At 45.7% G+C, this 129,618-nt stretch overlaps 2 protein-coding genes across 16 annotated transcripts; one reads left to right on the top strand and one right to left on the bottom strand.

The window, feature by feature from the left end:
- The first annotated feature begins 14,931 nt into the window (after positions 1-14,931).
- On the top strand, positions 14,932-16,132 carry LOC120505603 (GTP-binding protein Rhes-like). The gene has a single exon (XM_039716301.1). It carries the CDS (start codon positions 15,084-15,086, stop codon positions 15,708-15,710), a length of 627 nt encoding a protein of 208 aa, XP_039572235.1. The 5' UTR covers positions 14,932-15,083; the 3' UTR covers positions 15,711-16,132.
- A 9,757-nt stretch (positions 16,133-25,889) lies between these two features.
- Positions 25,890-123,870, bottom strand: TNRC6C (trinucleotide repeat containing adaptor 6C). Of its 15 annotated transcripts, XM_039715772.1 has the most exons (25): positions 123,323-123,870; positions 122,498-123,147; positions 103,540-103,639; positions 102,735-102,756; positions 81,910-82,254; positions 63,367-65,952; positions 56,197-56,406; positions 54,768-54,934; positions 54,018-54,122; positions 53,495-53,575; positions 52,805-52,874; positions 52,463-52,608; positions 46,954-47,127; positions 45,577-45,723; positions 45,049-45,171; positions 43,736-43,819; positions 43,197-43,428; positions 40,889-41,056; positions 39,678-39,869; positions 39,112-39,255; positions 36,276-36,392; positions 33,817-34,011; positions 32,467-32,539; positions 31,019-31,156; positions 28,732-29,092 (listed from the first exon to the last, which is right to left on the bottom strand). In XM_039715772.1, exons 3-25 carry the CDS (start codon positions 103,600-103,602, stop codon positions 28,732-28,734), a joined length of 5,943 nt encoding a protein of 1,980 aa, XP_039571706.1. In that variant the 5' UTR covers positions 103,603-103,639; positions 122,498-123,147; positions 123,323-123,870. The 15 variants fall into 15 exon arrangements, with proteins under 15 accessions (XP_039571705.1, XP_039571711.1, XP_039571709.1 ...); XM_039715771.1 differs by having other exon boundaries at positions 25,890-29,092; positions 122,498-123,870; XM_039715777.1 differs by having other exon boundaries at positions 25,890-29,092; positions 46,954-47,103; positions 122,498-123,870.
- Positions 123,871-129,618: the final 5,748 nt, after the last annotated feature.

Below are 129,618 nucleotides of genomic sequence, written 5' to 3'. Positions count from 1 at the left end.
TGCCTGACCTACTTCAAGCTTCAGCATGTGGTCAATATTTCCATGCCAGCACGTAGTAATGGGCAGCTCTCAGCTGCTCAGGAGCCTGCAGCAGTCCCTGAGAAGGTGTTGTGCAAGGAGGTGGCTTTGCTGCCCAGCTGGGCTGAGCCTGAAACGTGGGGGAAATGCCTTTGTGGCCAGTGCCCCTCTGAAATGGCAAATAAATAAAGCTGAGCCTCAGCCCGTGCTTGAGCTGGGCAGGGACAGGGGTGCAGGGCAGGGCTGCATCAAACAGCTCCTCTGGGAGAGGTCTCAGTCTGAAGTGTGTGCTTTAGGCTTTTTTTTTTTTTTTAAAGAAAAATTTGCCATCTTCTGGGTTTTTTGGCAGGGCAGGAAGGCACTTAGGTTATTTTGCTAGCTCATGCTGGTGTAAGCGTTTGGATGCTGAGGAATGAAAGGATGGGATTTTGCAATTTATTTTATTCCCTTCCCTGGGAGTGCTGCTGAACTCCTCCCACTTGGTGCCATCAGCCTTGGTCCCCTGTGTCCCCTGGCAGCCACAGGCCAAGGGGAGCAGGGAAGGGACCCTGGATTTGGGGCCCTTTCCCCTGTGCACAGCAGAGCTGAGAGAGAGCTGGGCCTCCCCCAACCTCCTCCTGGCCTAACAAACCCACAAAGAAATAAATCTCGATCTTCCTTGGTGCTGATGGAGCCTTCCCTTGTGCCGTGGGGTGACCTTGGCAGGACACTTCTCCTGGGATGGGGAGCCTGAGGGGAGTCCTGCATCCCAACATCCCTCAGGTGGGGCTTGGGATTTGCTGTGACCCCACAGTCCCCACACCTGGGGACTGTGCTTTGAAATGTTTGCAAAGAAAAGGGGCAATGAAGGAGAGGAAAAGGGAAAGGAAAAAGGAGTCAATGTCACACAGCCTGCAACAAAAAAGGTGCAGGGCAGCCCCAGCCCCTGATTGCACACTCCCACTTCTCCTAAAGACATTTTGTGCAGGAAACACCCAGCTGGGTGTTGAGGAGCAAGGGCAGGGGGGACCCTGTGTGACCCCCCAGTCTGGGCTGTGCTGGGGGAGATCCATGGCCCAGCCCGGGATCGGGGGCTGGATCCACTGCCTGGGGTCAGTGGCTCACCCAGATGTCCCCCCACAGCCCGGTGTCCCCCCCTGCCCCCTCAGACCCCATGGGGGCTCCCTGGGGTGAACAGGGCCCATCCAGGGAGGTCCCAGCTCTGCCCCGTGTCCCCAAACCCACCGGCTGTCACCCCTGGTGCCATGGGGCACCCACGGGGGACAGCGGGCACAAGCTCACCCACCCAATCCCGGCGTGTGGCATGGAGGGAAGGGCTGGGGGAGCCCCCCGAGAATTTGGGGCCGTGCTGGTGCCGCAGGGACAGCGCAGGGACACGGGGCTGTCCCCGCGCCAACCCCACTAGATGGTGCCAGCAGCCCGCGCACGGACCGGGCACCGCGCTGCGGGGACACTGTCCCTGCTGTCCCTGCTGTCCCTACTGCCGGGGACACTGTCCCTGCTGTGCCCACTGTCCCCACTGCCGGGGACACTGTCCCTGCTGTGCCCACTGTCCCCACTGCCGGGGACACTGTCCCTGCTGTCCCTGCTGTCCCCACTGTCCCTGCTGTGCCCACTGCCGGGGACACTGTCCCTGCTGTCCCCACTGTCCCTACTGCGCTGTCCCTCATGCACAGGCTGGTCGTGGAGCTGGGGTGGAGCACTGGTTGATACTGGGAGCCACAAACAGGGCAGGGGACCCCCGTGTGACACCCCCCAGTGCCTTGTGAAGGCTGACCTAGAGCAGAGGCTGGGCAGAGTTAAAGTGAAAATATAAAATCTAAACCTGAGGCATCACCCCCAGCAAGGACAGCACATCATTCATGGAGCAGCCACCACTCAGACCCCGGGGTGCTGGGCTGGGACACTCCTGTCCCTGTGCCCTGCACATCCCAGAGGATGCTGCTCTGACCTCCAGGCACCATCCTGGCTGTGGGTTTGCCCTCCCACTGCTGAGAATCTTCCTGAAGTCACCATCTCCCAGGAGTCCTGAGAAACTTAATCACCACTGGAGAAAACCCTTGAGGATCTGCTGGGAGAAATGCTGGAGAAGTGAAAAAATATCCCGCTAATTTCTTGGCTCCAGTATGGATTGGCCCACGAGCTGCAGTGGGCTGTAGCCAAACATTGAATTTTAATTATGAGCAGGATTTCACCAGGGACAGCGAGATGAGAAGAGGAGCAGGCCAGTGAAAAAGATGGAAACTGAAAATGCAAGTTCTCCCCAAAAAAAAACAAACCTTGAAGCTCTTTTTTTGAAGCCTTTGTTTGGCAAAACAAAATTTATCTCAAGCATTTTTGCCTTGCATAGTTATCCAGCAGCTCCACTGTGGGTCCTGTGCCGGGCTCTGTGCAGGGCCAGCAGCCCATCCTGTCCCCAGAGCAGAGCCCTGCTCCCCTGGAGGGCCCAGCACCATCCCAGGGATCCACCCCAGACCCCAGCTCCAGCTCGCTCTGCCCCCACCAGGGCAGCCTGGAGCAACATCCCAGCCCTTGGGCATGAGCAGGTTTGTCCTTCTGCTTTAGGAGGCAAAGCCCCAATGCTGCTGATGCTCTGGGGTCTGCTGGAACTCTCTGGGATCTGGTGGAATGCTCTGGGATCTGGTGGAACACTCTGGGATCTGATTGAATGCTCTGGGACCCAGTGGAATGCTCTGGAATCCAGTGGAACTCTCTGGGATGCCAGTGGAAGTCTCTGGGATCCAGTGGAACTCTCTGGGATCCCAGTGGAATGCTTTGGGATCCAGTGGAAGTCTCTGGGATCCCTCCCCCCGTCCCCAGCTGTGTTATTGAATGCTCTGGGACCCAGTGGAATGCTCTGGAATCCAGTGGAACTCTCTGGGATCCCAGTGTAACGCTTTGGGATCCAGCGGAATGCTCTGGAATCTGGTGTAACTCTCTGGGATCTGATGGAATGCTCTGGGACCCAGTGGAAGTCTCTGGGACCCAGTGGAAGTCTCTGGGATCCCTCCCCCTGTCCCCAGCCGTGTCCCTGGGGCAGTGGATCGGGGTCTGAGGGGTTTGGGGCATCTGCTTGCACAGCTTGGTCCCTGCTCCGTGTCCCTCGGGAAGGGCCTGGAGGTGGGACTGCCAGGCCTGCAGGACGAGTGCCAGCGTGCCAGGAGGGGTGGCTGGGGCTGCTGCTCTGCCCTCACACCAGTGCCCTGCTGGTGCCAGCGTGGCACGGCCCTGGTGGCCACCACTGGGCTGGGATGCTCCAGCCCTGGGCAGCAGCTCCAGCTCACCAAATCCTGCCTCATTCCAGGTGTTCTCCAGCCTATATACTCTTAACAAAGCGTGATCTTAAGGCATTAACTACATCACAATAATTTATTCTATTCATTGGTGCAAAGCAATTAGTGTCAATATAATTGGCCAAAGTTTTACAGAAATTTCATAAGGCACGAATACACAGCTACTTATGCACGCAGCCTGGCTTACAGAAATGTTCGTGTATCTTCCAATCTGTTTCCATGCTGACAGCCTTGTCCTCTTCCTTGCTGTGGACAGACTCAAAAATCATCGTTATTCCTTCTGCTCACTCAGCTTTGCTTGCAGGCCAGCTCTCAGGCCCCTCCACAGCCATGGGGGCTCTGCTCTGCACAAACCCCAGGTGTGTGCAAAGCCCAGGTGAGCACAGCCCCCCTTACCCAGCCCTGTCTGGGGCTCACCCTGGCATGGGGACACACATTCTGTGCCATCTGGAGCAGCAGCCAGCCCGGTTGTGATCCAGAGGATCGCCAAACCCCCCTGGCTGTGCTGGTCACCCCGCAGGGCTGGCGCTGTCGCACGGGGCCGGGACAAAGCCTCGCCTTTGTTCGCTGCTCCTTGGGCACTGGGGGTGGCAGCTCGGCAGCATGAGCTCACCACCCTAGGCTGGGTTTGTCTCCGTGCTAAACCCTTCCCGGAGATGTCAGCTGCCACAACGTGTCACTTCTGCTCCACGGCGCTGCCTCGGCGCTGTGACAGAGCGACAAACAGCGGCATCCTTGGAGGGGCTCGGTCTGCACGGCTCTGCTCTCAAACACGCTGGGCTGAGCCAGCCACCGAGACCCTGCGGGGGCCGGGGCTGCCCGTGGTGGGGGGGACCGGCTGTGAGCCTTCCCGACACAGCCCCGGCCACCGGGACGTGCTCCCGATCCAGCAGGGCTGGGGCTGGCACAGCTCGGGGTCAGACCCGGCAAGGGACCCCGCCCTGCCGCCCTCCGGGGTGCTGCCTGTGCCCATCCACATCCCGGGGTGCTCCCTGCCCAGTTCCACATCCCGGGGTGCTGCCTGTCCCCATCCACATCCTGGGATGCTCCCTGCCCAGTTCCACATCCCGGGGTGCTGCCTGTGCCCATCCACATCCCGGGATTCTTCTCATATCCACATCCCGGGATGCTCCCTGCCCAGTTCCACATCCAGGGATGCTTCCTGTTCTCCTCCACATCCAGGGATGCTCCCTGCCCTCTCGACATCCCGGGATGCTCCCTGCCCAGTTCCACATCCAGGGATGTTCCCTGTTCCCTCCACATCCAGGGATGCTCACTGTTCCCCTCCACATCCCGGGATGCTCCCTGTTCCCCTCCACATCCAGGGATGCTCCCTGTTCCCCTCCACATCCCGGGGTGCCCCCTGCCCTCTCCACATCCCAGGATGCTCTCTGTGCCCTCCCGGGCCCCAGTGACTCCCAGCACACCCCCCTGGGAGCAGGATGGTGCTGGCAGGAGCTGGGTTGCTCCTCTCCGGGCAATGGGCAGGCTGGAATGGCAGAGTCAGCTCTGGGAGTGGAACCCTGGGGGTCTCTACCTGTTGTATGTGTATTTATTGTGCTCACGGGGTTTTTTCTCCCTGTCCATGCCTAGAAAGTGCTTCCTCAGTGTGAGCCTGCCCCAGAGCCCCCAGCACAGCCCCTGCTTCTGGAATCACAGGCTGGTTTGGGTGGGAAGGAATCTCAAAGTTCAGACAGATGCAGCCCTCTGCCAAGGCAGGAACACCTTCCACAGAGCAGGTTACTCACAGGTTACTCCTGGAATTTCCTCCCCAAGCTGGAGCAGATTTCCCAGAGGGGCCAGTGCTGTGTGGACCAGGGGACCAGCCCAGAGCAGGTCCAGCAGGTCACCCCGGCTCCCCCCAGCAGGGCAAGGCACTGGGGGATGTTGGGGGGCACTGAGGGGCAGTGGGGTCCAGCTCCTGGGGACATCACTGCAGCCCAGAGAACAGCTGGCATTTTGCAGCTTTGCTCTTTTATTTTTACCTGCAGAGAAGCTGCTCCAGGAGGAGGGGACAGAGCAGTGCCTTGCCCTCCTTGCCTCAGTTTACCTTGTGAAAACAAACCTCAGCTCTCTGCCCATGCAGGGGTTTGCTGAGGTTTTCAGCAGCTCCCTGCAGCACTCGGCTGAAGGGATGGAGCTGAGAACTGGAGCTGTGGATTGATTGTTGATTTTCCCTTCCCACATTCCTGCTGGGAGGGCAGAAGGAACTTGGCCAGCGCCAGCACCAGGAACCACATCCATCAGCACTGGGTAAACACACCAATTGTTCCCAGCCCTGCAGGAAGGGCCAGGAGGGGAGCACAGGAGCACCCACACGGGTCACTGCACGGAAAAAACACAGGCAGGGGCATTGGGAGGGCCTGGCTGACCCATGGCCCTGCCTGGGACGTGGGAAGAGGTGTCCAGGTCCCGCTGTGAGAGCAGCATCCCCTCCCCTCCCCTCCTGGTGCCACTTGGGGCCATGCTGGCCTTGACAGCAATGAGACCTGAATTTGAGCACAAGGCAGCAGCCCAGGGTAACTCAGCCCCGCCAGCTTCCCTCTGTTTCACAGCACTGCTGGAGAAGGCTGGTGGAAGTGCACATCATTCCCATCCTCAGAGGCAGGGGAGAGCCACAGGGCTGGGCTCAGGACCTGGGAACAGCGCTGCTGCAGCTCACAGCCATTCCCTCCAGCCCTGCAGGGACTCTGAGCCCCATCTCCTGCAATGTCCCCAGGCTGGCAATGTCCCCAGGCTGGCAATGTCCCCTGCCCTCCGATCCCCTCCTGCAAATGTGACTCTGGGTTCTTCACCTTCTAGTCCCAGAACATCACCTGCACAACCTGATCTAGAGGGTGGCCGTGGCAGGAGGTTGGAACGAGGTGATCTGTGGGGTTCCTACCCACCCAACCCGTTCTGTAACCCCCTGGTTCTGTGGTTCCATGGTTCTGTGTTTCCATGGTTCTGTCGTTCTGTGGTTCTGTGATTCCATAGTTCTGTGGTTCCATGGTTCCGTGGTTCTGTGGTTCTGTGGTTCTGTGATTCCATAGTTCTGTGGTTCCATGGTTCTGTGGTTCCATGGTTCCATGGTTCTGGGGTTCCATGGTTCCATGATTCTGTGGTTCCATGGTTCTGGGGTTCCATGGTTCTGTGGTTCCATGGTTCCATGGTTCCATGGTTCCGTGGTTCCATGGTTCCATGGTTCTGGGGTTCCATGGTTCCATGGTTCTGGGGTTCCATGGTCCTGGGGTTCCATGGTTGTGTGGTTCCATGGTTCCATGGTTCCATGGTTCTGTGGTTCTGTGATTCCATGGTTCTGTGGTTCCATGGTTCTGGGGTTCCGTGGTTCTGTGGTTCTCTGGTTCTGGGGTTCCATGGTTCCATGGTTCTGGGGTTCCATGGTTCCATGGTTCTGGGGTTCCATGGTTCTGGGGTTCCATGGTTCCATGGTTCTGGGGTTCCATGGTTCCATGGTTCTGGGGTTCCATGGTTCCATGGTTCTGTGGTTCCATGGTTCTGGGGTTCCATGGTTCTGTGGCTCCATGGTCACTCCTCCTGGCTCAGCTGGCAGCCTGTCCTGCTGGGGACAGTCCCCATTGTCTCTGCTCATAGAAGGACACTCCTGCTCAGTTCCCAGTCACAGGAGGGACTGGAGCAGGTGACAGCAGTGTCCTGCAGCCCTGAGACATGGCACAGCTCATCCTCCAGGGCAGGGAGAGCCCCACCCCAGGCAGGCAGAGCAAGGTCCCATTTATGTCTCGCCAGCACCACTTTAATCCCTCCCAAGCAAAAACCCGGGGAAACCAAAATCTCCAGATCCGTGTGGATGCCAGAAGTCGGGAGCCAGCTCGGAGCCAGGCTCAGCAGGGTGGTGCCCCTGGGCACGGCCAGGCCTGGCTGCTGCTGATCCTCCCCGACAGGAGTTGTCACAAACGTGAGGTGTCCTGACAGCCCCGGCTGAGGCTGCGGAGCCGCCACGGAGCCCTCAGGGGGACAGAGCTTTCCTCGTCTCAACCCAAAACATGAGAGGTTTTGGGGATGGGCAGAGGTTTCCTCCTCTGAACCCAAAACATGAGAGGTTTTAGGGGTGGGCAGAGCTTTCCTCCTCTCAACCCAAAACATGAGAGGTTTTAGGGGTGGGTAGAGGTTTCCTCCTCTGAACCCAAAAGAGGAGAGGTTTTGGGGGCAGCCAGACCAAAATGCTGAGACTCCACAGCTGAAGGGACATCAAGGAGCTGCCACCCTGTCCCTCACACTCTGGGGCCTGGCACATCCACAGGGAGCATCAAAGCCTGTAAAATGAATGCAAGCCTCATTTTATTTTAACCTTGCTTTTGGCTAGAGCTGTCCTTTGCTCCTGCCCTGAAATGGAAGGAGCAGTTTGACCATGAATGTGTCTAGGGCAATAATCAGCTCAGATCCAGGACAACGCCGAGGTCACTTGTGCCCCATCATGTGAAGTTTATTTGGTTATTTAAGGACAAGAAGTCACTGGGGAAAGAGTTGGGAACTGTGGCATGAAAGCCCAGGGAGCCAAGGCCATGCAGTGAGTGGGGAAGGGCCCCCAGGCAGCCCTGGGCAGGCAGAGCACTGGGGGATGTTTACAAAATGACATTTTCATACACTCTGGAAGGGAAAAAAAAGCAGCAGTTTGTTTTCAGGGTGAGAGCATCACGTCTGCCTGGCTCTGCATGGCAAGGAGCAGTGCTCCCAGCAGGGCAGGGGAGGCTTGGCTGCCAGCACAGCCTGGGCAGGGGCACAGCCTGGCAGGGCTGGGCTGTGGGGATGGCTGCAGTGTCCCTGACAGCCTCGGTGACAGCCTGGCACAGAGAGATCCTGGCTCAGTCTGGGCTGCAGAGCACCTTGGATGGGTGAAGAACCTTTTCTGTGCTCCTGTCTCCCAAATCTGGGGTGCTGGGCATCTCCTGCCAGCACCAGACCCTCTGCACCTTGTGTTCATCTGTGGGTCTGCTGAAGATCCCATCTCCTGACACTGCCATGAGAAGCCACACACCCACTCCTGGCCCCCCAAATCTCCACATTTTCTTGGACCCCACGGTGGATGTCAGAGATGTTCTTACCTAATCTGCCTTTTTTTTTTTCCCTCCAGAAATCCCTTGCCTTTAGGACTCGTGTCACTCATCCAGAGATGAGCAGCCAAGGGCATCCTGCAGCCCTGCCCTGGCGAAAGCTGTTACACTTTGTGCATTTCTTTCCATGCCTCTCACATTCAGCCCCACTGATCCATCAGCATCCCCGCTCCCCTGTCTGCTCCTGGCTCCCCTCCCTCCCCTTTCCCCACCTGTACCCTGAAGCCAGGACAGCAAGGTCCAGATCTGGGGTTTTTCATGCCCACAGCAGCATCAGCCAGAGCCCAGAGCCTCCTGTCCCTGCCTGCACTGATTTCATCTCAGTGGCCAGGGGTGAATGGAGGGTGCAGCCCCACGAGGAGGGGGCTCAGGGCTCAGTCCCAAATGGAAGAGGCTCAATCCCACATGGAGGAGGCTCAATCCCACACGGAGGAGGCTCAATCCCACATGGAGGATGCTCAGTGTTCAATCCCAACTGGAGGAGGCTCAGTCTGGCTTGTAGCAGCGTGCAGAAAATCAGCTAAACCTGGCTGCCCATGTACCTGGTAGCACCCAGCAGTCTTTACTGGCCCCCCAAGCAGATCAGCACTAATATTTCACCTTATCTTGTCTCTAGAGAGGTTAAGGCACCTGCCAGGTCTGGGTTTCCCCCTCGGTGCTGCTGCAGGGGCAAAGCTGGGCAGAGCTGGCACTGGGAGCAGTGGGGTGGGGTGCTCTGGGGCTCTGCTCCCCCTGGGCACCCCAGGGCTGCAGGACACCTCAGCATCACCCATTTCAGCCCCTGATGGCCTGAGAGCTCTGCTGTGTCACCCCGTGTCACCCAAGGAAAGCCGTGCTGGTGGCCCCAGGAGAGGCGAGCTCTTTCCTCCCGCCACTAATCCAGCCAGGGCGAGATAAGAGATGCTATAGGAACTCCTCTGAGCCTGAGAACAGCTACACTAAATCCCTTTAGTCCCCGGCGAGGTGTTTGTTTACGGGGAGCCTGGGTTTTGTTCCCCAGGTGGTTCAGAACAGGCTGTCCGTGGTTCCCTGCCCTCCCTGGGGCTGGGACAGGAAACAGGGCTGGGGTCAGGGAAGGGTTCCAGACCCCAGATGGCACCCAAAAGGTCATCTGGAGAGGGATGAGGGGCACAGCACCCATGCCAGGGCCAGCTCCCAGTGCCCCTGTGCCTAAAACAGGTGCCCCAGCTGTGACCCCGGGGCTGAGCTGCCGTGCTGGTGGCAGCACAGGTGACACTGCTGTCCTGAGCACACAGCAGGATGTGCCACGGGGATTCAGCTCCCCTGAGTGACGGGTGACCAGCAGGGATCTCCTCCCACGCCTCCTCCCAAACCCAGCCCCAGTGACCCCCAGCAAACCCCAAAGGACCCCAAACCCAGCCCCGGTGACCCCCAGCAAACCTCAGCCCCCACCAGCTCCTGCCTCAGCCCAGCTGGCCCCGGGGGCCACCAGGCAGGAGTTTGTGTGACCCTGTCCAGGGCCAGCACCCCGGGCACCCCCCGAGCGGGGCTGTGGCCCCTCGGGGTGGCAGGTGGCCCTTGGTGGCCCCCGGAGCCGGGAACAGGAGCTGTTCCAGACAGGAGCAGCACGTATGGCTGATCCATCTATGCATCCCCCCTCCAGGGGGGTGGCAGCTATAGGGCTCGGGTTTCTCCTCTCACCTGCCGCTGAATCAAAGGCCATTTGGATTTAATCTCCGGGAGAGGCAGGTTTAACCCTTTCGGGTGCAGCCTGTCCCCACACGGGGCAGGACCTGCCTCGCTGACCCTGTCCCTCCTCTGCCTCACACAGCCCAGGCTGGCCCTTTGCTGTCCCACAGCAGGCAGCAGCTTCTCCTCCCTCTCCTGTTTCACCTGGGCTCCCTTCCAGGGCTCACTCCAGCTGGGAGAAGCCAGGATCCACCCCAGAGGTGCAGCTTGGCCATGCCTGCAGTGCAGGGGGGTTCCCAGTACTGCCACTTGCCTTCCCAGCTCCTCAGCTGGGAAACCCAGCTGGGAACACAGCCAGGCTCACATCCACCATGAATTTATGGCTGGTGAGGGGCTGGGAACACAAACCCTGAGAGGAGCCACTGAGGGAGCTGGGGGTGCTCAGCCTGGAGAAAAGGAGACTCAGGGGTGCCTCATCACTCTGCACAGCTCCTGAAAGGTGCCTGTGCTCAGCTGGGGCTGGGCTCTCTCTGCAGGCAGCACTGGCACAACCAGAGCACACAGCCTTGAGCTGCACCAAGGGAAATACAGGTTGGAGATCAGGAAGAAGTTTTTCACAGCAAGGGTGATAAAGTTCTGGAATGGCTGCCCGGGGAGGTGGTGCAGTCACCATCCCTGGGTGTGTTTAACAAAGCCTGGATGTGGCACTGGGGGCCAGGATTCAATTGAGGTGTTGGGGCTGGGCTGGACTCGATGGTCTTGAAGGTCTCTTCCAACCCAGTGATTCTGTGAGTTCTGTGAATTCTGTGAATTATCCAAGGGGAGAAGCAGAGGCAGGGGCACGAGTGGGTGGGGTGGGATCACCCACCCAGGCTGTGCTCACTGCCCGTGTCCTGCACCCTGTGGGTGCAAAGGCTGCTGAGGCTCTGGGTGCCCCTTGCAGCTCCAGCAGCTGCTCAGGCTCCTGGGAATGCCCCAGGAGCTGCAGCCTGCTCACCAGCACTCACAGAGCTGCCTCACTGCCTGTGAGCACCCCTTGCAGCTCCAGCAGCTGCTCAGGCTCCTGGGAATGCCCCACGGTGCTGCAGTCTGCTCACCAGCACTCACAGAGATGCCTCACTGCCTGTGAGCAATGGGCCAGGGCTCTGTCACCCGTGTGTGACCGTGGGGCTGATCCAGGGCACCGTGTCCAGGGCTGGAGCAGTGCCCAGCACCAGCAGCTCCAGTGCTGAGAACATCAGAGCTGCTGTTCCCTCTGAGCCAGGACAGCCAGGCACCGAGGCAGGAGCTGCCCAGAGCACTCCAGGCACAGCACGGGCTGTTCCTGGAGGTGCAGATTGCCTTCCTCCCACCTGGGAGCAGCTGCAGAGCCGGGGAGCACTTGGCCAGTGGAAGGGCTGCTGTGCTCTGCTGGCTTTCCCCTCACTCAACCCCTTTGAGGCACCAGACATAAGCTGAAAAGCGAGGCAAAAAATGAATGTTTGTAAAGAATTTCACAAACCTTGTCAGGACACCAGGATGTTTTTGGGGAGAGCTTCACTCACACCCCTCCAGCAGTGGAGCTCTGAGGGCTGGTTCAGGGGCACCACACTGTTCCACATGCACCCTGTTCCACATCCCCAGGGGCAAACAGCCTGTGAGGGGAGCAGACCCCAGGGTTTCTGCTGTGCTGAGTGCTGCTGGCTTTTCCCAGGGCCAGGGGTTCAGCCCCTTCCTCTGTCTCCGTGCTCCCTGGCCCACACACCATTTCCCAGCATTCTGACCCAAACTGCCCTCTCCTGACTGCCATGGGGGCTGTTTTTGGGCAGGACCATCCAGTCTCCCATCCTTTGGCTCACTCCCTGGCCCACACACCATTTCCCAGCATTCTGACCCAAACTGCCCTCTCCTGACTGCCAAAGGCTGCCCAGCCCACGGGGGCTGTGCTCGGGCAGGGACCATCCAGCAGCCCAGGCTTGGCTGATGGCTCTGCCTGAGCCCTGGCTCTGACTGGGACCCTGGGGACCACCCCTGTCCCCCACGGGGACCCCCCTGCTCTGTCAGCCCTGCAGAGGGTTGGCTTTGGGGTAAGGATGACCACAAACATCTCCAAGCTTGCTCCAGACCTGCCTGTGAACACTGGGGGTGTGATTCCACCCTCTCCAAACCCACCCCTGCTCCATCCCAGCTCCTGCCCCACACTGCTGTCACCCCTCCATCCTTCCCCCTGCCTGCCCTTTTCCCTGCTCAGGGCTCCTTTCCCTCCCTGCTCCCTGGCAGGCAGGTTGCTGCCTTCCTCCCTCATTCCTCTGTCCCTGGGGTGTCCCCTCTCCCCTGGGGACAGCCCAGGGCTCGCTCTGGCCCAGCACTGGCAGAGGCTTTGCCCTGCCACGCTCCAGTTCCTGTGGTGCAGTTTGTGCCCTGGCTGCAGGATCCGAACTCCACCTGCATTACAAAACCCCACAGATGGATCCTGGGCTCTCCCACCACCTCAGCCCCCCTGGGCAGGATACAGGGCGTTTCTGCAGGGCTCATCCATCACTGTCCCCATCTCCAAGTGCCCATAAAGGCCCTCTGAGTCTTTCCCTGGGGGAAACACAGACTGAAATGATTTTTTTTGGGTAATATCTGACCCAAGCTGGTCAGCCTTGAAAAATCCAGAATTTAGGGTCATTAGTGTGGGCACAAAGGGCTGTAGTGGAAAACAAGTCACTGTGCTCATCCTTCCCTGCTCAGTCCCCCGTGCTTTGCTTTCCCTGCTGTCAGGGGCCATAAGCTCACAGGGAACAGCTATCCATGCAAAAGGCCTTTGGAAATATTCATTGCTCATCTCCTAACAAGATTACCCTGAAATCCTCCATTGCTCTGAGGGAGATTTAAAACCTCCCAGGCTCTTGGTAACCATAGCAGCACAGATGTGAGAACTGAGGGGAGACAAGTGATGTGAGAAACCACGGGGGCTGCGGAGCCTGGCTCTGTGTGACTGTCTGTGGCTCTGGCTGTGACCCCACAGTGCCACAGCTTTGTGCCACAGCCCAGGCTGCCCCTTCACCCTGCCCACAGCTGCCAGGACATTCCACCTCTGCAGGAGTGACCCAGACCAAGGGCAGTGGTTGTGGTGTGACCCAGTCCTGGCTCCCACAGCACCAGGCTGTCCCAAGCCCAGCTCTGGAAGCCCTCCATGGATGGCATTGCTGCCTGGCCATGCTGGCTCCTTCCCTGGGTGCCAGCAGTAAAGGGGATGGTTTAGAGCCAGGATGGGGAGCTTGGAGCCTGGGGTTCCCATTCCCTCCTGCCATGGGTTCCTCCTTCACACTGGGCATCATTTCCACAGCTGTGAGAGATGCTGGGTGTGGTGAGATTGAAGAGATCCACGGTTTGAGGCCCTTTGGAATGAAATGCTGGGAAAAGGAGCAGCAGCAAGGGCACCACAGCCCCCAGCACATCCTGAGAGCCTGCAGAGTTCTGCTGTAGCAGCTGGGAGGGACTGCAGGAAACCCTTTCCATCTCTCTTGAAAACCAAACACAAAGAGGCATTGACCAAATTCTTTCCTATTAAAACAATTAGGGGCTTGGTTTTAAACAGCTTCCAAGGGCTGGCTTGAGATTACTTGTCCTGCCTTGCTGCCTTCAGTTCCTCATTTGCACTGGTGCTGATGTCACATCACCCTTTCTCCTGGCTTTTAGCCTGCCATCAAATCTTCTGCAGCCCCAGCTCCTTCCAGCTCCCACAGCTCAGCCCTTGACATGTGGGATCTCCTCATGGCTCTCGAAGTGTCCCCAGAAGGAGCTTCATGGTGGTGAGGGAAGGTGCATCACCAGGGGCTGTGGGGCCCTGGACACCAATCCCACTGTCAGTCCTGCTGGGGACCCGACATGGACACCAGGACAGGACCCTGCTCACCCTGATATGATCTCTTGGCTCTCCTGACAATGAGATTAGCTGGGAAAGCTCCCAACATGGCTAAAATGTACAATAACTGGAGAATTAAAAGGCAGGACTAATTCCAGTGAAAAGGGTTTTGGAATCAACAGAACAAATTCACCCAGAACTAAATTCTGGAACTGGTACTTGGCCATGGAAGGAAAACCTGTGTTAAAGCTCCAAAAAACCACATGCCCACAAGTTAGGTTAGAAACTTATTTGAACTTCCGTGCAAGTTCCCTTTGTGTTTGCACTTTGCATGAATGAGCTCCTGAGACCGCTCCAGCATGGGGTGGAAGGTGAGTGCTGAGCAAACACAGCTGGATGGGGCAGCCTGCACCTCCAGAGCAGCCCCAGTGCTGGGTCAGGGCCGTGGCTCCCCGGCATCTGCTCCCGGCGAGCGCCGCGCGTCGTCTTCATGGAGATTTCATTTCCCCCTCTGGTTAAATATTTCACAAAAATCACCGGTAACTGACAGCTGAATGAGGAGGTTATGACAGACGGGAGAGCTTATTTTCCCCCCTCCAGCCAAAGATTTCATCGCTTCACTGGAGACTGGGCACGTTCACAGCAACCCTTTCTGCAAGCGAGCGCCCAGCCCCGAGCCGGCGCAGGAAACGCCGCAGGTGCCACTGCCCAGCCCCTGGCCAGGAGCCACGCCAGGGCTGGGGATGGCCACCGAGTGTCCCCTGGCCAGGCAGGCCAGGCCAGGCAGCGCCCGTGGCTCTGTGGGGAGCTGGCGGTGCAGCGTGGCCGCGGTGCCGCCGCTGCCGGCAGCGGTGCAGCGCTGCTGCTGCACTGCAGGGCTGGAGTGGCTTTCCAGGGCTGAACTCCGCGGATTGGCCCGGAGCACCCCGCTCTCCTCCCTCCCTGCCCTCCCTCCTCCAGCACCCACAAGCCACGGAGATTGGACAGTTTGGTGCCACATGGCAGAGGGGAGCTAGGATAAAAAAATGAGCTGGGCGCGGGGATTGTAGAGTCCGCGGCAAAGGAAGTTCGCGGCGCGCTGGCACCAACATTCGCTGGCTGAGCTGAGTCAGTGCAGGGAGCACGGACAGACGGACACACCACCGGGGCTGCAGCCACCCAGGGACACCTGCGGGGTGAGCACCAGCTGCGGAGCATCCTGTCCCCTCCGTGCCAGCCATGTCCCTGGTGGTGAAGGAGAAGAACCACGTCCGGTTGGTTTTCCTGGGGGCTGCCGGCGTGGGCAAGACCTCGCTGATCCGGCGCTTCCTGCTGGACACCTTCGAGCCCAAGCACCGGCGCACGGTGGAGGAGCTGCACAGCAAGGAGTACGAGGTGTGCGGGGCCACGGTCACCGTGGAGATCCTGGACACCAGCGGCAGCTACTCCTTCCCGGCCATGAGGAAGCTCTCCATCCAGAACAGCGACGCCTTCGCCCTGGTCTACGCCGTGGATGACGCCGAGTCCTTCGAGAGCGTCAAGAGCCTGCGGGAGGAGATCCTGGAGGTGAAGGAGGACAAGTTCCCTCCCATCGTGGTGGTGGGCAACAAGGCGGAGAGCGGCGGCGAGCGGCGCGTGCCGGTGGAGGACGCGCTGTCGCTGGTGGAGCTGGACTGGAACAGCCGCTTCGTGGAGGCCTCGGCCAAGGACAACGAGAACGTCCTGGAGGTGTTCAGGGAGCTGCTGCAGCAGGCCAACCTGCCCAGCAGGCTCAGCCCCGCGCTCTGCAAGAGGAGGGAGACGCTGCCCAAGGAGCAGGCGCTCAGGCCGCCCATGAACAAGACCAACAGCTGCTCCGTGTGCTGAGCGCGGCTGGAAACTCAGGTGGGCCGGGTGGGAGAGGCACTGCCCCGGCCAAAACCCCCCCTGCTGCCTCCCACCCCTTCCCTCCTCTTCCTCACCCAGCCCAGAGGAGCGGAGAGGGTGGGAGGTGACCCGAAGGTGGGGTGCTGGATGGGTGTGGGGAATTCCCAAAAAAGCAGGAGGCTCACCTGGGGAGCAGCCGTGGGTCAGGCAGGGCGCTGAGGGCAGGCACGGGCAGGGGGGCTCTGGCAGATGTGGGCACCTGCAGCTGCATCAGCCCTGCCAGCACCGCTGTGCTGGCACTTGAGTCTGGTGTCACCTCGTCCCCAGCACCTCCAACCTCCTGGCATGGCTCTGGCACCCACAGCACACCCGAGCAGTCCTCAGTCTGTAGAACATGTGATAGGGTGGTCTGTGCATCAGTTTGGTTTTCTCTATTCTCTTTCTGTTTGTTTTGTTTTGTTTTTTTTAAGCATTCCAAGTAAATAAATTGTTGCAAAGTGGAGCTGGAAAATGTCTTGGTTTCTTTCTCCTGTATTTCAGGTGCTGCAGTGCCTGCTATCAGTGTTTTATGCTCTTATCACTGCATTTTGCCTTCCCTCCTCTGCGCTCCAGGCTCATGTGGAGTGTCCTGGCACTGGAGGAGCCTCCCCTGGCAGTGCCAGGACATTCAGAGTTATGATTTTTCTAATAATTTACCCACACTGACATTTTTACTGAGCAGCAGAAACCAACAATAAAACATCTTCTCACCTCTGAGCACAGAAAATAACACCCAGCCATTAAAAGACAGCTGATCCACTGAAATAAAAACACAAACATGTTAAAAGGAGATAATAAACGGCACGGGGGGAGGCACAGGAGAGCCGTGTTTGCTGTGCTGAGCGTGCCCTGGACTGATTTACTCTCCCCTCACACAGCCCAGCCTGGCTGTAATGAGCACTTAACCTGCCCAGCAGCCCCACACACACACCAGAAACAGAGATATCAAAGCCTGATGGATTAAGAGTCACCCCCAGCTCCACACCAAGGGGGTGGGCACTTTGGGGTCTGCAGCTTTCAGAAGCCCAGCCCTACAGGATGGTGGCCCCTGATCAGCTGGGGAGGCACCCGGGGATGCCAGCCCTTCCCAGGGGAGCAGGGGCCAGCAGGGAGAGCCCGGCCTCCCCGTGGGCATCACCTGCTGGGACACCCTGCTGCCACCTCTGCCGTGGGCACTGGGGCCACCACAGCGACCTCCAGCCAGGCAAGCCCTCCTCCCGGCGTCAGGTGAGGGACAAGGCTGGGGACAGGCAGCAGAGGGGACAGGCAGGTGCCACCAGGACCTGCTGTGGTGGCTCAGGTTGCCCTCACCTGTGTCTCACAGCTGCCACCACGGCGCCCTGCCCAGGTGTGTGGCTGTCCCTCACCCAGCGCCTCGGGGACACACAGGGACACACAGAGCTGCCCAGGATGGAGCCTGTCCTGGGGAAAGGGAATTCCCTGCAGGGAAGGACCAGGAGCAGCTCACTTTGGGCACCTGCAGTGGGGCTGGGTGTGACGGACGCAGGCACAGGGATGTGCCCACCAGGGGACACCTGCAGGGCTGTCCCTGCCCACACCCAGCCCCGGCCGTGCAGGGACCCCTCCTCTCACTGAGCAGCAGCCCTGCAGCAGCCCCACACCTCCCAGGGCGGGTTTGGCTTTGGGGGATGCACAGCCAGGAGCACCAGACCCTTTGGTCCTGGAAAACAGAAGGAAAACCTCCCTGCAGTGTGAAAAGAGGGATCTGGGAAGGGCAAGGCTGGCCCTGATCCACGGCCAAGGTCTGGAAACAGCCCCTCCTGGGGGTCCCAGCAGCCTGGAGAGCCCCCCGAGCTCCTCCCCTGCACCCCACCTCTGCCTGCCCCGGGCAGAGCAGGAACCCCGGGGGCTCCAGGACCCCAACTCCCAGCCAGCCCCAGCCCAGGACCTGCGGGGTGCAGCAGCCACTGCTCTGCAGATGGATCCTGACCGAGACGCTGCAGCTGCAGGAATGAGACTCTGGAGGTGCAGGGGATGCACAGGGGGGTGCTGGAGGCGGCGGAGCTGCAGGAGCAGGTGATGGAGGCACAGGAGCTGCAAAGGGACATGCAGGAGATGCTGGAGGTGCAAAAGGACATGCAGGAGATGCAGAGGAACATGCAGGAGGTGCAGAGGGAGATGCAGGAGATACACGGGGACGTGCAGGAGATGCAGGAGCTGCAGAGGGACAAGCAGGAGGTGCAAGGGAGATGCAGGAGGTGCAGGAGGTGCAAAGGGACACGCAGGAGATGCAGAGGAACATGCAGGAGGTGCAGGAGATGCAGAGGGACATGTAGGAGATGCTGGAGGTACAGAGGGACATGCAGGAGGTGCAGGAGCTGCAGAGGGACATGCAGGAGGTGCAGGAGATGCAGAGGGAGATGCAGAAGGTGCAGAGGGAGCTGCAGGAGGTGCAGGAGCTTCGCACGCAGGTACGGGACCCTCTCCTCGGGCTCGCCTCCTGCCCCTGCAGCGCCGGGCTCCAGCAAAGAGCGGAGCCATTGGAGGAGCCCTGCAGCACCCGGTGCCCCTCGCCCAATGCCTGCCAGCCTTGTAGAGCCCCTCCCGCCCCCCCGGCCGCCCCCAGCCCCACTTCCCCCGGCCGTTCTGGAGCATCTTCCCGCTGTGCCTGTCCTTCCTGCCCCGTGCGCTCCAGACTCGCCTCCCTGCCCCACGCTCACCCAGAAGAGCTCCGTGTGAGCCCTGCTCTGTTCCACATGGCCAGGAAAGTTCACCCCCAAACACCAGAGGTTTATGACCAAAAAGGAGACTGAGGAGTCCTTTAACTTTATCCGAATAAAAGGAGAGGCCATGGGGCTTCCCCTGGGGTCTCTCAAGTTTTTGGAGGATGCAGCCTTCTTTTTATCCCAATTTCCCACATTTCCCTCTCTCTTTCCCCATTTCTGAGGTACCTGAGAGGTACAGACTACCTGAAATGCCTGATACCAGAGATTTCCCTCTAAAGTACAACCCTCATTTTTAGTTTTTAATTCTTATGGAATTTAGGATTTTTTCCCCATTGTTTCTTTCACCTTTCAATATCCAATTCCATTTACCAGCAAACCTACAAACAAACTGTAAAGGCAAACACCTTTTATCCATCCATCCATCCATCCAGCAGCGGAATCCTTCCCATTGTTTCTTTCGTTCTTTTACCCGCAGCCTGTTTGTTGCTCCCAGCATCCTGCATCCCATCCTCGATCCGGGAGCTGCCCGGGCTCGGTTTGGGCACAATCAGCCGGGGCAGGGAGCTCAGCCCGGGCTCTGGGAATTGTTTTGCCTGCTGCCCTTGGCTCCAGCCCTGACTGATGGGCGGCCCCGGCACTGTGAGAAACGCCAAGCTCTTGTTTTAAAATTTTTAAAAAGTTTAATAGTAATAAAACGGGTATAAAAAGAGTAATATAATTAGAGTAGTAAAAATTTGGACAATTTGGAATAGGACAATACGAGACAATAAGAATAAAGAGTTACTGAGACTCCGAGTACCTTTTCTGGGCAAAATAAGCCTGAAAAGGACACCCGTTAACAGAGGATTAACCCTTAAAAGCAGCAGCCTGTTGCATATTCATACACTTCACAGATGATGCATAAATTCCATTCCAACAAAGGATTCTGTCTGGTCAGTGTCAGCTTCTTCTTCTGAATCCTGACTGCGTCTTCAGGGCTGAGCGAGGCGAGAAGAGCTCGATAATGGAGCAATAAATTCCCTTTCTCTGAAAGGTTTAGGTGTCCTGTGGCTGCTGTCTCGGTGCTTGTCCTCTCTTAAAAAAAAAATCTTACATAGCATAGTTTCTATTTTAACATAATCGTATAACTTAAAACTATATTTAACACACTATTTAAGAAAATGAATACAGCATAACTTTCTAACATAACAGATATAATGTTAATTTCAGTATTTGCGAAAAGCCAACCATAAAACACGCATTTTTCACAGGCATGACCACCCACGCCGGGGACACCCGCAGCAAAATATTTGAAAGCCAAAGCAGCACTTAGTCGTTGAGGGGTAATTAAGGGTGTTTGTCTTTAGGAGCTGTGGCCGAGCGAGGCGCAGCGCCGGGGAAACGCTGAGTGCCCTGGACAGAACAAACCTCATCACATGAGCCCCATTAGCTGCGATTCGGGGAATCGTGGGGCTGCTGGGGCTGGAAAGGCAGCGGGAGCATCCCCAGGGCAGCGGGAGCATCCCCAGGGCAGCGGGAGCGTCCCCAGGGCAGCGGGAGCGTCCCCAGGGCAGGGGGAGCATCCCCAGGGCAGCGGGAGCATCCCCAGGGCAGCGCCCGGACACGCAGAGCCCCGAGAACGCCCCCCAAGAGGAATCGGCCTCTCCTCCCGGGTGACAAGCGACACGATGACAGGGAACAGCCTCTCCAGGGCAGGTTTAGGTGGGGTGTTGGGGAAAATTTCTTTTCCAGAAGGTTTGCCCAGCCCTGGCGCAGCTGCCCGGTGGAGTCACCGAGGCCGGGGGGATTTAAAGGACTGGATGTGGCACTTGGGGACATGGGTTAGAGGTGGGCTTGGCAGGGCTGACCATTCAGTTTCATGACTTTTGAGGTCTTCTCCAGCCCTGGTGATTGCATGGCTGGATCCGAGCACAGCCCACGGTCCCGGCTTCACCCTCCTCTTGCAGAGGAACCAGCACCCCCTGCCCTGCACCCCTGCGGCAGAGCAGCCTGCAGCACACGGAACTGCCCCGGGACACGAAACCCACCTGGAATCGTGCCCAAGAAAGGAATTTTATAAAGGAGCCCCAAAGAAATACCGGGCTGGGGACAGGAGCGGCTCCGTGGCACCACCCTGTGGGGACAGCGGGAATTGCAGCCGGGGACAGGAGGGGGGCTCGGGGACCCCCGAGAGAGACCCCGGACAGCGGGCTCCTGTCCCCACTGCCCCGAGACCCTGGTGACAGCGGGCTCCTGTCCCCACTGCCCCGAGACCCCGGACAGCGGGCTCCTGTCCCCACTGCCCCCTGTGGCCACTGACTCCTGTGACCACCAGTCCCTGGTACTGCTGACCCCCGTGACCATCAATCCCCTGGGACCACCAACCCCTTTCATCAACGACCCCTGCCACCCCTGACCATGAGACCATCGATCCCCTGGGACCACCGACCCGTGTGAGCACTGATCCTTGTGGCCACCAGCCCCTCTGACCACCAGCCCCTGTGACGATCAGATCCTCTGACCACTGACCCCTGGGACCACTGACCCCTGCAATCACCAGCCCCTCTTACTGACCCCTGTGACTGCCAGCCCCTCTGACCACCAATCCCTGTGGTCAGAAGCCTCTGAACACTGACCCCCGTGACCACTGACCCCTGTGGCCACTGACCCCCGTGGCCACCAGCCCAGCGTGCCTCAGGCCTGGGGCCACTGCAGATTTCTTCCCCGGGCAGAACAGATTGCAGGAGCTCAGGGAACCACCCACTGCAGGGCTCCAAGCGTTTGCAAAGAGGATTTACAGTCCTTTGCCTTTTAATTGACAGCTCAAAGCTCAGCATGCTGAGCTTTGCTTGGCACAAAGGCTTTTTTGAAATCGAGGGGCTCCAGTGAGGAGCCCCAGCTGCTCTGCAAACCCCTGTGTTCATGCCCTGCATCCTCCAGAGATCCAGGCAGCCTCAGGGGAGCTCTGACCCCGTGGGCTCACGGTCATGCCTTTATGGAACAGGGCTGCTGCAGAAAATGAGAGGAAAAGTGGGGTTTGTTCCCCTGGCACAAAGCTGTGCCCTGGAGGGGCAGTGCCCCCCCGAGCCCCCGAGGGCAGAGTGGCTCCTGGGGCTGGGCAGCACCACCAAAACCACAGGAATCTCCACTCCAGTCCCAGATTCACTGCAGAGCTGATCATCCCATCCTGGCTCTGGCCCTAATCCCAGGGCAGCAGAATCCAGCATTGTCAGTGCTGTGGAAACCCTGATGTCCCTCATGCTGCAGCCTTGCACCCCACGGGGACATGCCAAGGTGCTGATAACCATTTCTGGCTTTACAGACCATGAACTTTCAGAGATTTCCGTGATAAATATGCAAAAGAAAAAACCAAAAAAAGTAAAAGAGTTGATAAATGCTCTGATTTGGTATTTCTGCTCTGGGGTCCCACACAGGCCAGCAGCTGGACACACAGCTGACCCCTCTGTGGTGACAGTGAAGCCAGCAGAGCACTTTTAAGCACTCTTTTCAACTCCTGATGTGCCAGGGGAATGCTGCACTTTAGATGACTCATATTGACAAGAACTCTAGGAATAATCCCATTTGAAAAATGTGATATTTGGCCTCCTAACTTTGTTGAAGGTTCAAGTAGAGAAGGAGACTTCAACAAATCTCCTTTAGACTCACTTCAGAAAGTTTTCCTTTCTCATCTAAAGATTGTGCCCACAGTGGGTTCCAATGTCCTAGAATACCTGAATTCTTTAAATCAGATCAAAAATCAGTGTTTGAGCTGTAAGGGCATAAGGATCACTATCTCAGCTGTGAGATGTCTGTACTAGATGACACAACCTCAGTTTTGTACTGGGTCCTGATATTTTTTTAATATTTTTTAATACTTTTCCTTCTGTCCCACCCCAATTAAGGACAGAACAAAATTACCTACCCTGTGTCTTAAATTCTGTATTATGAAGGTTTAGTGTTTTGTGCTTAACTCCCACTAAGTAACAAAAACCACTTTTGTGCTGCAGACAGAGTTTTAAGGCTTTTTTCTCCATTAAACCCAGTCTGAGTCCCTGAATGCCCAAAAGCAGCACCAAGGGCTGTCCAAAGATGTCCCAGGCTGCAGTCACTGCTGGTCCCAATGCCCAACTTTGTGTTTTGCGTTTCAGAAGAGCCCCCAGAAAAGGGATTTTTTCCAAGAAAGGTGCTGAAGCAGCCTGGGGAAATGATTTTGAAACTACTCCCAGCTGTGCTCCCAGCCAGGTTACTGTGGAACCCATAATTCACAAACCAAGAGGCACAGAAAGCTGAGGAGCAGGAAATAAAGGACGAGAGTCCAAGACAGAGAGCAGGACACAGCAGAACCCCCTCACTGCATGCTCGTGTTTGCATGGTGGTGCTGTAGAGAAGTGCATCACTGAGCCAACAGGGAAACCAAATTTTTTGTTCTGTTTTTTTTTTTTTTAAATTTTTTTTTGTGTGGTTTTTCTTTTTTTAAAATTTGAGTCATTTTTAGTTCTTTCAGAACTCAGACTCCCCTATAAATCAGGCAATCCCTGTGCAATTCCCTCCAGCCCTGTCCCTGGGCTCTCCACCCTCCCCACAGCAGATCCATCCCCCCTTGGATGCTGCTGGGAAAAAAAATCCCGGCATTTTTGGGAAAATACTCATCAATAAAGGCATCCCGGGGTGATCAGAGCTGTTTGCAGCCTTTTCCTTCAGGATCTGTGATTTTCCCAGCACAGAGCCAGGGCTGCTGAGCTGTGGGGGCTGATGTCTGTCCCCTCCTCTGCCTTTCAGGTATTTTCTGCTTCTGCTCAATCTCCCACTGGGATTACAGCTCTAATTAGGCAACTTGCAGACTTCACACAGGCAGAAGCTGCCATTCTTTACCTGTGGAATAATCACCTCCTCTGCCTTCATCAGAAGTTCCCTGGCATCTGTAGGTAGGGAAGAGATGGGAGGGACAGAGGCAAGTGACAGGAAAAGGCAGAAAAAGTGGGTCCTGCTTGAAATGGGATAAAATAATGAAAAAAAGTGAGCTTTTCCTGCTCTTGTGGGGTATTCCTGTGAGTAAAACGTAATTGTAAAGCCTGAATGTTGCAACCAAAACAAGGAGGCCTACTGCAAAAATGGAAGGAGGATCTGCTCTTTTCCAACACCACCAGTCACACCACTCTGCAGCCTGCCTGAAAGTGTTTCCAGTACAAAGGAAGAATAAATTCAGATAAATTAGGAAGTGGGCAAAGGATCCAGGAGGTGCTGGTGGCATCATGCAGGTGGCACAGAGAGGGTGGCACAGTGTGGGTGACACCGTGCGTGTGACATCGTGCTGGTGGCACCGTGCTGGTGACCTCATGCAGGTGGCTCCATGCGGGTGGCAGCGTGTGGGTGACATCATGCAGGTGGCATCATGCGGGTGGCCCCGTGCTGGTGGCACCGTGCTGGTGACCTCATGCAGGTGGCTCCATGCGGGTGGCACCGAGAGGGTGGCACAGAGAGGGTGGCACAGAGAGGGTGGCTCCATGTGGGTGACATCGTGCAGGTGGCATCATGCGGGTGGCCCCGTGCTGGTGGCACCATGTGGGTGACACCGTGCTGGTGACATCATGAAGGTTGTGGCCCCGTGCTGGTGGCACTGTGACAGCCCTGCAGCGCTGCCCGGGGACTCCAGGGCACTGGGCTGTGGCTCTGGGGGTGCCCGGCTCCCCTCGGCTGGCACGGGGGAGCTCCACAGCCCAAATCCTCCAATGTTTTCCAGTTCCAGACTCCTCCAACTCCAGGAATTCTTAACATATACAGATAGCCATATACATTTTTTTGGTTGTTTTTAATTAAAAAGCTCCTTCACATACACAATCATATACTGAATTAGCAAGAACAGCAATATATTTCTTGGAGAAAAGCAAAACATCTGCTCTGCCAGTGCCACCCACAACCAGACAAAGAACTGAGAAATGTGACAGTTTCAGACCACTTAGGAAAGAGAAATTCTCCTGGCCTAGACAGGGAGCCATGCAGTGAAGGTGCCATGGAGGGTACAGCAAACGCAACATAAAGACAAACACAAAGTGTTAAAAATGTTTTCTTGTGAGGATTCTGCAGCCAGAGGGTGAATCCTGATCATCAGGAGCTTCTTTACAATTTAAGAGATACTGGATAGCATTGAAGGAGAGGAATGACACTGAATAAAATAAAGAGCTATGCAAACACTGAAAGATTGATTTTGGCCAAAAGCTGAAATTTCCTTTAATGTATTGGGGGGGGGGTTCTGAATTTTAAGAGTGCATCTGGTTTACAAAAAGTTGTTGCTGCCAACCTCATGGAAGAATAAAACATCTGAGTCCATATAGGGACCTCAATGTCTTGGCAACAAAACCCAGAGACACCAAAACTGAAAGCCCTCCTTGCCAAGGACAAAATGCCCAACAAAACACAAACCCATGAAAGAATCAGAGAAGGAAAAAAAAAAAAAAGGCAACACTCTTTTAAGTTTCATTATAAACACCTGGAAGAGGAAAAAAAAAAAAAAGGAGGTGGGAGGGGAAGCAGCTTCCAGTAAAAAAGAGCTGTGTGATTTTGGGGCCAGATCAATCAAATTGGCAGAACAGGCTCCAGCCTGGGAGTTTTTGCTGTTTCCATAACAGAAATTACCCCCTAAGCTGGATTTGAGTATTTTAACTGTATCCTATCTGCCAGCACAACTCAGAGCCAACTGCCCACTGGGTCCTTGCTGGGAATTTGCTCATGGACAATCCCAGTACCAGTGACAACTCCCAGTGACCCAGCTGTTCATGCCAGATCCTCCTTCCCAAAGGGATGGGGGGAACGAGCTCCTCTGGCCAAGCTCACACCCCTGAGAGCCGGGGCCAGCCCTGCTCAGCACCAGTGGCCCCAGTGCCAGGGGGGCTCAGGGACTGGTTTGGGGAGGCAGGAAAGGCCAGGGAATGGAGCAAGGCTGGATCTCCCCATGGACCCCCAGCCCTGCACCTCCTGGTGGCACCTTCGGGGTAAAAGAACCTTCGAGTGGTGAACATCTTCCTACACTCAAACCCTGCAAGGCCAAACATGAAAACATTTTGCTGTTTCTCCCCTTTTTAGGGGCTACTGCTCACCTCAAGATCAGATCTCTAAACTGGCAATTTGAGACATCCAGGGCCAGAAACTGGGGAGGAGCTGGGGGAGCCCCAGCCTGGCTGGAGGAGGGAACAAACTCAGCTACTGTGCTACTGGAGACATGGATAAATGAGAAAAAAAACCAGAATCTGAAGGCAAAAATGGGTTCTGCTGCTCCTGGATGAGACGTGCAAAGCGTTGATGGAAAAGCTCATGAGTGTCACCAGCAGAGAGCACAGGGGTGACCACAACAGGAGGGGTTTGCCTGTCTGTACACGGAATTCTCATTCAAAATTAAACTCCTTCCATGAAATACCTTCACAGATTTAACAATATATATATATTTAGTATCCCCTGCATAAAAGAAAAGTACACATTATTTCAACAGCCAAGAAAAAACTGCAATTTATTAAGTTTCAAAGAATCTTCGTACTCTTGAAAGCAACTTTCGGTGCATGTTCTTTTAACAATCACATTCTATGAGGAGAATAAACATTAAAAGCCACAATTGTTGGTTTTCTTTTTAATCTCAGAGTTACAGACATCTTTAATTCAAAAGGAAAGGCCAAAAAAAAAAAAAAAAAAGCCCCTAAAAACAAAACCCACCCTTTCCCCCACCCCAACCCCCCCAACAGAAATTTTCATTCCCAATTTGAAAATATCAGGAGTTTTTCTACAACTCAATGCTAAACTTCAGCATGGAAAATTGTATGTAAACACGCACATACACACATACATATTTTATATAAGTGTGTGTGTGTATATATATGTATATATAAAATATATATGTAGGAGGCGTGTAATGGCAATGAGATGCAATTACTCTGAGGAAAGGTTATTCAGCTAAATACACTACTAAAACTTGAGGAAAAAAAAAACCAAAACAAGTCTTGAACCCAGTTTGTGCATAGTTCATGATCCTCTATAAAACCAGCTTTTGTTAATTTGCAATCTTGCAGGACCCTTTAAATCTGATAAAACCATTAAAAAGCTAATCTTCCAAAAAAAAAAAAAAAATGTAATGCACAAGTTTCCTGATCCAAGCAGGCAGGGAGCACAATGTTCATATAATTTTTAAAACATACTTGAAGTGTATGTTATTCCATTGTCTTTCTTCCTTTCAAAACAATCAAAAACATTGATCTTTTTTTAAACATAAAGCGATTTTTTAATATATAAAGCACTCTTCAAACATCTATTTCTTTTGAGTCCATTATTTGGTAAATATGTAACTGCTACACATTAGATTAGGTATTTTTCTTCTTTCTTACTGTCTTTTTTTTTTATTTTATTTTGTTTTTTAATAATATCTTCAGTGCTAGGAGTTGGGTTTTAAAAATACATGAAATGGTGTGGAGTTGCTCCTCGGGAAACCCGGCTTTCCTGAGACATCTTCCACCATGTGCAAGATAGTGATCACAAAGTTTTCGCCACTTTGACGAAGAGGAGGAAAACAACAACAAAAATAGTACACAGCAATGGCCAAAGAAAAGGATAATACAACAACACTGTTCAATCCCAGAGCTCTGAAGTAGCATATCTTCATTCTGAAAATAGTTTTCTTTACGATGGAAGTCTTTTTTTTTTGTTTGTTTTGTTTTTTCTCTTTTTTTTTTTTTTTAAATTCCTTTTTTTATTTTAAAGTTTGAAGGAGAAAAAAAGGTCTGTAAACAGGTGGGAGCCAAAACTCCTGGCTCCTCCAAAAGCAGTCAAAACTTATGTCCAAGTGCTTGTTTCTGTTCCTGCTTGCAAGGGAACTATCAACTCTTTACAATTATCTATGGCCACAGTTCAACAAGAGTATTTTTTTTTTTAAACTTTATATTCCGAATGGAAAAATGGTGCAATACTCCGGTAATAATTTTCTTGCATTAGTCCACAATAAAAAGCCGCTAAAGGTAGATATACATATTATTCTCCAGAGATACACACTGTAATTTTAAAATGCAATAAGAGTCCTTGAGTAAACATTTACACGTGAATTGTCGCCGGCCCCTTCTATCAGTTTCTTTCCTTTTTTTTCTCTTTTTCCTTTTTTTTTTTTTTTTTTTTTTTTTTTTTTTGTTTTTTTTTGTGTGTTTTTACCATTACAGGATTAGCTACAAGAAGGGCTGCGGACACTCAGTGCAAAGTTAGAAGCTAATAACAATTAAACATTTGACCAATGAGCAAATAAAAAGCATATACTGAACCAAAGGAAAAAACTTCACACGTTGAGTTAAATTTCACGTGGGCACACGCACACACAGGCAGGCACACACACACTCACATCTGTCCCAACAAAAACATAGAGTCTGAACTTTTAAAAAACAAAATTCTTAGAGCCTGTTTTTTGTGTACTGATGCTGACCTGGAAGTGTAATAATTCAACTCAGAAAGTGTTCACATTTTGTTATTGGCCTGCTGGATTCAAGTATTTGCATGTTGATATGGTTTGTTGCTTTTTTTTTTTAAGTATTTTTTTCTTTCTTTGTTGATTTTTTTATTCTTTTTTTTTTTTACTTTTTCTATTTTTTGGGATTAAAAAAATGACATGAAAAAGTAATGAAACAAGGGTAATGTGCATAGGCAGATCCATGGGAGTAGTGGACACAGAGATACCCCAACCCTGCCCTCCCTCCCCCCCTCTCAACCTGTACAGTCCAGAGTTGCCACTCGGAATCATCACTTTTCTGTACCAATGGTAAAATATCACACTTCACCCTTTCTGATTATTGGGTCCGCCTCTGTAATGTGCATAATAGTCACAGGCTCATTTAAATAGGCTTTCATTTCCCCTTCCCACCCCCCCCAGTTGATAAAATAACCCTTTCCAGCCCAAATTCTGAAAAGTGCCCTTCATGATAGACCTATTCTAAGCAGCTTTTATACTTGGTTTTGAAAAATCACCATACAAACATCAGGAGACGACATAAAACAAAAACAAAAACAAAAAAAAAAAGCCATGAAAAAAGTAAAACCTGTCATTAGCATGTGACACTGACCAAAGGAGCCCATACTGTTTCAGGAACAGTTCACAAGGACTTCTGCAGTTTCAGATTCAATATTGGACAGAGGTACTAAGGAGGGCTGCCAGTCTCATGGGTTAAAGCTGGATTCTTCATCACGCCCGGGACTGGAAAGGGTTACCATTTCTTCTTTTTTTTAATTTTTTTTTTAATTTTTTTTTTAAATTCTCCGTTATCCTTTAGTGCTGATGATTGTTCCTTCCACCGTGTCTCCTAGATGGACTCCCCGCTGAGCAGATCCCCTGGCAGGAGGGTGTTGAGGGGCGTGGGGCTCCCGATCACTCTGCCGTCGTCGGCGCTGGGGGGTCCCCAAAGGCTGCTGGAGTACTGGGGCACCCCTCCCCACAGCAGGTCGCTGCTGCCCTTGCCCCCCAGGCACGGGGGGTTCCAGTGGCCGGCGTCGGGGCGCACCAGCCCGTGGGAGCTGCCCGAGGAGCCCAGGCGGCCGGGCGTGGATCCAGTGTTGGACTGCCAGCTGGAGGTGGGCGGCAGCGCCTGCCCCTGCGCCAGGAACCGGTTCACCTCCTCCTCGCCTGCAAACTCCGCCAGGATGGTGGTGTTGCCCAGGACACACCTGAGATGGGGTGCAAAGGGTGCTTTCTGTCAGGAATGGCTGAGGGAGCTGGGATCAAACAGCCTGAGCTAACTGCCTGAAGGAGCTCCAGGGAAAACGGACAAAGGGGAATGGCTTCAGCCTGACAGAGAGCAGCGTTAGATGGGCTGTGAGGGTGGGCAGGCCCTGGCACAGGTGCCCAGAGAAGCTGCCCTGGATCACTGGAGGGTCCAAGGCCAGGCTGGACAGGGCTTGGAGCAGCCTCAGGAAAGGCTGAGGGAATTGGGATCAACCAGCCTGACCTAACTGCCTGAAGGAGCTCCAGGGAACACGGACAGACTATGGACAAAGGGGAATGGCTTCAGCCTGACAGAGAGCACGGTTAGATGGGCTATGAGGAAAATATTCTTCCCTGTGAGGGTGGGCAGGCCCTGGCATAGATGCCCAGAGAAGCTGCCCCTGGATCACTGGAAGGTCCAAGGCCAGGCTGGATGGGGCTTGGAGCAGCCTGGGACAGTGGAAGGTGTCCCTGCCATGGGGAGGTGGCACGGGGTGAGCTCTAGCATCCCTCCCAACCCAAGCAATTCTGTGACAGGGATCCACCTCCCCCCAAGCTGAAATTAAGGTGAAAATTTCCACCACATCCACTCTAGCAACCCCTGTCTCTTCAACCCAGCCTGCTCTGTCCTGTTTTCTATCCACCTTTCTACATCCACAAACACCCAAATGCACACAGGTGGAGACCACATCCTCTTAACTCCACATCCTGGAGCCTCAATCCTCTTCAGGAATAAGGACAGAAGCTCTCCAGCCAAATGATGCTCCCACTGCCTCAGTACTTTCTATAACCTGATGATAAAGGGAATTGCTTTCCAACTCTAAATACCCAAGTAATTCTCCTGAAACATCACTCTCTGTATTCTTCATCCTGCCCATTGGCCCTGATTTTACCCTTATGCCAATCAGTCCCACTGATTTTAAAACTCCTAGATTTTGTTGTCTTACACTTCTCTCATAACTCCTTTTAAAAAAGGTGACCATAATGAACACATTGCTTATTTAGCATTGTTTTACCCTCTCTGTTTCTCTCTAAAGCTAAAACCTTGTCCTGTGCTTCCTTTCAGCTTCCTTTGGACTCCTCACCACATCTTACAGCCTCAGTACTTTCTATAACCTGATGATAAAGGGAATTGCTTTCCAACTCTAAATACCCAAGTAATTCTCCTGAAACATCACTCTCTGTATTCTTCATCCTGCCCATTGGCCCTGATTTTACCCTTATGCCAATCAGTCCCACTGATTTTAAAACTCCTAGATTTTGTTGTCTTACACTTCTCTCATAACTCCTTTTAAAAAAGGTGACCATAATGAACACATTGCTTATTTAGCATTGTTTTACCCTCTCTGTTTCTCTCTAAAGCTAAAACCTTGTCCTGTGCTTCCTTTCAGCTTCCTTTGGACTCCTCACCACATCTTACAACTTATTTGTGGCCTTACAGGTGACAAGTCCTAACTGAGGATATTATTTAGGCTGAATAAAGTTTTGTAATGACTCCTAAAAAGATTTTGTTGTCTTACACTTCTCTCATAACTCCTTTTAAAAAAGGTGACCACCATGAACATATTGCTTATTCACCATTTTTTAACCCTCTGTTTCTCTCTAAAGCTAAAACCTTGTCCTGTGCTCTCCCTCAGCTTCCTTTGGACTCCTCACCACATCTTACAACTTATTTGTGGCCTTACAGGTGACAAGTCCTAACTGAGGATATTATTTAGGCTGAATAAAGTTTTGTAATGCCCTCTTATTCAGCATCTACCCCCAGTTAACTTTTTTTCATCTCATTAGGTAATCTTAAAAATTAAATTGCAGTAACTAGTGATCGGTTACACCTAAGAAATCTTTCCTGAGCTAGAGCTAGCTTTGTACAAAAGAAAGAGGGAACGTACATGTGCAGAGACTTCTGGGCCTTGGCTGCCTCCTCCTTGGAGCTGTATCGGACCACGGCGTTGCCTTGGGTCAGGTTCAGGTGGAATGTGATGAGAGGGCCGTGCTGCAGGCACAGCGTGCGCAGCGTGGAGCCATCGGGAAAGGGAAAGGGAAAGGGAAAGGGAAAGGGAAAGGGAAGGGAAGGGAAGGGAAGGGAAGGGAAGAGCAGCCACGTTACTGCTGGTTCCTGGCCTCCTTTGCTTCTCTTAAGGTTGGGGTTGAAGGGTTTGAGGATGTGTTTTGTGTTCAGACTTAGGTGTTTGATGGTTTTTATCCATATTGTAAGTTGTGAGTGCTATAGTATTTTACTAGTAACTTGCAAAATGGTTAATTATTTTTCTAGATAAGGTTTTTTAAGGTTAAATTATCTCATTAAGAAATTATATTTAAATTATTTTTACTTTTAACTCAATAACTAATCCTTCAAATTCCGCAATGCAGACTTTTCTGTCTAATTACCCAAACCTATGGAGAAGGTGAAGAAGAAGGATTAGTTATTATCCTAAAACTTCTATTTTGTTTTTTATATATTGCTATATTTTAAAACTTTATGGTTTTTATCCTGTGATATTACACACTTCTAATTAAACTACACATCCATAATCACAGTGCAATTAATTAATTTTGGAGGCTTTTTTTATGGCCTCAGGTCAAATATAGTATTTTCTTGTGGATTTGTGCCCTTTTAGTACAGGAAGTTTAAAATTCTTAGCATCCAGGGTTCCAACAGGTTACCTGTGGTATTGTCATCTTACCTTAAATGCTTAATTAACAAGTGCTTAAAAGCTAAAGAGTGAGTACAAGTGAAAGGAAAGTACTTAATTACACACTTATTGCTCTCTTCATTGAGGGAGATATCCTGTCTTCTAAAGAATTTCCTACAGTCCAGAGCATGAATTTTCTCAATTTAGGTTATATAAATTATATTTATCATCAGATGTCCACAGAAATCCAGAAATAAGTTAAAGGGAAAACACACTACATAAATGTAATTAAATTTTCCCAAGATTAATTTGGATGTCTGCATCCAAGGCTTTGTGACTTATGTTCTGCCTTTGGAATGACACCGTGAAGGACAAGTAGAGGATGTGACAGACATGTGAGAGGAACCCAAAAAACCCACAGGAAAATCAGATTTTACATCTCTGTCTGTGCTTTACCACATCATTCACCTCCAAACTTGAAATGGTGCCCACTGAATGACTAATTACAGGCTTGAAAGTTCACTCTTGATTTGACAGCACTTTGAACACTTAACAAATTCCCTGCAGAAGACAGATACTTGTAATAAATGCAGAATAATTATTCTTCTTTCAAATGAATCAAATGGCCACGGCTGCTAAGTGTTGTTCTCATCATCTCTTAGATTCAGGTGTTTTTTCCTGGGCAGTTTTGTACAGTTGCAGTTACCTGGGGGGTGAGGTTCCGAAGAACCAGCCAGCTGCTTGTTCTCCCTGAGCTGTCAGTACTCCATGCAGAACCTGCAACACAAATCCCACAACAAAACATTTGAGCACAGTCTCTGGAGAGCACCTTACAGGCAAATTTATCTGGAATCACAACACACTAACAAGCCTCAGTGCTGCTGAAAACAAATCCTGCAGCAGTTTCCTCACATCTTGATTTACTGCCTCTCTTGGAAGGAAAGGCTGCAGAATGAAAAGCTGCTTGTGTTACATTTCCCAGATCTGTGGCATTTTTCATACTCCCACAGTAACTATTAGGGAGCTAACAGATGCAGGTATGGCACTGCCACAAACTGCATCCTCAGGATGCATTAGAACTAATCTGGAAGACACATTTTAAAAGCAGTTCTGATGTCCAAGCTCAGATTGCTGCCTGCTAATAAAGATTTTTATAGCACTGCAGCACTCTGCTCTCTTGCCAATGACAGATTAATGTGTATGACTTATTCAAAACAGGTATTTCTACACTGACAATGTTCTGATTGAAGATACAAGGACATAACAAAAAAAAAAAAAACCTGCCCTAACCACCTCAGCCTGGTGCTTTACAGGAAGAAGCTGTACAAGCTTGATATTTAGGAGTGGCATTTGAGAATCACAGTGCATCCTGTGGGTGCTCCAGAGAGAATCCTGGGAGCAGCTTTATCTGCCCTTCCAGGTGGGGGTTTGGTGAAGAAATATTCAAAATAAATGGCAGGAAGAGGGAAGAATATTTAATTCTCAACTTAGTGTAAGCAGATTATTAAAACAGCTTTATAAAATAGAAGTAATATCTGCACATACATCTATGTTTATATCAATACAGATATCTAAATACAGATATATACATTTAGCCAGATCCATGGCTTCTCATATTTGTATTAAAGCAAACAAAGGCATATTAAAAAAGGGGCCAGCATGAAAAAATTCAGCCATTCCCTGAGGGCCCTGTAATGCCATCAGGTCCTAAATGCTTCACATCCATGTGTTCCATATTAAATTCCACAGGCTCCTCTGGGAGTCTTAGATCACACCACAGAACAGGACACATGTTTGAAAGACATTTTTAGAAATTAAGGGAAAAAATCCTAGTTGGGAGTTGAAGAAATTGGGCAATTCCTATGTGAAATCACTACCATGACCAGCTGAAAGATGCTTCATTTACAACTTGTTCAAAGTGAAATAAAGAGCCAGGAGATGCACCCCCAGCACAGAACACTCCAGCTGTGTTAAAGCTCTGCTTTCTGGAGCCCCACAGGCAGAGCAGGAGCAAACAATGCTGAAAAGAAGGCAGAAAAGAGAGCTGTGAGTACCAGAGGAGTAAGAGCTGGTCCAGCCCAGGGGACTGGCACCCCACGTGGAGGATGGCTTGGTGTTGGTTAAGCCTGGAGGAGGTCTGGTTGGAGCTGTAGTGTTTCTGGGTACCTTCCAGAGTTCGTGGGACAGAGAGGCTTGGGTGTGAGAGATTGGGCCAGAGGACCACGTGGACTTGATGTCTGACAGTTTACCTGCAAGAGAAAAACAGTACAGTTGGGTTCTTCACTAATGGGCATCGTGGGCTGCATCCTCCCAGCTTCTCAGGAGGAAAAGAAAACTTTCTGTACCACCCACTGCTATACATCCTATATTAAATATACTGAAATAATCCTACATTTGAACCTGCTTAAACCACTGTTCACAATTTTCAGTACTTTTGTGTTTAGTGAACCTCACACTACCTGCTACATGCAAGTTCCCTTTTGAAAATCTATTGTTTTGTTTTCTTGTAAAAGATGATACATGGAAAGAAGTCCAGAAAATGGACGTAGGTATTTGAAATTTGATTTCACCCAAATTATAATGAAACACTTCAAGACTGTCTCGCTCAAAGGTTTAACAGGACTTAAACACTTTTTCTTGCACAACTCATTTTACCTAATATAAAGAATTCAGTATATCCATATGTTCTTCTGATGCATTATTAAAATTCTAAAGATCAAAGACCCACAAAAACTTTATTTCTGAATATTTGAAGTAACCTCTACTATTTTTCCAAGTATCTTTGAGAAAAACTAAGTCTTCAGAAGATCAGACCACACCACAACCCTTCAGTCTTTGTAACTTTCTGCTGTTGCTTGCTCTTTCCCTGATCAGTTTTCAAACTCTTACTGCTGTAACTGCCAATTCAAAGTTTTATAAAATAACACAAACCCAAGAACAGCAGACACATTGCAGCATTCAGAGGGGCAGACTGGATTGATTTAAATAATGGATAAGAAAACAAATCTTTATTCACCTTTAGCCTTTCCTCTGATACCAACATGTGCTGTGCAATCAGAGCCAAATTTCCCTGTCACAGCCCAGTCCTGCTGCTCCCAGCCCTGGCACATGGAGGGCTGGAATGGGCTGAAAGGGACACAATCCTGCATCTCCTGCCCCAGCAAATGATGCTGTGACTGTGCTGCCCTAATGTTTTAATGCTGATTGCAGAGAATAAGAAAATATTTGGTCTGATAAATTCCAAGATGCAAAGAGCTTGTGAATTTTTATAAAACTAGAACTGGCAGATTTAAGTTTCAGTGCTTTAAGACTTCAGGCAGGCAATGAGTAATTCTATGAGTCCCAAAGCCAAATTTACCAGTTGCAAAATCCCAGACTCAGTTACATGCACACACATTCCCCAAATTGCCTCCATTTATCTAAATCGTTTAACTCAATTATTTCATATTGAATCATAACAATTTAAGTGAAAGGACAACCACTCTCCCATCTTCTGGCAAACTGTAGCAACAAAAACATTTTGACAATGACAATGAGGACATTAATGAGTGTAAAATGGTGAGAGGAGAGGAGGAAGTCTGAGTTTGAGAGCTCAGAGCAGCCCAGCCTGTGATGGGCACCCAAGACAGGCACAGCACCACAGGCCAGGTGTTGCTATGTCACTTCTTCTCATGGGGTAACACAAACATTAGATGATACTGCAAAAACAACAACAACAAAAAAAGGCAGCAAAAAAAGCAGAAAAGCATGGCAGATAAAGAAAAGCAAGTCACTCCTTTCTTTTCCTTTCACTGGAGGAAAATATCCCAAATTATTCCTTTTTGTTTTGCATTCTGCAGCCTGACCCAGAGGCTGCACCCTCAGAGAAGTGGGGGGCTTTCAGTGGATCAGCATTTCCTTATCTAATCCATCTATACAGCCCAACACAATTCTAGAACGGGACAAACTGCATATTTAGGTAGCTGGTTTGCATGCAAAGTTTCCATGTTTTGCAAAAAGAAGTTCCAGAATTTAGAGCTCAGTAAAGTAAATGGGGTAATGTTTTAGCTCAGCCATATAGGGGAGCATCAGGCTTTGGCTTGACTATTAAAATACACTAAAGAGCCCCAACCCAACCCCCCAGAGCCATGCAAAAAGCACCCCTTGGAGGCACTACTGAAGCCTTTTCTGAGCTGAAGGTGTTTCACTGTTTTAACAGTGAGTTCTTTTACAAAAATTCACATCAGCTCTTCCTGGAAGGGTTTATTCCTGCTGAGGCCCTGGGCAGTGTTCCTCCCCCTCAAAGATCTCGATGCCAGAGTGACACCAAGTGGAATAAATCCATTTTTTCCTCAGCACAATCCCAGGCTCACCATCCACCACTCCCCACCGCAGAGCTGCCAGGAGAGCTGCCACCTAGCACAGGGCTCCAGGGACACTTCTGCCTGGGGCAGCACTCCTGCAAGCACGGGCAGAGCACTCCCTAGGGCCTTTTCCTGGGAATGCAGAAGCTGTGGAAGCAGAAAGGCCGTACCTGCAATGCTAGGTGCAGATGCAATGCTGCTGAAAGAGCTACTGTAGCCGGAGGCACTAAGCGGCCAGGCACTCGATGAAGGCAGCGTGGCATTCTGAGATGATGTTGGGGATGACCCTGCAGAACCAGCAGAGAAGCAACTAAGAAAGATGGGCATAATGATGTTTGGTGTGACATAAGCAAATCTGTTATGTGCAAATACAAACCATGCAAGGCATTCTCCTTAATTAGCCTGGTCTCTGAAGTCTAGAATGAAATGTTGCTAGAAGCACGATAAAGTGAGGCAGAAGTCTTTAGGAGGAAAGAGAAGAAAGCTGGCACAGGAACAATTCTAGTGCAGAAGGTAAATTCTGCATTTCCTTTAAGATACATGACTCAGAAAGTCAGTGTTAAGGTGTTTAGTCTCAGAGGAACAGGCTTCATTTATAAATGTCCTCTGCCAGCTGACTTGGGCAATGGCAACTGTAGATGAGCAGAGATGTGTATGATAAACTAACCTCTTACCACGGGTGATCTATCCTAAATTACTCAAGGTAAACACTTCCCCTACATCCTAATGCCCACAAGTATCTTTAAATTTTTGCAGACTTTCAGTAAAAGCAAAGATATATTTCAGCAATCTCCTCTCAAACTGATATTATAAATGAAATAGCACAAAACCACCTCAGTAAATCATTTACAATCTGAGCATCTATCTAAGCACACATACAATTTCCTTACTGGCAGCAAATGAAAGAAACTGAACATAAAATCAAAAATCTTCATTGCAAAGATCAGGGGAGCTGGAAGTATTCTCTCTAGCCACCAACAAAATCAAGCGTGTATCCTGGGTGACTTATCATTCCTGACACACAGAGATGGGCTCTGATACTGAACCATCTTTAACTGACTAATAAAAATAGGTGAGCTCTGTAGCAAAGAGCACTGTGTTCAGGTAGAAGGGAGAAAGCAAAAGGACAATCTCATCCCTCACAGCTCAATAAAAACACAGGCTTTGTTTTCAGTTGGAACAGCAACCAACCAAACTTCACCTTAACCAGACTCCCTGTGCTCCAAGGGACACTGACACAGACACCAGTTTAAGGCAACAGAACTCTCTATCAGACCCTGTCTGGAAATAATCTATTCCCCAGGCAGGAACTATGGAATTATAGCAGATTCAAAGGCCCACAGAGCTGAAACTGGTCCTGATTCCTTGTGGCTACAACTTTTAGCTCATAGGAGCTGACCGTCCAAAGATTCACTAGCAAACAGGGCAAAGCAAAAATGGACCCAAAAGATTAAGTCTGACCTGCTTTTAAGTGCAGAGGGTAAGGACAGCACACCCCACAGCCTGACCCTTTACCTGGGGAGCAGCTCTGTCTGTCAGCACAAGCTCTGTGCTTCAGGCTGCACTTATACAAGCATAGAGAAACAGATTCTGCAACTATAGTTTTTTATTAAAATTCTATTATTACCAAGCTAAAAAGCTAATGAGGAAAAGAAGCACACACTGACCCCCACAGGCACTGCTTTTCAGAAGGTCTGACCTCTTGAGGGCCTGTTTACTTCTGCTAAGACCATCTCTGCTGACCTTTCTAAGGAGAGGAGTTATTTCTTTATTCCCCAGGCAGATTATGCACCAACAGAGCTCATGTTCTTTCTCTACAGCAGCAAGACCTGTAGTGGATATCATCTGATTTTACAGGTAGAGCTCTGTAGGTTTAGGCTTCTGGCCTGAACAGTATTTCCTGGGTGCACTCTATTTGAAGTGTCACTGAATTAAACATTTTACAACTTTTCTTTTTATAACTTCAAACCTGCCCGTCTCCTTGTGAGCACTTTGGAGTCATTCAAGTTAATTCAACCTTACTCATTACCCAAATACTTCATGTTTGAGCTGAAAGAAAGGCTGCTTCTTGCTAAGAGACAACCAAAATCACTGCAGGCAATCAACACTCTGCATTCCTTTCCCTCATGTTTCACATCCCTTACCTGAGGTAACAATCCCAGAGCTGCACCCCCACTTCAAGAGGGTCACAATCTGTGCTGGTATCACAGATGTAACTGTTAAAACAAACCCCATATTTTATTCCTGACAGGTCCTTCAGGACAGCCTGGTTATATTATTCCTGTGCCAACTGCAGTGCTCTGACAGAGTGCAGATAACTTTGCTATTTTGGCACTCAGATCACAATTAACCAAGCCACCTTTCCCTTGATCAACTTCCAGCACATGTAGCTAATAAGTAGCACAGTCCCAATGCTTTCTTGTTTTATAGAATTCCCTTTTTATTCTGAAGTAAGCACTGCCAAGACAAAAGGAATGGAAATAGCACTGGGAAATACTAGTTTACTAGTCAATTCTCAATTTTTTTTCTTTTATGGTTTTGGAGATAAACCAGTTCTAATTTATTTTGCTTATTGATCTTCTAACAAAGCTACAGTTAATTAGTGTAGCAGAAGCCTGCTGTCTCAGCAACAACTGTGGAACTTTGTATTGAGTCTTCTGAGAATTTCACCAAGTACGGAGGAGGGTGGGCAGTGTGGAGAGCAAAATATTGTTCAAAACCTTGTGATACAGGTCAGAAAAACTTCCAGTGACCACAGAAGTTTAAATTACATCTCACAGCCTTTTCCAATATAAAAGTATTTACGTTCCCATGGAAAACAAGAAATTTCTTAATCCCTTCTTTTTAAACAATTATTTCTGGATATTCAGTGACAGTACTGAGCAGAAGCATTATTACATTAGGATCACATGCAAAAAATATGTTATATCTGTAACAAAAGAGGCCAACCCTTTTTTGGAAGGGAAAAGAAATTATGCAGAGATGTGGAAGCAGTTTGTTGGTTACCTCCACTCTTGAGCAGATAGCGATTCACATCCTGTATCGTGGTGTTTATGGTGGGCCCAGTTGGGACACTGCCAGGAGTAACATCGGGGTCATTTTCAGGATCAATGTTCTGCAGTCCTTTCCATGGCACTCCTGGGTGAAACTCTGTTTCCAACACAATAAAAAGGGAAGTGTGGGAGGTTGGAATTCTCCACAGCTCCTGAGCATCAAGATTCAAGAATGTTTTTGAGCGACACCAGCCCAACAGCAAGGCTTTGTGTCACTACAACACATGAAATAACACGACGCAGACACGTAGCTCTCCCAAGGCAAAAAGGCACTTTTCATTTCTGACTCCAACATTTATAGATTTCCAGAAGTGACACTGGATTGGAGGGTGACAGTGCCACCTCTCCAATGACATTGGACAAACCAACAGTCCATCAAATTTCTTTTCGTCCATAAAAGAATGCAAAACAATAAGTTGTTTACAGAAAGTGCATGAGAAAGTTCGTTACAAGAATGTAAACATCAGAAGGCTTAGAAAAACTTTAAAAATCAGGGTGACAGGCTTTGGATTGAGTTACCTGGTGGCCAGTTGATGCTGGAGCCATTGGAAATCTTATCACTATCAGATTTGGCACGTGACCAGCTGTGAGGAACAGCTACGGGTGGGCTGGCAGGAGACTCACTGTTCTGCATCAGATCATAGCGGCCGTAGGAGTCATCGAGGGAGGACTTTCCCGGAGGACCAATGCTCAAACCTCCAGGGATAGCACCTGCAAGGAGTCACAGGGGTTGTGGGCTTGGAATTTCAGCAGGATATATTTTGTTATTATTTGATTTTTTTTTTCTTTCTGTATTACAAAGGTAAAACGAAAACCAAAATGTACAGAAAGCCAAGCTTAATGGCATCTGAGGCCTTAGCAGGGACTACAGCTGAGAGACACACTGCTGGTACAATCTAGACACTCAAGTTAAAGAACTCTGCATTCAATTCCTTCCAAAAAGAGACTAAGTAATTCAAATCATCACACTGTTGGGAAATAGGAACTTGCTGAGGCAGCATACCAAGGAATATCCCTCGGCTCATCCTTCCCTAGGCATTCAGTGCTGACAGGGTGGATGATTTGAAATGGCTGTTCTCATGTTCCTACAAACTATCAAACAACAATTTGGCATCAGCAGTGCAGCTACTTGCAGAATAAAAAACTGATGTAAAAGAAGTAATTCATGCTGCTCAGAATAAAATCCAGGATATAATAAAGTTAACGAAACCCCATGTTCTAACAGAATAAATTTGAGACAGGAAATAAAGGAAAACTGGCTCAGGATACTGGAGGCATTAGGGATAAAGGTCACTTCTAGAAAAGGAAGAGGTTTTTGCCCCTAACTCTAGGCTGAGTAACTATGTAATCCATCATATACTTTTTATACAGGGAAAGGTTGATGATACTGGAAAAATTGTGGGAGAAAGCCAATGTAAAGTTTTTTTGGATTGAAAGTATGCAGGTCTGGAAGAAGGGGAAGATTGTGGGACTTGTTTTGCCAACACTAAAAGCTTGTTTTACTTGAACTCCATGTTCTCAGCAACAAAATTCAACACATGAAAAATACATTCCTACACTGCATCAGGGAGTGACAGCTGCAAGCCCTTCATTGCAGAAATCTATAAGATCTCATGGGCTCAGAGGTGCTCAGTACCAACCATTTGTGAGCACTTACACAAAAAAAGGAACACAAGATAAATCTGGAGTCACCAAAAGCCAGGCTGGCAGGGGGTGCCAGGGGACATTACCGTGCTTGCTGGAGTTCTGGTCAAGAGAAGAAGCAGCACTAGACAGATTATCCATTGAGTTGGGGTGTGTCCACTGAGGAAGGCGAGACTGGGACTGAGAAGTGTCCTTCACTGACAAACCACCAGTAATGTCCATGTTGTTTACATTCATGTTCGGGTTCAGTCCAGCTGGAGAGGGAGAGAGATCCTTAGATATCCATCATACACTGAGAGATTCAAAAGCTGGGTTTGAAATCCAGCCACAGGAATTACTCAATATTGATTTTCAGGTATCTGTATGCATGTGTGGCATTTTTAATTCACATTTTCAAGAATTTTTGTTTTATGGAACACCAACAAAACTCCCATGAATTCAGAAAAAGTTAAAACCTTGTTAAAAGGGGTGGGAAACAAGATGTAGGGATAATATTTTAAAGCTGTCAGTGTTTCTATTGCAGTCTCTTCACTTGTCTTGGAAGAATGCACTGGAATGTTGCATTTAAACCAGTCTGCACCATTCCATGGCTAAGCCAAAATCTTCCTAATGTCTCCCCAGCACCCACCACGATGTCTGCCACTTTGTTTTGCTAAAAATCCCCCAGAAAGGAACCAATTAAAGGTCAGACAAACAGCTGCTGTTTTTCATAGCAGGTTCTGCACTAACTGGTTTCTATTTTGTATACACAGAACAGAATTGCTCACTGTTATTAAGGGAATAATTTTGAAATGCTTCTGTGACATGAATCTGGGTATTTCTTGATATATAATCCTTAGCAGATCACAGAAAGCTGAGCTATCATAAGAACCTCTCAGACTTAGGCCTTTAATTCACAATTTTTTTTTTTGCCTTCTGATGCTGCCAGCCACAACAGCTCACCAGAGCAGTCAGAATTACCTTCTTAACTGCTGCATGGCAGATAAAGCTTGGCAATACTATTGTATTCAGCATAAAGAGAGTCACAAAGAGATTAAATTAATTCCTTTATGTCAGAAAGGAAGTCTGTAGCATACATCAAACAATCACACAGCAAACAGGTCTGAAAGGTTGCTCTGTTCCCTCTGTATCCAGGCCCAATCAATCATTTTGACTTCAATCATACTGACAGATCTCTGTCTAACCTACCACAAAATGCTGGTGAAGATTTCAGGAACTTCCTGGATAATTTATTCCAGTACTCTACTCTGCTTAAGTGATCCTTAATGTCTAATTAGATCTTCTTTTATGCAACTAAAGTTTATTATCTCTTGCATTTGGAAATGCAAGAAAACGTCTTCCTAGATCTCCTTTACATTTTTGAAGATTCTTGCATGTCTCTTAAATCTTCTCTTTAGACTACTGAGCAGAGGATTCCACTTTTTCCTTACCAGTTGTGTTTTTGGACTGTTTAATCACCTCCACTACAATCTTTCTGCATTCCTTCACACTGATCCACGTATTTCTTGAAATACATTGACCAAAACTGATGCCTCACCAGTGCTGATTACAGCACAAAGATGACTTTGCACAACTTTTTCCCAGATGATATTCCTGTTTATCAATACATTTGTGTATTTTACAACACGACGCTGTTTATATTTAGTTCATAAACAGCAACATACATAAGCAGTTAAAACTACTACTACTACTACTACTACTAATAATAATAATAAATAGAAGAAGAAGAAGGCAAATTTGTTCTGATATTTGTAGGCAGAATAAAGGTGAGTAGGTAGAGCTACCACATAGGCATGATTTTGTTCTGTGATTTTGGTGCCAAACAAACATATATATATATATATTTATTTTTATTTTTATATATATATTTTAATATTTATATATATATTTCTCTCCCTCTCTCGATATATCTGTATCTAGATATATTTATATCTATCTATCTATATCTCTAGCTCTATATATCAATATCTATGTATCTATATCTACATATAAATATATATCTATATATACTATATGTATATCTACATATATATCTATCTATATCTATCTACCTAGATAGATAGATATAGAAATATATATATAGATATATAAATATCTATATCCATATCTATCTATCTATCTATCTATCTATCTATCTATCTATCATTATATCTATCTATGTATTTGTTACAGTGTGGAGCAGAACACTGAGCTGTGAATGGAGGAGATCTATCTATCTATCTATCTATCTATCTATCTATCCATCTATCTATCTATCTATCTATCTATCTATCTATCTATCTATCTATCTATCATTATATCTATCTGTGTATTTGTTACAGTGTGGAGCAGAACACTGAGCTGTGAATGGAGGAGATGGGCTCCTGCGTGGAGCTGCTGCAGGAGCACACTCACCAAGAGGGTAAGGAGCAAAGGTGTTCGGTGAAGACTGTTGCTCTTTGGTCTGCAGGTCAGGAAGGCCGGGAGCCTGGGGATGGGGTGAAAAGCTATCCATGGCTGATTTGCCTGCAGAGGGGTGCAAAGATAGATGTGGAGGGGGAGGCTGCTGCTTCATGAGCAGGGCCTGGGCCAGCTGGCGCTGGTGCTGCTGGATCTGCTGCTGCATGTTATTGATTGTACGTGCAACCTGCAGGGAGAGAGCCAACAAACACCTGTCAGTGGGCAATGCACAGAAACACACTGCATTTCTCTGCAGAAAACAACACACTGCATCTCCTTACCAAGACAAACTGCCTGTGTAAAGGGCTGAAGAGCTTTCCTCCAGCAAGGCTGTGCATCAGCTTTTTTATTTTTTATTTTATTTTTACTCAGCACCTTCCCAGCCCAGCACTGATTTAAGGATGCTTTAGCTGCTTTGCTGTAATATCACTGAGCCTCTCCAAGCTACTGAAACCAACCCCTAAAGCAGAGATTGGGCTGGCAGGGACACCTACTTGCTGCTCCTGTTGTCTCATGGGTCCGGAAACGTTACGCTGAGCCTGTAACATCTGCTGCTGGATTTGTAAACGTTGGTACGCCTGTGGGGACAGGGACAGTCAGACACAGCACACTCAGCAAGCTCAGCAGTGCTCTGAAAACACTCCATGCAGCAACAGTAATAATCCTGCATTTTATAATGCATTTATTTAAGTCCCGTGTTCATTTTTCTAAAAAAAAACAACTAATAAGTCCACATGGCATAAAATGGTCATTAAAGATAGGAACCTACTTTTTTTCTGAAATAACTAACACAAAGTAAAAATTAAAATAGAAGTTTATGATATTATACAAATAGTATAAATACTGATTGTTGGTTTTGGTTTGGCCATTTTGAGTTCTGCCAACACTTTCAGTTAAATCACTTGTGCTGCTTTATTCATGGAAAAATCCACAATTTTCAAGTAGCTGGCTCAGCAGCAAATTCTTTTGCAAGGGAAGTTTCTCTGAAACACTTTGATGAATTCATCAACATTTTGATGAATTCAAAATCCAAAGAAATTCTGTACAGGTATTTTTCAAGTAGTTGGGTACTGTTCAATTATTATGAGAATAATGTTGTGCTCCTCAAAACTAGAGAAAAATAATCAGAAATTAGTAATAGTATCAAACACTGAATAAAAGAGTTGGACTAGCACACTGAGATCAGCAACTGAACTAATCTGTCATCTCTAATTTTATGTTTAACCCTGGCCAATATTGAGTTCACAGTATCCAATGAAGTATTTTCATATGCATTAAAACCAGAGATGTAACCTTTTCAAACACAGCAAAAGTACACAGAAGTAAGCAGTTCTTATCACATGACATGTTTAATATACACTCCATTAATTAAAGGAAATTCACCCCACACTTCATTTTTCAGTGAGGCAAGTGAAGAAGTTCTGCAGGTAACTCAGGTGACCAGCACGGCCAAGATTTCTCTTGTTCTGTTGTGACACATGTCCAGTTTAATCTGTCCACTGCCATGTAACACCCAGGCCAGGGCTGTTTGAGAACACACTGTGTTATTCACACCAGTAGGAAGACAGCTGATTTTTAGTTCCACTGATCAGCTGTAAAGGATAATTATTCCACAAATGACTATTTATAAAGCCCGAGGCAAAAAAAAAAATTACTGTGTTTCTTTAAAAAGAAACTTTACCAAAGAAATCAGCAGCTGATTGTTTTGAAGATCTGTCATGTCATTTAAAAATTTAGTCATTCTCCTATTTTATCTTCATGCTTTCAATTCTGATTTAGAGCTTATCTGCCATGTCTTTTAACTTACCAGCTGCAGCTGATAGAGCTGGTTCAACATCGTCATATGCTGAGGATTATTAATTGGCGAGGTTAACTGTGCAGGGCTGAGACCAATGTTTTTTGCTGCAAACTGCAAAAGCTGTGCTTGAACCTAAAGGAGAGAGGAGTGTTAAACATTGTACATTTACTTCTAACAGTGGCAACTGTGTGAGCCATTAATAAGAGTCACATCAGCTGGAAAATGTTGTTATCACCATGAACTATCAAAAAATTAGCAAGAGGCTCTAATACAATCATAATAACCGTACTCAAGTGTTCATTTATAAAAAATGAGATGAGCACAAACGCCTCAGGAACACCACTGTGCAAAAAGGAGCATGAGAACATGCTCATTACATGACATGCATGTGAGAACACCTCAGCCATGCCACATCCTCGTGCCTAGGAAACAAACAAATAACACAGACACAGCCAGGCAGAGAGCCTCAGGAGCATGACAGAGCACATGGGAAGAGTTCCAGGGAAAGGGAAAACATTGAGTGAGGTGTTGTCTGACCTGAGGGGATAGAAACTGAGGCACTTGAGCACGAAGACTAGGCTGGGATGAATTAAGAGGTTGCACTGGCGGTTGCTGCGGCTGTTGCATGGTCCTGGCTTGTGCTGCTCCGCTATTGCCAAACATACCCAGATTGCCACTCGGTATCTGCAGCAGGACAACAGTGACACAGGCACTTAGTGACACCACTCTGCACAGCACCTGGGTGCTACTTGTCTCTGCAGGCTTTGTTCTTGGTGATTGTGACAGGCAGGAATCAAGAGACCAGCACATCCAAAGTTTAGAATTGGGCAAGGCAAAGATTGCCGTGTACCCAACATCCCAAACCCCCAAAACTTTGTACAGTTGCCTGAACAAAAGGCAGCTGAAGTTGAAGATGGCTTTTATAAGGATGCAGGACTCTAGAGGGTCACAAGATGAACAATCAAAAGTACTTGCCAAAAATGTTTGTATCTGTATAGCAAGGGACAGGAGAATGGAGGCATTAAACTCACAGTAACCCCATCCTCCAGCTGGCTAAGCAGTTTTTTTACTTAGTCATTTTACAAAGCTACTGATAATGGACATGCTATTAGTGGAGACTGCTTTGGAAAGATGTGCTTAATGGGCTGTAAGTGCTGGATTGCCTTAAGAAAACTGACTTTAAAAGAATATACATAATAAAGAGCTACGACAGAATGATGAAGTTATTCTGTGTTGTTATTTCATATCTTTGCTGGGACTTCAGTGTGATGGCAAAAATAACCTTGTCATAATCAACAGTACTTAATGGCTTCTCACTCTCATGGTGGTTAGCAGTTATCACCCCCTTCATCTCCTCTCCTTTTCTTTCCCTCTCACCTGTTCTACACAGGGGCCAAAACACCCCCTTAACTCAACGCCCTACCTGACCCAGGTGCTGGAAGCCCAGGTTCTTTCTTGCAACCTGTTAAAACTATGAGATGCCTGGATGCTTGCAGCAGGAATAAAAAAGCCCCCATCACATCACAGAATATTCAGAATACATATTCCAGCCAGGAAAGATGAATTAGAGCTATCTCACTGCCTTACAGTCTGGGACAATTAGCAATGCCTCAAAAAAAGGCATTTTCCATCAATGAAGGCAGAGCCACACCAGGGTTCAGGGTGTAAATCCACAACACTACAGTCCCTTCTGGATGGATATGTGTCATCAGCAGGCTAATGACAACTACAGTTTTTGATGTCCTGTAAGATGAAACATTTACACAGCAGGCAGCTCCTCCTCTGATATTTCACATGGACAAAGCTGTTGTACCTCCAGTTTAAACCCATTTTTCCTGGGGAAGAGGCTGACAGGCACTAGCAGCTACTCCAAGAGAGCCAAATTCCCCTCAGGATCTCCCCCAACAGCCTTACCTGTCTAGAAGAATTCAAGTTTTGCATGCCCAGCCCTGAGGCAATCCCGCCCAGGGTCTGATTAGGGAGTGCACTGTTTGAAAGGGGGAGCTTCAGGCTTGGTGAAGGCAAAAATGGTGAAGTAGTGGGCTCTTCCACTAGGCCGCCATCCTGATTGGAGAAAGAAAGGGTGAGCTGTGTGCGGTGCCAGGAGCCCACAGCACAAAGCAGAGGCCCGTGGAGACAGACAAGGGTGTGGATGAGTAAAAAGAGATATATAAAAAAAAAGAGATGAATAACAGGGAATGGAAAGCATGGAGTGAAGGGAGAAGAAAAAGAGAAACAGGGTTAAGGTACTGGTTTTGGTAACTTTGTTGTACTTAATTCAAAAAATGCACAATCACCCTCACCCAGCTTTCCAGAGGAAAGGAAGGATTTTAGCAGCTGATTGCAGAGCTACCATGTGGCCATTGCCTCCTCCCCACTTAGGTTTTCTCCTTTCTTCTCCACCAGACTAAAGGTGGAAGCAGATTTCAGGGAAGCCCTCTGTCTGTCTGGAAAACTCCAGACATAATCCAGCACTTTAACAAACCCAAAACTTGGGAAAGGCCACATCAGCTTGTTTGATACCAGTCTGGATTTGGTTCCACATCATAGCTCTGCTCTTAAAAACGCATTTTTGCATGAATCCCCTTTCCTAAGTGAGACACACGAGCCTCTTTTAACATTCACATAGCACTGAGTTATTAATACCCCACTCTGAAACATTACACTGCAAGGCAGCCAATGAACACAAACCATCAAACCCAGTAATGACAATATCAGCTGGGCAGCCTTCCTGAACATCCCCAGGAGGAGGCAGGTTTCAGCAAGGCAGGAGGAGCCCTCTCTGCTAACTGGGCTGTGAGGAACCACAGCTGAGCGTGGATCTGATGCACAGGAGGCAGCCCCCACGGGGGGGCAAACAGCAAGGCAGAAAATAAAATAAATTAGAGAACACCCAATCAAACAGGTAGATCTCTGCTCGTGTTTCAGTGGGGCACCGAGTTCTATCTCAAACTGTGCTTTGATGTCTGGGAAGCCTGGGGTAAGCATGATCAAATAACACTGTGTACAAAGTAGGGCTCCAAAAAACCAGGCAGAGAGAAAAAGCTTTAATTTGCAATGTGCTGGGTTGCTGTTTTTCAGGCAGTATGATCATTTGTAAGGAAAGGCTTTTTAAAGAGGTGAGGAGCTTTATTTCAACCAATAAATTCAATGCCCCAGAAGACTGTGAGATACTGGTGAACCCTTTTTGTTGAAAAAGAAGCCCAGTCTGCTTACCACACACCCAAACAGATGAGCTAATGCAGCAAGCATGCTCAGTGAATTATATGTTTTAAATTAATCCTGAAAAATGCATTTTCTACAGCTCTCCTTTGATGCAAAGGAAAAGTTTCTTTACTATCAGGCAAAGCGACACTTGACATCCTATCTGACTATCCTGAGGGGGACACTGACATTTTCTAATGATATCCCCAAGGCCTTTCAGCTTGAGATATTTTACATTCTCCTGGACATCAGTCACACTCCACAAACAACTGCAGCTTGCATGACAGTAACAGGTTCAAGGATTTCACTTCAGATCACAGACACATGTTTACAATTCTACCCTTCCCCCTTCAAAGTGAAAATAATTTCAAGCTTGGTGCTTGCTCTCCCCTTCAGATGCCATTGTTCCCTATGTGAACAGACCTACTGACCATGAAAAACCCTCCCCACCCCCCAAATTTATTCAAGTCTTGCCTTACTGACATGATTTTTTTCTCAAATTGGAAATAGGCAGAGCCAAGGATGGTGAAGGACAAGCCACACTGGAGACTCAGGCACTGCATTTCCAGACTCCTTCACAAGTGTGTTCCTTGGCTGAATTGCAGCAAATGGCTTTGTGTGAGTTTATAACATTTTATTCAAATTCACCTGGTTCTATTTTATTTCATTTGAACTTGTTGCACTGTGCTGCACAGATCTGTGCTCTATAACTGAACTAAAATCAATTCATTTAACATGAAGTATTTTAGTTGGTCAAATTAAAGCAGCCTTTAGCATTTTCAAGCCAGACTAGAGGACAATTTTACTGCTCACAGTGGTTTCTGACCCATTATTTCTCAGGATCCTTTATGTAATAATTGTTTCCTGAAGAACAATCTTTTCTACCTAACCTGTCCTCTTCAGTGACTTTCTTACAAATTTATGTTACACTTCTTCCTCAGGCTACTCAATTAAAAATTGAATCATCACATTAATGCTCAATTCAGCACTGCTTTTAACTTTTTTGAGGGGATTTGACACACCCATAAAATCCTACTGGTAGCAGTCTTTCCTACTACAGTTATCTAACACAAAGCACCACACTGGAGTTTTTTAGGATTTTGGGAAGTCCCTCACAACAGTCTCACATATCAAATGTGACAGAATGCAAGTGGAATTACTCAAAGGTTTTTAGTCCTATGAGATATGGACAATTTAGCAGAGGATGCCTGGACACTTTGGCAGTCACCTGCCAACAACTGCCACTTCATGAATCAAAATGTCTCAACAGGCAGATGAGAGGCTGATCAATCTGCCAGAGGGCTTTGTGTAAAGTCAGTTACAGAAGTAGCTGGCAGAAAATACACACTGACTTCTTAAAAAGAAGACTGAAAAGAAAACCCTTTCCTAAAAGAGGAAGTTAAAGTAATAAAATCTCATCTAAAATAAAGTTATTTTCAAATCAAACAGGAATTAGGCAAAAGAAACCTGGAGGAAATGCAATACTCAAAGAAGTGCTCATCATACAAGGGGTGATGAACATGGTTTCAGTCACTGGATCACAGGTGGCAGAGATAGAGCAAAGAAGAATTTAAAAGAAAACTTTAAAATCCTTGTGATCATTATCTAATTGTGACATCTAAAAAAGTTTCTCCATATTAACACAATATTCTCCTTATTGTCCCAAAGATGAAAACCAATCACAGTCCCCAGAGATTACTGGGCTCAGAATGTGAAGGATGAGGCTGAAAAAACCCCAACAAACACTATGTTCAAATCAGAAACAAGGAAGATTTTTGGATGAACAGGATTGCAGCTAAGAAGCATCAAGGCTTGTAGACCTGGATTTTGCAGCAGTAGAGAAAAGGAGCTCACTGACTATGAGGGCAGGGGAAAAGGACACTTCATTTGCAAGGTGAGAATTTCAGTCCCACGCCAAACTCTATGCTTGGAAAAAAAGATCCCTTTTCTAGGCTTATTTCTGGTATTTTAAGGATGTTTCCAGGAAAATCTGACATGTTTTTCTTACAAATCTGATGGCTCCAGAAGGCACCAGGTAACATCTTCAGACAAAGCTGACACCTAAGCACAGCATGCCTGCCACCAAGTGTGACACAATGTGGTTGAGATCACGTATCAGGGCTGCATCTTTATTCCCTCAAGGCCACTGGATATTCTCCCTTGTCCTTTAGTGGTGCTACAGGTCAAGATAACATCCTGAGAAATAATAAATTAACAAAGCACCGAGTGCTGAAGATTGACTTGGTGTGACATGGAATAAAGAGCACCTGCAGCAAGCAGAGAAAGCAAACACTCAAAGGTGATGGTGAATTGCACAGACCACTCCTGATACAGAGAGAACAGGGAGTTCACTGGGTCCAGAAGTAAATGTCAGGATTGGAAATTTTCCCTCCTCAAATGTAAAAAGTTCAAAAAAAATATTAAGTGCTGGCTTTAGCTGTTCAGAGAAAAATGATGGTGTCTCAGTTCAGGTGAGCTGAGAGTGGCAACAAGGAGCACACCACCCCAAACTACAACTTCAGGAAGAGGAACCTCGCAGAACTTATTGAAGACTCAGCAAAGCCAACAAAAGGATGATGAGTTGATAAAGCAGTAAGTAAACCAAGGAATGCTGGCTGGAGTGCTCTGTCCAGCTGTGTGGAGAGCTTGCTACTCACCAAGGATGACCTAAACAGAAACAAAGCTCCAGACTCAGGCCCTGAAACAGTACCTCAAAGGGCAAAAAGGTTTTGGAGGAATTGTTTAACTAGCATGAGCTGTAAATCTGGAAAGAATTTCTTTGGAGGAATAAAAACTCAGTGTTCTTAGAGTAGAAACTGTATTTATTTAATTCACTTAGCAAGTTGCTCAACACTGTGATAGCTAACAAATACAGTGTGGGATTATTTCCTTTGTTAGAGCCAAGTCACTGTGACAGATTATGCCTAGACTGATAGATTTTACTTACTGTATGAATATTAATGATTTTAGTGCTCCCTTCTCAATAGTTGTGTTTAACATATGTTTCCAGAATTATGCATCATGCTCCACATAATGCACCTCTCTCTGGCAAGAATTTTACTGCTGAAGATATTATCCAAGAAAAGGAAAGGCTAACTGGCATGCATGCATCTTTGGTGGCCTTCAATTAACACATTCATTAAAGCCTGCCATGGCAAAGAATGAGCTTTATATGAGTGGATTTCATTACTGCCTCACACCCTGTACACAGCTCGTGTGAAATGAATTGGTTTCAGCACAGTTTGTCAGAAGCACTGATTTCTGTGGTCAGAATCCTCCACCACCATCGGTATGAACCTTTCAATAACCTGTGAAATGCAGAATAACATTCTGAGATTCTTCTTTACCTATCAATAAAAATGAATTGGTTTCAGCACAGTTTGTCAGAAGCACTGATTTCTGTGGTCAGAATCCTCCACCACCATCTGTATGAACCTGTCAATAACCTGTGAAATGCAGAATTACATCTGAGATTCTTCTTTACTTATCAGTAATTTTCAGGGGGATTCTTAGGTGATTTGGTAAGTTTCTGCAGGATTTTCTGTCAAGCCTCTAAATCTCATTTCCTACTGAAGATTTGGCTGCACTTTTCCATATATTCTTTTCTTTAGTAACTTTGAATCCTGGACAACATAAACTTCTGACTTTTCCTCAGTTATCAAATAGGGCTGGAAAATTTGTCATATGTGATCACAGAAAGGAAAGCTCATTGGAGAAGTTATTTATGACTGTGCCTGTATGCTCTGAGACTTAATAAAATACCTGAACTCCTCCTTTGTATTTAGGTACTGAACTTTCACTGAAATTTCTAAAAAGCTCAAAACCAAAAGAAGATAAATTAAGAGCCTAATTCTTGGAAGATTTTGCCCTTGGTCCTGCCTGATTGTGAATTTGGGCAAGGGTCGCTGACTGCACCCTCACAGATTGCTGTGGTTAATTTTTTTGCTCTTTTTTTTCCATTTTTAGTTCCTCTGTGTTACTGATTCCTTATCAAGTTTCCAAGTGTAAAACTGGGAATGATCATTCTTTATTTCCATGTGAGAATCAAATCACTGCTCCTTTCCACAAGGACTGAATCCCCCACAAGACTGAAAAAAGACAAGAAAAGGAACAAAGCTATATCCATCCCATTTCTTTCTACGCTTTCTAAGCAGACAGTGAAAATCATCAGCATTTCCACACTGTGCACACTGTGACTTGTTCCTGCTGCTGAACTCACCTTGTCAAGGAAGGTGGGGCGGTCCATGGAAGACTCTTTGGAGATTGGTGGTGGGCGGCAGCCAAGGGGTTTGGTGACCATTCCATTATAGTCGGTCACTCCCATTCCACGCTTGTCCATTTCCACCTTCTTTTCCAGCAGAGCACCTGCACAGAAAAGGGAAATATATTGGAAGAGGTGAGGCAGAGGGAGTAAAGTTGCCAACAGCAGTTCAGAGAAATTCATCTTGCTTACAAAAGCAAGGCAAGAAAATAAATATTATCCAATTGGTCTGAGTATAATCAAATGCTTATAATCATGCAGGGTTTCCTGTGTTGCTTTAAAGACAAAAAAGTTACTTACACAGATACTTACTCATGGCCTGATCAAGATTCATACTGTTGCTCTTCAAGGCCTCTTCCGCTGGCTCTCTCTGTCAAAAACAGGAATTTATGTTAAGAGGAAAAGTAATCACATCCATGTGATTTCAAAGTAACCTGAGAAAGCAGACACATATCTTAAATACTGGGCTTAATGTTTACTCAGCAGCCTAAATAATGTCTGTGTGTGGTTTTTTTCTGCTTTCAGCAATTCCCACAATTCAGGTATTTCAGTTTGTCAAGGAAGTACTGGCTCTACAAGGTGAAACACATTGTTCTGTTTAAACATCTTCCTGTATTCCATGAACAACTCAAATATCACAATGATATGACTTTCTGTAAGAAACAACCCGTCTATACTCTCATTTTACCTGTTTAATGAAAAAAGAGGAATGGGAGGTGATTACTGCAGTTCAAAGTAATACCTGTTGTTATAAAAACAGAACTTCAAAATATATAAATACCCTAATGGAAAGAATATTCCAAATTCATCTCAGAGCATTGAATAGGTTTACAACAGATTTCTGAAATCACAGTATGTGTTTAAATGCACATCAGAGCTACTTGCTGGCCTGGAGACTGAAGACCTTGGTGTAGCTACAGTCTGACACAGCCACAGTCAGAAGTACAAGCTAAAAGCTAAGGCACAGTGTGCTGGCTGAGCACTACTCACAGGGAAGCCCATGTCTGTGAGCTGTTTTATCAGACGGTTCATGATCCAGGCCTCATCCTGCTTGCTAGATGTCTTCATGCCCTTAGTAAATAAATGGGAGATTCCATTAATGGGCTGGTTGCCACGTTCATTGTAGTGAGATGTACATAAAAGAAATGGTAAGTGGTTTTTATTAATAGCACATGCTACTGAAAGATGTATTAGTACATTAATTCAGAAAGTATTGAAGAACCCTCCGAGCAACGCGACTACGATTCTCTTCCCCCAAAAGTGTAAAAATTTATCTCAGCTGAATAGGTGCTCAGTGTACTATTTAGTATTTGATTTGCTGGCCACTGAATTAAAGCCACCTTTGAATTTACGTATTTCATTTTAATCCTTGGCAGAAAAATATAACGAAATAAAGCTGAAATAGTACAACACTTCCTGAAAAACATTCCCAAAAACAAGTTTGCAACCTTGAAGTTAAGAATGTTACTCAGTGTATTTTCTTAAAAACAAACAAGAGCGTCTAGATAAACACCTTTAAAAGATCTTTGTGCAGCTTTTCTATCACAATATCCTTAAGAAGTCTCTTCTTTTCAGTTCTCCAGAAAGTACCAAGGGACAAGCGCGGATTTGTTTTGGGCTGCGGACAGTACAAGAAACAACCATACTTGATCAAATCACCGGCCTAACTCTTGGCTAATGGATTAACAAACAAAGTGGCTAAATGCATTCCCAATTCCTTTAAGTTACAGCCTGGCCTTGTCCTGAAATAAAGACTGTGCAATGGAAAATTTCCTCACACAATTGTCTACGTTCTCGGTTGAGTGCAGCATTAACACAAGTTTGCTTTGTTCTCACACACACACACACCTTCCTCACAAATAGAAAACAGCTTTTTGTGTTAAACAACTCCATCACAAACTACTGTTTGTTTTTCCACCACCATGGGAAGTGTCTGAAAGCCCCCTTAACACCTTCTCCTCTTTCTGTTAATGCATTATCATTTCTTTAGAATACATGGAAGCTTATAAAACTTAGAGAAAACAAAGGCAACAACGACAAACCTCCCGAAGCATCTGACATGCCTAATTCAAAGATCTCCCATTCCATATACCTGGAAACAAGGTAGGCTGTACTTGAACCACTGTAGTGGCAAGCTGTGCTTGTGTTCAGGTGTCAGAGGTTTCATTTCAGGTATAATGCACCAGCAAATTTGTGACAACTTATTCTACAAATGTTACATTAATTCCACTCTTGCTGGAGAGTGTCTTTATTTTTGTCTTACCTTTTGAAGTCCTTTCTTCGGGGCATTCCCCCAGGAGTTACAGGAGGAGCTGCTCTCTTGTGAAGCAGTATTATTCCACATATCTCCTTCTTCATCTTCCCACTGACTAGTACTGAGATTCACATCATCCCCACCACTGCCCCAGCCTTCTTGCATAGATTTTGAAGCTGGAGGGAAAGTGGGAGAAGAAAAATCTTATTCAGTTTCCTGCAAATTTTACAGAAATAGCCTTTTGTGCCATATCCAGGTGTGCTAATGTGAGTATTTTCAAGAGATAAAGATGTTCATCAAATAGCTTAATCGGCATTAAAACGATAAGAATGTCTTCTTTGAAGTTAGTAAAAAAAAGGGGAGTTCTCTAAATACTCAAGAGAAGAAAACATCCAGCAACTGCAAGTCCTTCTTTTCCAAGAATCAGTAAGATCTGTGGTCATGGCCACTCCACTCACTCTCCCAGGAACAAGGAATCAAAGTATGAGCACACATTTGTTAAGTGCTATTTTGCTTTCAATGAATCTCACCATTTTACCTACCACATTCTTCCACGAACAAACCAGATTTCAAAGTCATTAACGCTCAGACACTCATTGCCATCTTGAAGAATGGAATGTGAAAGGAGCTTGTGGGCTGCAGGGAACGCTTCATATTCAGTGACAAGGCTGTGTCACCTCAGTCCATTTCATTCTGTTTACTCTCTTTAAAGCTGGGATTACTCATCTTGAAAGCTCTCACCCTTTTGTGTTTTCTGGGACTTCTAACTACATCTCACTATGGTATTTTGCAGGAGTGAATCTCTAGGCAACCTCCACAGCCAAGAGGAGAGTAGTCTAAAGCAATCACAGTGGCCCTCAGGACATTCAGAGATGGAGGATATTTATTAAACACCACGAGTGAGGAATCACGAAGCAGGAAATAGTTCAGGATGTTCCTGAACCTGGCAGCAGTTTTAATGTCTGAAGAAAACACCCACTCACTCAACCCCAACATGAGGTTGTTGTGATGAGTGGTTCTCAGGTGTTGCTTTTCCTACCAGGATCAATTCTATCTTGACTGTTCTCCACTGCTTCTCATCCCAATACAGGTTTCTTTTAGACACCAAGGGTTTAAGTCCTAGTCACGTTCTTCTGCAGTTTCACAGCTTCCTGCACCTCTGCTACGCTGCTTTGCAAACACACAAAACTACTCTCCTTTAAATTTCCAGATGGATGCCCTATACTCATATTTTTGAATTAACCTGGTATTTGGATTAGCGTGGCCTTATGACAGCTAACATAGTTTTGAGAATGAAATCACCAAGGCTGCCTGTGACCGAAACGCAGAGAAAACAGAAATGGCAGAAGCAAACTCCTGTGACTGAAATGCAGAGAAAGCAGAAGCAAACCCCTTCCTAGCCCCTCCCCTGCCAGGAGAGTGGCAGCCCTGTGTGTACCTGGTTTGCACAGTGCTGGGGCAGCAGCTGGAGCGTTTGTTCTTCCATAGGTCCCTGCTGGCTCGGCAGGATTCTCTCCCCACCCGGTCCCGCTGCTGGGGGGCTTCCCCCACGCCGAAGTGCCATTGTCAACTGCAGCAGAAGGGGAGGAGGGCTCTCCCCAGGAAGCTTCGCTCTTGGTGTGGACAGCAGGCATCTCTCCCCAGCCTGCTGGAGCAAGGCAAGGAGAACAGCGATGAGAGGAAAGGTTTCTGCATCAAATAATTCCAAAAAACTTTAAATTTTGCTCATGGGTTTCTCTGGAAAGAGCACGAGCCAGTAAGTACAGTGATTGTAGTTAAGTGTGTTTAAAAAAATCCCTTAAATTTGGTTTTAAGAGGTTTTTTTTTTAATTCAATGCTAATGTGAAGTTGTCAATACAGAAAGAGGGCTCTTCTCCACAGCCAGGAGCAACCAGGCTGCCAAGTGAGCACCAAGCAACAGCTGCCCAGGGCCAGCATTCCAAAGAGCCCAGTCTGAGTTGGGCCTTGCTTCACTGAAAGATCTTAACCTCTGTTAATTCCTTCTCACTGTTTACAAACTATAAAATCTCTTTTCTCATGTCCTGGCAGTAAGATGCAGTTTGATTGTTCCCACATTGAGTGAAGATTATCTGTGCTGAATGCATTCCTTAAAGCTTTTATTACAGCTCATAGTTACCTACCTATCCTTCATCACTGACCCTCTACATTATAATAAATATTATTTTAAGGGGAATTAATCAAGACTGCAGTTAGGATCCATAATCAATCCACGGGGAATGGCAGGTGGAAGCCATTGTTTTCCTACAGAGTATTACATGAACTCACTGGAAGACGTAAGCTACTGCAAAGAAACAGCCTTAGTCTGGCTGGGCTTGAATGTAATGCTCTTAAATCCATCTGACAGGATTTCAGCCCTGCAGCTGAACGTGGCAGCAAGAGCCAAAGGGCTCCTGAGCCTACAGAGCAACCCGAGCAACACAGCAAAAGGGTAAAAAACTGAATTTACAGCCATCGTTACCAGAGGTTTTCTGGATCAGAGAGTTCAAGGTAAACAAGCACAAAGAGAGACACAAAAAGCAAGAAAACAAAATCCTTACAGACATCTGACACTAACCTATTTTTCTACAATTGTAAAAAAAAAAATTACATCTCATTACACGACTGCTGAAATCTTCACAAATATTGTAGAATTCAGGCTGCTTAAAACTTCCACTGGTAATTAGGCTGCTAAATCAGGAACTTGTTCTCTTTTCACTGAAGATGAATGTTATTAAGGTGAATATTTTGTAAGTGAATGATCAGATGCTGCTTTGCAACAACATTATTTCCCTTTTTTTGCTCCACAATGGCATCTGTAAAAATCCTCTGGAAAGGTTTCAAAAAGCAGGTGCAACATTTTCTCCACAAACTGATACCCAGAATAGGTAGGCAATGGCAAGGGAGTGTCTAACAATACCTTGAAATACACTGGAATAACCAAACAACAGTGGTTCACTGAGCAACAAGTCCTTGCAGAACCCACTGAATTCCACAGAATTCCCCTATCCTGAACCTGCAGCAGCATCCATTGCCAATAACAACTCAAACACTGCCTGGCAGAGAAAACAATCAAAACAGATGGGCCCAGAGCTGTGCACTGCTCCTGGGTTCCTGCATTATATATTCATTTTAGGCTCCATTCCTCACAGCCACTGCAGCTCTCTCAGACACTGGTGCAAGTGCAGATGGCACAGTGAGTGTCAAACTCTCCACTGCTGTGTTGCAGCTTCAGAAAACTCCTTCTCCACCAGCAAAAGGCACTGAATTTAAAGCAAGCTCCTGAAACAACCCCAAATGTCACTCTTTTATTCAAGTTATTTCCATTTGAAATAAAAATACCATGGTTTAGGCTCGATCAATGTACCTCACATTTCTGGTTATTTTAAGGTGTGTAAAGAAGATAAAGTGGCAGATCCACAGATGTACCTAAATGAACCTGTGCTTAACATGACAGCTTCCTTGGTGTGGCACCTCAAATGCTTCATTCAAGGTTCCTGCTTGTATTTCCTAGCCAGCTTTATTTAAGGGAGGCTTTATTTGAGTTTCTGCCTCACTACTCAGGAGGCAACTGGCAGACAACTGCGTGTATTAAATCACATTGGCAGCTGAAAAAGATTAACTGCAGGCAAATGAAACAGAAAACAAAACATCTCCACAACACCACCCAGACTGCAAACAGGGACAGCGCAGAGTATTCACATCTCCCTGGCTTCATGCAACCTCTACTGGAAACTCTACCTAATTCAATTTAGGAAATCATCCTTAAAACACAATTTAGACATGAAAAAGCTGAAGTCTGCTATGCTATAGAGTAAAAACCTCAAAAAAACCTGGTTCCTCTGCTGCTCTTAGAAATTCAACAACTTCAGCTAAAGGCCACAGATGTGTCATGTCCAAATTATTTTAAGTGCTTTTAAATGCACTGAGCAGGAAATAATATGGGATTACAAATAATGGGGGAACCAGCCTTTACTAATAGAAAATAGTACAAGTACATAAAAGCAAACAAAATAAATCTACAAAAAGTTTTCCAAACTATCTTAACAGATAACATTAAGTGCAGGAAATTAGTAAATAAAACCTGAAGGCTGCTGGAAAAATAACCTGTGCACTGCAAAAACTACCCTGTCTGTAAATTCTGGAGCATCCCTCAATTGTAAACCTGCTTCCCCTCTGTGTAAATATTCCTGTCCCAATGCTGCTGTCTCTGTGCTATCGTTCTATGACTCCAAATGATTCTGTTTTAGGAAGTTTAAAGATGAATAAAGTTACATTTTTGAATGAACGATGCAAAACTCCCCATGGCTGTTGGGAAGGGAAACCAAGACCTTTGAGTAGCCTCAAAACCTGAACCTGCCAAACGTTTTCAGAAGCTCTGCTTGGAGAAAACTTAAACTTCCTATTTTCTGATGAAAATGACACAGATTTACGCTCTCCTGGTAAAAAGCTCCTTAAAACCCACCCAGAGCTGCACAAACGTTATTTCACAACAGAACGCGCTCCATTTAAAGGCTTCTTTGGCATGAAAGTGAGGTTTTAGTACTGAAGTTTTAAACATTGTTAGAATTGCAAGAAATGAAAAGATCACAGTAAGTAATAAACATGGACACATTGGCAGAGCTTTGTTTTATAGAAATAAAAACATAATTAACATTGGGCCACAGCCAACAGGAAATCCTCAAGGGAAAGTGAAATGTTAACTAAGCTGTGGCAGGATGCAGTTTTTTTCCCTCAAAATAACCCTATAGCTATTTGGAGGGCAGAAATTGTTTTCCTTCAAGTTGTTGGTCCGTGATAAATAGCAGAGCACAATACAGGCAAACCAAAATATTAGATCCTTATATAAATTTAAAAAAAGAAGATATTAGGCAGAAAAGAAGTTGTTTACTAATTACACACTAGTTATTCTGGGTTTTATAGATACATTTAAGAGCTACCTACAGTCTTTAATCTTTCAAATTCTCATTTTCTGAAAGGGATTCCAGTTCATCACTGAGCATTCAGAAAGCTCTAATTTGGGTTTCAGCAGTGCCATCAGCCTTGTGTGAAAATCGAGGGCAGCTCTCTCAGCATCACTTGGCTGCCCCCCAAAACCTGGCTATTCATGGGCTGAGCACCCACCAGAGGCTTTTAGGTTTTCACATGAGCACCCTAAAGGAGCCCAAAGCTGAGCTGCTTTCAAATCCATTCTGATGGAAGTTCAAAGTAAGAACAACACTGCCATGTGAGCTGGCACAGGATTATAAAAGGAACAGAGATGTTTGGAGCTTTCAGAACTTAGACCCAGTTCAGGTTTTTAAAACTGAAGCTCCTCACTCTCCAGTAACCACAAAGACTTTAATTTGTGACCTACAATCCCCACAGGGAAGCCTGTGTTATCTTCTGCTGTTTCTTTCCTCAGCTGGAGGATGCTGGAACCCTGCCAGGCTCTCCTGATGTAATGAGCAGGAAAGCATCAAGCCCCCTCCTCAGCACTTGGAGGGAGGATCTGATGCTGTTTGGGATCCAAAAATCTCATTAAATCATTTCTGTTTGCAAAACCTTTTCTCACTTCTTATTCCCCTCATATCAAAGCTGCATGAGTTACAAATGCTAGGAAGAATTATGCACAAGTAATTCAGATTAAATCCCAATCTAACTTAAATCCACCAGTTTTCTGATCCTTTTTCTAAGTAATTCACCAGTGCCTTGAGAACAAGCTCCTATAACCAGCAAGGACTGTATCTATCACATTATCTATCTCTTTCCCCCCTCTTTTTTTCCTCTTCTTTTCCAATGGAAAATGAAACTCCTTAGAGCATTCTTCATTTTCACCAAGTGTTTACCAACATCTGCTTCCCATCAATGGCTTTTAAGTTCTGCCTTCAAAGGATCTGGAGAACTTCTGGGGATGGGTGACAACTTGAATAACAAGACTGTAACTTGGCCTCTATTTCCAAACTAATAAAGCATACACTTCAATCCCAAAAGGAACTGTTAATCCTTTGTGAACTCCTAACTAGGGCTGTGCAGCAAAATTAAAATCCACTTCTTTGCCTGCAGGACATATGACTGTGACAACTTCCATCTGCACCACTCCTTACACAGGAATGGAATCCAGGATTCCTAATTCATTCTATTCCCTGGAAGTGACTGGCAGAGCACGTCATGACCCACGCAGGTGACAAAATGCCCATGGTAACTACAGAGTTCAAGAGTTGCAGGATTTTAGACGAGCACTTAACTGTGCCCTGTGGCACAGGCTCTAATAACACAATCATGCTTTGCATGGAAAAGAACTGCTGCTGGATGAAGTTTGGTTGTGGACTGCAGAAGTCTCCTGGTGACAGGATTCTCTGCAGAGGCTGGAAATGCACAGCAAAGTGGAGAGGGAATTGGAGTAGGAAAAAGAGTTAAACAGCACAACTCCGAAGTGTCTGTGAGGGAGGCAAGACACTCACTACTCGCTTCCTTTGTTTTGGCTGTCCCAGATGGGAGATGATTTGTGGATGCTTCAGGTCTGTGTACATTCCCACCAGAGCACGAGGATGCTGCTGTGCAGGGAGAAGGGGCCCTCCTGCATGAAGGGAAGCCACTGGGATGCATCCCCTGGAACTGCACTGCTGCTCTGTGTGAGACAAGCACAGCTTTGGTCCCTCTCTGGCACAGCCACAAGCAAACACAGCAGAGCTCAAGGCACAAGGGACTGCTCCTCGCTTCCATTTAGACAAAAACCCTTCCAAATATTTCCATGTTTGACCTTTATACTTGTACTATATCAAGAGTTGGTAATATACCTTTATACTTGTACTATACCCAGAATTGCTGTACTATACCAAGTATAAGGTTTAATTTATGCTACACTGCTACAACCTGATCTAAATTTTAATATGAGAACCATATTTTAAATTGTCTTCACTATTACTCATTTCATACTTTCTTGCATGCTGACTTAAATGTATTCTGAGAGCTGGCTTTGCTTATCTTGGAAAATTAAAAAGAAAAAAAGAGAAGATAAAAGCTTTGCTTATCTTAAAAGATCTTAGAATCTTTCTAGCTCACATTTTTCAAGAAGCCCAACACTCACTTGAACCTGGTCAGGGCTGGTTACGTGTTCATAGGCAGTTTCTGAATATGTAAACACACTGCTCCAAAGAAACCCTTCCTCTGCTGCTGTTCATGCTCCAAAGGAATCACTGCAGATTAACGCCAGCTTTTAAATTCCATTTTCAAAATCTGAAGGGCTCAGGACCGCTACGTTTTCCTCTATAAGGTGTTAATTATTTGAATAACATTAACAATGCATTGCTGTGTATGAACAGTTTCACAAGCACCAATGTAATCCTCCAAAAATCACCTTAATGAAAAACAAAACCTCACTCAAACCCAAGCAAAAATCCAATTTCATGATACTTCCATTACAATTCAGGAATCTGAATTCTTGTTTCATGGGTAAAGTTTTAAATATGGATTAAATAAGCTAGTCACATATGTTGGCTGACCAAATACAAAGCCATTTAAAGATTTTTTCCTTCTGGAGCACGTTATTTCATTAAAATAGGCACCCTCTACTGTTAACATATTTGACTAGAGTGGGAAATGTAAGACTATTTTTATACAGACATTAAAGCAAATTTGAAACATTCCAAAACATCAAAGAGAAAAAGGATGGGAATGAGAGAACAAATCCCACTTGGAGAACAACGTGGTTAAAAAGTCAGTACTTAGCCATGACCACGATGAAACAAAAACTTGGAAACAAAACTCAGGTGTAGAATTTGAAAGAGTACTGCATGATTACATTTATTTTGGAGAGGTCTGTGGTCATGATATAGATATGGGCTGCTAGGGTAACTTTTATTTAAATACCTCTCTTTTAAGCATTTTTCCCATTTTTAATGCATTTTTATTCCTTGCTGCTTGTCTACAACAGCACCGTGCCTTTGATTAGAAAAATTCCTAAATACCTAAACCTTGTGTTTGAAACACAGGAAACCCTGAATATTAACACCTTAACAGCTATATAAACCTGAATATTCCTGCTTTTTGAGAACCACACAAAATCCAGGATGCTGCCTGTGCCCGACCCCTGAGAAGGGAACCATTTCTTCATAAAAGACAACAAGCTGGACAGAGAAACAGCAGCAGCCTAAATGCATGCAATTGTTAACAAACATCTGTTGCCAAGAGATGTTTTGCAGAAAAGAAACAGATGCAGACTGTCTAAACACACCGAGCCTGCGCAGTGGGGACAGCAGGCAAATAAATAACAGAAGAAAGGTTTGCCAGAATCCCCCAGCCTCTCAAATGGCTGAATGAAAAGGTGTTAAGTAACTGTGGAAGAGATGTTAAAATGAACATGGATCCACAGTCTAAGAACCTACCATGCTGTTGACCAAATATTGTTTCAAGGCTTTCTTACATTCATTTAGATTATGGAAATTTGTGTCAGGTTCTATGGATTCTGTCCTCAAGACAAGACAGCGTCAGAGTAAAGGAACAAACACACTCTGGATATAAACACAGGTTTTGTACCCAACACAGAACAGACAGCATTCAGCAATTGGTACTGGCATAAAGTATCTCTTAAACCTGTTTCATGAAGTATTTCACAAAACTGTTGCCATACCTGGGCCAAGCAGCGGGGACCGGTTCGGCTGGGCACTTGACTGGTGCGATGGCTGAGGTTCAACCATGTTGCTGTTGATAATGGTGCTAGTGGTGGTGGTGTTGGTTGTGGTACTGCTCTGAATTATAGGATTATTTCTATCCCACATGTTTACAGTCTTGTTGTTGTTGTAATTTGGGTCGCCCCAAGCTGAGGTACCATCATCGATTTCCATCTTGCGGCGAATGGACGGTGGAGATGGCTCTTCCCAGCCAGTTGCCTCACAGTTCTCTTTTTGTTTGGCTGGCACTGGCCCACCAACCCACCCTGACCCCGTCTGTTTTACAGAAGCAGCTCCTCCCCAGTTACTCACATTGTTGTCCTGGGGTTTATTAGCCCAATTTTGTTGGGGGCCTGGCTTTAAAGATTCCCCCCAACTTGTACCTGTATTAGCCTTGCTGTTTGTGCCATTCCCCCACCCACTGGTCCCAGACTTTGTGGAATCATTCCAGCCAGACCCCGATCTATTGTCAGAATCCCATCCAGATCCATTCTTCTTCCCATCACCCAAGTGTCCAGGAACAGATGATGAATCTGTCCAGTCTCCACCTCCTGAAGTCCAGCTTGGATTTGATTTCTGTCCATCTCCCCAGTTTTGAGATTTGGGTTTCTGAGGTTCACCCCAGGTAGGTGATTTGTCCTCCTGATTTGCGGTCCCACTCCAAGTGTGGCCGCTTTTGGCAGCAGCAGCATTATTAACAGTAGTAGAGCTTGCTGACTCTCCCCACCCCCCTGGGCCATTTGGTGCTTTGTTGTTATTGTCTCCCCAACCTGTATTTGTTGGAACAGCTGCCGGTGGAGAGTTGACCCACCCAGATACTGAAGAGGTATTTGTACTGTTCATGATGGACCCATCGTTCTTCCCCCCTGAGTTTGAAGATTGAGTAGCTGCACAACCCCAGGCCTCAGTTCCATTGTCATTCTTCCGTTCAGACCTTGGGGACTCTTCAAATTCCCAGGCAGTGTTTTGCTTCACAGGGGTCTGTCCCCACCCCGTATTGGACAGGACCCTGGGGTCAAGGTCATTTCTTGGCAACTGAACTTGCCCTTGGTCTATCATCCCTTTGTCTCTCCTCCTGCCCTCTCCAGCCCCCTCCCTCCCAGTACTGCCTTCATTTTGACTCCCACCGCTGTCGTTGCTTCCTTCACTAGCCGTGGTGCCAGATGCTGCAGCTTTGGCCCAAGAGTTCATTTGTTCATTGCCCTGCTGCATGGCAGGATTCGGACTGGTAACACTCGAGCTATCCCACCCTGTTGATCCTTTCCCATTGATGTCGCTATTGGAATGCTGGTTTGGGGGCTTGCCCCACTCCCCGTTGACACCGTTGCTGGCGCCGCGGTTGGGGTGGCCCCAGGCTCCAGAATGCACACTGCCAACCCCGCCACCGCCCCTGCCCCAAGCCAGGACCCCGGGGCCAGAGGGAGGCCCCGAGTCCCACGCGTTCGCTCCGTTTCCTTCCTTCTGCACAGCGCTGCTGGATCCGTTTTGTTTAGCACTTAATGCTGAGTTCACAGTGTCTCCATTCCCCTGACTGAACCCAGAATTGCTGTTTCCTGTGGCAGGATTACCTGGGGACATGCCCCATACTGAACTGCCCATTCCTTCACCACTGCCCCCGCTGACTTGAGAAACCGCTGTTCCGTTAGCACCAGGAAGGCCTTGCAGGTGGGGCGGGATGATGGCCCCCATGCCCACGGCCATCCCCCAGTTCGGCAGTCCGTTTGTCTGCATTGCATTGATAGGGTTTGGTGAAGAGTTCATGGGGTTAGTGTTATTTGGTCCATCAGTGTTAAGGTTCTGAGGTTGTACGCTGAAAGACACATTCTGAGAAGTGGACGTTTGTGGTTCTGTGCTCTCTTGCGGCAGCAAGTTTCCCCAAGCACCCAAGGTGCCTGTTGGGTTCCCATTCTGGTTGCCCATGTTCTGACCTATGGCACTGACTGGACTGCAAATACTGGAAGGGTTGCCTGCTCCCACAGTTCCTTCATGTCCAAGTACAGGCCAGGCAGCTGGATTGGCATTAGGGTTAAGGTTAAGATTAATGCCAGCATTCGAGTTGGAAGCACCCCAGCAGTTCTGACTTCTACCGTCTCCCATCATGTTGTCCATCTTTCCATCCCCACCACTGGCAGAGCAGTGAGCTAGGCCAGAGCTGGAGCCTGCAGCCACCCCCCACACCCTGGCCGAGCTGCCGTTGCCGTTGGCTCCACCAGCTCCAAGGGCACTCTGGTTAGAAGTGCTTTGGACGAGTGCTCCGTTGGCGCCATTATTGCCATTAGTTTTCTTTGTATGTCCAGTGAAGTTGCCTTGGGCACTCCCTGTAGCCATGCTACTGTTCTCTGAGCCACAGTTGGAGGCAGAGTCAGTGTCTGTAGTACATTCTGAGGCAGACTCAGTCTCAGCTCCGGTAATGGAAGGCCACGCTTCCTTGTCAGTCCTGTCTATTATCACTTTATCCCAGCTGCAGTTGCCTTCACTCCTGAAAGCGGTCTGCTGTCCCCAGTGGGAATTCTCATAATGGTCTCCCAATCCACTGTGGCTGAGATCTGAAAGGATGCAAGGTTAAAAATGAGTCCACTGTTCAAGCACGGGAAAAGCCCTCTATTAAAAGCACTGTTTTACATCACTAGTTACAACACTACATTCTGCTAAAATTTAGAGTACATTCTCTAACATAATACAGCAATTTTACTCACCACAATGGAGCACGATGCTCATATTAACTTGTTTGGGGTTTTTTTTAATCTGACAAAACTCTCAATTAAAATAACAGAGCAAGTGTTTTGTAGCCCCCAGTGTACCAGTAAAAATAATAAGAAGGCAATAAATAAGAAGAGAGCAAATATACTAATCTCTGTGAAAAGTCTAAAGAGCAAATTTGGAAAAAACACAGAAGAGTACCTAGCAGACTCTTACCATTTATTTTGACTCAATTTTCATTCTTCAGAGAAACACAATGAAAGTGCATCCAATAAAAAAATGTAAAATGTCAGCCTGCCTTGAGATATTACATACACACCCACATCACAACACACCAAATTGATACTGCATTTAGGTTTGCAACCCTTCCTGGAAACAAAGAAACAAATACAGACAGCAACCTTTACTGTGAGGTGCCAATTATAAACACCACCCATGTATATTTGAGCAGAGAACTTGGGCATCTCTAAATAACTGACGGTTTTGTCAGGAAACTTACCTCTCACAGGCTTTTCTCGTGCTTTATACATCATTTGGGATTTGTACACACAATCCCCTTGTCCCCGAGCCTATGAAAAGTGATGCTGTGCCTTTTCAGCACTGTCACATCCTCAAACACAGACACTAACCCAAAAAATTAACCAAAAGCTCTTGAGCAGCTGCTTGCTCACCAGGGTGTGACGATAAACTGGAAGGCACAACACGTCTCATGTTAAGAACTCAAGCTTTTGCATTTCTTTTCCATCCCAACTGCTCTGTACAAGATTATTTCTCTTAGTTTCTTTTGACAGGAATTTGATAACAAGTATTTCAGTCTGATCCAAGAGAGCTGTATGGGAGACAATCTGCAGAAGAGCTCCTCTAACTGCTTGCACATATCAAAGTAACCAATTTTGGATGTCAATTATTTTTACTTGCTTTGTATCTGCTGAAACATGGCTTCTACTCTTTTTGTGAATAGAATGAATATTTTTGTGGGGAAGATGGATGCAACAAATCTCCCAAACAAGTTGTTAACAATGAATGCCTCATATGAATTAATTTAAATCACAAGTATGTTGGTGTGATTAGCTCCTCTAATTAGATGTGTTCTGATTCTGCAGAATTTACTCCCAAGATGAGAAAAGACCACGCTCTCTCTCTCTGACAAAGTCATGTTCACATATTTCACCTGTAGCTTTTTAAGGTGGTTGCTTGGTTGCCTTATGAAGATTTTGCAAGATGAAGAAATAACATGCTAAGCCAACCCAGATTGCTTTTTTTTTAAAATAAAAAATAATTGAAGCAGAAGAAAGGATTTTAGAGAAAGGAAAGGAAGAACAGTCTTAGTTCATCACCCATCTTCTCATGATACCAGGAAAAGACCTAAATAATCAGAGAAAATAGAACTGTTTGGATTTGAAGGGATCTTAAAAGTAATCTCATTCCACTCCCATGGGCAGGGACACCTCCCACTGTCCCAGGTTGCTTCAAACCCTGCCCAGCCTGGCCTTGGATGTTCCAGGGATCCAGGGGCAGCCACAGCTTCTCTGTGCCTCACCACCCTCACACGGAAGAACTTCTTCCATAATAACTGACAAACACATGACAAATCTGAAAGAATGTGAACAGAACCACTTGGATTTACCTGGATTCCTTCCTCTACATGCAATGGATAGAAAGGAAGGAAGCATCCTGTTATTCCTGGATACAGCCACTGTTACAGCACAGAGCTGAGGAAGCACGTTGAACATTTACCTGATGATCTAGATTTGCTACACAGGTGTTAAACAGAGAGCAGAATCCCAGATAAGACATGGAAGGGGAAGGCAGGCTGTGCAAAGACTTAAAAAGGGTCAGCAGGGTCAGAGAAATGAGCCGAGGAACACTCTTAGCAGAGCAAGAATGAACAAAGGGAAAAAAGCAGCAGCAGGCCAGGCCAGAAGATAAGAAGTTGAGGCAACCAAGGAATCAGATAAGAGGAGTTACAGGAGGTTTTTTTCAACCCTGTGGGTGGTGCGGCTCAGGGCTGCGTTTGAGCCTCGACAGGATTTCAAAGTGGCTGGAAATACATTGTTCCAATGAAAGGTCTCCTCAAAGCTGAAAGCTCAGCTCTGTGTGCAGGTGCTGCCCGAGCAGAGCCCTGCAGGGCAGGCTGGGGAAGGATCAGGAGAGCGCCCAGGACGTCTCCACACTCACAGGAACAGCACCATGGCTGATGAGATGAAAGGGAGCTGCTTGTTTAATCAGTTCCTTTCTCCTTTCCCCCAAAGATGGTGGTTAAAGCAGTGCTCAAATTTGAGAGCACTTAGGAGACAAAATAAGGGGAATGGGTGGGATTGAAGATGAAAAAATAGCTTAGAATGATTGCTGAGAGTAGGGAGCAAAACACTGCATTAAATACAAGACCAGATCTTCAGGAGCAGTAAGAAGAAAAGAATATTGTGATGAGAAGAACTATAAAATCCAACAGATGTCCACATTAAGAGCAGAAAGTGGCCAAGTGCCTGGGCTTGGCCAAGCACAGCTTAGCAGGATCCCACCAGGGACGTGCAGCTCCAAGCCCTGGGCTTCCTAAGGCTTTGCAAACCCAGGTGCTCCCTTTCCTGACCCACAGTCACGCTTCCCAAGGTTCAGATGATTCCCTCACCAACACCACGGGCTAATGTGGCAGTGGTGACTTTGGCAGGGGTTCCAGTGGTTCTGTGGAGGGGCTCCAGTGATCCCTGCTCCAGGCGGTCGCTGTGCCGCGCCTTCCCCGCCCCGCGGCAGCGGATCCCGCTGGCACCTTCCTCAACCACGCTTCAAAAATCAGAGAAAAAACCATGCAATAACCTCGGAGTGTCCAACACCCACTGGAACAATCGGGTGAAACAGCAAGGCTGCTGACACAACGCTTGTAGGAAAAAGGGCAGGTGAAGAAAATGGAAAAAAAAATTCACAACACGAACAGAAACCTGCAAAAACTGGGGCTTAGCTGCAGGCAAACCAAGAGTTTGAATACAGATCTTGAATAAAGTTTGATATTCCTGTGTCTAGAAGCAAATAACAAAAAGCCATTTTTCCATTTTCTTTCAACTAGAAGGGGCTTGCTGCTATGAAATAAATAATGAGTAGCACAGTCTCACTTAATCTGTAACATCCTCAAACATTTGGGAAAAATAATGAATGCAAAATATTTTATATTGTTAAATCCAGAGAACTTTTCTCTTTGTTTGGGGCTCTTTTTTTTTGAAAATGCATATTTCCTTCAACTTTCTAGGAAACTAACTCTTCACAGAAATTCACAATATTTTCTTTCCTTTTCAGAGTTGTTCAGATTGAAATGTGAAACCCATTTAAAAAATTCTTAAGAATAGGTTCCTCTTTATATAAGCAAAGATGTGAAATAAAAGCACTGAGTCCACCAGAAGCATTTCTATCCCTCCTCTGTGAGCTGAGCAAAGACTGTAAACAAGGCACAAGGAACAGGAACCACAGGTATTCCGTGTTAGCAAATCCTACTGCTGGGACACCACAAAGTGAAAACTATTTTTAAATTAATACTTTGTGTTTCAGTATCTTAATTGTGCATCTTTTATAAAATATTACTCCCCTGATCAACAACATTTCTTCAGCCATCAGGAAGGAAATATTAATTTGAGGATAATGGCTTAAATTTGTTTTAAACAAGCACAGAACTTCTGTCCAACTGCAACCATACACATGACCTGGAAAATACAGAGCTTCATCAGTATAACCAATAGCATGAGGGGGTTGTTTTGTTTTGGATTGCTGTTTTTTTTAAATAATATCCTTAATGGGGTGGGAGGAGATTGCTGGTGTTATTACGTACTGTAGCCAACATACTTGACCAGCTTCAATTCAGTACTTATTAAAAACAGAAAACATTTTTGGCTGTGTTGGGTAATGAATAATTAGTTGCAAAATCAGTTTAGTGTTTACATAGATTACAAATGCAAAATATGAGTAGAGTGAAATGGGAGAAGCTGTTGCATGCATTTCTTAGAAAAGTAAAATACTTCGCATGCACAAGCAACTGACCCCAAACATCCCCCCTCCTCGGAAAATTTCATTTACAAACATATTTATTTTTTTTTAATTCAGGTGAGTTAAAAGTAACTGTATCTTCATAGCTTCTGTTGCAATAATTAGTTCAAATGCTGTGCAGCAAAACCCTGTCTCCCCAACTACAACAGAACATTCAGCTGACTTTGGAACCAAAGTACGGACAGGGTACGAAATGGCAAATCCTGGGACAAACTTTTAATGGAACATTATTAATCAATTGTGCTCACCCCATTTTAAATCAGACCTAGCAGTGACTCCTCTCTTATTACTCGTTTTATTTTTCAGCCCACGTTCGTCACGTAACAACAGCCAGACCCCCTGGCTCGCCCTGTGCTGCCCAAAGGACAGATGACAGACGGTGCTCCCTGCTCTGACATGCAGAGCACAGAAAAATCCCAAGGGCCACTGACAGTCCCACTGGGGATTTTCCTTGGCACACACAAAGGTTAGTGATCCTGAGTCAGAATATGAGAAAAAAAGGGCAAAATACTTTCTATCCCCCCATCAAAATATAGTTTTCAATTCAACATGAGCAGATCTTTAAAATACTATAAATGAGTTTTTCCAAATCTGAATTAGATAGAAATTGCCAGAACATTTTAAGTGCTAAATCAAATGTAGCCTAATTTAATAAAGAAAACATGACATAAGCATCTGTTCTGAAGCACAAGATATAATAAAGCAGAAAATTTGGGCATTGTAGTGCTAACATTTCAGGTTACCTGCTGCATCCAGCTCTAGGCATAGAGACAGATTTGAAAACTGGCATCTATCTGAAGCCCCTAAAAAGCTCACTCACAAGTCTCATGGATTGAGGAAGCTGAAATCTTGCACAGCACACATAATGTGGAAAGGCAGAAAAGAGATGGAAGCATTGAATAAAGCAGCTTTATTTATTTTAAAACTAAACCATAGCTAAGCCCACACGGGGGAAAGCCTGTTATCCCCTTTTCATTTTCTACACTACGACATTCAAACGTAGTTCCTTCCCTCTGATGCTGAAAGCTTTCAAATGCATTAAGAAAACAAGCAAAAAATAAACAAGACTTTTCATTATTAGTAGAGATTCCACTAAATGCTACCTCTCCGACACAAAAGCAGCAGTAGAAAACACCAAATCATTGCATTTTTCTGCTCAGTGCAACATATCTTTACAGGCAGCTCGCTGCGAAGACGCCATTTTATCAAACCTGAAACGCAGCCAAAAGCTCAGGACGCTGTGCTGCTGCTCTCTCGCTGAAATGTTATGTAATAAATTGATTTAACAGAAGCAGATGCTATTTTCTCAGGGTTAGGGTTACTTTCTCTCTTTTTTTGGCTCTAAAAAGGGCTGATGGGTAATAAAATACCTGAAGAAAGGAGCCGCCCAACCATCCTAGGAGACGCTACATTGTGTGCAGAGCTGTTTCTACTCCTGCCTCTACGTTCTCCAGGGCTCCCGGCTTCAATATGTCGGCTGTGTACAGTGTAAGCCTCATCCTGTAGAGCTGCCAAGAAAATCTCTCTGTGCGAGCGCGCGCCCAGACAACCTGCGAGCTCGGCCGGGCCTCGGCTGCACTGGCTATGGAAATGCCCTTTCCACGCACAGCCCTCCTCCCCCTCCGCCGAGCTCCGCTCCCCGGCTCTAGGTGAAGGTATCAACAGAGCAGGATTTTTAAGCTTTGATTATCTAATTGCAGCTGACACTAAACCGATCTTCCTTCCTCTTTAAATTCTTTCAACTGTCACAAAACATTTTCACTTCGGGACCCGGCTACAATTAGCGCCCGTAGCTGATTTTCTGACGCTTTTGAAAGTCAGCCAAGAGAAGACGCGGGCGCTGCCGAACGCCTGCCCCTGCTCTGAGTCCTCCTCCTGCCTCCTGCCCCTGCTCGGAGTCCTCCTCCTTCCTCCTGCCCTTGCTCGGAGTCCTCCTCCTTCCTCCTGCCCAGTGCCTCTCTCCCTCTCCCAGCCCCATCTCCTGCCTCCTTGCCCAGTGTCCTCCTCCCTCTCCCAGCCCCATCCGTGTCTCCTGCCCGGTGTCGTCCTCCTTTTCCCAGCCCCATCTCCTTCCTCCTTCCCTGTGCCTCTCTCCCTCTCCCAGCCCCATCTAGTGTCTCCTGCCCAGTGTCCTCCTCCTTTTCCCAGCCCCATCTGCACCTCCAGGGGCAGGTTTAATCAATTGTGCTCACCCCATTTTTGTCTCCTGCCCGGTGTCGTCCTCCTTTTCCCAGCCCCATCTCCTGCCCATCGCCCTCCTCCCTGCTCCAGTACCAGCTCCTGCCTCATCGCTCTCCTCCCTGCCCTGGCTCTTTCCTCTTCCAAGCGTCCTCTCCCCTGCCCCAGCTCCCGCCCGCCGCCCTCCTCCCTGCCCCAGCGGCAGCTCCCAAGTCCCAGATGTACCCTGGACTGCTGCCAAGCCCTTAATGACTTCCCTGCCTCTATCTAAACCAGCTCTAAGTGGCAAATGCGAGCGCATTAATCAGCAGCGCGGTTGTTTATGGAGGCAGGGAAGCGCTGCCCGAACAATGCGGCAGGAGCGGGCGCTGGCTGCGCCTGCACAGCGGGACCGACCATCTTGGAACACCCTGGGCTGGCAGCCTCGGCTCCCCCCAAGGCACAGGAACACTCAGAATGGGGTCAGCTTTACGTTTTTAGGGCCTAAAGATCATCATAAATGCCAAGATTGCACGTAAAGGGCTTTTATCGGTGCCCACACGCTAATCTCGAAGGCTAATTCACACAAACTTCCAGCATGCCCAATACACTCCTTCACGATTATTTCCCCTCCTACCTGCCCCAAATACATATTAATGATGTGGTAAATGGGGCATGTTTCACTGTGCTGTTTCAGCTCCTGCCAGGGGCTCATCGGAGCGGTGTTGCCCCTCTGTCCTGGATCTCACCACCACCATGGCTCTTTAAAGCTCTGGCCACACTCCCGGGGTCGCTGCCACTCCAGCACCGAGGCACAATCGCTGCTGCTATTCCTGGCTCGAGAACTGCTCCACTGAAGGACTCCTGAAAATAGTTGGTTTCCTCCTGAAGACATTTTTTCTCTGTTTTTCTGCAATAGTCTCTGAATACTGGTCGGGTTCAATCTCATTTCAGAAACAACAGATAAATGGAAATCAAATCTGTTTGGTTTTTTTTCTATTCAGAAAATGATTTCAAATGCATCCAGGAACTAGGCTTGAGAGTCAATTTTGCAAGAACAGTTTTAAGTGGAACTATTGTTGTGGTACATTACATTCCTTTAAAATTAACTATACATGATGGAAATTTCCATTAGTTAAAATGATTCGTCAAAACTGGGCTCCTTGTATTTTTCCTATAAATAACACAAACTTCCTATAATCAATTTCAACTTATGAATGCAAGTACTTATATAGGGCACGTATTGAAGGGGACTGTTTTTGCCAGTCAGGGTACACAGGCAGGCAAAGAACCCCAAGAAATGAGTCACAGCCCAATAAAAAGCTTGGGAGCAAAATGAAGTGCAGCTTCCAACTAACTGTGCTGGCAGAACACATCTGTTCCCTTTCTACCTTGGACCAACTTTAATGGGGAATGTGTCTCATAAATTTGAAATTTGTAATTATTAATACCTGAAGACTAAAAATGGGGATTTGGGAGGTGATGCAGGCTGCTCACCTGCTCAAAGGAACTGTTCCTGACACACACAAGGTGACATTAGCCCAGCCCAGCAAGGAAGGCCTCCAGCAATGGAGCCTGCACATTCCCAAGTGTTTTATCTCACTTCTCAAGATAGCTTTCATACCAGCACGATTTTCCTAATGTCCCCCCTCAATCTTCCTTGCTGAAATTTTAGCCCATAATTTCTTATCTGATCCATCACAGGCACATAGAAAGTATAATTTCCTTCCCTGCAGCAGCCATTCAGGTATCTCAGCATTTATAATTCCAATCTTCCTTTCACTCAGGAGCTCCGATTCCTTCCTTCTTTTTTCAAAGATCTCTACTCATTCCTGCTGCATTTCTGTGCTTCTTCCCAGTGGTTCCTTCTGAAGCACAGTGCCTCCAGCTGGAAAGTTCAGAGGCCTTACCCACATGTCCCTCAGGAACAGTGCTGCCTCTATCCCTCAGTGTCTGCTCTCTTTTTAACACATTAATCAAGTTTATTCTGTGATCAGACCCCATTTTGCACTGAGACCCACACATCTGTATTTGGGGACAGAGCTGCTCTGGCCAAAATGAAGAAACTTTCCTATTTCTTTATTTCTTACCCAATTACACAGTTGTGTCACCAGTATTCCATACTGTAATTTTGCCTTTCTGTTGTCTAGCATAATTTTTACCATAATTTCTTACCATAATTTTTCATTCTTAATGCCCATACTTGGGCTACACAGAGATTGCCACTTCCTTGTACTCAAAGCATTATAAAGAGTTTTTGAAAAATTTGACAGGAGACAAAATTCTAATCTAGCTGAGATTCACTTCCCACAACTTTCCTGTCACTGCAGTTCAGAAAATGTTCCTCACCCAGCAGACAGAACCATGGGTTAGATCCCTTCTCTGTGTTATCTGCTACATTTATGGCTTTGTGATGTTTTAACTTCCTTTTGTCTGAACCTACACCTGGCCCCAGTGACCTTTGGGAACACTGCCTGATTTCAGGGCCACACATCACACATCAAGTGCCACCAAATGCTGAACAAAGCCCTGAAAACAACATGATTAATATATAAAGTGTGAAATTATATATATATATATAGGAAGTGTGCAAACACAATGAATGAATGAATTTCTACTTTAAAGCTTTTAGTGTTTTACATATTAAAAACTCTGCTCTGGGAGATCCAGAATAAATCCATTTTAAAAGTCTCTGGTTTTAATTGTGGAGCTTTCCAACTAAAAGCAAAAACACAGTAATGTTTTGCCAGCAAAGATATACTGCTAATGGAATTGCAGAATATGAGCCCAAAGAGGTGAAGTTCAGCAAATCATTTCCATAAAAGCACTTCTCACATGTGCTTTGTTTGTCAAGGCTCAGTCTGTTTGCAATGCCTCCAGGAGATCAAGCTAAATCTTATTTCAGACTTTTGAAATTCAACTTTATTAATATATTTCAGAATAGCTTTGGCACGTGCATGCCTTACCTACAGCCATCACAAATCACAATGAGCTGAACTGCTCAGGCTGAATTCTTCAAGCATGACTTCAGCAGAAAGGTCTCTATCACTTTGCTGGATCTGATAAAACAATGGTGTGCCAAAGCTTATCAGTGTTTTCCAACTATATTGACTGAAGGCATGATAATGTCTCTAAAACTTTTCTCCAAATTTGACTCTACAACCATATAAAATTCTGAGGGAATTCTGAAGTAACTGCAGTTAAAGCATTGGATGTTTGGAATGAGTAGTGTCAGGTATTATTTTAACAGTAACCAGCATGTTTTAATCTTCCTTCCTAAAAAAACATCAAAGTGCAAGTTAATACAAAGAGATTATAAGAAGAGTTAACCTGTCACAGAAGAGCACTCAGCAACTTCCAGCTGCCACTTCATGGTGCACACCACACCATGCCATGAGCATGAATCTCTCAACTGCAGCTAAAGAAATCTTCAAACACAAAATAAACCTTCCAGCTCCAGAGAAAAGAAGAACAAAGTTCAGCATAAAATCTGGCATCAGCCTACACATGGAAAATAAATCTCTGTTTCTAACTGCTGTCAAATTTTCAATTCACAACAAACAACAGATAGAACAAATTAAGAGTGTAACTCAAGTTCCCACAACACTGGTGTGTTTACTCATTCTGATTTACTGCAGGAGTTACTTGCTCTCATTTCCTTCTGGACTTTGGAAACAGATAATGTGGATCTGTTCTGCAAAATATTCTACTTGCCAACAGAAAGATGGGCACCAGTTCCACCCTGACTCCTGCAGGATGTGGTAGGTTGCTTTTGAGCTGACAGATGGTGATTTCACATTGCTGAACTTCAGGGAAGTCAAAGGCATCTTGGAGGAGAACTGATTATTTCTTTTGATCTCTGCTCTAATCATCATCAAAAACACTGGTTGCCTGGAAACTCCTGTATAAAATTCATCATTTGTAAAGAAACCAAGAAATCTCTATGACTTGTTATTTTTAATCTCCCATGGTAGCTTCCAGAAATGATCCTAATTCTTTTAGACCACGTGGCAAAGGATCATTCCAATAATTCAATTAAGAGGAAAATGCCTCACACCTTAATGAGGGAAGTTAACTACTCACCTGTTTACTGAGTTAGATGACAAAAGGGGGAGGGAAGAGATGAAGAGTCCCATCTTTAAAAATAACAAACTAGACTAGATAATAGAATACTGCTCAGAAATTAGAGATACAGCTTTCCTTCAGTGTAATCCTGGAAAGGATTACAGAGGGGGCAGGTCAAGAACAAGCTCTGTAGCTCAAGACAGACATTCCAGACAAATAACTATTCTACTCTAAAGTACTTCAGAAAACAGTTCCATAATTGTTAACAATGAATAAAAGACTGTTTTCAAGGGGTAAGATTTCTAAAATATTCTATGCAATTCAAATTGTTTTAATTTCATAACAGTTTGTCTGGTTAATGTTTAAGAGATTACCTTAAGAGAGAAACAAAAAATCCCTACTCTCATCCACTTCACTGATACTTCTGGGTGATAAACCTGACAAAGAATATATTAGTGGCCATTAATTCCCACTTGCCTTACATTGGCAGAACATCCTTTTTAATTCATGACATTGCAGTTAAGTTCTGATAAGTGTTTTGGATAGGCCGAGGCAGTAGATAACAGGGGCTGCTGATAAGAGAATAAAGAGATAAAATAGTGTGATTTTTAGAGAGGAGAGACTGGCAGTGACTCTCTAACAGTATTCCTTGTACCTGGTAGTTATAAATAAGGCTGAAAGGAGCATGGAGGCATAATTACAAATTAACTCTGAAGGGATATGATGCTGTGAGAAGAAATGCTGTAGACATGATGAACTCACATCAAGAATCTTCTGGGTACAAGGTGCTCATGTAGGGCAACCCTGACTCTTTGATTACACCAGATCATCCATAAAAAGGTGCTGCTGTGGTTCATGATGAGCCTGAAGGAGCCAGCCCAGGTCTGAGGGGCTCAGGGCAGGGCAGGACAGGGAGGGATTGAGCACAGCTCCACCTCTGCCTTTACACCCTGGGATGTCCAGCAATGCCCCTGCAGGGATCCCTCTCCCACACTACAGGTGCTGTTCAGGCAGACAAAATTCCTCTTCACACATGGCTCAGGTACCTACACTGACTCTTCTGGACAAGTTTGATTGTTTTGTTCCTTCCCATCATCTCCCCAGAGAACTTTTACCTGCAAAGATTCTTCAGTAAATGAAATACCCAGGGAGGCAGAGACAGACGTTTAAAGGAAAACAGTTCCTACTGATGCTAAGAGGAGGATGGTAAAAAAGCCCCCTTTCAATAAAGTATTTCTTAGTGAGAATTCTCCTGTTTAAAATTCTTCATTTTCATATTGACAAAAACACACCAGTTGAAGATTTCTGGGAAAATTCTCATGTTTACAGGATACAGAATTCCCTATTTTTTTCTAAATCTAACAGTCACTCAAATCCCAACAGCTGAGATGGAAAGGCTTTGGCCTTCCCTGGATACTCTCCCTACTTCTTTGCTCTTTATGCTTGACAAGATGAAAACAAAAGCCTGTATGAGAGACTGAGACTGTGGATATGTGCAATTCATGGCTACAAGGGTCTCTCAGGAGAGAGATACTCCTCCCTCGGCCTCCCAGGGCAGCCAGGCACAGAGCTGCTGTCGTTATAAGCTGAGCTGGACATTTATTTTTTTACCTCCTGTGCCTGCAGTCAGTAAATGAACTGATGCTCCACCTGCTGGAAAGAACTACGTGAGCTCCAGAATTCAGCAAGTTCTTTCTGTGTGCAAAAGGCCATCACTGAAATCTCCAAACACCACCTCGTGTCAGCAGACAAACGGTAGCCAAGATTTAAGTTGTTTAAGATCCTGTTCCAAGGGAGCTGCTCAGTGTGCAGATCTTGTGGTGCCTTTGAAACCTTTTGTTTGGACTTTACAGAGTAAAGAGCAACAGGACAATTGTGACTCTATGGATAAACTGCTACTGAGCAATTCAAATTGCAGCTTTAGATTTGAAGTGAGGAAGAAATGATTTACTCAGAGAGTAGTAAGGCCAGAGGAGGCCATGGAAATGCTCCAAGGGCTGGAGCCCCTCTGCTCTGGAGCCAGGCTGGGAGTGCTGGGAATGCCCAGCCTGGAGAAGAACAGACTCCAGGGAGAGCTCAGAGCCCTTCCAGAGCCTGAAGGGGCTCCAGGAGAGCTGCAGAGGGACTGGGGAAGAGGGATTGAGGGACAGGACACAGGGAATGGCTGTAAGCTGAAGAAGGGTAGGTTTAGATTAAATATTAGGAAGAAATTCTCCACTCTAAAGGTGGTGAGACACTGGTGCCAGGTTGGACAGGGCTTGGAGCAACCTGGTCTGGTGGAAGGTGTCCCAGCCTGTGGCAGGGGGTGGAATGAGATGAGCTTTAAGGTTACTTCAGCCCAAACCATTCCATGATTCTGATGCCAAGTAACACTTTTACAGAGTTTGATCTTGGTTAACTTGTTTGGGGCAATAATATAAAATGAAGCTGAAAAGCTGCTGCACTGTTTCGTTTCCTCTCATTTCTACTAACCTTACTGTGCTCTGAATTTTTCCAATGGTAACATAAAAGAAGCAAAAAAATAAAAACCCCTGAATGAATTCAAGAGTGTAAAACATCTGCTGGGGGCTGCCAATAGTACACATACACCAAGTTAAAATAGGAATTGGGAAAAAATAAAGCCTCAAGGTAGAAATGCATCTGGCAAGATCAAAGTCAGACAGCTCGTACTACACTCTTACAAGGAAAGTTCTTTTATGAGTTATGTTATGATTTACAGCGGCCTTTGTTTCATTAAACTCAAACACAGATGCTTCAGATCCATCTACAAGGATGCCTGGAAGAAACCTCCTGACCCTCAGGCAGCCTGAGCCACTGCAGTGGCTGCTCTGTGTGTGCCACATAAATAATGATGAGAGGGGCAGCTCCAATCTCTGCTCCCCAGGACCCGAGGGAACGGCTGGAGCTGGGCCAGGGGAGGTCTGGGCTGGATACAGGGAAAGGTTCTTCCCCTGAGGGAGCTGGCACTGCCCAGGCTCCCCAGGGAATGCCAGGGATGCCATTGTTGGGGGGTCTGGGCAGGCACAGGGGCTGCACTGGGTGATCCTTGGGGGTCCCATCCAGCTCAGAATATGCTATGATTTCTATGGTTCCAGAACTCTGAAAATAAAATAGTAATAAACATATCTCTGACACAGAACATTAGTCTGACAGTTAACAAACATTTCCCAATCCAGAAGAAGCCAAGAATGTCAGAACCATCCCCGATGAATTGGGATTTGCAAGGAAGATTGCTGTTAGAAAAGCAAGAGAACTGCTGGGAAATGATTACTTTCCATCTCACTACAGCCAAATACTTGAGAATACAGAAGCAGAATCTCTTCCCTTCCCAAAAAATAACCACTTTAATAAATAACAAATTGTTTCATTTTGTCTGTTCAGTTTTAAGTTTCTAGGGAGTAGCTGAGTGATATTTTCAAATGCATTTCGATAACCACAGAAGCTGTAATTTCAGAGACAGATTATTCTCTTATCTAACTAAAACTTCTAAGGACAACACCAAAGAATTTCCTCTGTTGTAGTTCTTCTCAGCAGCAAAACTAGTGAAAGATTCGCTAATGCCCAAAGGGAAGAACTGCAGACAGTTCAGATCCAAATTTTGTGATGTTTGACAGTGCTAATGAGTGATAATGAGCAACACTTGAGATCACACAGAAATGACTAATATTCTAGATATCAAACCCCTCCTTTATGATTTAGTCCAGATCACTTTTTCAAGCCATGGATAACTGTATGCCAGAAGACATACAGTCATGCTTTGCCTGACATCCACACAAAGCAGAGATGGAAAAAGGATGTGCACTGAGCCCATCTCCACTGCAGAGCTCACACCATTGAGGAGAGCTGCTTATTTCCCATCAGCAGCCTCAGGAAAATGAGTCAGCTAAGAGACTTATTCCTCAACATCTTATTTCCAACAGCCAAAGATAGTCCTGTGTGTGTGTCTGAGAGCCCACCTCCAGTGCTGTGTCCAGCTCTGGGGCTCCCAGCATCACAAGGATGGAGAGCAGGAGAGAGTCCAGCAGGAGAGAGTCCAGGAGACCATGGAAATGCTCCAGGGCTGGAGCCCCTCTGCTCTGGAGCCAGGCTGGAGAGATGGGGGTGCTCACCTGGAGAGGGAAAGGCTCCAGGGAGAGCTCAGAGCCCTGCCAGGGCCTGAAGGGGCTCCAGGAGAGCTGGAGAGGGACTGGGGACAAGGCATGGAGGGACAGGACAAGGGGAATGGCTTCTCACTGGCACAGGGCAGCATTAAATGGGATATTGGGATTAAATTCTTCCCTGTGAGGGTGGGCAGGCCCTGGCTGTGGCTGCCCCTGGATCCCTGGCAGTGCCCAAGGCCAGGCTGGACAGGGTTTGGAGCACCCTGGGACAGTGGGAGGTGTTCTGCCCATGGCAGGGACTGGAAACAGCTGCTCCCTAAAGTCCCCTCCAACTCAAACCATTTGTGACCTGCAAAGGACAGAATGAAGCAGTAAAAAGGCCTAAGACACTCAACTACTTGTCCCAAACTATTCTTTTCCTAAGGTGAAAATAATAATTGAAAGCATAAGCAAGCAAAGGTATAAAAATGTCACAACAGAAAATAAGTAAAGCTACTATTTCTTATTTACAAACTTACAAAACATTGTTCAAGGAACATTAAAATTATCAGGATAGATATAACCTGTAAATACCCAGATTACCAATGCTTCTGTAAGAATCACCACTAAATATTTACACTTCCTGAAGATTCATTATAGCTACCAAAGAAACACAAAGTGGGAAAAAAACAAACCAGAGGAAGACCCCACAGCTCTGAGCACGTGAACAAACAGTAAAATCGTTTACAAGTGCATGCCAGAAATGGCACATTGTGTCAGAATATGAGTAAATAGCCAGGGATTACAAGTGATCCTCAAATAGGAGGATATTACGAGTCAGAATACGAGCAATAGCAAGGATCAGAATTTTTAAATGGCATTTTAAAAACGAGAATTTCAAAATTGAATTTAAAATGGGAATCTAAAAATGGCATTTTGAAATGAAATTTCAATATGGCATTTTAAAATGAAATTTCAAAATGGCATTTTAAACCAAAGTTTTCAAAAGTAATTTTAAAACTAAATTCTAACATGGCATTTGAAAACGAAATTTGAAAATGGCATTTTTAAAGCAAAATTTTAAAATGGCATTTAAAACCAGAATTTTAAAATAGCATTTAAAACCAGAATTTTAAAATGGCATTCTAAATGAAATTTTAAAATGGCATTTTAAAATAGAATTTTTAAATGGCATTTTAAAACAGAATTTTAAAATGGGAATTTTTAAATGGCATTTTAAACCAAAATTTTCCAATGGCATTTTAAAGGAAAATTTTTAAATAGCATTTTAAACCAAAATTTTTAAATGGCATTTTAAAGCAAAATTTTTTAAATGGCATTTTAAACCAGAATTTTAAAATGCCATTTAAAACCAGAATTTTAAAACGCCATTTCAAGCTAGAATTTTAAAACTAGACCAGAATTTTCGTGTGGCATTACTTCACCACCCCCAGCAGCGGGTACCGCTCTCACCTGGCTGCGCCTTGCCGGGATGCTGCTGTGCTGCTGCTCCCTGCTGAGGAGGAGGAGGAGGAGGAGGAGGGCTGGCTCCCGCTGCTGCTGCCGTGCCCGGCGCCGGGCCGGGGGCACCGAGAGCCCCGGCGGGCAGAGGCTGCCCCCGCTTTAGGAGCTGCTTCTGTTCCTGCTGGCGGAAGCGGGGAGGCACCTCGCGGGGCAGGTATCGGGACGCCGCAGGCTGCTGCCCGTTGGCAGACGCGCGCTTGCCATTGCTGCTGTTGGTGAGAGTGCTGGTGGAAGTACTGGTACCGGTACCGGCAGGTTGGGGCTGGCTTAAACTGGTCTTAATAGGTTCTGGCACTAGGGTAGAAGAAAATAATCGTCATTGGTTTGGGATCTGGAAAGTTATCGGGGGTTTTTTTAACTGTAACGGGTAAACTGATGGTTTGCAGGCACTGAGGAGTTGGCGGTGTGTTACTTTTTGTGTAGGTTTACTTTCTGTGGTGGTACTGGAAGCTTTTATACCCTACTGAAACAAATCATCTGTATGGTTTAAAACAGGGAGGAGGACAAAAGAAAGCTTTGACAATTCAGTATTGAACTGAATGCTCATTTCTGCTGCACCCACCTTAAGTCCCCACTGCCTTTACAGTTCAGCAGTTTTGGGGGCGACCTTGCCAATATTAACATCAAATCCCAGGGCCTACAGCCATGAAAACAAACATGTTCAGGCTCCTAATAAGCTCCCAAAAAAACAAGCTAAAAGACCTGATCCACCAGCTTATTCACAAACTTTGGGTTTCTTGTGGTATTCATCCAAACCTTTGCATCAAACACTTAGGACATGCCAGCCACCAACATCTGCACTCCAGGCACAGATGTGATACCTCCCACACTAAGCAGCCTGCAGCCAGGCCACCCTGGAATGTGCCTGCACGCCTGGCACCAGTGACCAGCAGTGCCAGGTCCTTTGGGACAGGCAGGAGGGAGTGGGCATGGTGCTGGGCATGGCAGCCCTGGCTCAGCTCACCTGGCAGCAGCTGCCAGAGCTCTTCCGTCACCCAGAGAAACTCTTGGAGCTTCTGGGATGAACAGAAGCAAGCACTGCTCCAGCTCATCACAAGCCACATCCAACCAGTGCAAAATTGCAGCTCGTTCAGTCACAGAATATGCTGAGTGGGAAGGGACACACAGTGCTGGCTCACACAGGACCCTCCCAGGAGTGCCACCTTGTGCCCAAGGACTGTTCAAACACAGCCTGAACTCTGTCACTGCCACTACAAACCCACAGTCAGCTTCTCCAGGCTCTGACACACCTAGAAAACAACTACTTCTACAGCTGCAGCAGTGAACAGCGCCAAGGGAATGCCGAGGGTGGCTTCAAAACAAGCAGGGACTTGACCAACCAAATATGTGCCAAAACGTCTGACAGAACCATCGGCACTTTGTTTTGGAAACCTAAATAATTTCACCTGTGTTTCTGTCTGAACAAAAAAGGAAATAAAAAAAATTGAAGTACCACTAGTACCTGAAGAGCAGAGAACAAACCTTCCTTAGCTCTTCAAAGTACACAATCACCTTTGGAAACAAACAGTTTATCCTTACTCTGAAATTTTAAAAGTAGATAGAAAGTATTGTGGAATGCAGAGTAATTATTTTCAAATACCAAATCTGCATATGCATGTGAAAACTATTCTGTTTCCACAATACAAATAGATCATTCACCTGATAGAAAGTAAGTCTGACTTTCATTGTAGTGTGTTTATTTTAGCTCCTATTGCTTCTGCTACTACTGGTACAGCAATGTAAGCATTTACCTCTACCACCATCACAGAGATGCAAACATTTACAAACAGTGAGATCTGAAGGACTCGGGATTTCTGCAAAGTCATTTACCACAAGGCTCACCCAGAGCACTGCAGACACCGGCTGATCACCAAAAATAACCCAGCATGGCAGCCAGGGAGCTCCTCCAGCTCGGCTGCCAGAGCAGGCACCCCCTGGTGCCAGCAGATCAGAGGGAATGCCAGGGAAGAGAGGAGAAGGACAAGAGAATGGAAACCACTCGCTGGCATAATGCCAGCAGAGCTGGGATTTGTCTGGCCCCAAGATTTTCATGAGGAATATTAATTAATTGGAAACATATTTTAGACAGCAAGACGGGCAGCTGTTTAAAAAGCATTATATTCTCAATATTGTGTATATATAAATCACATCTGATATTTATAAAGAGGTGTGCATATAGATATATATTTTAAATCACTAATGCAAGTCCTAGAATAGACAACACCTTTCACTTTATTGTAAACAAATGTGTTTCATCACAAAGGTGAGGCCAGAGAAACCCATTTTCCCAGTGTTAGAGACAATGTTCCTCTACATATCTGAATCACAAATGAGAGAAAAGAACAAAGAAAATCAAAATATCACTGTGCTTTAGAATTAAAATATTTCTGCATATTCATGCTACTGTTTTTTCTCTAATCAACACAGCAAAGTAATTTTTATTTTGTACATCAAAATCTCTTTAAAGAGTATCTAAATGGAAGCTCTTGCAAGAATCCTATGTCTGCAAATCATGGTAGCTGGAAAAGAACTGTTTAATTCCAAAATGACAGGGATAAAGCAAGAAGAGTGAACGACATCACACAAATGGGCTTGAGCCCTAAATTCCAGCTTCACACCGGGCTGGAATTTAGACTTCAAACACAGCAACAATACTTAGAGAATACATATTACAAAGACAATATGAGTGTGCTCTAAAAGCCATCCTCAGCAATGTTTAACCAGCAATTTTCACTTGATATGCACTGTGACAAATACCAAATGTTCCAAGTGTCTGCCCTGGATGTCCTAATTCTGCATTGCTGTGTGATATTGGCAATAACAGCATCTTTCTAAAGCCTTGAGCCTTTCCCCTCCCTGCAGGGCTGCACGCTGAGATGATGGGTGCCCCTTGCAGCACCCACCAAGGGCTCTCCCCTCTGTGGGCACCAGGGCAGAGCAGCAGAGCCTCTCATCAGCCCCAGGAGCAGCCTGCCCACCCTTCCACCTGCAAGGAATCCACTGGCACTGCTAATGGCATGTGGGCAGCTGCTGGAAAGCCAGGAATTAAAACACAGAATTTAGCAATTTTATGGCTAAATTTGCCTGAATGCGAAAAATGTTGTTTAAATAGTGTGGGGGAAAGGATTTAACAGCCAGTGGTTTTCATAACCAGCACGTGATTAAAGAGCTAAAGCAAAAACATTTAAGTGGAAAGGCTCTTGCAAAAATACAATTAAAGGCGTAAAATGAAAGCCTTGAGATTGCTTGCTCTTAAGATGTTTGTGATGGGTATCTGCTTACTCTCCATTCCGAGCTGTACACACACTAAACAATGAGCTTGCTTGTAATAATTATCAGTACTTAATGGTATCTAAACTTCTTAATCCAATTTTACCCAAACAAATCCAATAATTACTCCATATGCTTTTTGATGATTACAATCTCGGGAATCCCAACTGCATAAAAAAGTGTTACGAGCAATTGTAGGTGGATTTTATTAATATAATGAATAGGATCAGTCTAACAGATTTCAATTACAACAATAGCTTTTAAGTACATTTCTATGACATAAGGAAAGAACATGCATAAATGAAAGAAACTGGTTAAGCCACATAATACTGATTTATGGCAGCTTTTTCCTTTCATTCACCTCATTAACATTTCTCTGTATTTCAGAATCCCCCACTCCAGCTCTATAAAACTTGCATTTCTAAAGCCTTCGAGGACCAGACATTCCAGAAGAGAAACAGTTAAACCCAGAAATGCATTCTTGGCTGCTACTGTGACAGGATTTATTTACAGCTTCTATTAAACACAGCAGCTCCATTACAAAGTGCTGGATGTGAGGAGAATTTTTGATTATACAATGCCAATGCCTCACTGCGTTAAACATATCATGCCAGTGTATTATTTTTTTCCTTCAGCAATTCGTTCAGGTCATTGTTTGATGGGTTTATGAATTCATTACAGGAAACAGATGGATCCCATAATTCAGAGCTATTCTCCCAGCCAATCATTTGGGCAATTTTTTTCCTCATCTTGCTCCCCCCTCCAAATCAACCTTAATGAAGCCACTTCCTCCACGGCCAGTTCCCTGCACACACACACACACTGCAGCACATCCCTGCTGCTTTAACCTCCCTCCAAACACTAAAAGGCTTTCCAAATGAAGCTGAGCAGAGCACAATCCCACAGACACCCCCTCCGAGGTCACACAGAGCACCAGGAACTTACCCAAGTCGGGGGAAGGCAGCCACCAAACACAGCATTGGAGTGGGCAAAACCACAAGTCCTCATTAGTGAGAAACCCATTTTTATTTGCTCACACAAGTCTGTTGCTGGGAAAATATTCTTGCTTCCCCCCCCAATCTACTTTCAAAGGCTGAATTTTCATTTAGCAAATTACCTCCTTTGTCTCCTAAGTGCTTGGATTTGCTATCCACAGTGACATCTGCTGGCAACAGCAAAGGTGCTCAGAACTATTGCATAAAGCCCACTTCTAATGTTTTTACACATAAAATGCCAAATTTTCTGCCTGGATCATCCCTTCCCTCAAAATCATGAACTTCTGGGGAGAAAAAAACTGCCGTCTAATGCCAAGATAATCCCAAAACTTATAATAGCTTTAATAATGTTAATAACCAGAAGCTGCTGTTTGACATCAACGCCCACATTGAATAATAAAAGTAAAAACACACAAGTTATTGTGGCTTTAGAACTTTGTCGCCATTTATTTAAAGAAATGCCTTGACCTTGGGCCAATTCCTGATGATATCATTTATCTAATACCCAGAACAAATAAAGCCTTTTCTATGTTTAACTTCATTTCCCCCCTCACAGTTGACCATAGTGCAGCTTCTTCTTCTGCTTCCTCTTCCAGACATTTCCTCTCCACTTTCTTCTCTTGTCCTTTACAACATTTCCTTCCTTAGTCTTTCACCACCCCAGTTTGAAAATCTCATCTAAAACCAACTTCTCCTGACAGAATTCTCACTTCTACCAACTTGGACCTTCTACACAGAACTTGATTTTTTTTTAAATTTTATTTTGCCAGGCAACTGGAATTCAGAGTAGGAATTAAAAGAAAGCTGCAAAGTTCATGGAAAACTTCTAAATCAGTTACTGGAATTTCTCAACAATAGAAGGTCTTATGTTCTAACTGCTGGCTTCATGCAAAGGTATGAAATAGAGAAGCATGGAGGATGTCATTCCCCACCTCCACTTTGACTCTACAGCCATGTATCCACAAATCCAGCCGGCCCCAGACACTCCTTTGTTCCTCCCTCCCCCCAGACCTGCCATTCACCTCAGCTCAAACAAGTTCTGTCTGTTTGCTCACATTTCCACCCATGTCCCACCAGCCAAAGCTTGCTCTACGTATCTCAACTATGTCATGGCTGCTGAAATGACATTCTCCCTTGATATTGTCATAAGCAAAGTGGGGAAATGTGAGCAAAATGTGAAATTGGTTGAAATGTTCTCTGGGAGAATCAATGGCTTGCTGTCAAAACAGAAGATGTTTCAGAAGAGATTCCACGGGGACTTGATCCGAGCCTACGCTGTTCAATATTTCGTTAACAGCTGGATGATGGACTAGAGAATCTCCTTATTAAATCTGCAAATGACACCAAGATGGGAGAAGGAAGATGGGGGTGGTCAGATCGCTGTGTGACAGGATCAGAGCTCAGCACTGAGGAACTGGAGAAGGGATGTGACAAAACTGCTCCAATTCAGTAAGGAAAATCACATCATTAGCTGGAGGAATTAAATGCAGAACAGCAAACAACTCGCCCCACAGCAGTTCTGCAGAAATAGAAGCAATGTTTTAGCAGATCGTAAACCAAAGAGGAGGAAAAGATATTCAAGAAGACTGTAAAAATCCAATTTGGAATTTTCCAGTTGGATTGTAAAGATTCCAATTGGTGGATTGGGATAAACACCCAGCAACCCATCTACCTGAGCCTGGCATCACAAAACCTTCCCTGGCTGTACCCACAGCTCTTCCAAATGGGGCTGGACCTCCTGAAAAGGGCACAAAGGAAATGGAAACCTGGAAAAGGGAACTACCACAGCAGGCAGAGGTAAGGGAGTAGTCAGTCTACAAGACACTGGGTATACAAATTAAAAAAATACAAAGAAAGAGGAGGAAATAATTTGCTGCACCCCACAGCGAATAAGACAAGACTTGCTGGGTTTAAATGGCAGTCAGGGAGATTTGGGCTTACATTTCCAACAATAAGGATGATGAAGGATTATCTGCAGACATGATACAGGTTTGGTGATCTTGTCTCAGGGCAAGAGGATGGAATAAATGACCTCTCAAGAACATTTAGAGCACATTTTCTACCACTCTATATGTAAAACAGAGCTCCAAATCCATCTTACTCAGTTCTCCCACTTCCCTCAGCCATGACAAAGAAATCCTTTTCCCCTCAGGTTGACAGTCACAGCACTCTCCCCAGCTTCTGCTGGTTTTTAAATAAGTTTCAGATGTGGCCTTTCTTCGCTAGCCCTGCTTGCAGATCCTCTCCATTTTGTTCTTGATGAATGTAAATTTGAAATTGTATCAATTCTGAGTGACATTTTATCCCTTCAGCACCACAGTGAATCCTCTGTGTGAGGCCAGCAGAGCCCACCCTGAGGCAGAACTTGTGTGCAGCAAAGGGTCAGAGCCCAACTCTATTCACAAACTGAACTTTTTTCTTAAGAGCTGGACAAGTTCCTAACAAAAACACGGATTCTTGAGTACTTCAGAGCTCAGACACAGGATTTTGTTTCCCTTTCTGGAACTGCATCTACATTTTTTCTTTCAGATCTGTCAGCAGAGATGGTGACAAATACTTCTTTTGACAGAAAGATACAAAACCTGTTTTGGGTGACTCAACATGTATTTTTAAGGTTTTTTTCAATCCTATTCTACATTATTCAGGTTGGTGTCACATGCAGCAATCTTGTGAAGAATACTTATACTTTTAACAGTTTTAATATTTTCCTCACTGCTCTCCTCCATGTTAGCACTGATTATAATTTTAATTTTAAATTCACAATTAATTAGCTGTGCCATTAAAAATGGTACAGCTAATTAGGTTGATAGGTTGTCATCAACAATAGATTGATAATCCAAAGTAAATATGATGCTCTCCCAGTGCAAGCCAAACTCTCTCATGTTTATTGAAAGCTCTGAGTGCACACACATGGGGTTTGCCATCAGCTAATTGATGAGCAGAAATTGGGCTGTACACACCAGGCCTCAAGCTCAGCAGCCCAAGCTGGGAAGCAGAACTGTGGGCAATGGAACAGTTAAATTCTCAGAGCAGCATTCCTGCAGGACGTGAACTGATAACAGATGGTAACTTTCAGGAATTAACAATTCATCTGTTTCCTTTCAAGAGAGAGTGCTCCAATACCAGCATTAATCATGGACATCTCTGCACACAGACCTGCCCAAATGCCACCCCTGAAAAGCAACAGATAAATAAATACATGAATTCACCTCACTAGAAGCTGCTCTCTGTCCTGAAGCCCACTGGAGTATTTCCTTTAACACATCACCACACATTCAACTTGGAATTCAGACTCCTGCAAACCAAACTCCCACCTCCAGAGCAGGGCAATACAAGAGAACTTGGCTATTCTAAAGGAAAATAATGAAGCTATTAGAAGTTTTTAATCACTCATATTAATAACATCAAGAACAACAGCATTAACAACTGTCTGAAAAGGACAGGAGGGAGATAAGAGTCATTGCTGAGACAAATTAACTGGTACAGGAAATTACTACTGTAAAATTTAAGTGAGAGGGCAGCTCAGAATTAAGAGAGGGATTCTCAGCAAGTGGTTAGAAATGCTGGCAGAATATTTTCAGGTTTTATAAGACTCCTACAGACTGTTCAGAACTCTTCACAGAGAATTCACATCTTCCATTCCTTCCCAGAGTATTTAGGAACATCTGAACTCCACCAACTAATTGTACAAAGACCCACTAGGGAAAAATGTACGTGCTATTCCACCAACAGGGCATGAGAGCATCACAAACAACCCCAAACACAATCCCAACAATTCAGGAACACAGCAAAGGATGTCAGGAGCCAGCCACGGGCATGGGCTCCCCCCTTCACTCCAAACCCTCCTCAGAGATGCTCCAGGCAAGGTACCCCCAGCAGGAGCTACACAATAAAAGAGTCAAAGACAGGAAACAGCTTAAAGTGAAATTACACAAAACCAACACAGTTATCACTGCAAGTGCCAGGGGAAAATTCAAGCATATAATAACAAATGAAATAACTTCATACAGAGCCACATAAGAAGTCTGGGCAGACCCAGGAAGTGAATCCTCAATTTTAAACTGACTGTTTGCATTTCATCTCATCAGACAATGTTTTACACAGTTTTCATATGCAAAAGAAGTTTTTGAAAACAAATTCACAAATGGCACAGCCATCACACCAGACGTGTCCTTCCTCCTTTCCACAGAGCACTTCCAGGCACAGACTGAGGAGTAAATATTATTTACAGCAGAAACCAAATTGCTAAACTACGCACACAAACAGATAAATATGCAAATTCCCAGTAAGTACATTCCTAAGAAACTGAAAATGAGGATAGCCTCAGTATCCACTGATTTAGTGGATACAAGAGCCTGAAATTTCCTTCACCTTGAACAGTGATGGATGTACACGTACAGCCCACTCTTCAGCTGGGGCTTGAAGAGTGAAGCCCAGTGAAAATGCTTTCAGCTTCATACAGATGTGGTTGGTACTGTAAAGATACCCCATAGCCACATCCCCATCATTTCTGCCTGGGGTTGCACTGCAGAGACCACTCAGCACTGGCACACAGGGCACAGACTCTCAGATTCCCCCCTGGAGTGTGTGCAGTACCCACGCTCTGCCCATGCAGGGGGGATGCTCCCGCAGTTCCCGGGTGTCCCAGGGCACAGCCAGGGCTGCCATCCCACCAGGACAGCAGGGAGTACTAAACACTCACGGTACAACACCTCTTTTTCCACTTTGACACTGGAGCTGGAAAGAAGGTAAGGACTCCCTGGGTGTTTTCTGGAATGCTCTAGAGATAAAATAAATGAGTGTTTAAGTCTGTATACAGATCGGCAGGGGGAGGAGGAAGAAAATACATTGAACTTTAAAATTATATTTCAGTTCCTTTAATACTTTGTTTTAAACCTAAACATGACATTTCATATGCCATATTTTTCTGAATGAGCTTCTCAATGCTGGCCACATTCCTGGAAGGTTTTTGTTTGGAACTCTGAGCTCATCTACCTGACAGTCAAACCTGGAGAGTCAGAAACAAACTCTTCATTTCTGATTCAACACAAATCTGAAGCAAACTCTTCATTAATTCAGTTATAGCTGAACAGATTTTTTATGTCTCCAGTGCCATCGTGCATTAATGCCACATATGAAAAACAGGATTTAAATTATTCAGAAATGTGAAGAAAGCTCTTCCAGCAGTTTACACACCTTCTCCTACTCAGGTTCCTCAGGAAAATTCCTTAAAGAAAAGCAGACTAAAAGCTGATGGGGGCTCAGCAATCATTTCCCTGCAGATAAGGTGGAAGCAAAGAAAACCCCAAGTGGGTTCATTTGCTGAGCACACCCTGCAGGGCAGCCCCGCCCTCCTGTGCCCAGGGAAGCTCCTCCTGAGATTCCAGCACCCACATGGAGCAGGGGGAACAAGGCCAGAGGATCCATCCCATGTTTCCAGCAGGGTTGTTGTCCCAGTGACAGCCCTGTGTCACCATAGCAACTTTCACCAAGAAGTCACAACGCACCCAAACGAACTCCGAGCTAAATTAACTTATTGCATGTCACCAGTGAGAAATGACTGTTCAGAGGTAATTTTCTGTACTAATATGTAATAGAGTTAACTCTCTAAATTGAATTAAATTAATTAAATGCCACTCCCAGTAAATCAGATTCTATTACATGAATGTTAAAAGAAATTAAAGATGTTTTAATAAAGATTACTAATAATAACTTAATATTATTACTTCATTTTAATTCAAAAATTCTGCTCAGTTTATTTTAGACACATGTCTTCCCCTCACTAGGAAGGAATACCTAATTACTCCACATGCATTACACACAGTTATTCCATAGAAATGGGCTTTGACTTAGCTAAAAGAAGTAACACCACCACTTTAAGAAGAAATACAGCTTGGATTTTTAATGAGTGACATCCTAGGATTCTTCCTCCCCACTCACACTTTGGCAAACTCCACATTTTCAATGAGTGTGTCCAGTTTCCAAAGGGTTTCATTTCTTCTTTTTGCAGAAAAAAATGAAAATGTCTTGCAGTAAAGCCAGTTGCAAACAAAGAGGAAAATACCAGGTCTGCCTAGGCAGGGTACAAAAATAACAGCCCTTTAATGGCTTTGCAGATCTATCCAACAATGCACTATTAAGTTTGTTTTTTAAAGTAGATTCTTGCACTTTGGAGGACAGACAGCTGGGAGGCAAATCTATAATGCCCCCAATGTCTCATGTAAATAAAATTTAAAATTGCCAGCTGATGGTGTTTGTGCTGTCCCACCACCCTGCTTCAACTCATAACACACCAAAACGCTTCGGGCAAAACCAGGGGCTATTTAACAATAATAATTCTGAGAATTCTGAACCACATGATTCAGTTTTCTCCATTCCTGAGGTTTCAGGAAGAAGCTGTGCTTGTGCTGAGAAGGCAGCTGGTGACAGCAGAGGGAGCACACGGAGCTGTCACATCCGCCACTGGCCACAGGGTGACAATGACGTCACCCCAGCCACCAGCTCAGCTCAACAGCCAGAGGAAAGGCAGCACTGCCACTAAAAGAATAAATATGGTAAAAAATAATTAAAACATTCCCTGAACCTCCAGCAAATGTGAGTTAAGGCTGTGACAACCCTGTGAGGTGGAACAAGATGAGCTTCAACATCCCACCTACATTGCAGGTATCAGTAAAATGGGATTATGGATTTAAGTGTTCCCTGTTACTATGCATCTAAGACATTGGCCACTGATTTTAAATCGGAATTATATATTTTTTTAAGTCTTAGTAGCCATAAGGCACCAAATCACAAAGTCTTCTACAGATCTTTTCTGGGAAGGAATAACTGAACAACTGAGGAGGCTGAAGACAACCTCTCACCTGATTTCCCAGAGTGATCACTGGACAAGACTGGAGATAACTATACAACAAAGAAAAAATATTAAATTATTGCTCTTGGAAACTGGCAGGAAGATATGGAAGCTGTAGCAAGATATGAATTACGATGGAGCCTGTGTCAGAAAGGTGGCACTGAACACATTTTCTTCCTGTTTCACTCTGAAGACTTTCTCCTGTTTTGAAAGGAAATGCTAGGTGCTCCATGTAGAGCAGGAAAGAACTGCCAGTGCAGGACAGGACAGCCTGACACCCCCAGCACCTGCAGGAAGGCTGCTCATGGTTTGCCAATCAGGCCTGAACAACTGCAGTGGAAACTTTGGGGAAATTAAAGCAAGGAATACATTTAAATGTATATTTCAGGGAACTACCTGAAAATGGGGAGTGATTAAACAGGAGAAATGGGGAATGGAAAAGAAACTGCACATTATCAAATCAAGGTCTTTATGGGATAAGATATCTGAAACTTGGGAGTTTGCATAGCAAGCTGAGTTTAGGGACAGAAAAGTGAAAGAGAAGAATTAGCACTGCCCTGAACAGCCTGGATTACAGAGCTCTGCAATGGGGTGAGCCTGAAAGGCACAGACAATAAATCAGCCTCAGGTTTGACTTGTGAACAGCAGCAGGGTAACTCAGATTAACTCAGGGGCTTCTTAACAACTCTCCAATGGCAGTGTGCTGCTTTGGGCTGGGACAGAGTTAATTTCTTACAGGAGCTGCTGTGGGCTGTGGTTTGGATGTGTGCTGATAACCCAGGGTGGTTTTGGTACTGCTGAGCAGTGCTCACAGAGAGCCACGGCTGCTCTGCTCCTCACCCCAGCCAGGAGCCTGGGGGGACACCAGGGGCTGGGAGGGGACACAGCCAGGACAGCTGACCCCAGCTGAGCCCAGGGAACACTCCACAGCAGATGGTGCCACCATCACCACACACAGCTGGGGGACAAGGAGAAGATGGGGATGTTTGCAGTGGTGGTGTTTGTCCTCCCCAGGCACTGCTCCTGGGATGGAGCCCTGCTGCTGCCTGCCATGGGAGTGGGGAATCCACTCCCTGCTTTGCTCTGCCTGTGTGTGTGTGACTTTTGCTTTACTGATTAAACTGTTTTCATCTCAACCCACGAGTTTTCGCACTTTTACTCCTCTAATTCTCTCCACATCCTGCCAGGGGGGAGTGAGCCCCAGCTCCTGCCAGGGGTTAAACCACAATACACAGATATTGCATTTAAAAAAATAATTCTCCACTAACTGGAAGGACTTCCAAAGAAGAAAAATATAATTTATTATAGTTTGAAAAACAGTCTGAAAATGGTAGCATCAGGGAAAACTGGATGGGCTGTTCAGTAAAAAACAGTAAAAAACAACTTCCAAAGAAGAAAAATATAATTTATTATAGTTTGAAAAACAGTCTGAAAATGGTAGCATCAGGGAAAACTGGAGGGCTGTTCAGTAAAAAACAGGAGACACAAAAAGGCCTCTGCAGTGGAGGGGAAGATCAGCTCTCCTGGGCCAAGGAGCCAACAAAGAAGGGGCTTAAGTTATAACAAAGACAGACTGAATATGAAGATGCTTTTCCAAGAATAATAAAAACATCTTTCGAGAACATCTGTTGGGCCTGTGTGAGAGACGGGAGAGGGTTAAGACCATCCCTTTTTCCTCATCTAAAGGGATGTATCTAGTGATGTGATAGTAAGACCTCAAAGTGGCATTCGAATTTTTAAGAGTTGAAGAATCATCAATTCTCTCAATTAGTAACTCATGTGCTTCAAAAGAGAAGTTCATGAGAGCCTGTCTGGCCTCCTAAAGGTGGAAAAATTGTGGCTTATGAAACAAGACAGTAGCCAAATCATAAATTATGCCTGAAATGTTGGTGCTTCAAAAGAGAAGTTCATGAGAGCCTGTCTGGCCTCCTAAAGGTGGAAAAATTGTGGCTTATGAAACAAGACAGTAACAGTAGCCAAATCAGAAATTATGCCTGAAATGTTAAGAGCATCCTGGTAACAGGAGGACAGGTCTTCAGGAGACTGCTAAAACAAAGAACAACTTCAGTTAACATGGGAAGAGGCCAGCAGGAGCCTGAGTCACACCAAGTTCAGCTGGGCAGGTGACAATGACAGTGGCTGCCACGCCCAGGCAGGACTCGTGGTGCTGTTAAATTAAACACAGGTCCCACAAGAAGCTGAGCATGAGCCACTGCTGGCACCCCACAGGGGCAGGATGCCTGCAGGGAAAATCACCTCCTCTCTGGATGCTGGAGCACTCTGCACTGCCTGAACCAGTTCAGGAATAACCTGAAGGATCAGCTGCACATGCACACCTGAGCAGAACTTCAGAGCATTTACCACAGTGTGAGCTGGTTCAGCAGACATCTGAAGTAGTCCTGTAGGATTTGTAAAGTATGAGCTACCACCTTTAACAACTCAGGAAAAACATTAAAATAATCTAGCAAAACACAGGGAAGCCGAGGGTTCTCAGAGCAGAGGAATGTCAACACCAGACAGTCAACAAGAGAACACAAAGGTCCCTCAGGCCAAACGCTTCACACACAGTGTAAAAAAATCAAAACCACGTTTTCATTCCCTTCCTTTTCCCAAGATAACCCTCTGCAGCATTTGTACAGTAACTATTCCAGGAGCACCTACTAGTGTTACAGTTCAAAGTGGATTTCATCCTTCCCAAGGAAGGGATCAGGTAACCTTAGAAACCCAGCATGTATCTGAAAACAATCATTACAAAAGAGAGCTAATGCATTTCCTGATGAACCTCTCCTCCAGCTCACAGTTTGCAGATCTTATCAACGTTATATTTATATGCCTTACAAGCCTCCTCCAGGTAGCAAGATGATAATCTAATAATGAAAGTGGTCAGCACGCTGCAGATAAATCAAAGCTGATAGGTCATTTTTTCATGGGAAACTGTTAGCTGCCCTCTCCATGAAAACCTGTGTGAGCCAGGCCTCAAGACAGAGCAGAAACTGCCTTCATGGACATGTTTCTCTAGAAGAACAATAAAAGTGAACAGCAGACTATAGTTCAGAAAGTAAAGGGAGAAAGAAGCACACTGATGAACAGTGTGCTTATATTTTTGCTCTGAAATCACTTCCAAGGAAACAAATCTGAGACTCTGCAGGGTGGGGAGGAGATGTGGGATGGGTGTTTGTTGCTATCAGTAGATGCAAAACCTCTTACAAAGGAAATACTGGGGCATATATGCTCTGATGGAGGGCAAATATCAGACAACATTCTATTTATAATTGGAAAACAGTTACTTTACAAGCAGACTGACAGAAGAATAGAGCATTTGCCAATGCCTGAGCTGCTGCAATGCCAAAAGAGCAGCAGTTTGACTATTTCACAGCCCACACACTGCTCTGGGGAACAGCAGCAGGCAGCAAAGCACCCACTGTGGGCAGATAAATACCCACAACCCAGCGTGCAGTCTGATCATAACCAACACCATTATCACCGTGCAGCTGGGTTAAAATTTATCTATTAAAATACCCAGTTGTCCACAACTGTATTGGCAGTTTTGTTGCTGGGAAAGCAAACTGGGATTTATCTGAGAGCCCTTCCCACCAAGGGACACCCTGACAATTAGTTTAGACTAGAAAAGCCCAGCTGGTGTCACCCAGTCTGTGCTTGCTCTCTCTTCAAAGGGTGTTCTTGGAGAGATAATGTCCTAGGCTGGAAATGCACCTGACAATGGGCTGTGTAAAGATGATTTGATGATGCACAGGTTGTCCTGCTGCCTTCAAGCAGGGTATCAACACTTACAACCTAGAGCATTTGAAAAGTGCTTTTAACCAACTGTGGCTAGTGTTGGAAAACTCCCATTTTTATCTAATTCTAGAACTAACTACTTAAAGGTCAGGCTCTTGCCATCTTCAACCTGATAAACCCATATCGTTCCTAACTGAGGAACCAGAAAAAGCAATATTCTGCTGTAATTTATATTATGAGCACATGCCTAAATGTGCAGAACAGCAAACTACACCAGACTTCTCTAAGGAGAATAAAAACTACCTGAGGAGCACTAGGAGTATCTACTTGAGCCCTTACCTGCTTTTCCATTTCCAGAAGAGGAATCTGCAAAGCTCACTCCTTGACTATACAAATTGCTCCTCCTGTCTGCTTCAATCTTTTTGCATTTTCTACTCCTCTTCACCCAGTCCTGGACCCACAAATTACCTCCATCCTCTATTCTGTGCAGGCTGTAAAATGGTAATTACTCCTCTCTTTATCAGAGAAGTGATATCTCAGTGGGTTTTATGAACAAATTCATGTTTGTTTAAAGATACTTATAGTAGCAGAACACCCCCATGATAACGTTTATCAAAAAGAAAACATTTTTGTGTTACAAAGCCTTAACGTATGGCCACAGGTTATCATTAAGTTATCAAGTGACTGCATATTAAGATCTAATTGAAGAACTTATTGCAGGGCTCCCCCTCCTTCTGCAATGATGATTTATGGCACATTTTGTCACTACAATGTGCAGCAGTTCAGTACAAACACAGCACTTAACTAACAAGATGACAGAGGCAGATATTCAAGCACAAGCTATAAATACTCAAATGAGTCAGAGGTTGTAAATCTGTTGTAAATCATACCTGATTTGTAGGCTGGAACACATTTTCTAATCTTATGGAAAAAGCCTCTGCTGGTTCCTACAATAATATGACACAAACCAGAAAAACTCAAGACTTTTCTTTTTAAAAAAGACTGATTGTGTTACATGCTGTCAGAATTCTACTTAAAATCCTGATGAGATTCTCTAAAAAGTTTAATTTTCCCTTTTTTGCTATGGAACTGCCACTAAAGATCTACCACAGCCAGAAGGAGCACATTATCAATACACACAAACTTCATTTCTCTGTGAGCAGAATGGAGGTTACACACACAAAGGAGCACAGACAGAGAACATTCTAACAGCCCATTTGGGCAGGGTGAGTAAAGAATCAATTTAAAAATATGCAATAATCTACAAGGCTGATTTGGAAATGAGAATAACCCAGCTTTGAAAACAGGTATGCTGCAACTCCTGTCATCCCAACAGAAATGCCAGAGCAGAGGATGTGATCTCAGGTATTTTCATCCATTCTTTTTTCCTTTAAACTCCCTTTCCATGCTCCTCCAGGTAAAATGTACAGCTCTGCCTGTGGGATAACAGATAACCTGAAGGAAGTATGCCAACATTTGTGACCCCACAATGCTTTACCCAACCACACACTGTTAAATGTTTTCTGTTCAGTCCCCCAAAATAAAATGTATGAAAGCATAAACGCTGGCAGAGTAATCTCCCAGGCTGCAGACAACCTCCCTGACTCTGCGAGCTGCATATTAAAATCATCACAGCCCGAGGAGTCCCAAGGCACACAGCCCAGACAGCCTGGGGGAGGGGACAGCTCCTCACCAGACCACAGATGGAAGGGAATGATGCTCAGCTCGGGAGCCACTGCACCACTGGCACAGGGGACAGGCAGTGCTGAGTCCCAGGATCACTGCAGCCACTCCAGCTCCTGCAATCCTGCTTCATCATTCCCCAGCAGTGAGCTGAAATTCCCTTTTTCCCCTCGGAAAGCCCAGCTCTCCCTGCCTGGTCCCATGCCATGAACATGCCAGACAGACCTGCAGGGATCATGGAGGTCCAAGAGGCACAGATTGACCAGCTCTGCTTTAGAGTAAAGGGATAAAAGTATTTTCCAGCTAACATTTCTAATCAAAATATTTACCAAAATACTTTTTATGTTAGACTAACTGCAGTATATAGACTTAACTCTTTTTATTTCTCTGTTTGCAGATTTAGCACTTACCTTTATTGCAAATAATGCTGGAGGGTTGGATGGACACTTTGCCTTTCAATCACCAGGGTGGATGTTTGAGTAACAATCCACTTAAGTTATTTTATATCAGCTTTGAACAAATGCATTCAGCAGAGGTGGGAGTGGAGCAGGCAAGGAGCTGATCACCTGTGCTGACTAAACCTGCAGGAGGATGGCTAGAAGAGAAGCAGCAGCAAAACCCACCCTGATAGCATTTATGACAAGCACAGCTCCCTTAAAGCCCCTGTAGTTATTAAATAACAGCCATTCCCATACTAGTGACCCTTCACCATCAACAGAGCTCACAATTACAGCTGAATGTTTTCATTAGAAAAGCCCTTACACACAAAGTTTCTTGATCAAATGCACATAAACTGGCAAGAGTTTATACATGTAAAATAAACACTAATAGCCTGTGCTCAATAGTCCTGTTCTGAAAAAAATTACCATAAAAGAACAACAACTTGAATGTGCAATAAAAACCTGCTCATTTCCCACCTCATCTAATTCTGCAGTGCTTCTCTCCAGCTGAACAGGAAGACTACTTTCATTTGTTTTCAAGTAATTGAGAAACATTTCAGGTCTTTATCAGCTCTCCAATCTTTCTTCTTTTCACATTCCCTAGAATTGTTGCCAACAGGGTATTTATAAAAGATCCTCACAAAAATACTCAAGCAAACAACGTTGCAGGGGGAAAAAATAGAAACTGAAGGAGCTGTTATGTAGAGATGATTTAAAGGGTTGGATCATTGTTAAAAAAGAGAAAATAACTTGTTTCAGTGGATGCAAGAGCTGTGTGAGGGAGCACTCCTAGCCCTGGGCTCCTGCAGCAGGCACATACCTTTCCCCTAAGGGTGGAAATTCATGTTTATTTTGGAAAGGTTTGAGCACCACATCACAAATGGAAACATTCAGCTGGGGCTGAGGCCTCAGAGCAAGACTGAACTGACAACACACCACAAACACACCCCCACAGGAAACCTCCTTCCTCTTGCTTCCCTTCTCTTTCCTGAGGCCTCACCAGACACTGAACCTGCAGCAGCCAGATCAGCTCCGAGCTGCACGTCCTAAACACGAGCTCATTACTGCCCAGGACAGCAACTCACACCTCTGTGACACACAAATCCATGAAAAACTAACTATTCATCAAAAAGAATCAGACCTTGGTCACAGGTTTCTAGCACAGAAGAAGCCAACCCCAAACACAACCCCCCCTCCCTGGCTCTCAAGCCTCAGCACCTGGCCCTTCCCACCCACTCCAGCAAGGTGCCTTCTCCTCCACAACACTGCTGAGAGCAAACAGGGGGCTGCACAAACACCCTGCCCCAGGCAGCTGAAAAACAAACTGAAAAACCCTTCCAGACCCCACCTGCACTTGTCTGATTTCTTTTTCTCCTCTAGGACCCAACTAGTGCAAGCACCTCTCACTGCCATGGCAACCCAGTTGCAGAACTCAGTGACACACACATAAAATTAAGCAATTTTTTTAAGTTACCACAAAGAGCTCCATTAAGTCATATTTATAAAGATCTCACCTACTAAAAACTACATTTTGCAAATGCCCAGCTCCAGTCCAGCTTTAATCTCTGATTTAATACATCCTGCCCACTGGCATGCATTACCTGCTGCAGTCCATTCACTCAGTTTTACTGTGCCATCTTGTCATCACAACTAATTTAATTGCTGTGTCCCAGATAGGAAATAAATTAACAAAATTCAACGATAATCCCTGTGCTGCCATTTAGTTCTAGTAGCATGTGTCACTCATCCTTGAAAAGGTATCCAAATAAAGCACTTGGTGCAGCACTGCAATAAAGTTTACAGTCAACTCTGAATATTGTAGAGAAAAAGTTCAGATTTTTCCTCTCATTAATTCTGTATTAATATTTTATCGATATTAAGAAATTCCTGCTATCTCTCATAAACTCATGAACATCCCTCCTAAAGATAAATGTAAGGAACTGCACCATAAAGTGGAAATAAAATATTTCCACAGAGCAACCTGAAAAGCAGTGAGTATTTGCCAGACAAAGGAAATTCAAAGAAAGGTCACTTCCAGGACTGTAAATAACCCCTGGCCCTTGCCCTGAGCATGAACAGGAGCTTTGGGCTCTCTGTAGGACAGGTTCCCCTTCCAAATGCTGAACCACAAAAGCTGCATCACTGCTTCTGACAGATGAAACAATAAATGCCAAAGCTGCTTCACCTCCAACAAAACTCTTCTTATCCACTGCTGCCTTCTTCCTGATCCATATTTTATAGCAATAGAAGATGCTTAAATACATGGATAATGAACAAAAAAATCCAACAGATGGAGAAATGCAGTCCCTAAATTTGAAAGAAACAAACTCACGAGCATACCTGAAAAACTGAAGTTATTAACTAGAAACTTAAACGTGGCAGTTTCAAGCAATTAAAAGCAAAGCTGTCACAACACAGACAGAAATAGTAACATCCCACAGAGGGAAAGCAGAAGGCTCTGTGTCTCACTCGTAACAGAAATGAAGAGCCACTGCATTACCACGTGAAAATGAATTTAGTTACCCTGACAGCAAAAACATCTGCTGCTGAATTGTGATATTAAAAAGTCATTATAATCCATTATAGAACAGTGAAACCTTTTCACACAGAAATGAGCTGATACAGAGAACAGAACAAGCAATACTGGGAAAACAGAAATATTCCATTTAGATAAAAATTGCTCTGATGTATCTTAATTCCAAGGTTTTTCATGTACCTAAGTTTTGGTGGGACCCACATACCTCTGCTCCCTTCTCCTGAAAGTGAAATTCAGTGTTATAATAAATGACATGAGATCTCACAGTGCAGGTGCTACAGAATTCAAACTAAAACTTTCTGACCTCTCCCTTTCTACAAAGGAAAAACTTAGAAATAAAAGGACAGAGTTTCAATAAATTAATGTTACAGTATCTTCAGCATGCAGTTATTACTTTATTTTTCTGAATTCATATGGCTGAAGTAATATTTAATTTCTGCTGTACGTATAAATCATAAGAAGTGTTTGAAATGTAAGTTGTTTAGTCCAGCCCTTATGTTAGGCTTGGCTCTTTTCTAATTCTCATTCTTTGGGACTCTGGGAAGCTCCACTTGCCTGTCTGTCACCTAATTCCCCACCAAGAAATGCCAATGCATTCGAGCTGGCTCACAACTGAGGCACAGAAAGATCTGTAAGCCATCAGCTGCAGTGGACAGACATTCCCTTACCTCTCTTCCTCACCTTTTTTCTGCAAGCCACAGCTTCATTAACTTTTCTCCCAGGGAACCTGGCAGCCCACTGCCCCCAAAGGGGAAGGCATTCCTTACCTCTGCTGCTTCCTGACCCTGCTGCAAAGCAGCTCCACTCTCTTCCCAGGCAGAAAACCCACACAGAAAGAAAAACAGGCACTGGTGGCAGCAGGGGAAATAGTTTCTTCTAAGCTCCATGAATTGAGTTTACACATTAAATTGAGTTGAATTGTGCAAGGGGAAAGGGGCAATTACTTGTCTTTGAAACAGATAAATAACTACTAACAACTAAATGGAAAACTGCATCTGTCTTGACAAAAGAGATGACACATGCTGTGTTATGGTTCACAGAAAATTAATCCATATATTCTTGTCAAAAGGCTGCCATAGAATACCCAGCAAGATAAGCCAAAGCTTATGCTGAGAATCCCAACTAAACTTCAGGAACATAACAATCCTAGGAAGATATACTCCCCTCATTAAACAGACACAATGAATGAAAAGTACAAACACATTTTTTAAACAAGCTTATAAAAATATCAAACATTTCACAGAGAATAAACAGCAATTTACCTTTGGTTTTTTGTTCAGCAGCCTGAAAGAAGAGAAGAACAAAACAAATCAACTACTTGTCAATACTGCAAATGATACCTAACAATTACAGGGCTGCAGGCCTAACTTTTTGCAGAAACTGCTTACATAAATCAGGCATTTGTTTCATTTAAGGACCAGAGAATCTTACTTAAGTCCATGTGATAGAAATGTCTGCCTGAAGAAGAAGCAGATGCCAAAGAGGAAGTGTAAAGAATGACAAGAGAGGGCAGCAGCCCCCTCCACCCCCCCAGCCTTCCCCCTCCTGAGGGGCAGGGGCTTTCTGGACCCCCACTCTGTGTGTGAACCCCTGAGCACCCAGCAGAATTAACTTCTGTGACTTTGCCCAGCATCCCTTTGAATCCACCCACACTATCAGCTTTCACAGAAGACCTGTTTATTTTTTAATCTGTTTGGAATTTTTTATGATGCCCAATTTTTATACCAGAAAAGACAGCGATCAATTCTATTTCAAATTAAATCCAACTGTGCAATCCAGAAATGAGGGAGGAAAATGCCCAGCAGTGAAAATGAGCCTGGGATCCCAGAGTGCCTCCAGCACCTGCTGGGGCTGACCCAGGCACTCTGGCTGAGGAGTGGCCAGGTGTGGCACTGTGAGCCCTGGCACTGCCACAGCCCTGGCACGGCTGTGTGGGCAGCATTCTGTGACCAAGCCAGTGACAATGATCCAGTGCCAGGCTCACTCCCAAAAGTGAAGCTGCAGCACCAGCAGCCACAGGCACATTTAAAAGTGAAGGGATCAATCACAACAGGAACATGAACAAACCTTTTTCTGAGCACCTTCCTTCTTTTTCTTTTCTTCCTGCTTTTTCTTTTTCTTTTCTTCCATCAAATGTTCCTCTTCTTGTGTTTCTTGTTCTTTCTCCCTGATAAAAACAAGGTTAGGAAGAGCTTTTCAGTAAGATGAAGTTTCTCTAGGAAGGTGAATAATCCATATTTGCATTGCTAACTTTCTACATCTCGTGTCTAAAAAAGGCTGCTTCTAATCTGCAATAAAAGTACTAAAAAAGAGCTGCTCCAAAATTGAAACTCACAACAAATAAAATAGCAGGCAGTGAGAATTCAGAAAGGATAGATTTTATTTGGAACCTTTTTCCACAATCACTCATAAGCACTGTTTAACATTAGCATATTCTAGGGAAAGAAAGTTTGAAACTGGAAAAAAAAGGAACAAACTCAAGTAATTAATGCAAGTTCTGCTGGCTTTCAGCAGCTGTGATTCACAATATACCTTGAAGATCATGAGCAAGTACATTACTTTGCAACTATTTTTCTCTTTTTGATCAAACACGTGCTGCATTCATTTTCCATACGCATCAATTTTGTTTTCAAGAGTTGTAAACTAAGGCCCAGATGAATTCCAATAATCATATTTTGTGCTCATCCTATAAATTCTAGCTGAAGAATTTGCATTAATGCAAAACCAGACTGTTCCAGTATCATCTTGATTAAAAATTAACCTGAATCCTTCCAAATCAAGAAGAAAACCATCTGAAACCTTCTTTTCCCTGCTTCCTCTGTCCATCACTGAAATAAATGGTTATAGCCATGACCCTCCCAACATCCTTTTCAATAAATACCAATGCAAATAATTCATTTCCTTCTCTATAACTGCTTTATCTTCCTTGACAGCTCTTCAGGTCCTGCTCATTTATCAGCCTTACAGATCTTCTGAGAAGGCTGTTTCTGATGGGCTGAAGCCATTACCATCACTATTATTAGATTCAAAGCCTTCCAATTACTCCTCAAGACCACTTTTAGCCTAATTTTCTATTGCTTTACATTTAACTTGCCAAAGCCTGTAGCCCTCCTCCCTTTTCTTTGTTTGGATCTTTGTTGTTGTTTAAAAAAAATACTTTTTTAGTTACGAAACTCTTTATTTTTGGTCACAATCCGTCAGACTGCTCTTTACCTAAAGGAGAAAACAACCACTCTTCAGATTTTGCACATTGTGTCTTCAGACATTCCCCATGAAACATTTTGCCTCTTAACAAGTTTGCATTTTCCTACATAGTTTCCCTTTGTTATAAAAAAAGGAACATTGTAGCCTTCTGATATTTTGGCACTGAAGGGAATCCTGGGATTTGGCTTTTTCCCTCGTCTGAAAATACTGATCCTGGCCACTGCAGATGCTTTAATGCTTACACAGATCCTGTATGGAGCTCCAGACTAAATTAAAAGCAGATTCCCTTTCCTTGTGTCACCCCAAACTATAAACACTCCAGAGAGCAACCCACAGCTCTAAACTTAGGTGTTAGTGCCTTTTTAAGGCACTTTACAGCACTCAGACTATTTACAGAGTGAGAGATATGGCAAGACCCAGGGTCTGGAACAGCAGCCAGAGCTTGGGCACATCTGGGAGCTCTTGGAGCACCCCTGGAGGTCCAGACAGCTGAAATGGCATTAAATATCTGGTTTTAAACCACTGATTCACCTTCTGTCATGGCCAAAAATTCACCACCTTATGCCAGTTCCAAAGGGCCACCTTTTAAATCCTGCACTGTAAACTGAGATTTGGGAAACATCTGCCCTTAGGAGCTGCAGGTGGGGATTTGCATGACACTAAAAAAATGTTAAATCACAGTTAAGACAGAGGTGCATGAAAATGTACTTTTAAATGGCTTCTTCTAGGACTTTGCAAAAAGTGATGACTTAGGTTGCCAAAAGAAACGGAGTTGAAACTGTGCTGGATTTGCCTTTATCCCTGTTAGCTCAGTGGAGAACAGAAGTCCCCAGGACCTCGGAAACTACAAAGAAACAACATCCAGTCCCTTCATTTGCAGCACTCCCTGCCCAAGTCACAGCAGACTCCACAAAGGCCCTGTTCCAGTGAACTCCCCCAAGCTCTCAGACTCTTGCCAGAGAAGTTCAGCTTTTTCTGGTTTTTGAAAGCAGGTGAATGAAACAAGTCCATGTAAAATGAGAAACTTTTTGGTTTCCTCTTGCTGGTACTTAAGAAACCCCATGCCATTACAGCAATTCCAGAACACCACAGTTACATTTAAATCCCCTTCAATACTCAGGGCAGTATTTAAAAACAAAAACAAAAAACCACACACAAAAACAAACCACCACCACTACCACTTTGCCTAACATGCAGAGTTTTCTTTAACCTATAAAAGTACCTACTACAAACTTCCTTGTTAGGCCTCTTTTTCAATATCAAGTTCTTTTCCTAAAATACCAGATTGAAAGGGATTTTAAGGATCATCTGGGACAACCTTCCTTGGTCCAAGCCTTTAAAGTGTCCAACCCTGGGGATCAACTTTCACCACTGCCAAAATCGTTCCTTACACTGGACTCCACTATCAATTTTTGTTTCCAGGCAATGCAGTGGAATTTCCAAATATTCCAAATTTCAGCTCAGTGGATTTTTCAAATCCAGGAAGAGCAAACATTTTGCTCCACTAAGAATACATCATATTTTATCACCATATTAGCACAGCAATTACAACATCAGAGGTAGAAGTGCCGCTCCTCACAAAAACCTGAGGTTTGGTTGTGGGGTTATTTTTTTCATTTCTGAGATTAAAATAGCCACGGATTAGCTCAGAAAATGATACTGCAATTTTTAATGGAGCTCAATTTTCAAAACTGATTTACATAATGACACTTCTGAATACATGTGCTTTAAATATGCTTAAAATAGAAATAAAGCTCCAAGCGGCCTCTCAGCAACTCTTGCTGTCACTTTTAGGCAGAAATTAGTCATCTAAGAGCAAAACAAAAGGAAAACAATAAAAACATGGCTATATAAAGTTTGATTACGTTGTCAAAGGCACATGTTGCAGCTTTACTTCCTGAGCGACAATTTAATCTTTATTGCAGGAAATAGGCTAAAACATTTATGAATACAAAGCTCATGTTCTAAAGCAGGAGTGTCTCAGAATATCCCTGTAGGAGTTTGCCTTGTTCTTACATATGGATCTGAATGGGGAGGGATTTTTATGAGCAAGGAGTTTTACTACAGAATGAAGTGGTGTTTTCACAGATTGCAAATCGCTTATGAAATCCAAGCCTAACCCAAGGTTATCTTTAAAGTGCATGTGCTTGAGAGCTCTCAGAGCAGGAAAGCAAGAGGAGCTCAGGTCACGGCCACAACAACTCCAGCACTGTGGCTCTGGCCTGCCACTGCCTGCTGCTGAAAGGTTTATTAATCCCTTTCAAAAATTAACAAATCTAGGCTGATTTATTTATTAAGCTAAGCAAGAACTTGAGTTTTCTAGCTGGATTGTTTCCACAGCTTAAGGCACAGCTGGTATTGTGGATCAGCACTGAGGGGACATTCTGGATGCATTTTGCAATATTCCTTTTTGGAACAGTGTTCTTCAACAACCTCCAGGTAGACACTATTTGTATTATTGCCCATAATTTTAGAGTTTTAGTGTTTTAGAGTTCAGAAGTTCCTGCAGTAATTGAGGGCTAAACACAGACCTGTCTCTCTTCTCATTCTATGTCACGCTGCTCCTAACCTCAACAACCTCATTAATTTTGTTGTATAAGCAAGATACTGAAGGTTTATTTAATAACACAGGAAAACTGCCTTTTCAGCACAGCATTCCTAATCTTTGCCTACAGATGCCTTTGTTTGGTTTAGCCACCACACTTTAATTCCAAGATACCTCTTGTACCTTAAATCCTACTTTCTGCTGGAATAAACCCCCCTGACACTGGTGGAATTCCTACAGAATTCCTACAACTTGCACACAGCTGCTCAAGCACTGCTCTGGTTTTCACTTCCCTCACCATACAAGAGGCCATTGTGCTTTCCTGCACAGGCATTTTTCCTAACAGTGATGATGAGAGGGGAAAAAAAGAAAATCTTATAACTAGAACTGTGAGGAACTGGCAAATATTCATCCAAATGCAGGCTGTGGAGAAGGAATTAATAGATTCCTTTATGGAAGGAATTAATAGATTCATGCACTGTTACAGGTGATAACAGAGGGTTTGGACAGCACAGGCACGAGCTCTCAGTTCTCCAAATCTGGTATCACACAGTTTCAAACAGAAAGGAAGAAAATGACTACTTAGGAAATTCTTCAAGATCTGTCTGTAAGAAAGAAGTGGCTGAAATCTTGAAGGCAGAAAAGAGCTTGAAGGGTGGTGATGAAATGGGATTAAAAATTAACATCAAAGCAAGAACATCAAACTCTGGAAAGGCAGGCTTTGATTCCTTCAGGACACCTGAAATACTGTCCCATTTGAAGAGGCAGGTGCTGTTTGCTGGAAGTCACCAGGAACCTAAACAACAATGCAGACAGACACATGGACAGCAGGAATCCTACACAAAGCAAGAGGTACCAGAGCATCTGCAATCCTTGTTTTCACAAGTGCTGGAACAGATAAACTAAAAATCTGTATTTGCCTATTGCTAATTTTGTTTCCTGCTTCATCTTTACATGGTCCAGCTCTGTGACCTTTGCAGAGTAAATATGGGTGAAGAGAAGGAGCTGGTGTGACTGTTAAAGTGCCAGCTTTGTTCCCTTGATATCCAGGCTCAGTCATTAATCAAAAAGAGTCAAGCTGGTCCCTAATTACAAGCTCTCCAATCACCTCAAAAAAGAAAGCGGCATGCAAAACTAGGTCAAATAAATAAGAAGGAAATATGAAAAAAACCCAGCACAAACACATGGGGAACAAACTGAGAAAACCCAGAAAAATACGAGCACTGTGCCTGCAAAAAGCAACAACAAACCAACCTTGAAGTGCTTCATTAATATGCAGGAGGAAATACTAGTTTTGCTTCTTGCTGGGGAAGGGGGAGCAGTGACAGATGACCCTGTGAGGGCTGAAGTGACAGTACTTTTCTCTCTGTTCCAGCCCTCCCTAAAGAGGTCAGCGGGGAACAGATGGCCGACAACGGCCGGCGCTGGTGCGCGCCCGCGCTGACGACACCGATTTCTCCAGGGATTTCTCCAGGGATTTCATGGAGCAAAGCACCCACAGCCAGGCTGCTCCTGCCCCACATCCACCCCTGCAATGGTCCATTCTGGCTTCCTCCCCAGGGCTGATAATATAGCTCCAGGATGTGGGATTTAGGGTACAGGGAATATTTTTTTTTGTCTGCTCTGAGGGGTTCTAACCCACTGTGGCACATTGCAACAGAAATTCAGCAGGTCCCTGCCTTGTGGGAGGGGTTTTGGGGGTTTTTATTGGAATTTTGCTAGCAGTCCAAAGAGGAAATCAGGCCAGCAAAGGCAAGAACAGCTTAAAAATTCCTTAGAGAAATGGGATGTTCCCCCTGGCTGGGCCTGCTGTCATTTCACCATGTCTCAGTCATTGCAGGTTACCTTAAAGCACGAGCAGGTGGAGGGATGGCACTCTGCAAGAGCAGCAGATGGCAAAGAATGTGCACAGAACTTAAAAGCAAAGAGAGAAAAACATCAGCAAGAGCTAACAAGGATTTGTGGAGGAGAAAAAAACCTGATTTTTTTTCCTACAGCACAGTTCCAGGTATTTTTAGAAAAGATGAAAGAAAAGCAACCAAAGTACATAACTGACTTATCCACATGAAGATTTTTGTTAGCAAGAATATGGTTGCTTTATTATTTAATAGTTTTTAGAACTACTATTTAATAATTTTAAGGTACATAACAAAATTCCAATAAAAACCCCCAAAACCCCTCCCACAAGACAGGGACCTGATGAATTTCTGTTGCAGTGTGCCACACATCCAGCAGCAAAGTTTCTATAAACCATTTTGCTGCTGGAAAAATGAGTCCACTTACTTCATTTCCAGAATATATCAAGTCACGGGGCTGGAAAACAATTAAGGAGGGACAATATTCAGAACACTGTGATGAACTCAAAATGCAGGGAAAAGGCAGAGAATCAGTGAGAAAAGCACAGGGCACCATGTTTGGCAGGAAAAATCTTATATAAATGCAGCATAGGGAACACATGGCAGACCACCAGTTTTGGGGAGACAAAAAAGCAGGTGCTACACTGGATTTCACTCCAAAGGCAAAGAAACAACATCACAGATGGTCAAAAGGTCTTTAGCTGATGTGCTGTGTCCAGCTTGGGACTTCTACAGCAAGAGAGACACAGGTCAGCTGGAGAGAGCCCAGAAAACAGCACCAAGGAAATAAAAAAAGCACAGCCCCTTGGAAAAAAGTTCACTTTATCTGAAGAGATGGCAACCCTGTTATTCAAAAAGGTGTTGAAGACAGAGGTAGAGAAGCACAGAGTAAAATCTTTCTCCTTTAGCTGTAGCACTGTAAGTAGCACTGAATTTAAATTGCAACAAAGAAGATTTGGATTAGGTAAAGAAAAATCCTCCACACTGAAGCATTTAAAAAAACCCCAAAATTAAAATGTATACCAAGTCTTTATAAATATACATTTGGAGAAGAAAAGAGGAAAAAAACTAAAAAGAAAAGAAGATTTGTTTTTTATGAAGCAATGCTGATACAAGGCCACACCAACTCCTAGACACAAAAACAATTAGACAGAGAACTGGAGGCCTCTACCCATTGACAAAGTGAAATCCTACAATCTCCTTTCCAGGGAATTAGTGGGGGAAAAGCCCCCAGTGACACCACTGTGCACAAGGTAAGTCAATGGAGGAGGTACATGTTCACTTGTGAGCTTGAAACTACACCCTGGAATTTGAAATCTGGGTGCAAAATTTGTTCTGTGGGGAGTAATTAATGAAGCTCAATGAGAGTTTTTGTTTGACTTCAATTTATGATTTCTTGATCTCATGTTTTGGGGTTTCTCACTGTCCAATTACGTCCCTCTCCTGCAACCAACCCTGCAATTAATAATTATTTGCCTTGACAGGAGATTCCTTCCTCTGAAACATCAAGATATCATCCATTCTAACAGATGTGGGCTGGGACTTTGATACCTCCAGTTTCTGGTGAACTTATCTTGAAATGTGTAACAGAAAACTGATGTGAACAGGGGCAGCAGCCAGATTCCTGCAGCCACTTAGAAATTCCCCCAAATCTGGAGTCTCTGCAGGAGCAGAATGTAGCTGCCACTCAAAACCAACCAAGAACATCACAGCATTAGCTGAGAACATGGTGTGAAAAGCAACACATTCAATCAAAATTGCTGAAACTAGAGGCAGATTTTAGGTTGCCCAAGAGATTAAATTAAAATCCTGCTTCTACAAACTGTAAAACAGAAATTGCAGGATCAGAAGGAGTTTCTGTGTTCCATGCTCTGTCTCAAGGCTGTGTTTCTAGCAGCAGCACACAGTGTTTCTCTAAGATGTCACTTTGGAATATTGGTTGAAGAGCAATAAAATCCTGGCAGGACCCCAAGGAGGGAAAAGGAGAATTCCAGCTGGTGTGTGCTGCAGGACCTGGGCTCCCACTGGAAGTTTCCAGCTCGCCCAGTGTTAACTTACTGTGACCCTCCTTTGTGTACACATAAGGTAAATAACCACTCAAGCAGATTAGATTAGAACAAAAATAAAGCAGAACAGGTAGTTACTATCATTCAATTCAAGATATTTTTCAAAAGCACACCAACCTGGCCTTTTTTTAGCTTCTGCTGGCTATTACCAATGACTGGAAGAGGGGGAATTCCAGAGAAGAAAAAGTTTTATACACTAAAGATGCAGATGAACTATGACTGATAAACCAGAAGTTTGAAGAGCCAATATTTGAGCACTGCCAAGTCCTGGTAAATGTTTGCAGGGCTTGGAGCAGTTTTTTTGTGTGTGTGTTTTGTTTTGTTTTTTTTTTTTTAATCTAGAGATTTCTTTTTGGTTTTGTTAAACACTCCAGTTTCTCCTGGTGTGTTAGCTGAGAGGGATGGGTACTGCAGTAAAACCAGGAATGCTGCAGGTGTGTGGTTACCCCTTCATTACTGAGCACTGCACACCAGAGTGGATCTGCACAGCAAAACTGTCACTGCAGAGGATTTCTTAACTCACACCATCCCTGCTTCAGGTGGAGCCTGGCTCCAGCCTGCTCCCATGCAGCAGGAAAGCATTAACTGCACCCTTGGAACTCATCACCCAGTGACATTTTATTTAAAAGGAATCTGGTAACTGCGCTCCAAGACACATGACGCCAATCAAAGCACAGCAAGTGGGGACAATCACCTGATCAGTCATGGAAGCTCCAATCCAAATGAAGAGATTCATGTAGATAATCCCACAGGGATGCCAGCACACAGGTTCATCCCCTCTCCACAGTGCAGGGATATCAGTGTACACACAAACTCCAACACGGGGCAGCTCAAGCAGTTAGCAGGTAAATGTGGCCGTGGGCTTGAACTGTACACCAAACCTCAGCCATTTATGCATTTCAGGCATGAACCATACCCAAATTTACTCCCTCAGTCTGCTGACAACACCCCAGCAGATCTTAGGTACTCCACCATGGGCACCACTCAGGCTATGCAAGGATCAGAAGAAAAAAAGGCCCACACCTAAAAAAAAAGCTTGCCTTAAATTCATCACCCAAAGCAGGCTACAAACAGCAAGAAACATGCTATGAAAAACAACTCTCCTCCCCCAGCAAACACAGAGCTGATGGAAAAATTAAGCTACACACTGTGAAGGGTGCAGATAACCAGATTTACATTCCCAGCACCCTCCCTCCAGGCCTGATGATAGTTACCAGCAGTTGATCTGGCATCTGCTCCACAGCTCGTCCCCAATCTTCCTGGGACATAATGCACAAAGGAAAACAGCTTTGGAATCCAGCAGCTCAGCGAGAGCACAGCATGTTTGTCTCTCCAGATACTGCTGGCTATTTTGGTTCTGGAAATACTTCAGAAGATGAGAGCCCTGTGCCAGTCCCCCTCACTGACCAAGTGTCACCCTTCAGCTGACCCAGGAGCAGAAGCAACCCACAGACAAGCTGTAACTGAACTCCAAGAACACTTTAGAGGAGCACTGCTTCCTGGGGCAGCTGCACAGGGAGACTGCAATGTAGGAGGCCAGGAAATTGGAACAGGAGCTCCACAGGATGTTTTGCCACGCAGGCTCAGAGCTGACCACTCCCAGGGACGGAGGCTGGTGGAGCCAGTCAGTCACCTGCCATCCTGAAGGGACAACGGGGTCAGGAGGGACAGGCCAGAGCTGGGAGCACTGAGCAGCAAACCCTCAGAGCCCTCCAGCAAGCAAAGCTAAGCCTTTATGCTCCTCTGCTGAAACAAACTGAAAAGCAAGTTTGTGTAACTACAACGATGCACCATTTTGCCTGTAAGGATTACCAACAGGCCTAATCCTCCTTTCCCCTTCCATCACAGTTAGGTGCCAGTACTCAATTACTTCTGAGCCTAATCACTTTGTCAGCAGCAGGTGAAAGCACAGTGAACTTATTTATTGCCAGAGCTGAAGACCAGGTTGGTGTTGTCACACAAGTGGGGCTGGACAACACAACCTACAGCATGAAAAAAAGGGAACAGAATTTCCCCTGAAGACAGGGTTTATGGTGCTGCCCTGATGCTTATTCTGGGAATAAGGTGGTGCCAATACCTTCAGTAAAAGACCCCCAGTGTACAGCAGCCACAGGCACACAGGTCCCTTGGGTGTCCATGCTCATGAGTGGTTCCAGTGTGATTACACAGGCCCGGGAAGGTGAGCAGCACCTCCCCTCCGGCAGAGTGGAAAAACGCACAGACACTGCCCTCATTCCCAGCCACAGGCAGGGAAACTGCACCAGGCATGTCCAGGAATAACACCAGCACACCAGCAGGACAGTGAGGAGCAGCAGGGACCTGACACACGCATGTGTCACCCAACCTGAACACTCATCTGCCTAAGGTCCCCTCCAGCCTGGGCTGTCCTGTGGTATTCAAATCATTTCCTGCACGTGTGGCAGAAGCTGTAGAAGCCAATCTCTGCCACCCCAGCACTGAGATCTGCAGGTGTCACTTGGAGGCACAGGGGGTGAGATGCAGGACACTGCTGCAGCCCCCAGGGAGCTCATGGAGAGCTGGGTGGGGGAATCACAGGACAGCAGCCCCACAGGGAAGGGGTGTCAGGGGTGTCCCCACATCCACCATCAGGAGAGAATAAGGACACTGCTCCTCATGCTGTAGAGCCCAGGGTGGGCAGCATGAGGTGCTCCCTCCCCACACTGTCCTGGGAAGCTGAAGTCCCTCTGTGCTGTGTCACTTTATCATACCTGCTCCCACATGGACAGGGAAGCTGAATGCACAGCGGCTGACACAACAAGGCAAAATGAGATGAAAAAGGGAAAAGAGGTGTCAAAAGAACTCCTTGGCTTAAAAACCAAAAGGGAAATACACTCAAAGCAAATATGATGATGGAGATCTAAGTTCTTGTAAGATGTTTATTCTTTTACAAGATTTCAGAATACACAAACCCATAATTTCCTTCTCCTGCATTTTTAAATTTGCTGAGTGAGCTCATTGAACATTCAAGCTGTTGTCTTCAAGTTTTCCAAATACCATTCTATTTAAAGGCACTGTGAATAGGGAATTCAATTTATCAAATGAATGAAAGAAGAATTCTTAGCAGGAACCCTGGTGAGCTAATCAAGAGTCACAATAAAATGTCAGGGGTCCTGGAATTCTCGGCAGGAGGTTAACACCAAATTTGATCTGAGTCAAGGAAGACAAAACACACTATAGACTAATAAACTGTACTAAAAGTTGTGCACTGCAAATATCTGAAAGTTTTAACACAAATGAAGAAAATCTGCTTGGTTTGTGCACTTTATATACTCCTAGTACTTCACTACAAAAATCAAAACACATTGATCACCATAATCATGTAATTTAACTTAAAGAAAATACTTTTTGAAGCTTTTAAGTTTTTGTTCCACTGCATCTTCAGCTGCAAGCTGAAAATTAAGATGGCAGCATAATTTGAGTAAGATAAGAAACAATTACTCTGTGCTTATCTTTAGGCTGGAAACTGGATTCAGTTCAAGATTTATCCTATCATCCAAAATTAAGGTAACAGCATAATCCATCCACCTTTCCTTCCACAAACCTACCAGAGTTTAAAAGATTAGCTCTGCAGTGCTGAAAGGGTAATCCTTAAAACTTGAGCTTAATGGAAATAAACTTCTCTGCTCCTCTCCTCACTTTCCATAGTAAAAGCATAAATTAGAATATCAGACCCAGCATCAGAATGGGCCATCATCCACTTTTCAACTTAGCAAATGAATAGCAGCTCCGTGGGGGAGGAGAGACAGGGTGGGGGAGAGATGGGGAAAGGAAATAGCAATAAATGATCTTCCAGGACAGGAAAACTAGTTGTAGTAAATACTGCTTTGGAAATCAATTTATGGTCAATTATGATCTTAGTAATAACTATTTTATGCCTTCATTTAATGCATGAAATGCCCAGGGGAGCAAATATTCTCAGAAATATATCCAATATGTCTCCAAGTGCGTTATCTGATCAGTAGATGCAGACAGAATTCCAGAAAGGGCAGCTCTTGCTTGTCTGGATGCTGACTGAGGGATGGGATGGGACAGGAGGGAAGCACAGCTTCAGTGCAGGTGGACTATCAGTGTTGCAGTAGCACCCAGATGAAAAAAGATTATATCTATCAGTCTGGGTCGTTGGCTTCAAACGCAATGAGTTTTGTCATCACTGCAGTATTTCACACCTAGAAATTTGTGAAGTGCATTTCATTCTCACAAATGTAAGAAAAAATTAAAGGGTCTTTTTTTTAGGTAAATCATTATGTAAACATCCATCCACTAAGCCAACCATTGCTTTATTCAATTATTACATGTAAATGTGGTAGCAGAGTATAAAGACTGATATCTCTAATGTACTGTTGTGTAATGAGACTTACTCGGACCATTCTTTTCTCAAGTGAAGGAGTTTAGTTCTGTGAGATTGATTAGAAGAATAGAAATAATAAAAAATATATATTCACCAAGCTCCACTAAGTCTCAGAGAATAAATCTGAAACACTGCTATTTATACAGAGACTCTGCTCCTTAACAGCAGCAGTTCTATTACTGTGAGACACCAAATTAAGCTCCACACCTGGATCAGACATATATTTTATTATAATCATATTAGAAAACATTAAATAGCATTTAGTTTGCTACCATTAGGCTCTCCTCCTTCCTCATCAGAAGATGTTGCATCCCCCTTATTGATTTATTTTTGTTTTTATTTTTATTCAAGATAAACATATACTTCATTATAGTTTACATCAGCAAAGAGAAAACAAATAATTTTATAGGCAGGGAGATGTGAACAGCACACAGTATGCCAACAGGTTATTTTTAACTAAAAGCAATTTCTTCTGCATCACAAAACAGGAATGAGTACTGGACACTTAACAGCATTCCACCATAAGGAGATAAGGATGATTAGATTTGCAGAGATGGAGCATCTTTTGTAAGAGAAAGAATTTCAAGGCAGCACCCATTTCAAAGCTGACGATGTGGTAAAAATTCAAACACAAACACTGGAAGCAATTCTCCCCTGTTAAGTAAGTTTGTGCACTTGGTAAGTGCAACTAAAACCACTGAGGGAAGAGGAAAGTTGAGACCTGCAGATGGACAGAACGATGTCAGCAGAGGGACAATGAGGAATCCTGCTCCTGCCTTTGGCAACCTGTAATGAGTGATTTACTTGATTTACACACACCCCCCATTAGGTTATACCTGCAGTGCTGCTAAAGTTTTTAGCTTCATATTTCATGTGCAGGATCACCCTCAAGGCTACTGTGAACATACACTGAATTCAAGCAAAAACATTACAAACACCACCAAGACCACCTTCCATTCATGACCTTGTAGGCACACAGGAAAATGGCACTCGGCACATTATGTATGCATCTGTACAGCTGATTTATTTTTTTTCCTTGGCATTCTCCCTGAACTGCTCCTTTTTTCTAGAATGGTTTGTGTTAAAGCACTGGGCTGATGCTCTTTTGTTTACCCGTAACCAGCTACTGTTTAAAAACAAGGATCTCCATTGTCAGCACCAATGAATGACTGAGCACCAGCCATGAAAACACTTTGGAATTCTGAAGAACTGAAAGACCTGAGAGTCGGAGGCTTGAGCAGCACTGAAATCAAACTGACACAACACAGATATCTGGCTGAGCTTAAAATAGACTTGGCAGAAGTCAGCGTGGACTAACAATCGATCTGTGGACACACTGACCACCCAGAATGTGCTCAAGCCATGGATAAGCGCTCCCTATCCCCCCACCAAAACAAACAGCTCTCCCACTTCCATCAGGAAGCTTTGGAAATGCAGGATGAGAGAGAAAACTGCAAACTTTGTGCATGCAGAACACAGGAAGGGAAGAAAGGAATAGGAAGGAAAACAGCACACCTAAATAAAATCAGGTAATGCCACTCTAAGAGACAACACCTTAACAAAGGCAGCAGCACCATCCCTTCAGAAAATCAGCATGGGAAAACATGCACAGACCCCAGGAAGAAGAAGCTGGGGGAGAAAAGTAGAGGGAAGAATGGATCTCCCTCTGAAAACACCCATGGGCAGCAACTAAACATAGCCCAGGGTGGTTGTTTTCCTTGCGGTGGAAGGGGGGTGGCTGTTGTCTTTTCCGAAATGAGCCTATAGCTGGTAGCTGCATGATAACTATTTTGAGATATACAAACATATTTTTCTCTGGGGCTTAATTACCACAAAGGATGCCAACCGATTTGACAAGTCAATTTTTCTCTCAAATAAAAAAAAAACACCTGAAAAATCTCATTGTCTAGCAATGCAGACCTTAAAAAAAAAGAGCCCAAACATCCAAGGGATAAATATTAGGTATTTTCCATACAAAGCAATAAGCAATTGTTATCATTTCTCATAACAAAGTTCCTAAAACATATAAGTTCTGGGCTGAAATCTAAGTAAATGTACATCTGGTTTGCAATTTTTTAAATGGCTGTACATTTCAAACCCCAGAAAAAGCAGGCTGCAGATAGCTGTTTATTACAAATGACTTCCACCTCCTCCACAGCCCTCAAAGGCAAACTATAAAGCTGTGTGCAAAGCCAGACAATCTGGGCACCCAGCCATAAACCATCACTGCTGCAGCACAGATAACTGCTCTCGCTCTCAGCCATCCCTGGCTGCAAACCCACGGGGAAGAGCTCCAGAAACCAGACCTCAGCACCGTCAGGCCTTCTACTATTTTATGAACTTGAATTACAACTACGTTCAGGACCTCAGTGCTGAAAAATTACAGCGCTGATTCACACCCGGGTTGAGACCAACACTCACTCGGATTTGCTTGGTACCCTGAACCTTGAGATGCAAGAACAGCCAGTTATTTTACAGCTGCCTCCAGTGACAGAAGCCTTTTTATTGGGAGGAAGAGACAGACATGCTACTCTCTTCAAAAAGAAAAAAAAAAAGACAGAAGAATCAGATGCATATTTGAGAGTAGTGCTGCATTTTCCAGCATCTTTGACACGACCTCAAAGAGCAGAGTGAGTGTTCTGTGCCAGAACAGGCAGTTTGCTCATGATCAAACCCACACATTTGTATCTTGGGCGGGAGATTTTAAAACATGTTAGTGACAAGGTCGGAAGGAGCACAAATGAAGTTTTGGAAAACGCAGTTGTAACTGTATTGGGGAATCCGCAGTGAAGTTAACCATGATTAAGTAATGATAAAATAAGCTAAACCTAAGTACGTCTCCTTCTGGCATTTAAGATGTACAACTCAGCCATGCTTTTGGTTCACAATTTTTCCAACTAGCACGGATTCCTAAAGGGAGATCAAATAATGCTTTGATTCCTCTGCTTTCATACATTAAGAATAACCATCTTTCATTTTACCAACAGCATTTGTGGAGAGTGAAGTGACGGCACAGAGCACATAGATCATTTAGTAATGCAATTTACTGTCACTTCTAAATCATCCCCCCATTCAATAAAGTATACTTCTCTTCTAAACACTATTTGCCCTGGCTGATATCTTCATAATACAGCTGAAAACCTCAAGCCATTATCACTAGAAGGCATCAGCTGATCCTAAATTGGCTAGACTGCAGCGTCACAGGCATTTAAGAGGTTTCCTTATCATTCATCTTTAATACTGAGGGATCGACACACTCCTACCTGCAGCTTCTAGGCCAAGGGGAAACCTTCTAATGGTATTACCATTATCTTGTAATCTGAATTTTAAACAATTAAAACAATAGTACTTTTGTGTTGTAGGTCTCTACTGTTACCAAAGATGATACATATTTTATCAGTTGTCATATTTAAAGTCTTACATAAAACACTGGTTTTTTTTTAAAGCAGAAATATGCACTCTGCATTGAAGCTTCTGAACCTCTAAAGAGAAGCAGCACCGTAACAATGCACTTAAATTTAAACCATCAAGAGAGACCATTTGGTTTACTCAGAAAAGGTTTGGTCATTTTATTTTAAATCTGCAGTCCTTTTTAGTCAATACGATCTGGCAATTCTTTCCAAATGAAAGCCTCTTTTTACTGAAGCAGGGGATGGCTCCACCCCTGACCTCCTCCTTCAGCTTGTTTTGGAAAGGGGCCAGATGACAGCATTTGGAAAAGCGCATGTTTATCTCGGCGAGGCCAGCTGCTAAGTTAACATATTACCCGTTCCCACATCCCCCGCTCTTGGTTAAGTCTTCACAGCTAAAACTGAAAGTAAACGCTGCCATTGGGCTTTTAATAAATGTAACATGAAAGAGAAAAGGAGTCTCCATGGCACGGAGCACTGAAGGGGCTGCAGAGGTCTAGGTCATTTCGAGTGAACAGCAGGCAGTGACTCTGTCAATAAAATTCCTGGCCTTTCTCAATGAAGGGAATGAAAAACTGAAAAATAAGCGGTTTTGCTTCTAGAATAATTTAAAGCTATGCTCTCTTATGAGACTGCCACTCAGCAACAGTTTGCTTGACTACACAAGGAGATTATAAACCCCTGCTTGACAAAACCTTTCACTCTATCTTGTTTTATTGTTAGTCTATACTTGGCAAGGTATGGACATGGGAGCTTTGAGAACTTCAACAAAGACTCTTCAGATTAAAGGTAGTCTTACGCCCAATTATGTTTTTCTCATTTTAAGGAAATTCCATCTCATTATTTTCAAAGTCTTAAAAACCTCTTTCAAGCAAAAAGAGTACAGAATTACCTTACTTGCCACAAACATCAGTGAAAGATCTCAACTTATCAAAAGGAGAATGTGTAATCTTATTAGAAAATATAAATCCTGGAGAAGAAACCAGAAATTAAGGCGGAGGTGGGGTTTTCATTGATCCCAGCAAGGTCCAGCAATGGGCAAACCCATCCACCCAGAGGTGATCAGAGACAGATTTTGGAGGAAGCCAAGGTGCCATAGCTGATGGTGAACCTCCAAGTCCCCAAATGGTTTTTAGCCCAAGGGCAGTGCCCCAGAGCCAACTCCACTCTGCTGGGGCCAGGGGGAAATGGCACAGCCAAGGCTGCCCACAAGGACATTCCCAGGCACTGGGACTGACAGCTCCAAAATGATCCATGTGCTGCAAAGCTGATGGACAGCACACACAAACCACCCGTGTGCAACACAACAGCTCTTAGTCTGATGGACACAGACTCAAACCTGTCAATGTGGGAATCCACACACAGAGCACGAGCATTCATATATTATTTTATTGAGAGCTCCTCTGCAATCCAGAGGAGCTCTCAACAAAAAAGGTTTGTCTGTCTTGTTTCTTTCATTGCTACGAACAAAACCTTTAGACAAAAGTAGAAAATATTGCCTAAAATTAGCCCCTGCTGCCACCCATCCCTCCCGGCCTGCAGCAGTTTTCCCCAGGGCAGCACCTGTTCTCGGGGGCCGGACTGCAATGAACCTTCCTCATCTCGGGAAGCCAGGCAGATCACTTCCAGACAGAAATGATCCGTTCCCCTTTGAAGATAAGGACAAAGCCACACACGGCATTACTGCACTACTGCTGATGCCCTTAAGCATTCATTTTCCCTAAAAGAAAAGTTGAAAATAATCTGATTTACTACAGTTTGTTTTTTTTGTTTTGTTTTGTTTTCACAGGCTTGGAAGCAGCCAGGTTAGGTTATCCACCAGCAATCCCAGCCAAAAAGCACCACTGGGCTCCCCAGAGCTTCCAGAGGCTGGAGCAGCTTCCTCACTGGGTATCCAGGGCTGCCATTGATGCTTTCACGTTCTGGAAAGAATTCCAGAAGCCACAGCAGGGACGCCAGCGCATCCGGGGGCTGTTGCTCTGCACACCATTTTGAGCTCACAAATAACACAGAGGAGCAGCCAGCCAGGCATCCCAGGGATTCCTGAACCCCAGAAACTCTGTGATGCGCTGAGCAAGTCACCTCCTATTTCCTTGGAAAACACCAGGGGAAGCAGTGAGAACCCGTGTGTAAATTTCCACTATCTTCTCGAAGTTACTTTTTTTTTTTTTAATGTAATATCCGAGAGGAAACTCCATTTAAATTCTCAGTCGTCGGGGAATCCAAAAAAAACCCCAAAAACCCAGCCACCGCAGGGAAGGAGGGCAGGATTTGAAGCCATGCCCGGCTCCCCCGGTGCATCCAGCAGCAGTGCAGATGTTCTCCTGCTCCTCCGCTCTGGCATTGTCCTCAGGTCCACAGCACCACCGACACCCACCCGATTTAAAGCTCTGCACCACCGGCCAGCCCACTAACAGCGGGATTTATTGGAATTTTAATTACCTTAACCGGCCTAATGTCCACAGCAAATTTCTGTACATAAATTAGCATAATTCGCCAGATACATACATATGCAAACGAGAGGCAAAAAATATGCAACAGACACGGGTATGACGTCCCAAAGATTATTTCTAAATTTAAACTGGCTGTTAGAATAATTGAATAAATCTCTTCTCGCAGATACAATCGAGTTGTAGCAGAAAATAAACTAGTCACAAAGACCTGCAGTATTATTTTTAATGGGAAAAGAGAGGGGGAAAACCCAATTGAGTTCAATAAATCCCATAATTGAACCTTCAACTAATTACATATTAAGAAGATTAACCTTTGACACAAACTTGTGATACAAACAAAGAAGCCTCGAACAATTAATAAACTTCCAGTGTTTCAAGATTTCTCAGGTTAACAACTGAGCCCTCCCCATTTTCCTCCCCTTCTGCGTCGCAGTTAAAGGAATAAACTCTGTTTAATATTCTCTCTCCCCCTGGACATTCCAGGTTTAGACGAAGATCTCTCTGTGAATACTCAGGAGAAAATTACTGCGGATCCTCACAATCTCATTACGCGGGGGAGGAAAAGAGGAAAAATAACCCAAAGCCAGATATTTGAACTTTTAAGAGAAAGCAGCCATGAAGGACAAAGCTGGAGCTCGTGTGCTCGCCCACAGGGCAGCACTGCTGGCCATGCCCACAATTTTCCAGCCCTGGGATCATTTCCAAGCCGCTGTGCGATAATTTTCACACGTGTAAGTTCTAAAGCCAGAGCACACGGCAGTGCCTTGCAGCAGAAGCCGCCTTCGTGTCATGTCTGAATGGCACAACACGCTCGCAAATGGCACTTTCTGCTGGCTGTGCGGGGAGAAACAGCGATTCCGGACACAGAAAAAACACCGAATTTATTCTACTGTTAAAAAAAAATCCGGAGGTTGCTCGTATTTTTTTTTTAATCGTATAAAAATAAAAGGGATTTTGAAATGTTTTGGGGTGTTTCTTGCTTCGCTGACTAATGAGCGGTTTAAAAATAATAATAATCTAGTTTAGACTTGTGAAAAAGAAGGAATGTAAGGCTTTTGCAGGTCTGTTCCTCTGCTAACTTCTACCGTGCCCGGATTAAGAGAGGCTCTTACCCCTTCTTACCTTTTAGTCTTTTCTTTATGGGGCTCTTTGGCAGCTTTCGATTCAGTCTTGCTGTAAGGAAACAAGTGAGTATTTTGTCTACCGTGTAGGGGTCTTTCTGACGTGTTCCTTTCTTATTTTTAATGCTTCTGGTTTGTTTTTTTTTTAAGATCTTTTGTAAGTGTACCCGTAATTTCACGAATATGAATACGAAAAAAATCTCACACGGCCAAAAAAATTAAGTTTTTTTGTTGTTGTTGTCGTCGTTTGTTTACCCCCCTCAGGGAAAAAAAAAGTCTGCCACACAGGAGATGAAAAAAACCCAACAGATCAACAGGAAAACACTATCCAAGTAGAAAAGCAAAGAGCTTCAGTGTTATCCAGCCCAGAGGAGAAGTGCAGCAAAAGCAGGTCCAATTCCAAAACAAGCTTTTGATTTCCAGTGAAGCAAAATAATAAAAAAAAAAAAAGACAAAAAATAACCAAGACCAAGAAACCAAGACAAAATACACGTTCAAGTCCCCAGCTAAATTTCTGCACGAGTGTGTCTTAAATACAAGTTTGCTTTCATGTGTTGCAGCAAAACCCACGGAAAGCCAGGATTTGGAGTTGATCGGGATGAGTTCTCGTGTGTGTGCCTTGATGGGTTCTCAGTCCACATGGAGGAGCATCTGAGGGTTTTTCAAAAAGTGCAAATCAAAAACGAGAAACTGGGATCCAGACAAGAGTTTTAAGATGGATCCCCCCTTCAAAATAAAAGGAGGAGGGGGTGGAAAAATTAAAAAAAAAAATAAAAATAAGAACTGAACCACGAGCGCGGAGGCACGGGGGGATGCGGAGTCTCACATGGGGCTGCGGGCAGGAGGAGGATCCCGCCGGGAGCTCCGGGGGGCGGAGGATCCAGCGGTGTCTCTGCCAGGGGAGGAGGGTCCGCGGCTCCGCAGGGACCCCGCGGGCGATCCGGGGCGGGAGGAGGATCCGGCAGCCGCTCCCGCAGGAAGGAGCGAGCGCGGGGAGGGGATCCGGGGAGGAGGATCCAGCAGAGTCTCTCACGGAGGGAGGAGGGAGCGGGGAAACCCGACAGTCTGTGTGCCCGGCTCGCAGCGGGGCGATCCCGCCGCTCTCTCCGCAGGGATCCGGCGGGCAGCGGCGCAGCCGAGGCGGCGGCGTGTCCCCGGGGAGCCGCAGCAGCGCCTCGGGCAGGGTCGCTCGGTCCGCCGGGGTGCTGAGGGGGAGCGGCGGGGTTGGGGTGGGGGGTGCGCAGCGCCGCTCGCCGTCTCTCCCGCTCGCTCTTTCGCCTCGTCCGACTCGCAGGGCAGGCGGTGCCGGGCTCAGTGCTGCCGCGCCGGTCCCCCGCTCCTCCGCGCCGCCGCCGGTGCCGCCCTGGGGAGCAGACCCGCGCTCGGGCGCGCGCGCCCTCACACCGCCGCCGCGCGCGCTCCCGCCCGCGCCCCGCTGTGGGGACGGGGGCTGTGGGGCTGTGAACCCCCCAAACCCAGCCCAGAGCGGCGCATTGGGGTCACCCCCAGCCCGGCCCGTGCTTTCACACACACACGCACACACACACACGCACACATGGCTCCGCTTGTGCCAACGGCGATTCACCCCTCCCTCGCACAACCTCCCTCACCGTGTCGCCCCGAAAGAGGTGTAGAGGGGCTGTGTGCCCCCGGAAGGGCCGCGGAAGGGTTTCAGGTGTGTGCGCGCACACGCACAGCCGTGCATGTGGGTGTGGGAGCGCTCAGCCCTCCGTCGCACACCGCCGCGGAGAGCTGAGGGGGGACGGGAGAGCTGTGCCCCCCCAAAAGGCGCCGAGGGGCTTCACCGCCACCCCCGTGCAAATGGCAGTCACACCCACACACACACACACCGGCAAACGGCGATTCACCACCTACAACCCCCGGCAACGGGGGATCAGGAGAGCTGAACCCCCCCAAGGTGATAAAGGGGTGCAGAGGGGCTCCCCCCACCCCCTGCCGATGGGGGTCGGTGCTTTCCCCCCTCTTCGCACACCCCGCGGGCTGGGGGCTCTGCAGGGGTGGAAAAGGGGGGGTTGCACACATTCCTGCTGCACCCCGAGCTGCCGAGACCCCCCCTTTGTGAGGGGTGTGAGCACACACAGGGACACAGCGGGGTCACACCCTCGGGTACCCCCGACACGGCCCAGCCCTCCAGGACCCCTCCCCACACGGCCCTGGCCATCGCAGGGGATCCCCCCAAAAACAATCCCGGTGTTTGAAATGCACCCGTGGCTCAGCAAGCCCGGGGAGCTGGGAAAGGGAGATGGAAATGTCACGTTTCGGAGCGGCAGCGCTTGACTTGTCCCCCACAATAACCACATTAACTGCTCCTGTCAGGGGAAAGCCAGGATCTGGTCTCAAAATACCGCGGGAAGATTGGAATGCGAAAAATGAGTCATTTTTTTCTGCTAAAAATTGTTGTGTCTGGGTCTTTCAGCAGATCTTCTCCGGTTCTCTCTCCTCTCCTGTTTCCTCTCCTGCTTCTGCAGCGAACCTTTGGGGAACTGCAGGGAAATCCAGAGCCTGAATCTTGGTTTGTTCCACCAAAACCTGAATGGAGCAGGGGTCACAGAGCAGGGCTGTTGCTGCTGCCGGGGGATTTGGGGGCAAAGAAGCACATCCCACCAGGATTCCCGTTGGCATTTGTGGTGCCAGCCCCAAAGCCAGCCTGTGCCAGCCCCTGGGCAAGCGACACCAGGAGCCCGGAGCCCCTTGACCACTGGAGGGAGCCCATATTGTGCCAGAATGCAACAGAAACACGACGGGGAAGACAAAAAAAAATACTAAAATATGAAATATCAGATCATTGTAGTCAGAACAAAGTGTCTTCTCCAGGTCAGACCGTGATCTATAGCAATGCAAAATGTTATAAAAATCAGATTTAAATGTCCCATTGTACTTCATCAGCACAAAGAAGAGAAAGAATTATTAAGAACAAGGCTCTTTTTTTTCCCCCGCTCTTATTTTGAATGTGAGTCTGGCACCTTTCACCGGGAGTGAATTCATACGCCAGGATGGTGACAGACCTGGTTTGGAGGGAAAATGCCCTTGTGTCATCCCAGGGGCCAGCTGAGCTTCCCCTCACTCTCCTTCCTTAAATGTAGGTCAGCACCTATAGACCCCTTCCCAACCCACCCCAGAGCTGCAGCAGCTCACCACTGCTGCTTTCCAAGGACATTGGGAAAGGAGATTCCTTGTGGAAAGGAGATTTCTTTCCTTTTGGAAAGGCGATTTCTTCTGTTCTGCCTCTCTCACCCCAGAGAGGCCACGTGCCATGTTTAAGGCACAACACGCACCTACAGGAGGCTGCCCTGCACCAAAAACTCTGCGTGGCAATCGTGCCCAGGAATGTTCCTGGTCCTCTAAATTCCATCTTGTGAACGTTGAAATATTTGTAATTCAATACACACTTTTAGCACACAAATATTTCTGGCTTCGCAGAGTGATGCCAAGTTGCTGGAGACCCTGAAATGTCAAAATGGAATAAAACTGAAAGTGATTTGTGTACTAATCTGTTTTCTTGGCCCTGGAGAAATTACCGTCAAAAGCATGATATAACCACAGCCCCACAGACACAGAGAGCCCGTTGTGTTTGACACCCCTGTTCTAAAATACTGTTCTTAATGGATAAAAGCACATTCTAGTAAACTTTTCCTATCTTACCTGAGCTCTTTACCATTGAATACAGGGTTTTATCTGATGCAATTTTGATTTTTTCCCTCCCTACTTTGGTCTCCCACTGGGGTTTTGCCCTCCCGCTCCCCGGTTGTTCTCCTTGGGGGCTCACACAGATCCAGGTGGGTTTTCCACCCCAGCACCAGCACCTGAGGCTCTGTAGCAGCTGGTGGCTGCTGTCACCACATGGCACATCTGTCCCCTGATTGCCCTGAGCTGACAGGACCCTGGCAGGGCACAGGCTTCTCCTTGAGCTGCGTTTTTCCAGAGCCATCACTGCTCCCTCAGAGTGGCTTTTGTGACCAGAGGTGAGCTGGGGTGAAGGGGACACCAAGGGACAGCTGACCCAGAGGCTCAGTGCTCAAAGCTCCACTGCTGCCTTGTGAAGCTCCTGCCCAGTCTGCTGTGTGTCAGGGGAGGGCTGTGACCAGAGTGTCCCCAGGAGGGTTGGGTGGGTGGCTGTGAGCACAGGCACTCACACAGATACTGCTTTTTTCCTCTGCTGAGAGTGACAAAGCCAAGCTAAGCAAAGGTCTTCACACACTCAAGGCTGTGTTGGGGGGGCTCAACCACACCCAGGGCAAATATTCCTCCAGCATAGACTTTACATCTCTTGCTTGGTTTTGTATCACCCAACCGAGCACAAAATCATCACCAAGCACTTCTCACCCAGCAATAAGGAGCACACACAAAATTAAAGTCAAAGCCCAAGCACTAGCTGTGCTCCAGTGACACAAACAACCCCATTCCTTAGGGACAATCCAGTCTCTGGTGCTGAACAGGATTTCCCAGAGCCCACACAACATGAAGCTACAGCTCCAAGGCTCTCCCTTGTCTGATGCTCAGAGGTTGGATGGGCAGGATCATTCAGGGAAGCCAGGATCCAGCACACCACAGGCTCTTCCCAAGTTTTCCAAGGAAAATATGAACGTGCAAGATGGGGTCCTTCTGAAGGATGCAGGCACATCCCTCCCTGGCCACCCTGCCACAAATGGTGTCTTTAGGGTGAGCACTTAAATAGAATCACAGAATTCTTAAACTGGAAAATACCTCAAAGGTCTTTGATTCAACTGTATGGAACTTATACATATTTTTTAATTGGAAAAACTCACTTTCATAACTTATGTTTCTCCACGTTTTCCTCCCACTTGCTGGGACCATGCCCTGTGTGACACCTCCACATCAGGGTGGGTGTACCCAGCTATGAAATGTTCTCTCCATGGCACTGGCCCAAAGCAGAAAGGGCTCCTGAAAACCTGGTGCCCCACGTTCCTGCTGATGTCTGGCACAGACATTTCACATCAGCAAACCCACTGTGGTGAGCATCATCACAGGAGTGTGACAGTTCACCTTTTACCCTGCGCTGGATGAGCTGCTTCCCCTTTTTTTTGTGTAACAACCAAACACTTGAAGCATTTGCCCAGAAAGCACAACATCTGGATTCAATTCCCTCCCCAACCCGAGAGTCTCCAACCTGTATTTCCCACGAGACAGATGTAGCACGATGCTAAACAGCAATCTGGCAGGGGGGAAAACATGGTATTTTTTATTCTTGCTCTCCAAGCAGAGCTATTGTACAAACAGGAACACAAGTGTCCTGAGGCCAAAAAGCGAGCAAGAAGCACATGACTCCCTACCCTGCCTGCCACAGCAGCAGTGATAACGTGTTCTGCTTATTATCAATAGCTGTTTTACAATAAATGCATAATCTGGCCTGAACAGAGGGCTCAGAGCCCAGGGTTTGCTCACCCCATAGCTCACCCCATAGCTTATTCTGGGGGAGAGGAAGCAATGGTGTAGATGTTGGAACCTTTGAATGTGGCACCTTGGGTTAAGTCTCTAGGCTGGAGGAATGTGCAAAGATGTAAATTTCCCATTGTGCTTTGAGAATAAAAGTATTGCCATTAATCAGCTGCCCCTCCTCTGTTTTTTAGGTCATCACTTGTTAGTACAAGGGGGCTGGAACAAGAGTGTTCCAGTGGCACAAACAGTGCTCATCATCCAGGCACGGCTGCAAATGTTACAGAAAACTCTGGTTTTGCACAGAAAACCCTTGCTGAGCATGTGAACCCCCAGTGAAATACTGGAGTTGTCACCTCTGGCACTGACAGGGGCACCAAGCCAAGTGTTTGTAATAAAAATCCTGCAGCAGAAAGGGAAAAAAACCCTGATTACCCAACATTTCAATGAACTGGGAGGAAGCTGCCAGTGCTTCTTTGCTGAAAAGAAGCCTTTCCAAAAAGGTTTTTCCAAGTCTCCTTCAGCTCGTAGATTTTTATCTTCACCCCACACAGAGCCTCCTGCACATATGGGAAGCACTGGAGCTGTTTTCATGATGTACTCAAAAATCAAGGTGCTTTTGGTTTTCCTACCTGTTTGCAAGTCTCTCACCCCAATGGAATAAAAGCAGAGTTGGGGGCAAGCCATAAAAAGGTTAATTTGCTGTATACACCAGTCTGACCTTTTTTTGGCAGCTCAAACAGCTGCACCCAAGCACCTAAGGGATGAAAATTCTTCAGAAACCAGGGCTAGGGAGAACACCTTCTAGCACCCCACCAGCCATTAAAGCAGTGGTGAAAGAACTTGCAAATACTAAAGTTAAAAAATAAACCTTGGGCCAGGCACTGGTTTGGGCTGTGGCAGCCCAACACCATTTCCTCAGGACAAACCAGCCTTTGGTGGGGTTTTACAACAGGACTTTATAATAAATGTCAGTCATCCAATGCTGGCAGTGGAACAACAGGACAGATTTCAGCCTCCACCATTTCTGCCAGAGGATTTCTTTCTATCACGTGGCTGAGTGTGGACATCAGCCTCCCTCCATCACCTCCTGATCCTGGGAGCTCGTCGGGGTAAAGCATGGCAGAATGGCAATTCTTACAGCTGCAGCTCCTTCCTGAGCAGTTGCTGGGCCAGCAGCTTCAGCCTTCAAGGTAAAAATGACTTATGATAGCCCCTGTGGATGAGACAAAAATGAGATTTTTGGGCAGTTTTATGGGACCAGGTGAGGGACCCAGTGGTAACAGAGTTTTTCCCAATATGCTGGCTAATACACATGGGAATAATTTGACCTTTGTAAAACCTTCAGAGGGCCATAACATCCACTCCCTTCCTTCTTTGATTAAGGTGGGCATCCTGGCTGCTGCCTTCCTTCTCTGTCCGTGGCAGAGGACATTTTGAAGGGGATTGATGCCAATATAAATGTACATTTATTGCCTGCCTTGGGAACTTTGGGTGAAAACGCTGAGATGTGATGACTGGTGCTCTGCACAGACTCACCAGGTATCAGCACTTCAGGCTGGATTGTACCTAGGGCAGCTTCTGTATTCCTGACAGAGCTGATATGACTTATCCCTGGGGTGAGGAGGTGGGAGAGAAAGAATTGCTTCTGACAGATACGAGTCATGTTGCTTAATGAAGTTTTGCAAGGTGTTCAGAAACAGCAGG

Source organism: Passer montanus, unplaced genomic scaffold, assembly GCF_014805655.1.
Source record: "Passer montanus isolate IOZ18808 unplaced genomic scaffold, ASM1480565v1 scaffold35, whole genome shotgun sequence".
Classification (NCBI taxonomy): Eukaryota; Metazoa; Chordata; class Aves; order Passeriformes; family Passeridae; genus Passer; species Passer montanus.
This window is presented reverse-complemented; position numbering and strand designations above follow the sequence as displayed.

Bases quoted from the DNA above. Each gene is read 5' to 3' on its own strand.
- LOC120505603 (XM_039716301.1), top strand. From the start codon at position 15,084: ATGTCCCTGGTGGTGAAGGAGAAGAACCACGTCCGGTTGGTTTTCCTG.
- TNRC6C (XM_039715771.1), bottom strand. From the start codon at position 103,602: ATGGAAGAAAAGAAAAAGAAAAAGCAGGAAGAAAAGAAAAAGAAGGAA. The intron at 41,057-43,196 runs GTGAGTGTGCTC...CTCCCTCTCCAG, and splicing joins CTTTGCTCCTTACCCTCTTG to CTGGACTGAACCCGAACATG. The intron at 29,093-31,018 runs GTACGTTCCCTC...ACCCCATCTCAG, and splicing joins GCCCAGAAGTCTCTGCACAT to GTGTGTCCTGGGCAACACCA.